General features: G+C 33.3%; 5 protein-coding genes and 1 long non-coding RNA gene across 13 annotated transcripts; 2 read left to right on the forward strand and 4 right to left on the reverse strand.

The window, feature by feature from the left end:
• Positions 1 to 6141: 6141 nt before the first annotated feature.
• On the reverse strand, positions 6142 to 7177 carry LOC142622028 (uncharacterized). Its single transcript, XM_075795441.1, has 2 exons — positions 6842 to 7177; positions 6142 to 6480 (listed from the first exon to the last, which is right to left on the reverse strand). The coding sequence occupies exons 1-2, from the start codon at positions 7139 to 7141 to the stop codon at positions 6142 to 6144; spliced, it is 639 nt and encodes a 212-aa protein (XP_075651556.1). The 5' UTR covers positions 7142 to 7177.
• Positions 7178 to 7598: 421 nt separating this feature from the next.
• Positions 7599 to 9832, reverse strand: LOC142622039 (putative transcriptional regulator tpeD). The gene is made up of 3 exons (XM_075795451.1): positions 9478 to 9832; positions 8278 to 9394; positions 7599 to 8202 (listed from the first exon to the last, which is right to left on the reverse strand). The coding sequence occupies exons 1-3, from the start codon at positions 9830 to 9832 to the stop codon at positions 7599 to 7601; spliced, it is 2076 nt and encodes a 691-aa protein (XP_075651566.1).
• A 25334-nt stretch (positions 9833 to 35166) lies between these two features.
• Positions 35167 to 38417, forward strand: LOC142622058 (uncharacterized). Its single transcript, XM_075795473.1, has 7 exons — positions 35167 to 35398; positions 35526 to 35625; positions 35713 to 35984; positions 36138 to 36346; positions 36566 to 36907; positions 37796 to 37805; positions 38119 to 38417. The coding sequence occupies exons 1-7, from the start codon at positions 35167 to 35169 to the stop codon at positions 38415 to 38417; spliced, it is 1464 nt and encodes a 487-aa protein (XP_075651588.1).
• Positions 38418 to 43487: 5070 nt separating this feature from the next.
• On the reverse strand, positions 43488 to 45407 carry LOC142621466 (CBL-interacting serine/threonine-protein kinase 5-like). Its single transcript, XM_075794714.1, has one exon. It carries the CDS (start codon positions 45062 to 45064, stop codon positions 43754 to 43756), a length of 1311 nt encoding a protein of 436 aa, XP_075650829.1. The 5' UTR covers positions 45065 to 45407; the 3' UTR covers positions 43488 to 43753.
• An 11276-nt stretch (positions 45408 to 56683) lies between these two features.
• Positions 56684 to 77311, forward strand: LOC142619534 (transcription initiation factor TFIID subunit 5). The gene is made up of 19 exons (XM_075792667.1): positions 56684 to 57007; positions 58743 to 58824; positions 58916 to 58994; positions 59212 to 59309; positions 59405 to 59461; positions 65796 to 65883; positions 65977 to 66086; positions 67468 to 67575; positions 67764 to 67915; positions 70741 to 70851; positions 70972 to 71041; positions 71124 to 71163; positions 75196 to 75360; positions 75468 to 75544; positions 76054 to 76170; positions 76292 to 76557; positions 76645 to 76740; positions 76870 to 76945; positions 77045 to 77311. Exons 1-19 carry the CDS (start codon positions 56823 to 56825, stop codon positions 77096 to 77098), a joined length of 2031 nt encoding a protein of 676 aa, XP_075648782.1. The 5' UTR covers positions 56684 to 56822; the 3' UTR covers positions 77099 to 77311.
• A 10036-nt stretch (positions 77312 to 87347) lies between these two features.
• LOC142641309 (uncharacterized) lies at positions 87348 to 121477 on the reverse strand. 8 transcript variants are annotated; one of them, XR_012845378.1, is made up of 7 exons: positions 119554 to 121477; positions 119319 to 119427; positions 116232 to 116326; positions 104273 to 104405; positions 104102 to 104184; positions 87959 to 88038; positions 87348 to 87871 (listed from the first exon to the last, which is right to left on the reverse strand). It is a non-coding gene; the product is annotated as an uncharacterized LOC142641309 (long non-coding RNA). The 8 variants fall into 8 exon arrangements; XR_012845380.1 differs by having other exon boundaries at positions 87349 to 87871; positions 104346 to 104405; positions 119699 to 121477; XR_012845375.1 differs by having other exon boundaries at positions 87351 to 87871; positions 104287 to 104405; positions 119699 to 121477.
• Positions 121478 to 128341: the final 6864 nt, after the last annotated feature.

Here is a 128341-nt window from a genome sequence, read left to right on the forward strand (position 1 = left end):
GGAACGAAGCTCAAAATCAACTCATCAAGCTTAGATTTGAGCGAAAATCACGGATCTAAGCAAAAATCGAAGCAAAAACATCACATGAAGCTTAGATTTAAGCGAAAAATTCATCTCTATCGCCGGATCTAAAGTGAAAATGGAAGCACAATTTTCATCTCACCGCCGGATCAAGCGTAGATCTGAGCAAAATCTTCATCTCACTGTCAGATTTAAGGAAGAAAACCCAAATCTTCACTGGTAACCAAAAACAACCAAACCTTCACCAGAAAATCGATGAATCTGAACGAATCTACGAACTCCGGCCTTCTTTCATGGGTTTCCTCGGTCGGATCAGGTATATTGGGTTTTGAAGATGAAAACCCGCCATCTGACCCATGTCAGTCGATTTTTAGGGGCGAAGACCCGTCTTCGACCATCACCGGCGTCGGGTCGGCCGGTTTTCGAGTTGGGCCAGACAATTTAGGCGGGTGGGTCGGTTGACAGGTTGCCATGGACACCCCTACTCCTAGTAATTCATGCTTAATTCTAGTTATTTCTTGGTGGGCAAATCCCCCCAAGGCATTATCTCTTGTTCACGGCATATCTGGGGGTACTTACTTATATGCTCGGCCAACTCCACACAGTTCGGCTAAAGGGGGCCAAGACTACTTCAATGAATGGGCCTGTAATTTGGGGCCAGCCTACTATTCTCGGTTCGTACAGTTACAATAAATTCGCTCCATGAGGATTGCTTTTATCATTAGACAAAGATACCAAATGGTTTTTAATGTACGTGAGATTCATACACCCTTTTTTGAAGACAAGAAACCTTACCAATTGAGCTACCTGAAATCCAAGTAATATTTTAGTGTGTTTTTAGTTTTTATATAATAAATGAAAACTTTATATTATCATTTTTATTATTGATAGAGTGAAACTATGTTTCCCACTTAATAATGATTATATTTTACTATTAGGTTAAGACATAAGATCAGAATTAATCTTGGGCCTAAGTTAGTCAACGACAAAAATCTATACAAGTTGAGCTCAATAAAACCCATTATTATCTATGTATATAATGAATAGAACTCTTTCGTGTCTACTTTTATATACTTTAAAAAAAAAACCTATAATCTAATTGAAAATTATTTAACAATATAGCAAATTAAGAATATAAACGTAAATTAAGATAATATTACAAATTTCTTAAAATTTAGAACAATAAAAACAAATTAAGGATATAAAGGTAAATTGATCAATTTAAAATTCAAGCATTAAAAGATTATGATACATTATATACTTAAATTATATTTTTAATAAAATATAATTTAAGTCTATGAACATACTCACCATGCATATGAAGAGACTAGTATTTATTAGAAATAATAAATTTATATTTATTTGTTCATTTTATGCTTTTAGTCAATATCTATTAAGTTAGATTATATAGTACTAATTCAATCTTGTCCTCTCCAAACAAAAACAAAAAATAAAATAAAATAAAACAAAAAAAGAATCAATTAAGCTCTTGGGAGCTGGGACTATCAAGAGGTTTTGGGTGACACAACAAAAAATGTTGGGCTTAATGAGCTCGATACAAACCCAAACCAACTTTACTGTGCCATGCTTCCTAGCTACCAAAACCTTAAAAAACTCCTCCATGGATCCATATAGGAATTTGAGCACGGCCCAGCTACTATTGATTCTAACTTCTAAGGTACATCATTAATGTTTACCAAAAGTGGGTAACTCATGTAGTCATGGCCCAAGTGATAAAGGTTTATGGCATATAATTTTAAGGTTAAAAGTGCAAACTATAACTCTATAGTTTTAGGGTATTTAAATTTTACACTTTAAAGTTTCAAAATTTAGATTTCACTCTTTATATTTATATTTTATTTGCATCAACAGCCCTTTATTCATATTTTTTGTTAAGTGCTACATAAACTAAGCTTGTCATGAGTGTTTAGTTTGTCCAATAAAATGATATCACATCATTTTTGTAGCCTAAATTTTTTTTTAAATAAACAAAACAAAATGAATTTTGTTTAAGGGATAGGATATTCTAGTTTGAGACCTTATTCAATTATCCCCCCTCTATGTTGTGCTCCGCTCCCTCTATATCCTTTTGCTCCGAACGAAAAGGGAGAGAACGGAAAATGGGGAAAGGAAAAGAGAGAGAAAAAAGTAAATTTCTATTGTTTGGTTTGAGTGAAACGGGAGAGGAAAGAAAATAAGATGGGTGAAGTTTTTCACCCATCTTTTCCTCCCAAATTGGAGGAAAAAAAATGGTATTGAAAAAGAAAACACAAAATTCTCCCAAAATTTATATTTATTTTTTTACTTTTAATTATAAGGAGATAAAAGTAATTATTTTTTTAGTCTATATATTTTCACTTTTCCATCCCTTCTACAAAACACATAATAGAAAACATAAATGTTTTTAATCCTCACAACTACAAAAAACGAGGGCTATAGCCGCGTTCCCTAAAAACGCAGCTATACGCTATAGCTGCGTTTTCCATAGCCGCGTTTTCAAACACAGCCTATCCTGTGCAACAATAGGCCCCTGTGGGGGGTCTATAGCCACGTTTCTATAAACGCGGCCAAAGGTCCCCTTATAGCTGCGTTTTGTAAAAACCGCGGCTACAGAACAACTTTGGGTTGTATTTAAAACGCGGCTATAGGTATAGTTTTGGCTGTGTTTTAAAAACGTGGCTAAAGCCTCCTACAGCTGCATTTTTGAAACGCAGCTATAGGTTTTTTTTAAAACAAAAAAAAAATTCATGGGTTTTTTTTTTCCCCAAAAAATTCAAAATCAAACACAACATACTCACAATACAAACACAATTTGCTCCAAAATATAATAACACAAACGCATGAATCTCTTCTCATTTAACAAAACCAACCCAAATCTAACACTAAATCCATTCAATGAACACAAAAACACAAGCTGAAAAACATAAAAGAACAAGCTCAAGAACATATACTCATTTAAACATAAGCACTATATCCGCAACAGAATAGCACAAATTCAAGTACAGATCCAACAAATTCAAAATCAAATAATTTCACCAATGTAAAACCTATACATATAAACACATAAATATTACTCTCAATGCTCATAAATCACATGGGTTTCATTATTAAAGCTTAGATAAAAAAAAAATAACCTCTAACAAAAAAGTATAATACCCATAAAAAGATTAGAAATTTTTTACCTCAAATAGTAGAGATGAGTGAGCCTTAGCTTTTCCTATGAAATTTTCTTGTGATCCTTGCCGGAAAAATGAAGTATATGGTGGTGTGGAGTGTATCAGTGGGACACTGAGGGAGAGGAGTGTGTGCATTGTGTTGAGAGAAAAAGAAAAGAAAAGAAGATAAGAAGAATCTGTGGCCCGCCAAAGAGAGAAAATAGATATTTTGGAATTGAGTGGTAGGGAGCAAATGGGGTGGGTGGGGGGTTAGGTCATCCTTTTTTTTTTGGTTACCTATAGATCCTCCTTTCCAAGAAGGTATATTTTATTTGGCTACACGTCTCAGGCGATCCCTTTTTTTGTGTGTTACCTGTACCCGCGTTTTTAATAACGCGGCTATAGGTACTCTTTATATATATTTTTTAAATATATTTTATCCAGCAGTCTAGATATATATCTCAGACAATCATTTTTTTTTTTTTTTTTGGGTGTTACCTATAGCCGCGTTTGTAAAACGCGGCTATAGGTCCTTTTTCAAGAAAAATTTTAATTTATTCGGCTATATACATCAGGCCACCCCGCCCCTTTTTGTGTTACCTATAGCCGCGTTTTAGACAACGCGGATAAAACGCAGCTATAGGTTCTCCTTTTACAAGTTATGTTTTATTCGGCTATACATCTCATGGCATCCCCTTATTTCGGTGTTACCTATAGCCGCGTCTTTATAAATGCGGCAATAGGTCCTCCTTAAAAGAAAAAAAAAAAAGTGTTTATCGGGCTATATATCTCATGCAATCCCCTTTTTTGTGTGTTACCTATAGCCACGTTGTTAAAAAAGCGGCTATAGGTAACACACAAAAATAAAATAAAATAAACCGTTTCTAAAAAATATTTTTTATTCGGCTATATATCTCAGGCCATCATTTATTTTTGGGTTTTACCTATAGCCGCGTTTTTTAAACGCGGCCATATACTGCCCAGCTCATTCTTTTTTCATTTATAAAAGATAACAAACTAAATTGATATTCATATCGTAAAATTGTAAATCACATGATATTCATAAGAAATCCTAGCTGAACTGTACTATAATCCTAAAAGACTATGTTACTTAGCCTACAATTGTGGACTTCCATTGTATTGGTCATTATAATAAGCTTGTACCTTGTGCCATACAAGATTGAGCCCAAATAGATCAAAGTCAAACATTATAGACTTCCATTGTATTGGTCATTATAATAAGCTTGGACCTTGTGCCATACAAGATTGAGCCCAAAGAGATCAAAGTCAAACAAACTTCCCACACTACCTACTTCACCACTCTATTTTTCACCTCCTTCGTCACTTTTATTTTTAATAGATAGGATACAATTATAACCTATGATGACGATTGTTCTCATCATCAAGTTAAGAAATCAATCGGTGTTTTTGTGTAAACAAAGTTCAAACTTCAAATTTCTTATTTGACAACAAGAAACTTTAGTTGTTGAGCTAAATAGAACCCATTACTCTTTCACCACTTTTATATGTAATTTCTCTATTTCAAGTATATTTACTATAATATCATTATACTTTCTATTGATTTACAAAATGGCGACATGACCTTCAGAGACTTTGTAATTTTACTTTATTTTAATGGAATGTTGGATATATTAGGACTTTGTATTATTATTTTGCCAAACAATTTAGTGTTAAATATTTTATTTTCATTATTGAGTACTAATAATGTACTATTGCTTGATCAAAAATTTGATTTTTGTTATTACGATATTACTTGAGATTTTGTATTATTGTCTGGTTAAATAATATGGTATGATTTATTTATTTATATATTAGTGTTAAAGATTTGTTTTATATTTTATATTATTAGCATGATAAATTACACTAACCTCCCTTGAGATTTTACAAAATAACACTCTACATAAATTTCAAGAAATGGCACTCTTGTCATTGACTTTAAAAAATGCAACATATGAGTCCATCCTCTCTCACATCATTACTTTTCTAACAAAATATTCTATTGATGTGAGAGGGTATGGACTAATTTGTTGCTTTTAGAAAAGGCATGGTTTCTTTCTTTTTCTTTGTTGAATATCGCTTCAAATTCCTAATTAGTTTTTGTTTGGGATTCCTTGATGTAGAAGGAAAAGTTTTTCCTTGGTGTAGAAGACAATGTTTTTCCTTGGTGTGGAAGACAAGATTTCTCCTTGTCATAAGGAAAAGTATTCCTTATTGAAGGAAAACTATTCCTTATTGAAGAAATAATTGGTATTCCTTATCTAATATGGAATAAGATTGAAGCCTTATAAATAAGCATTGTTGCAAAGAGTTTGGTGGCTTTTGCCCAAGGTTCCTCCTACGTGGAGAGATGAATAACTCCTAGAAGAACATGGTAGGTTTATTTGAAGCATAGTTAGTAGTTTATTTGGGATTGAAAGATCACCCATGGTTGTGTTAAAGGTCGTTTATTTTGTGAGTGTGAGTTATTGGGTGTATTGGGGTTTTGGGCTTATAAGGCTGTGTTAGTGAGGTTTTGTGAGTGTTGATTAATGTCAGTAGTAATTCATATCATTGATAGTGGATATTTTGTTGGCGTGAACGTAAGTGTAGAGTTGGTCGAACCATATTAAATGTTATCTCTTGTGGATATTTTATTTTCTTATTTGTGCGAATGCTCTTCTGTTAGTCTTAAATCATAATAATCGACAACATCCTTCAATTTAATCAAAATCAATGTAATGTGACCAGACAAGGTAAAATAAAATTTATATGATCACAGTCAGCATAAAGGGATACAACCCAACAAACATATGTAAAAGCGTAATAACAAAGTAGTTCTTTAATCTACAACAGTACAACTTGATATATACAAAGCCTAGAAGCCAAAATGAAGGTAAAAGAAATTGTCCAACCAATACCAGCAATACAAATAATGTTAAGCCTCTCTTAATTCTCCTTGCCTCTTTCAGGCACTAATTATTTGGAATAAACACTGTGGCGCCTCTCTCCCATATATAAGCCAGAAGATTAGAGAGAGCATAACCGCAATAGAGACCATCACCAATCCTATATAGATCCATCTACTGTATTGCCGAAGACCAGGACAGTGATCCCTATATATTTCGCTGAAAGTTTGACGCACAAATGTGCAGTCTTCAAGCTCAACCAGGAAAGGACCATAATTGTACAAGGCAACGCCCACATTTACTCCAGCCATCATCTGGTTAAAGAGGGCTGGGGTTAATCGCCCTGTTGTGATGCATATCCCAGTTGTAGAAACCTGGCAGACGTGGCTCATCCAAACCTGCATGGATTAAATCAAAGTATTAAGCCTTCCATTTTATGCTGACACCAAAGAATCACTGCCTAATGCTTCACAAAATTGGTTGATTTTGTAAAAATGAGACCATATGAATATGGGAAAAACTTAGGCATTAGGTTGCCAATCAAAATTCAAACACTCAGCCGCATTAACTAATGTAGCACATACTCTTTCCCAAGGACAATTTAATTCAACGCAACCAAGTGTTTGACTTTAATTGGAGGTGTACCTAAGCTTTTCCCAATTATATGTATGGAAGAGGACCAACTCCAGAAAAGAGTTTCCTGGCTCTTTTTATTTTATTCAAACATTTCCAAGTTCCCTAGAGTTGCTAGGTTCTTACTTCAGTTGCATTGCTTGGTTCCACCTCACCATCAGAGCAATCACGATCAGTGAAGTCAGGATAAAATGGATTGCAGAGGATTGGTACCAATGGGCCAGATTGATTCTGATACATTTGCTTGAAGTTGGGAGAGAAATTTATGTTAGAGACATTGGTAATGACTGAGTTGATCATATCAACAAGTTGAGAAGTGACTTCCTTGCTCCGCAACAACGTTTCCTGTGCAGTTGCATTGTCCACGCAGGGCAGTATATCATCTAAAGCTGTATAAGAAGTTGGGTTTTGAACCCATTCATCCATTGCAACACAAGTGTCTGCAGCTACACTAGTAGGTCAAAGGGGCAAAAAAAAAACTATGATGCACGGACACGGACACGGACACTCCGATACGGCAATTTTTGAAAAATAAGGACACAACATGGCATGGACACGGCAATTAAATAATTAATTAAAATTTATATTTAGGCATTTTTTTAAATATTTTTAGACATAAAATACATTTATGTCTAAAAATTAAATTATGTAACAACTACAAATAAGCAAATTAAGACCCAAAGTAATACAATAATATACATAAAGTGTTTAGAGTACAAACCAAACTACAAAAGTTTAAATAGGCTACATTCAAGTATTCAACATCAAAGATCAAACTACAAACATAAAAGGAAACCAAACTTTAAACTGTCAAGATTACCATAGAACAAGAAGTTCAATATCAAACTAAAAACATAAAAGGATAACTAAAAACATAAAAGGATCACAGAACAACAACATCATCATCGTCATCAATATAGTCATCATTCTCAACAAGACTTATCTCCATCTCTGGCTCATCTAGTGTGAGATAAGCAATCTCAAGCAACCCAGGTCCTCCAAATGGCTCATTCCAAGTATCTCCACTAATGTCCCACTTCTTAGAGTTTCCTTTAGTGTACTCTTCTCTCCTCCTTGAAAGAAGCCGAAGATTAGAATGAACAAATACTAAATCTTCAGCACGTTTAGGAGTAATTCTATTCCTCCTCATACAATGGATGAAGCCATATGTACTCCAATTTCTCTCAGCACATGATGATGAGCAAGGCTGTCCAAGAAGCTTTAGAGCTAAAGTTTGAAGCATTGGCAACCTGGACCCATAATTTAACCACCAAAGTGTTGGATCCAAGACCCACCTATCATCCATGTTATCATCATCATAAGCTCCAATTCCTGAAAACAAACCAAAGTCCATAGTGACATTCTTCCTATCATCAATATCAGGAAAGAATCTTTTGAGGCACTTGTTTCTCTCCGTAGAAAGTTCAGCATCCTTGTGTGGCGCAACACGACCTCTGCCTTCCTCAATCCATTTATTAGTATAATACCTAGTTAAAAGCAAATTAGAAATGCCTAAAGAATATTAAAAAAAAAAAAAAAGATTGAAGAGATAGAAAAATTACTTCGGATTCAAGGAATGTGTTAAGCAATGAAGTGGTGTGCAATTTTTAGTCCACCATTCAATAAGTATAGCATGTACCACATCATAGAATGGAGACTCCTCATATTCTTCCTTGCCTTCTTGCTTGTATATTTCTTTCTTCACATTTTCTATCATGGAATCCCACATTTCATACACCTTATGGAGAATGGGTGCATCCGTGTCAGCCACTCGAAGCATCTCATAAATAGGTCCTGTGAATCTCAGAATATATGCAACCTTGTCCCACCACAAATCATTCAAAACATAATCCCTCATAGTTTGAGCTTTTCCTACATCATCTTCTCTATATGACATCCATTCCTCACTAATGACCATATTTCGAAGATGCTGCTTTACTTGAAACAATCTTTTAAGCATGATGATTATTGAAGCAAATTGTGTTTCAGCAACAGCAAGTAACTTCAAAGGGGAAAATGAATTAAAAATTGCTAATCTCATAGAATGATTTGTGATAAAAATACGAATGAAAGTTGCCTCATCTGAAACTTGTGCAATCCAGTTACATTCATTATATGCAACCTCATTCTGCAAAGAATTCTCAGGTGCACATATATTCTTCAAGGCCAAATTGAGGGTATGCACAACACAAGGTGACCAAAATATATGAGGATATTCAGCTTCAACAATAGATCCTGCAGCTTTCATAACAGATGCATTATCAGTAATAATTTGAACAACATTAGTATGCCCAACCTCACGAATGACCTTTAGAAACAAATCAGAAATGAAGTGCTTGTCTTTGTACTCTTTGGTACCATCAATGGATTTGATAAAAAGTGGCCATTTCTCTGATGTAGCCATAAAATTGATAAGTGGCCTTTTTTGTGGATCTGTCCACCCATCACTTACTATGCTTAAACCCCTTTCTTTCCAAGTGTCTTTAATTGACTTCAACAACTTCTCAATATGTACCTTCTCTTTATGCAACAAAGTTGTTCTCAATTTATTGTAACTCGGAGGAATATAGCCCGCCAAATTATTATTACATGCAAATTTGATCATCTCAATCCAATAAGGGTTCTTAGCAAAGTGAAAGGGTAAACCAGCAGAATAAAATGTCCTAGCAATAAGAGAATCTAATTGCTCTCGACATTGATTGTTAAAACACATCTCCAAAGTAGGATTCCCAACCCCTTTTTTTTCTGAAAAAAAGGATGACTTGTAGCTGTACTACTGAGAGTAGGACCCAAATGAGGACTACTAGGAGAATCAGAAGGTAAAGACACTAGCTTAGGCTTCTTCAATCTACGCATAGATTCCTCATACGCATCTTCTAATTTTTGCATTTCATTTAGATACTCATCTCCAACCTTTCCACATGGTTGTATTCCACAATTAGACAATTTTAACAAATGTGCCTTCACCCTTGAATAAGACCCCTTAAAAGTTTTTTCACAATAGTTATATTTGAAAGTAACATTCCCACCACCACCACCAGCAGCTTTTTCTAATTTAGTAACATATTTCCATAAAGGAGCAACTGCCTCAGTTGATTTTTCACATTCAATATTCATTTTAGTAAATCACCTACAATATTTAAGCAATTCAACTTTAATAAATAAATTAAACTTATGGCAGTAACAACTAACAAGCAATATGGCAAATAATGTAACATAATCACAATATCCCACTCTCACAGTCACACACGGTCACTGTGTGACCGTAAGAGTGGGTTTAAAAATTTTATAAAAAAATAAAATAAAATAAATAAAAAAACGTGATAAGTTAAGTTAAATAAACTACCCATCTCATTCACCTAACTAGCCAAACAAGTCAAATACTTGAAAGAGCACAACAACAAAAAAAAAAAAAAAAAAAGAAGCGTCGGACCTGACTTGTCTACGCCGAGAGAGAGAGATCGGAAGGGACAGGCGGACAGGGATGGCATCGACGTATGGAGCTCGCCGATCGGCCCGATTTAGCTCCAGCGAGAGACAGGTCAGCGGCGGAGATCAGAGGAAGGGTCGGTGGTTCTTAACTGAGAAGTGAGAGGCTGAGAGCTTGTGGGTTTCGAGGCAAATGACTGAATGAAGTTGTGGGTTTCATCATTTTGTTTTAGGTATATCATGAGATCAACGGTGGGGGTAAGTCCATATGTCAAAAATCTGTGATTTTCCTCTTCTTCTTTTTTTTTTTTTTCACTGCTGGCGTGTCGGACTGTCGGAGCCGCATCGGCTCCATGTCGAAAAAAAAAAAAAAAAAAAAAAAAAAAAAAAAAAAAAAAAAAGGGACACTTCTCGGACACCAGAGTCCGGCGAATCGTGGCGGTTCCGGTGTCCGACACGTCGCCAAAAACGGCGTGTCGGTGCAACCCAGAAAAAAAAAAAAAAAAAAAAAAAAAAAAAAAAAAAAAAAAAAAAAAAAAAAAAAAAAAAAAAAAAAAAAAAAAAACACATTCATTGGTTAAAAGATCAGTAGCAAAAGAACAAACTTTCAGAGGAAAAGGCAAAATTTATGTTTTTATGAGAAAACATAAAAAGAAAAACACAGTAAAATTGCATTTAGAATAAACCTGCAAATTATCACAACTGTTGCAGAAAACTAAATTTGAAACTTTTTAAAATTGGTTTTCATTATAAACACAAAACTAGCTTTGAAAATTTTAGCACTTGAGCAAAGGAGATTATGAATTTTCCTTTCTAACTTCTGTGACTGCTATTTCAAACTTTTATCACAAAGCACAGATGGCACCTTCTACTTTGAGAAATGATGGATAACTCTCTTATGTGTTTAGGGTACAAGCTTAATGTGATGGCTTGTAACAACTGAGAAGAGATCCATTCACTTTGTATTAATAGCTTATAATAGAATATGATGACGTATAAGATGATGAAAATACTGCATAACACCATTATGCTTTGGCCTTTATTGTCATGGCTTTGCAGGCAACATTGTGAGACAGTCCATCAGTCTTTCACTATGATAAATATATCTAACGTCCAATGAGATCTAGCTTCAATGGCACCTCCTCCCCTTGTAAGAGCAAGGTCTAGGGAGAGGTTGTAGGTTCAAGACCCACTAGATGCATGTAACTTTTCCATAAAAAATTATAAATATACCTTATTTTGTACTGTAACAAATCTGCCATCAGTTTATGATAAACTAAATGTCTAGCTTTACCACAAAATATCAATTAAAAAGTGAATGCAAAAAGCATATGAATAAGACTATACAAAGATTTTGTAATTAAATTGTTGTAATTGTTTTTCTTTTAGTATATTTCTTGCGGGACAGGTTTCCAAAGTGGTTTTTCCATTGAGAAGATTTTCCATTGGTTGTTCTCTTTGGTATCAAATCTTGTAAATTGCTTGTATTGCTTTCACCATAGGTATCTAGATCTTAATAATGGGTGTGATTGATAACTAAAACCGTGGACTCCACCCTATTGATCGCGTAAATAGAATTTTCACACAAAATATGAGAATATTGTGTTAGTTCTATTCTAAATGAACAATAATAAAAATATTAGAATATTATGTGTTAGTTATATTCTAATTGAAAAATAATTAAATTAATATGAATTATAATATTATAAAAAATTGAAAAGAAATACCAAATATCTTAAATTCTTATAAAATTATACTAAGCATTAGCCTCCAATATTTAGAAAATATCTCATTTTTATTATCTCAAAAGCTATTTATCTATTATACCATATCATTTTACAATATACCCAACATCCCAACTTTTATTTTACCATACAACATATTAAAATAATATATCTACACAATAAAATAATATAACCTAACACCCAAATAAAACCCAAAACTCAATAAAATATTTTTTTTTTAAAATACCATCTTGCTACAGTACCATCTTATTTATAAGATAATACTATTGCACAATTGTAATTTTTTTTTTCAATTAGAGTTTTAGATAATGCACACTTTTAAAGTTTGGATCCTATAAATTTACTATTCGGAGGGTTTACAATCCCCAATGCCAATGCTATAAGACAACATCAGCTTCCTACTAAATTGGAATAAAAAAATAATTATATATATATATATAAATCACTAATTTTTCTTTCAAATCTATATTATACATTTGCATACATGTATTTATGATTTTTTTAAAACAATTTTTAATGTTAAAATTTCAAAAAAAAAAAAATTTAACACCTTACTGAATGAACATGTATTTATATCCCATAATATATATGTGTGTGTCTATATATATATATATATATTTGCATGTGTCCAAAATGTTACTAACTATGCTTAAGATTCGAGAGAAATGATCTTGCTCTGAGCCCCAACCCAACCCAACTGGCAGGGCAGGTTTCAGTTTCACCATCAATTTTCAGCCCATATGGGCTCATGTTATATACGCCCATTATTGGGTTTATGAAGACCCAAGACCACCAAAGAAAGTAAAGCTCAAAGTCCACAAGTGAAGCCCAAAGACCAAAACTTGACCGGAAAACGCCCTCCCTCATGTACGGACTACAAATCTGTTGTCAGTGTGTACATTTGATTTCCAATTTTCCATACAAGCTTTTATAAATTTCTCACGCCAGTTAGATAAATGAATTGGAGGGAGGATGTTAACGAGAGGGTTTCCTTAACATAGAACGATCACTTTTAATTTTGAATGTGTCTAATAGAATAATGATGTGTCAATTTTTAGTTTTGCCATATTATTTAATGGACTAAAAACCATTGCTTTAAATTTTAAGGATTAAAATCAATAAATTTTTATTTTAATTATCGAAAATTGATAGATTAGTGGAATTTTTTTATACATAGGGTGCTCCTCAAGATGGATGAAGTTTTCATGGTGAGAGGCCATGGGTTTGATTTTGTGGGAAACTCTCCACATACACCAACACATGTTTACATGTGTGTGCAAAATCTTTAACCCCACTATTATAACAAGACAAGGATAGATTTTAATCGCCCTCTTCCAAGCAAGGTTCTCAGACCCGGACCAGACTAAGAGGTCGGACCGTGAAAACCGGGAACCGGTTTGAAATTCGATTTTTTAAGCATAGAGAATCGAGCATATGTGAAAATTCCGTGAACCCCTAAAAATGGGGTTGGACCGCACGGTTCAGTCCAAGAACCGTGCGGTCCAACCCCTTAGCAATTTTTTTTTAATTTTTATAAAAACAACTTAACACAATTTTATTCTGCTTAATTAAATTATCCATCTCTTACAAGGAAATATATATATATATATATATATATATATATATATATATATAATTAAAATCCTTCAAAGATATTCAACTTTACTTCAAAAATTAATCATAAATTTTAATGTTTTTATGGTTATTATTTTATTTTATTAACTTTCTTATTTAATTATTAAATATATGCTTGAAAATCATTAAATTTCCCTCACATATATAGATATATTAGTCAATTTTGCTAGTTTTATACATTTAATATCTATATTTAGGTTTTAATTAATTATTAAATTAATTATGACGTCATCACGGTTCGACCTCAAAAACTTTGAACCTCTCTCTTTTACGGTTCAATGAACGGTCCAGGTTTAAAAACCTTATTTTTCTCTCACATTATTGAGGTTTTTTCTTCGATATTTATTAGATTTTACACTACATTTTATGGTAGCGTTATTTCTCCTCTTTCAAAAAGATTCAAATTCAAGTCTTCAAGACACTATGAATGAGTTTTATTTATTTTCATATTTTAAAGAGCACTATGAATGAGATTTGTGAGATACAGAATTTGTCCCCTCATTTCAAAAAGATGGATATTAATTTAACTGCATGACCATCCATCTCACTCAAATTCTTAAACGTTGCAACATTGTTCATTTTTTTACCAATCCTGCAGGTGTAATGGGAAGAGATAGAAAAAGGAAAGGCTAGTAATTTAATTGGCACACAGGTAGTAGTGTTAGCAGAAAATACAAATAGATCTTCCCCTTAATAACCCATTTTAATATGCTTTGCCCAAAATTTTATCTTTTTTCTTCCTTTTTTTTGTGGGGTGGGGGTACCAAGTAAAGTAAACATGAAGAAGTATGGATTACTTGGTTAAACCCTGCGAATATTAAATGAAAATGGCCTATGGTGCTATTCCCTTTTGAAAAATATTTTGGGATAGATTTATTTTGTTTTGTTATATATGGACATGGAGTTCATTGCTTCATTCCAAGTGTCGAGGAGGTTCTACTTTGGAAGAAAGCTTAGGGAATTGACATTCTTTTTTGTTTGCATTAATCAGGTATGACCCACTCGACTCTCAACTCTCAATAACCAACCACTCCCCTTCTTTGTGAGTGAGAAATACGAGAGATACAGGTATCCTCACATCAGCGTTTAAACCTAATATGAATAGGTTGGGTCTGAGTTTTTTTTTTTTTTTTGAGAAAGAGGCTGGGTCTGAGTAAAATACGATGACCCAAATATAATTCCATACGTTTTTGGTCCGACGTAGGTATAAATAGCAATAGGTTGATATATAGTGCTTCATTCTAACTTAATTATTTAGCCACTAAATCAATAAGAAAATTGAATTCTAATCCCTCTTACACTAAAAGGGAACTTACTAATATTTTGGCTTGATTGTAAAGAATTGTCATCATAGAACTTACTGATATTTTGGTTTGATCATAAAGAGTTGTCACCAAGAACCCTACACTTTCAACAAAAAAAACTAAATAAATTGTTCTCAAACATACGTTTAATCCCATCCTAAAAAAATTATTGATATTTTGCCTGGATTGTAAAGTTTCATCACCGCAGAGAAATTCTATATATTTGAAATCCTATTATATATATGTGTGTGTGTGTGTGTGGCTGGCCCAAGGCTAGGCCTAAGATCCCACCCAAAAAAAAAAATCCCCTTAGGGAAAAAGGCTCCACTTTCAATGATTAAAGTTCCAAATTTTTATAAAATTATATATATTTTTAAAAGTTATGCATTTTTAAAGGTTACAAATTTTACTATCGACTTACAAATTGCTATGTTATTAATCACAAAAAAGCTATTTAAACATTCATTAATTAGTTAGATTGATGAATTTCATCAATAAGAGTTAATGTCACGTCATATTGTGAACATTTTATAATACTTTAAACACATTTTTCCCTTTCATTTCTATTAAGACTTTCAATGTACAAGACCAATAGAAACTTAACCCAATTGAAACTCTAAAATGTTTCAAAAAAATGTTGCAAATGTGTTAAATCATCAATTATATATAGATTAATCTCGCTTAATAGTTTGAGACACTAATTTTTGTAAATTGATATTCTATGAAGCCACACACCAAATAATGTCTATCTCCCTCTCTTAAAAACAATATATAAAACTAAAAATTAAATTTTAACTTTGCTTAACTATATATCATTGTATATCCAAAATAAAGTATTTTTTTAATTGTAATATATTTTCTTTTAATATTTATGAGTCAACTATAATATTCAATTCTCTATATGAAATTAACATTAGTTTAGTTAGTATTATTCATCAAATTATGTATTTAATGTATCAAATTAACCTAGATTTGATTAGTATTAAATAATTTTTTTAATTAATATTTACATATTAAAAGTTCCGCGTAAATTTTTCGCCTTGAGCCCTAAATAATGTTAGGCCGCCCCTGTGTGTGTGTGTAAAGAGAGAGAGAGAGAGAGAGAAGTGGGGATCCCAAAAATACCCTATAGTTTTAAATTTGTGCCAAATCAAATAAATTAAGAAAGAAAACAAAAGGTATAAATAATATCGTGGAAGGAAGAGTGCCGAATTAGTAGAAGAAGAGTTTGTTCCAAATTTGTAGAAGCAATAACCTATTACTTCTTTTTACAAAGAAAGCAAAAGGTATAAATAATAACTTGAAAGGAAGAGTGTCAAATTAGTAGAAGAAGAGTTTGTTCCAAATTTGTATAAGCAATTATACTTAATAATGCCTTTTGCCTCCCAAAAAGTCAAATCCTCAATCTGTGATACCTAAATAAATCCTTATTTTAACTAATAGGACCACCAGGCCCCCTTGATTTATGAAGATGCAGCTTATTGAATCGATTACTTGTTTACCAAAATAAAAATAAAAGGAATCGATTAATCTCAAAACATATTAAAACTCCTTTTTGACCAGGTGGATGTGACTTTGTAATGAATCATGTCTCCCAAATAATAAAGTGAGGAGGGAAATCCACAGTTCTAAAGCAACCTTCCCGTACGTTAAGGATCTTTGCCCTGATTAATTTGGCTTTACAGTAAGTTTTCACGTTCCTTGTTCTACAATAAAGTGTTGCTTTTCGATGAATAATATAACATGAATCTCAATCAATTTCTGGTAAAGTTCGGACATTAATTTATGTTTACTTTTTTCAATTAAGAGAAAACAAGAATATAAAACTAAAACAATTATGTCCCGACACACATACAAGAACAAGAAAAAAAGCAAAAGATAAAGAGGGAAGAACAAAATCGGGAGACTGATCATAAGGAGTGGCCAACTTTAGTTGAAGGGCCATGCTCGTATCTTTGTCAAGATAAGGTATTCGATTACATGGACCAACATGAAAATGATCCATTCAATTGTTATGTCGAAAATTCAAAATTCATCAATCCTACGTGATTGTTTTATATATCGGATTGATAAAATTCGATCAATGTATCTCTCTGGTTTGTTAGGGTAATGACTTTTATACCAACTCTAAAAGGTGAACCTCTAAGTTAAATAAGATACCATTGGATTTCAAAGAGCTAAGTTATTTATATTCATTTTCCAAACCTAAAGTGTGAATAGTGTTTGGCTACGTGGAGCTTAATTTTGTGTTTGATATAATATGATTTTTTTTTTTTTCAAATCCTCCAAAATGCCTCTTAAAATATTTAAAATGACATAAATTCCTATAAAAATATTTGAAATGATTAAAATACCATTAACCTCAATAAAATGACCGAAATACCCCCAAACTTAGACAATGACCAAAATAACCTTGAAACCATCAAAGTAATTAAATATTCTCAAATTTGTTAAATAAAAAAATTAAGGAAAAAAAAAAACAAAGAGACAATGAAGGGCTTGTTGCTTCAAAATACTCTTAAATCATAATTATACCCATTTGAAACTTGAAATTGATAAAATAACTAAAACCGAGAAAGTTTTGATTTCACTCAAAATTAATACAGTCTAATACTCATAGTTATCAAAATGCAAATCGTATCATGAATCAATTTTTTATTTTTATTTTTAATCATATATCGTAAAATACACAAATACTTAATAAAATTATATAAAAAATATAGATATACATATATGAATGGTATATTCATTATAAAATCATAATATAATCAACTAATAACCAATTTAATGATCAATTATGTAATAATATTTAGCAAAACTAACTAGATAAAACAAATTAACATATATTTATAACATATGTATTTAAATTGATTAAACCCAGAAGTGATAATACCTGACATATGAGCCAAAATAATAATTTTTTTCATCATCTTGCCTAACCAACTCTATCTAAGTCAATATTAACATCATATTCATCATCTTGCAAAATTATTTCTTCTTTGAGATTTTCTAACAACCATGCCAATACCCAATAACCCACTAAAAACCTTCCCACTCAACCTAGTTTCACCGAATCAAGCGGTCTTGGAACCATCTATTAAATTTGACCGGCTTTGACCAACTTTAAGTAAACTTTGACCACACCTTTTCTAAATCCCACCATCTGATTGTGACCATAATTTACCATAATTAATCTTTCATTACACTCTTCAAATCCTACGGTCGGATTGCAAATCTAAGTATGGTGTGTGATGGACATGCATGTGTCATGTACCCACAAGTTAAACAACTTTAATTGGCTCTGTTCTCTCAATTTGACCATCTAGTCATTCTCAAATTTCGACAATACCAATATTTGACAATTCTCTTCCAATAGAATGATCAAGATTTAAATATGAATTAGAGCACGATGATCACATGTCACGTGACCTCATGAAGATTTGATTAGCCTTGTTCTCGTAATCTAACCATCCCATTAGAATTATGTTCCCCTAAGTACTTCCTTTAAAGTTATGTTTTCCCCTAGATCACACATGGGAGTGATAGGAGTAGTTCAAAGTACTACCTTTAAAATTATATTTTCTATAAATAAAAAAATACTGATTTTCAAAATTTAATGTTTAAAGAGAAGATACTAGTAGGTGCTCCTCTGGATCAAACATTAGATTTTCAGTTTACCTTGACATAAACTCTTACTAATCATGGGTTTTTCAAATGGTTTTCAAACTAAAGCTACTTTTGTTTTTTCCTCTAAAATCAAATCCATCAATATTTAAACCCATCAATATTTAAACACGTATTCTTGATGCATGTAAGATATCATGAGACATATGCCCCCAAGGCTAGGCAAGTATGTTCTAAAATGACCAAAATACTCCAAAAAAACCTAGAATGACCAAAATACTATTAAAACCTGTAGAATGACGCAAATACCCCTAAACCTCTAAAATGACCAAAATACCCTCGAAATCTCTAAAACAACTACAAATACCCTGAAATCTCTAAAATTACCAAAAATACTCTCGAAACTTCTAAATGACCAAAAATACTCTCGAAATTTCTAAAATAACCAAAATACTCCTTAACTTCTTAAATGACCAAAATTGTCCTTTTAGAGACCATGGGCGGCATTTTGGTCATTTTACTGATTTCAAGGTATTTTTGGTCTTTTTTTAGGTTTCAATGTATTTTTGGTCATTTTAGAGGTTTTGGAAGTATTTTGATCATCTTAGAGGTACCAAGGCACTTTTGCTCATTTTTGAGGTTTTGAGAGTATTTTTGTCTTTCTAGAGGTTTTAGGGGTATTTTTTTGTCATTTTAGAGGTTTCAAGGTATTTTTGGTCATTTGAGAGGTTTCAGAGTATTTTGGTTATTTTATTGATTTCGAGGTATTTTTGTCATTTTAAGAGGTTTCAGAGTGTTTTTTTTTTTTCTCATTCTAAAGGATTTGAGGGAATTTTTTGTGTGTCATTTTTGCGATTTCAGGGGTACATTAATTATTTTAGTGTTTTTTGTTTTTTTGGGTATTTTGGCCATTTTGTGGTTTCGTAGTATTTTTGCTAATTCTAGTGGCTTTAGAGGTATTTTGGTCATTTTACAAGCTAAGGGGTATTTTTTTGTCATTTTAGAGATTTCGGGAATATTTTGGTTATTTTAGAGGTTTCAATGGTATTTTTGTCATTTTGGTCATTTTTAGGTTCAGGGGTAATTTATTCATTTTTAAGGTTTAGGAGTATTTTGGTCATTCTCATGAATAAAATCAATTTTCAAATACACTTTCCAACAAATTCTCTATCATTTCTCTATTTCATTCAAATATTATTTCTTCATTCTTTTTTTATTCTTTCTTTATTCTTTTCAAATAATATGTAACTATATTTTTTAAATCTCCAATGATGTAATTTTCGTGCAGTATTTATTTTTTATTTTTTTTATTACCAAATCTATGTTAATTTTGTGCAAATTCTTAGGAATTTTTATGTAATTTAAAATTTATCAAAATTACCTATATTTTAGGAATGAGTTTATCCATTAATTCTTCCCTAAAAAATTCACTAGTTTTTAAATTTTTATCTGTTAATTATGAATATTCATTAACTTATCATTATCTCTTTCTATTTATTTTAATAAAAATAAACTATTTAATCTTAATTTAAGATATTATTATTCTAATTCATTAAATTCTAATTAATTTTCCTTTTAAAAATTCTTACCATAATTACTCCATTAGTCATTTTTTATTTTTATTTTGACTTTTTAGGAACATTTTAGTGATTATTCTTCTTTTTTAGCAAACATTTATCATTAATTTATAATAAATGACAAACTTATCAAGTTTATCATTGTTAGGGACATATTTATGTAATTGGCTAATCTTTTGTCAAAACACACTTTACTTGTAATTGAGTAGATCTAGAATGGGTTTAGTACTTCAAGAAACAAGTGTTCAAGTTAAGTATTGAAGTCATGCAAGTTTGACCAAGAAACAAGTGAAGGAAGTGATGTTTGTTAAAGCTCGACAAAATCCTTTCTATCGAGATTTAATGTTTAAGCTCGACACAGCTCGACACAAGCTGTATCTGTTGAAAATAACAAAATCAGACTTTTCAGATCTGATTACACGCATATGCTTATGTATTTGTGTAGGGTTTCTTTTCTCACAACCCTAGACATATATAAGGATTATTTTAAAAGCCGTCACAAGATGATGCAAATAGAATACAAGCATTGTGTGACTGAATGCAAAAAGTGACCTAACTCATCATTCTCTCTGTAGAAGCTACTGTATCTTTGCGCCAAGAGTTTTGTGACCAATGAGCTTTTTGATCTTCATTGTTGATGAACTAAATAACTTTGCAGTCAACAATCTTCTTCAAGTTGGTGTGTTAGTCACATACTGGGATCCGTGCATCATTAGTTAGTCACGTACTGGGATTCGTGCATTAAACGGAAAAATTGCCGCTACAATACAAGTCTAATTGAGTATTGGGGTAAGGGTTCAACTGTAGGTTGGTATTTTAGGATAGGCCAAAGGGTTTGGTAAGATTCTTTGTACTTGTAACCGCTTATGATTGATAATAGTGGATTATTGGGAGTGGTGACCTTAAATTCACCCGGTGGGGTTTTGCCTCGATGGTTTTTCCCATTTGTAAACAAATCACTCATGTCAAATTTATTTTCCACTACATTTAATATAATTGGTGATTTGTTTGTGCTACCATGCTATTGAATGTAATTTGACTAATTAATTAGCTTGAGTAATTAATTAATTTGCAAGGGGTCAATTCATTTTAACCCAACATGTGGTATCAGAGCGAGCACACTCTGATTAAGTTTTAATCTTTGTTGTGTGATCCATTGACCCCTATCTATCATGGGTAAAGGACAGTCTCTTATTATATCTCCTTTATTTGATAGCACTAACTATGTGTACAGTTTTTAAACTCCTTAAACACAACCAGATTAACCTAGTTATTTAGCAAAGTGATTAACTTAGGTAAATTATTCAAATCTAGGTTAACACAAATATATCATATCATTGTAAAGTCGTAAAATAAAGAATACAAAGATATCATAACCCAAGAAAACCAAACCGGTAAAAAACCTGGGGAGGATTTAACTTAGCTATCCTCAAGGTAAAATAAATCCACAATGAAAGAATTGAAGTTTACACAATAGCGACTTAGACCATTAACATCCTATTACTATCTCGAGTAGGAAACTTACTGCCACAACCACGTGACAGCTTCGAGTCCACGGGCTACTTCTTTCTTGGATTCCCAGCAAGCACAAGCACTCCCGCTTGTATATCTTTAAGCTCTTGAATCTGCAACTAAATTGATCACCAAGTTCTTGACATCAATCTAGATCTTGATAACCCTAAGTGTATGTAAAGACAAACACCTCTAGATCTCACAAGAGATTCACACACACAGCGTAAAGAGCAACCTTAAAACGTGGCTAAGGTTTTTCCTTTTATACTTAAGACAAAACATAAAACTCTACACATCAAACGGGTTTGGGCTGAGTTGGAAAATTCTACAGAAAAACAATATGTATGAGTTTCGATCGATCGAGTCTAATTTTCAATCAATCGATCCAGACAGAATTACACAGTAAATCTCGCAGTACACTCGATTCCAACTTTACACTTAAACATACTTTGAGCAAGTTCAAAATAAGGCTAAAAGTTTTGATCATGGTTTGCCAACATTACAAATTGAAGTTCTAATACATTTAAACCTAAAGTCTTATGCATATTGGAAAGTACGCATGAGAGCTTTCTTGCAATCTTTAGATGAGAAAGTGTGGCAAGCTGTGGAGATTGGTTGGACTAAGCCAAAAGAAGTGCCGGCTGATTGGGATGATGCAAAGATCAAAGCAGCAAACTTCAATAGTAGAGCATTGAACGCCATATTCAGTGCCGTCATGAATGAGGATTTTAAGAAAATATCATCAACTGAAACTGCAAAGGAAGTATGGATCATTCTCCAAACGACCTATGAAGGAACTAAGGCTATTAAAGATTCCAAGCTTCAAAGGCTTTGCTACTTTTTATACATGTGCAGGTACAATGTGATTTGACCATCACAAGAAATACATGTGTTAATATATACTCACTAAACTGTCTTAACTTGTTTTTGAAATATAAAATTGGTTAGACTTGTTTTGTGTGTGTGTGTGTGTTTTTGGATCTATGGATGCTATGCTTATATGTTGATTTTGAGAGCTTAATATGTTGTTTGGATCTTTGTTTGAGTAGCTTTCTTGTTGCATTCATCTTTACATGTTTGTTTATCCGGAACGCCAAGTTATCCTGTCGGACTTTACCGACACTCTCCCGGCTATCATTCGGACCCAGGGTTGGGATTCTCTCTGTGAGAATCCCTTAAGGTGTCCCATCGTGTTTATACAGGAGTTTTACTCCAATATACATGGCATCGATACCTTTGTACTTTGGTTTGCTACTTACATCCAAGGTACACGTATCGTAGTTACTCCAGATTTTATATCCGAGGTACTACATGTTCCCAGGGTAGCGCATCCTGACTACCTTGACTGTGAGCGTCTCTAAACAGTGTCTAGAGATGAGCTTCTCTCTCACTTTTGTGAGACTCCTTCCACATGGGGTGGTAAGCTAAACACCCCATACTCGGGCTTTACCAAAGGCCCGAGGTTCCTTAACATGGTGATGACATTTACTCTTACTCCATTGTCTCACTATAACTCCATCACTAAGCCTCGTGTTCGTTTCCTTCTTGCTCCTCTAAAGGATCTCTCTATAGACTTTCCATCTCATTTCATCACATCTATTCTAGATGTGTATATGGACATTGCCACCCGTGATAAGCTCATCTTTCTTTCGAATATCACACGGATCCTTCCGTATTTCTCCATTGATATTCCTTCCTCTCCGAAGCGGCCATGTGTGGAGACGACCGATCTTACAGCTTTTGTTGTACCTTCTTCTTCGGCTCCTTCTACCTCCGCAGCTGGTGGAGTGACCTTTAAGGCCATCATGGCGCAACTTCAGCGGATGGAGGCTGAGTGTGGTGGTCATCTTGATTATCTCACCAAAGAGATGTGTCAGATGAACACCCGAGTTGGTCGCATTGCCCGCCAACAAGTTCGCATAACCGGCTTTGCGCCTTCTCCCTCTCCTTCTCCAGAGGCCTCGGCTGATGAGGATGGTGATGATGATGATGATGATAATGATGATGCTAGCTCTTTCGGTGATGATGAGATGACGCCCTCTCAATGACTTACCCTTTGTCATTCGTGAGAAAAAGGGGGAATAGTTTTGGTTTGAGAGAGTAGTCTTGTATTTAGGGGGAGAGTTAGTATATGACATTTTTTTATAGGAGATGTGTTTATATTTTTTGAGAGATATAATGAGGTTTACATGTACTTTCTTTTCTTATCTTTACATTTTGCCTCTTGTATACAGGCCTTGTGACCATTTTATTATGACATACATTGTATTTTACCTTCTTATATATTAATGATGATGTATGTTCATTTTCTTCACCTATATTTTCATGTGTTGTTTCTTTTCTCTCTTTATACACATGTTTTTTTTACATGTATACAACCTTTATTTCTGTTTCACCTATGATTCCTTGATGAGTTTTGTTTAAGTGTTTCAGAAAGACATGTTGTAAAAGTCTACCATGCCATGAACTCTCTTCTTGCAAAATTTTCAAGAGTTTATGTTAAGGTTAGATTTATGTTGTATTTCAACAAGTGGTTATGAGTTGAGTAATTTAAAACTTCTCTCATGATTATTTGTTTTATTGTGGTTTTGTCACGGATTGCCAAAGGGGGAGATTGTTATGGACATATTTATGTAATTGGCTAATCTTTTGACAAAACGCATTTTACTTATTATTGGATAGATCTAGGATGGGTTTAGTACTTTAAGAAACAAGTGTTCAAGTTAAGTATTGAAGCCATGCAAGTTTGATCAAGAAACAAGTGAAGAAAGTGTTGTTTATTAAAGCTCGACATAAATCTTTACAGAATCCTTTCTATCGAGATTTAATGTTGAAGCTTGACACAAGCTGTATCTGTCAAGAATTACAAAATCAAACTTTTCAGATCTGATTACACGCATATGCTTATGTATTTGTGTAGGGTTTCTTTTCTCACAACTATAGACATATATAAGGATTATTTTAAAGACCGTCACAAGATGATGCGTATAGAATACAAGCATTGTGTGACCGAATGCAAAAAATGACCTAGTTCATCATTCTCTCTGTAGAAGCTACTGCGTCTTTGTGCCAAGGCTTTTGTGACCAAGGAGTTTCCTGATCTTCATTGTTGATGAACTGAAGAACTTTACATCCAACAATCTTCTTCAAGTTGGTGTGTTAGTCACGTACTGGGATTCGTGCATCATTGGTTAGTCACGTACTGAGATTCATGCATTGAACGGAGAGATTGCCACTACAATACAAGTCTAATTAGGTATTAAGGTAAGAGTTCAATTGTAAGTTGGTATTTCGCGATAGGCCAAAGGGTTTGGTAAGATTCCTTGTACTTGTAACCATTTGTGATTGATAATAGTGGATTTTCGGGAGTGGTGACCTTAAATTCACCAGGTGGGGTTTTGTCTCGGTGGTTTTCCCCATTCGTAAACAAATCACCCATGTCAAATTTATTTTTCACTGCATTTAGTATAATTGGTGATTTGTTTGTGCTACCACACTATCGCATATAATTTTACTAATTAATTAACTTGGATAATTAATTAATTTGCAAGAGGTCAATTCATTTTAACCCAACAACCATTTTAGTGATTAGTCCACACCATTATTTCATATAAAAAAAAAAGGTCACACGTTTAAAGTCTACACTACACATTTCTAATTCTTCCATTCATCACCATGATGTCAATTTTTCCTTGAATTATTAGGCACGTATTGAAATTTTTAAAAGTACCCAATTTTTTATAAAAAAAAATGTAAACAAACCCATTTTTTGTGGAACTTATAAACAAACCCAAGTACCAAGTTTTTTTGTCACGCTCTCTCTCTCCTCTCCTCACGCCTCAGCCTCCACAAATTGGTAAGCTCTCTCTCTCTCTCTCTCTCTCTTTCTCTCATCGCTAGTCTCTCGCTCATTCTTTGTTTCTTCTCCATTCCCTAATTCTATTTTCTCTCTTTCTTGTGTAGTTCTAGGGTTCCTAATTTCATAATGAAAATTGTGACTGATTGTTTTTTTTTTTTTTCAATTCTGAATGTTCATCTATAACGAAAGTTTTCTTTTCAGTTCTGGAAGTTTAATTGGATCTATACTTTCGTTGTCCCCTCTTTGTTGTTCTCTCTCAAAGCTAATTTTAGAGATTTTGATTTTTTTTTTCAAATTTAAATTTTGAATGATCTATACTTTCATGTTAAGAAAGCATGAACTAACCTAGTGATTAAAAGAATTTTCTTTTCTTTTTTTTTCTTTTCTTTTTTTTGTTCCTAGTTTTAATTTTGATATTGAGGGTTTTTGGGTTTGAAGCTATGGGCACAATAAGCTATTCGTTCACTCTATTATTTGGATTTGAAAGAACATGAGCACCATAGTTTTAGTTTTGATATTGTGGGTCCTTATAATATTATATATGTAAAGTTGTTATTTACAACTATTTTGTGTTGGCTTTAATTCCGTGCCAAATTTTATTGTAATTATGTTCAATCATCTTTACCCTATATTCTACGTGGGATTTCATTGTATAGGTTGTGTGTGAGAGAGAGTGTGAAGACTCAAACGTCTAATGAAGACAAAGTGGATTTCGTGAGAAGTTTCGCAAGAAGCCTTCCCGTGAAGTGAGCCACGTGCAGAGCACATAACTGGAATATGAAGAGTCGTTACAACTGGTTTTCACGAGTAATTCACGGGTAAGGTCTTCCCGCGAAATACCCGCGAAACATTCTATTTTGCTATTTTGGCATATCTGCTACACCATATCTTAACCCACATTATATATACCATCATTACCCACATATTGCAAGGAGTGCTTTTCAGAGAGAAAACCCTAGATACAACCCTTGAGAAATAGAGATTGCTATACCCACAATTCTCTACACAATCCTTTGTGGTTTGCCTCAAACTCCTACCTCCCCATGTCCATATCCTTGAGAGGTTGATAGCCCAAACACTTTCCACACCCATTCTGAGTGTAAAGTGAGGTTTTGGTACTGTTAGGAAGCATTGGACAAACCCATTTGTTTGGTGGATGCAATCGGGCTGAATTGCGTGATCCGAAGAGCTAAAGAAGACAAGGCTTTGTCAAGTCAGTTGGTAGCAGGAGCTTGGAGGGCTCAAGCACATGGGATAGACTAGGCTTGAAGGGTCTTTTGTTATTCGTGTACTCCAACTTATTCTCTAATAGATCAATTTACCGCTTGGAGGTTGGCGGAGAGGTTTTTCACCGAGTCCTTCGATTTCCTCTTCGATAACACGTCTCGGTGTTATCTTATATTTGAATCTTTCTTCCATACTCTCTTAGATTACTTTTTATTGTTGATATATGATGAATATGGCTTAGAATAGTTTTATTGTTTGTTTGTTCGCATTTAGTCTATTTCGCACTTAATTAAGTTAGAGTAAAATTAAACGAGCTGTAATTTTTTAATTTTGGGGTCTAAACAACTCTTGTGTTTTCACACATATTCGAGCTTTCAATTGCTATCAAAGCAGGTGCACTTGTTGTGGTTTCATTACCTAAGTGTGATCCTAGACCCCTTGGCTTGCTATGGATAGTGCTATGGCAAAGGCCAACATGAAGCATAGTTCATGTATTTGTGATAATGACTCTATAAGCATCTTTGGAGATTGTCGTAACAATGAGCTTTTAGAGTTATTCAAATCTAAGAAACATGCTAGAATTTTTGTACACATGCTGAAATCCTTAGAGCATAGGAATCATGATATTCATAATAGCTTGTGTGAGTTGAATTCCTTAATTGCTAAATATAAGAGAAGGAACAGACATTTGTGTGATAAACTTGATGGTTTGAGAAAGCTTCACTCATCTATGAATGAAGTAAAGGAAGATGAGTTTGGCTTTAATGGTCAAGAATGCTTATCTCATGCTTGACTTTTTGTTCATACCGCAATGAAAGTGTTTAATTTTTGTTTGTGATATCTTGACAGCGGATGTTCAAGGCACATGACCGAAGATAAAACACTATTTAAAACTCTTAAGGAGAAGGAAGATGGTTTTATGACTTTTGGAGATGGTAGCCACTCACAAGTTCTTGGAAAGGGAACCGTTGATATTCCAGGACTTCTCTTGTTGACTAATGTTCTTTACATCAAATGATTGAAAGTGAACTTGCAGAGTATCACCCAAATATGCAATGAAGACTTCCTAATTCAATTCTCAAAGAAAGGTTGTCTAATCCTCAATGAAGAAGGTTTTCAAGTCTTGAAGAGACTTAGGACCACCGACAATTGTTATATTGTTATTCTTAAGCCAAGCATATCATGTCGGAGTGCTCGAGTAAATCTTTTGGAGTTATGGCATCAACGGTTTAGGCATGCAAATTACAAGCAAGTGGCAAAGGTCTCGAAGCTTGAAGCAGTGATTGGTTTGCCAAAGTTTAGAAAGATTGAGAAGAATGTTTGTGGTCCGTGTCAATTGGGAAAACAAACTAAATCAATCCATCCCAAAGTAAATGTAGTTGCTACCTCTCGTCTTTTAGAGTTACTTCATGTGGATCTAATGGGTCCAACGAGAATGGAAAGCATGGGTGGAAAACAATACATCATGGTAGTGGTTGATGATTTCTCAAGGTACTCTCAGGTGGAATTCCTTAGAGAGAAGTCAGAGGCATGTGACAAGATGGAAAGGTTATGCAAGAGGCTCCAAAATGAAAAGGGAGTTCTCACAGTCAAAATCAGGAGTAATCATGGGAAGGAGTTTGAAAATGCAAAATTTGAAGCATTTTGCAATGAGCACGGTATCAAAAAGGAATTCTCCTCTCCAAAGACTCCACAACAGAATAGGGTGGTTGAAAGAAAGAACTGGGTGATCCAAGAGATGGCGAGAGTAATGCTTCTCAACAAAAACATTCCACAGAAGTTTTGGGTTGAAGTGGTGAACACATCATGCCACATTGGGAATAGGATTTTCTTCTGAGCAAGAACAAAGAAGACATCGTATGAGATTTGGAGGGAAAAGTAGCCGAAGGTGAAATACTTCCAAGTATTTGGAAGCAAATGTTACATTCTCAATGATAGGTAGAATCTTGGGAAGTTTGATGCTAAGAGCGACGAAGGGATCTTTCTAGGATACTTCACAAATAGCCGAGCATATTGAGTGTACAATAAGCGCACTAAAACGGTGATGAAATCGATAAATATGATCATAGATGACACCATCTCGGAAAAGGATGATGAGGATGGCAAAGCACCAGGCCTTAAAAAGAATGAGGGTAATGATAACATGTCTCAAAATGATGATGGTGAGAGAGAATCACCGGAAAAATAGTCTACACTTCCTACATCAAGAAGGGAGACTAGAAAAACACAAAGGTCTTCAAGCCTCCTCACCCCTCTGGAAGTTCAACCTCCAATTTCACGTGATGGAGAACCCTCCACTTCCAAGAAACCGTCATCAAGAGTAACTCTCAATCATCCCACAAGCAACATCATTGGTGATTTAGATGAGGGACTTCGATTGAGAAGAGAACCGAGCTATAGTGTGAATCATGTGACATATAATTGCTATCTTGCTCAATTTGAACCCAAGAAAGTGAAAGAAGCCTTGAAAGATGAGAATTGGGTAGAATCCATGCACTAAGAGTTACATCAATTTGTTAGAAATGATGTATGGGAGTTGGTACCAAGACCTAAGGATACACATGTAATAGGCACCAAGTGGATCTTTAAGAACAAGACAGATGAAAATGGTGAAGTTGTTTGAAACAAGTCTAGATTGGTGGCTCAAGGATATACTCAAGTTGAAGGCATAGACTTTGATAGTCATTTGCTCCGGTAGCAAGACTAGAGTCAATTCGAATTCTTCTCTCCATAATTCTTTTCATAGCGTGTATTATGAACTTCAAGCTATACCAAATGGATGTGAATAGTGCCTTTATGAACGGACTTTTGAACAAAGAAGTATTTGTTGAGCAACCAAAGGGGTTTCAAGACCCTCACTTTTTGGACCATGTTCTGAGATTGAAGAAAGCGATATATGGGTTGAAGCAAGCACCAAGAGCATGGTATGATTGCCTTACCACATACCTTTTGGATCATGGTTTCAAGAGAGGTCAAGCCAATTGAACACCCTTTGTTAAAAGATATGAGAAATCTCTCCTTGTTGCTCAAGTATACGTGGATGACATTGTCTTTGGATTCACAATTGATCACCTTGCTCAAGAATTTTCGGAAGAAATGAAAAAGGATTTTAAAATGAGCATGGTAGGGGAGCTAAACTATCTTAGGGCTTCAAGTGAAACAACGAAAAGATTGGATATTTATTTCTCAAGAGAAGTATGTCAAAAATCTTGTAAAGAGATTTAGCTTAGACTCCAAGAAGCATGCATCCACTCCTATGCGTTCCTCGGTAAAACTAAGTCTCGATCTAGCTGGTGTGGAAGTAGATCCAACACTCTATCGAAGCATGATCGATAGTCTTCTCTACCTCACGACAAGTAGGCCAGACATCGCCTTTAGTGTAGGGGTATGTACTCGATTTCAGGCAGCACCCAAAGAGTCCCACTTAACAGCGGTCAAACAAATTATCCGTTATATCAATGGCACATCCGACTATGGAATTTGATATTCAAGAGACTCAAATGAGTACTTAGCTGGATATTCGGATGTTGACTGGGCCGGGTGCATTGATGATAGGAAAAGCACCTAGGGCGGTTGTTTTTACCTTGGAAATAACTTGGTGTCGTGAATGAGCAAAAAGCAAAATTTTGTCTCTCTATCAATGGCTAAAGTTGAATACATCGCAGCAGGGAGTTGTTATGCACAACTATTGTGGATGAAGAAGCTCTTACATGATTATGGAATCACTCAAGACACTGTGTGTGTGTTCTATGATAACACTAATGCCATAAACCTGTCAAAAAATCCAGTTCAACACTCAAAATCGAAACATGTCGATATTCGGTACATCTTCATTCGAGATTTAGTGAAGGAAAAGATTATGTGGTTGGAGTTTATAAACACCGACAACCAGAAGGTAGACATATTTACCAAACCTCTTGATGGTCCACGGTTTAAGTCTTTTCGTAAGACCATCACTGTCGGTATCATCCCTTGACTTCTATCTCTTGTGTGACCTTATGTTGTTCATTGTTGCATACTTGCTTTATAGGTCTCACTTGTGTGGTTAGATGTTTCTTTTCAAGTGTTTTGTACTTGTTGTTTTTGTTGATACTTCTATCTCTTGTGTGACCTTATGTTGTTCATTGTTGCATACTTGCTTTATAGGTCTCACTTGTGTGGTTACATGTTTCTTTTCAAGTGTTTTGTACTTATTGTTTTTGTTAATCTTACTTTACTTGTTCTATTTTTGAGTGTTATGAAAAATTCAAAAACTATAAAAATTGAAAATTTTTCAAAAAGTTTAATCGCTTGTGTTGTGTTTTTCACATGTGAGTTTGGCCCCGTACCTTCTTACTAATGGCGTAGTGCATTTACGGGCGTAGTGCATTTACGAGCTTAGCTTGTCATGTATGCACATCTATCTTTGTGGGGAAAATCTTGACATCTATGTGTGATTGATATAAATCGATATTCAAGCTTGTCATGAATGATTAGTCAATAGTCTTGATAGTTTTGATACATGCATAGACTTGTGCCTATATATCTTCCCACTTTTTATGTTTTTGCTTTATAGCTCATTCAATGTCAAATCTTGAAAAGAGCTATGAGTTGCAAAAATCGTCGCACATACTAGTATTTGACTAGGAAAAAGAGAAAGCGGCTTGTCTTAGTTTGGATTTGAAAGAACATGGGCACTATAGTTTTAGTTTTGATATTGTGGGTCCTTATAATATTATATATGTAAAGTTGTTATTTACAACTATTTTGTGTTGGCTTTAATTCTATGCCAAATTTAATTGTAATTATGTTCAATCATGTTTACCATGTATTCTATGTGGGATTTCATTGTATGGGTTGTGTGTGAGAGAGAGTGTGAAGACTCAAGCGCCTATTAAAGACAAAGTGGATTTCGCGAGAAGTTTCACGAGAAGCCTTCCCACGAAGTGAGCCACGTGTAGAGCACATAACTGGAATGCGAAGAGTTATGACAGCTAATTTTCGCTAGTAATTTGCTGGTAAGGCCTTCCCACAAAATACGCGTGAAACATTTTGTTTTGCTATTTTGGCATATCTACTACACCATATCTTCACCCACACTATATATATCCTCATTACCCACATATTTTAAGGAGTGATTTTCAGAGAAAAAACTCTAGATACAACCCTTAAAAGTTAGAGATTGCTATATCCACAATCCTCTACACAATCCTTTGTAGTTTTCCTTAAACTCCTACCTCTCCATATCCATATCCTTGAGAGGTTGATAGCCCAAACACTTACCACACCCATTCTGAGTGTAAAATGAGGTTTTGGTGCTGCTGGGAAGTATTGGAAGAAGCCATTTGTTTGGTGAATGCAATCGGTCTGAATTGCGTGATCCGAAGAGCTAAAGAAGACAAAGCTTCGTCAAGTCAGTTGGTAGTAGGAGCTTGGAGGGCTCAAGTACATGGGGTAGACTAGGCTTAGAGGGTATTTTGTTATTCGTGTACTCCAACTTATTCTCTAGTGGATCGATTTACCACTTGGAGGGTGGCGGAAAGGTTTTTCGCCGAATTCTTCAGTTTTCTCTTCGATAACACATCTCGGTGTTATCTTGTATTTGCATCTTTCTTCCCTACTCTTTTAGCTTTCATTTTATTGTTGATATATGATGAATATGTCTTAGAGTAGTTTTATTATTTGTTCACTCGCATTTACTCTATTCTGCACTTAGTTATGTTATAATAAAATCAACCGAGCCATACTTTTTTAATTTGGGGGTCTAAACAGCTCTTGTGTTTTCACACATATTCGAGCTTTCAATATAATATTCTATAATATTATTATTATTACGGAACATGGTGAGGAAGATAACTTCTATTGCTTATTTTATTAAATACAAATTTAGCAAAATAATGGGAAGTCTTGTGTCCTTACAGAATCTTTGCTTCTTTAAAATAAAAGTGAGATAAATTTTTTGCATGTCATTTAGTAGCTAGCTACAAGGCACTGCAATAGTAGGACTAATGGACTGTAAGTAACAAATCATATGAAGAATCTCCAATAATGGTAGATTTTGACTTTTAAACATTCAACCTAGGGGTAGAGAAGCTCTAATAGTGAAAATGGCTTCGTGAGTCAACTTATATACATAATTGATATATTGTGAATCTATTATGTTTCTCCATAAGCTAATTGAAGCTATCCAAGTTGCAAAACTTCCACCACAAAACAAGTTTAAGGTGCTTGGTCTGGATAACTATGTTTCTTGCATATGGTGGGAATATGTTTCGTCACCATAGTCCACTTTTGTTGTAGTTAGTATAATCTTTTATGTAGTTATCTTTATCATTGTATAGACTTTGAATAAATTACTTTACCAAAATGTTATAGACCATACTATCATATTTTGCCTAATATTTTTTGATATGTTCTTTGTTATGATCATTAAATATGGACTTATTTCTTTTGGAGAATGAGTCTTGATGCAGATTAAGTTTTGTTAAATACATAAGGCTTTCATATCTTTTCATCTATGGTATTTTTGAAAAATATAAATGTTAAAAATTTACTTGAATGTCAAAACTATTTAGTAAGTATTTTTCTCATTTATTTTAGTTAACCTTTACATTGGTTTATGCTCATTATTTTAGGTTAAAATGTCGCGTGCCTTGGGTTACAATCTTACATATGATGTCAAGGGGAGATACATTTCATTGCAACAAGTTTTAGCTGGGAAGCATATCTTCATGAGGAATATGTTACTATTTGATTAGTATTTGAGAGAATAGATTGGAACAAAAATTATGTATATGATATTGAACTTAGGTATGTTTTTCCTTATTAGTAGTTATTGATTGAACAGTTGTTATGCTTATATGAGTATTTGTGATTGAAAACTTGTGATGTGTGGGATTATGGTTTATTATTTTCCATTAGGTACCCATGTAAAATTCAAAATGTAAATTTTATAGAAAAAAAATGTAAAATGTTATTTGCAACGACAATGTCACCGCTAATATTTTATCATATCATCAATGATGACAGACAATATCATCACTAATATGCAAATTTTAGTGATGACATGTTTGTGGTCACTAAAATATTATTGGCGAAAATGCAGGGGTGGCAGTACATTATAGTCAGGGAGTTCAAATGAATCCCCTGACCCGAAAATTTATATATATATATATAATATTTTAAAAAAATTATTTTGAACCCCCTGCAATACAAATTTGCACCCCCTCACCATGAACCTGGCCCCTTTATTTTTTAAAGCCCAACTTAAAATTCGAAAGAAAAAAAGAAGAAGTCCAAAAGAAAATTTTGGTCTTTAATCTCAGAAATAAAAAGCTCATAAATCAAAATTTGAAAAATCATAAAAAAAAAGGGTCAAATAAAACCTAATAATTTTTAGCAAAATAACCTCCAAAATCTCTCATTATCCTTCTTCACTCTCCAAACCCAAAGGAAAAAAGTTGCCTCTGCATCACATACAAAATTTGCTACCGCCACCTGGTCTACCTTCTGCCACCGCTTGATCTGGTTTTTCAGCTCTTTCTTTCTCTCTTTCTTTCACTGTGAGAGTGTGTTTATAGTGTTTTGATATGCAATTTCACTAAATCTATGTGAGTGAATCACCGTATGTGTGTGTGGAGTTATCCTTTGATTTTTTTTTTTTTTTTTTTAGTTTTTGAATCTTGAACCGTGTGTGTGTGGGAGCTATGGCGTTAGAACTTTGCTCTGAACTTCTGATATTTGAGTAACTCAACTTGAGTTTTGAGTCTCTAAAGTCTGACCATGTGTGACTGTGTGCAGGCTTGTGGGGGTTAATGGGTTATAGACTTATAGGACTTATTACTTTTATTAGTTTATAGTGTTTTATTGTTTATGAGTACTTGAGTTTGATTTTCTTTACTGTTGGGTGTTGGCGTGTTGCAGAGAGTTGCGGTAAGTTTTATTGATTTGATATAAAGACTATAAAGTTGAGTTATGACTTATGACTTTGACTATTTGACAAATTTGTGACTTGTGAGTACTTTTTAATTTTTTTTTTTTTTTTGACACAAGTTTTTTAATTTTGTTTGAATGTGAGTTATGAGTGATTGTTGGCTATATGACTTGGTCAATACATTAACACTAAAGACAATAAAAATATAAAACATTTAAAGAATTGTAAACTTTTAAATTAAAGAATTGCAAAAAAATCACTTAACAACAATAATTAATATATTTATTATATTAGAAAAAAAATATGTCAAATGAACTTATAGTATATTTTTTGTTCTTTTGCTAATACTATGGATAAATTTATAATAAGGAAACCCCATAGGCCGCAAGATTCATCTTCTACCCAAGATTCATATCTTACTCAAGATTCTTCTTCTACTCAAGATTTCATCTTCTAAGCATGGTCGTGTTGATGTGAACAATCTTCCTTCGGACCCTTGGCTACGAAAAAAGATTTATTTTTATTATCCTAATGATCGAGATGAAATAAGAAGATATTATTTACAAAAAAAAAAAACCATGTCAACCTTATGAACACGATTTTCCTCAAACAAAAATTGGTGGACTTATGCGTCGATTTAATCCTAAATGGTTTAAAGAGTGTGAAAATTGGTTGGAATATAGTATTGAAAAGGATGTTGCATATTGTTTATATTGTTACCTATTTAGACAAGATGTTGGTATGCAATCTGGAGGTGATAGTTTTGTGACAAAGGGATTCAATAGTTGGAATAAGAAAGAAAAGCTAGACCTACATGTTGGAGATGTTAATAGTGCCCGTAACCAAGCTCTTAAGGATGGTGAAAATCTAATGAAGCAAAATCAACACATTCAAAGTGTTTTTGTTAAGCAGTCAAATCAAGATAAAATTGTATATCGGACTCAATTAAATGCAATAGTTGATTGGATAATTCCTTTTGCATCGAGGGTTAGCTTTTCGTGGTCATGATGAATCTGATGATTCAAGTGATAAAAGAAATTTCCTTGAGTTTCTACAATTTTTGGCAGATCATAATGATGTTATTAATGAAGTGTTGCAAAAAACTCCAAAAAATAGCAAGCTAACCCATCTTAATATTTAAAAAGACATTGTGAATGCAATTGCATATAAAACTACCAATGCCATCATCGAAGATCTTGGCAGTGGGTTCTTTTCAATTTTAGTTGATGAGTCCCGTGATATTTCAATAAAAGAACAAATGGCTATTGTTTTGCATTATGTGGACAAAAAGGGAATTGTTAAGGAGCGATTTCTTGGTATTGTACATGTAGCAGATACCTCCGCCTTGTCTCTAAAAGCTGCAATTGAATTTTTATTCAGTAAATATTCGTCGAGTTTATCAAGATTATGTGGGCAAAGTTATGATGGGGCCAGTAACATGCAAGGTGAATTTAATGGTCTTAAAACTTTAATTCTGAAGGAGAATAAATCAGCATTTTATGTCCATTACTTTGCTCATCAACTTCAGTTGACTCTTGTAGTTGTTGCTAACAAGCATACTGATATTGCTTAATTTTTTAGCTTGGTTAGTAAAATAGTAACTATTGTTGGAGCTTTTTATAAAAGACGAGAATTTTTACGAAATGCACAACTTGCCAAAATTACAAAAGCATTAAACATGGGTGAACTTGAAAGTGGGCAAGGTTTGAACCAGGAGACAAGTCTTAAACGTGCTGGTGATACACATTGGGGATCACATTATAGGACAATCCTCAACTTAATTTTGATGTTCTCTTCCACAGTTGATGTACTTGAGATGATTGAAAAGGATAGTCTACTCTCTAAGCAAACAGTTGAAGCTCGATCTTTTTTAAGGTTAATTCTATCTTTTGAATTTTCCTTTGCTTTACACTTGATGAAAAATATTTTGGGGATCACAAATGAGTTGTCAATAGCATTGCAAAAGAAAAATCAAAATATTGTAAATGCTATGACACTTGTTAGAGTGTCTAAGCAATGATTGCAGATGATGAGAGATGATGAATGGGAAGCTTTATTGACTGAAGCATCCACATTTTGTAGCAAGCATGATATTCCTATCTTGAACATGGAAGAAATATTTGTAGTTGGTGTGAGGCCACGACACAACGCCCCACAAATTACAAATTTACATCACTATCGTGTTGATCTATTCTTTGAAGCCATAGATCTAGAACTTCAAGAGCTTAATAATCGTTTTTCAGAGGTGGCTACTAAGTTGCTACTTTGTATGGTTTGCTTGAATACAAGTGATTCGTTTTCGGCTTTTGATATACAAAAATTGACCCGTCTTGCAAAGTTTTATCCATCTGATTTTTCTGAGACAGATGTATTGGCACTTGATAATCAGCTTCAGACTTACATTATTGATATGCGCTCCAATGATGAGTTTTTAGCATTGTTATGAATTCCGTTCTGTTCCGACTGAAACGGACGGAAAATCTCGTACCAGCTCATAAACCGGAACAACAACCCCCTTCGTTCCACCTCGGTGAAAATTTCGGGCTGTTTCGGGTCATTTCGGCCATTTCGGGACGTTTTGGGTAATTCCGGCCGATATCTGAGATTCGACCGGTATGAGTTCTGGCCTTTTTTTTTCCCTATGTTTACCTGAATTTTTTCAACTGGCCTGAATTTTTTCAACTAGATAGGGACTTGCTGCGTTAGCTAGGACAAGTAGCAAGCCGATGTCACTGCAAGAAGCTTGCAAGCACCACCACAAGCAGCAAAAACGTTGATGTTACCGATCTACTTTGCAATCTGCAGCCTCACCTCCACAAAACTCAACCAAGAAATGATGTGTAAAAGTCTTATGACTTTAAAGTTTAAACTTAAACTGAAGTTTTGAATTGGTCGGAGAGTGGGATTATCGGGGAAAAAAGGACCACAAAATATTAGAATCTTCTTACTTTTACTGACACTAATAGTTCCTAGGCTGAACCATGGTTACGATGATTGAGTTAAACAGAGTAATATCTTGGGTTTGGGGTGTAGTTATTGTCTTATTGATAAGATGAAGTCTGATCCTAGTTTGAATAAATAAATAATAATAATAATAATAATAATAATAATAATAATAATAATTATTATTATTATTATTATTATTATTATTATTATTATTATTATTATTATTATTATTATTGTAATCTATTTATGACTAGTAAAAGTTTAGGAGCACTCAATTTTACAATTTTTTGTCACAATTGTGATATGGCAGAGTGAGATTGGTAAAAAAAAAAAAGGTAGATTCATGTGTAAGTAATGGTTAATTACTCATCGTCTACTACCTCAAAGTTGTGGCAAAAAAAATTGTGAAATAATTTGTGATTCTAGAACTATTCTTATGACTATGATGAGATAAATTTATGTGGTACAAAATTATATATGTATATATAAAATTATATATATTATAATTTTTTTTTTTAAAAATCCCGAAACACCCTGAAACGGTACACCAAAATTGGCCGGTACCGAAATATTTCATTCCACTAAGCAAACCAAAACGGGTTCCGAAACGGAATTGATAAAATTGGTTTTTAGAGCTTAAAGGAATTGGGGACCTTGCTAGAAAGATGGTGGAGACAAATAAGGATGTTATATATCCATTGGTATATTTGCTTGTGAAGTTAGTTTTGACCGTTCCTGTTGCGACCACAATAGTGGAAATAAGTTTTTCAGCAATGAAATATATCAAAAATGAATTGCACAATCGAATGGGGGATCAGTGGTTGAATGATTGTTTAATTGTGTACATTGAAAAAGATATAGCTTGTAGAATTGATAATGAATCTATCATGCAACGGTTTCAAAATATGAAACCTCGTAGAAGACAATTGTAGAATTTCATGTTTTTTTTTTTTTTGGTGATATTGATATATTCAAGTCTCTTTTGTTTTAGATTTTATATAATTTATGTTTCTTGTTGACCATCCTGGGCAAAAATACTAGAACCGCCCCTACGAAAATGCACTTTTGGTCCCTATATTTTGGGTTTACTAATGTCATCCCTAAAAAAAGAAAATCGATTTTATTTTGGTCCTTTCCTTCCACCCACTAACGGAAATCTCCTACTTGGTAGACGGAATGTCCTGCTTGCTGATGTGGCACTGATGTGGCCATTAAAATATTATTTAAAAAAATTATTTGGCATTTTCAAAATGCCATGTCAGCATTTAAATTTTTTTTAAAAGCCACATCAGAAAATTAATTAAAAAAAAGAAATTAAATTTTAAAAAAAACCCTTAAATATAATTTAATCAAAATTATTTTAAAAAAAACAAAAATAACTATCCTTTTAATTCTTTTTCTTTTACTTTTAACTTCATTAGTGATCAGACCCAAACTCTAAACTCTCTTTATCTCTAATTCTCTCTTTCTCTCTTCACCCTCAACAGAATCTCACTCAGACCCAAACTCTCTCAAAATCTCATCTCCGCTAATCTGCCAAACTCTGATCTGACCCAAACTCTCAAATCTCAGTGATGAGGTCGCCGTAGTCGAACTCGTTCAAGACTTAGTATGAGGTCGCTGTTGCCGTCAAAGAAAGAAAACTCATCGACCCATTGAACCCATCAAGAAGGTCTGCCAATTCAGTAACTCACCATAGTCACCAATTCGGTATGGCTCTGTTGTATGAAACCCTAGTCACTGATTCGATGTTGGAGCCCAGATTAGTGGTTGTGAAGCTGAGATCAGTGGTTCTCACACCTCTTTCTACCTCACATGGCTCTCTTTTCCTCTCTTTAAGGTTGATTTGGAAGTTTTTAGCTCAGGATTTTTGAAGATTTGATGTTAAGGCTTTGCTGATTGTTGGGAAATTTTGGAAGATTCGATTCAATGGTGGTGCTTTACTGGATGTTGGGTTTCTATTCCTTTGCTTGGATTTGATATTCATGTTCTGTTATTCGGTGGTGGTGATTTGGGGGTTTTTGATTGTATTTCCTGTGAGTTTTTCTGTGTTTGTTTGCTAAGAAAATTTATGGGTTTGAAGGCTAAGGTTTGCTTTGCTGGAGATATGGGTTTGGCGTTTGGTTGAGATCTGGGTTTAGGATTTGGTTCTTTACTGGAGATTGATTATGGGGAAGAACAAGAAAGAATAAAATAATGAAAGCAATAAAAATAAAATAAAATAAAAGACAAGAAATACGTTTAATTAATTTATTTTGTTTTGATGTGTTTGGTTATAAAGAAACTACAAGAAAGACAAAGAAAATTATAAGAAAATAAGGATTAATTTGCTAAGAATATGAATCTTAGAGATTGGAATAAAAAAATCACTTTAATTAAAAGAAAGTAAAATTTTTGTTTAAAAAAGTAAAAAAACAAATTTGTTTTTTTTTAATTTTTAATTAAAATTAAAATTGAGGAATTAAAATTTTAAAAAAATTTAAATGTTGATGTGGCATTTAAAAAATGCCAAATACATTTTTAAAATAATATTTTAATGGCTACGTCAGCGCCACATCAGCAAGCAGGGCATTCCGTCTCCCACATAGGAAGTTTTCGTTAGTCGATTGACGGAAATAACTAAAATAGAATCAATTTTCTTTTTTTAGGGATGATATTAGTAACAAAATCAATTTTGGGACCAAAATAGGAATTGACCCAAAATGTAGGAACCGAAAGTACATTTTTGCCTATATTATTATCTGGGACGACAGCAAGCATTGGCGCTAGTAATGACATATTAGCAACAACAAAAATATCGTCAGTAATAATAATCTACTAGCGATGACAAAAAATTTCGTCACTACCAATGAGCTAGTAGTAACGGCATTTGGTCTTGGGTTATTGAGTTATTTATGATGAGAATTGTCACTATTAGCGACGACTTTGTTGTCGTTAATAGTATTGTATTCGCAACGACATTAATATCGTTACTATTTTTTTTTTTTTTTGTTACGATTTTTGTTTGACAAAAGTTAACGACGACATTTTTCATCGCCAATATAGTTAGCAACGATATTTAAAGTATTAGCGACGACTGTATGCCGTTGCTATAGACAAAATTTCTTGTAATATATAGTACCGATGAAAGAAAATTTTAATTTAATATCAAACCCATGTGTATGTATGTGTTTGTGGTTGCCTTACCCAAAGAATTTTCCTTTTGTGCATAAGCAACCGTTGATGCTTGCTTTTTGGTCAATTGCTGTCTGAAATCAAGATAAATTTTGTCGAGAAGCTTTTTTAAAATCGGTAAAAGTAACCAATGCTTTATTGTGGTCTGAAATGAAACAGTTAAATTCTGTCAAGAAGCATCGTTGGAGCATTTGCATTTGGTATCGTAAATGTTATATGTAAAAGAATTTTAGCATTAATGTACTAAATAAGCTCAACATTCAGACTTGTAAAAAATAACTTACAAAAAAAAAAAAAAAGGAATAATGCTACAATACAATTCTACCATTAGAATTGCACTATAGTTCAATTATAAATAAAAAAACTAATATTTTATTTACTTATTTTATCAATTCTTTTCTCTGACCAGAGTTTTTGGGTTTTAAGTTTTTGTCTTTATTTGAGTTTTAGGATATATTATATTTTATTATGAAAATAAATTATTTTAATGTATTGTATTATAAAATAAAAATTAAAATGTTAAAAATATTATAAAATAATATGATATAATATATAAAATAATTTTTTAAAACGGTATAATTTGTAAAATAATTTTTTAAAACGGTAAAATAAGATGAGATTGAATTTTGAGATTTGAAGCTTAACACTTGAAAAGTTGTGGCCGACACGTAACTGCAGCGTAGATCACGTACCAACCATGAATCGAAATAGTTTGATTAATGCACCTCGTATTGCACATCACGTATGACTTATGACCTATGCTCACCATCTTGATGTATAATGAATCTTAAAAGTTGGTGGACACTGACCAATTTGCTGGCAAATTTAGTGAAACCCCAAAACAAGAATGCTATTATTATATGCCTCGCTGTCTGCCTAGAAAAGCAAACTCCATTTCTTGCCTTTTCAAATTTTTGTAAAACAAAAAAACTGATTTTCAAAATTGGGAAATTTTAACAAGTACAATGTGATACTTGTAAACTTTTTTTTTTTTTTTTTTGTGTTTCACTTAAAAAAGAAAAAAAAATTATCAAAAAATTGTCAAAAAAGATGAAAAAAACTGCCAAAAATTGAAAAATTTTCAAAAATTAAAAAAATTACCTAAAAAATTACTTAAAAGTGTCTTATTAACGGTTAACTTACTGTACCTAACAACACAACCCTTCAAAATTTAACGAGAATACAAAACTCAAGGTCTAGATCGATGTGGCCACCGACGTTCACATGATTTTTTACTAAGAATTTCCCGTGATGACCACATTCTCGAAAATAACAATACACATCACATCATTATCATTGTGGTTGGATCCAATTGATAGCTCTTAATTAAATACATCGAATTACTCTTTAATTTAATTTAGTTCACACTAAGGTAAAATTTTCTTCTCGATGGATCATTTTTAACTCACTTTGCTGGGGAGTCTTTTCACTGAATATTGGTGAAAATTATGTTTATGGGTAATATGTGGTTTGTGGTAAGTTTTTATTTTTTTTTTTATATAAAATAAAAATTTTATCCTAACTTAATCTATTATTAGAGGTGTAAAATTTCTTCTTGAAGACTTAAATTTCGGTATTATTCCCTACATCTCACAAACACTTATATAGTTATATGTATGAAATAACTATCACACTAAAGATGTGTGGTGGTATTTGTGGCAAGCTATTGAAGGGATTGAAGAAAAAGGCATAAAAATATAGCATTTGGTACAAGATAATATTTTAAGATTCTCAGGATGTTTAAAAATTCTATCATGTTGGTAAATCACGCTAAATAATCCGATGGAAATCTGAATTTTCCTCTTTCCATAATTTGATTCGAATATTCATTGCGCGAGATTTGGAACTATACTGCAGCTGGATTTTCTTTTTTGTCTTTCTTTTTCCATATTAGTTATCATCAATTGCCAGCATCAAGTCTTTCTCTTTCCATACTAGACAGAATGGGCAAATTTTATTTTCGACGTTATCATCAATTGCCTGCCTAATTGGAACTTGGACACGAGTCGCAAAATCCACCACTGAAGATTGATCGAGAAAATTTGACATTGAAAGTACAGCTACTTCTATTTCTTTCCCAACTACCAGCAGAGTGAAAGCCACTTTCATCGAACTTCCAACTTTGTTTGGTGCCACGAGTATTCAATTCAATATGTTCGGTTTTCAATAGTTTCGTGCTACATTTCGTTTGTCACAAAAAAAACAAGTTGACCCCATCACCAAAGCTCTGTCTTCAGTGTCTTGTAGTCCCACTATTTTGGGGTTGAAGTGATTAAAATATTAAATAAAAATTTACTCCTTTTTTAAAAAAAAATTTACGTTAGCAGTTTTCTTAAATCCTTGAATATTGACCAGTGTAGACTGCCGACCAAGTTCTATCCAGAATCCCTTAGATTTTTTACATTATCTTAATCTGGTTGGTAAATAAGGATTAGAAAAATTAAACAGAGGGCACAACTTGACGTAAAACACTGTTAAAGATAGAGGGCGATCTATGGAAAAGAATGTGTGTCATGGTGTGATAATGTAAATTTCTTTTTTGACAGGTGTTTTCCACTGATTTGAATCAGTGACTATTCACCTGAACCATGATTGATTCATAGACGTAGATTAGTAAAGGGTTGACTAATTTGCTTTTTCTAATTGGTTCATCATTGCCAGCACCGGGCAGCCTCAATAACTTTCCCATTAATGTAATCAAATACTAGTTAACCATTGTTCCTTCCATGTATTTTCGTTTGGACCCAACAAAATTCTCAGCTCATAAGAAAATTTTCGAACTGTAATTAGCAAAACAATGAAAAAAAAAAAGAAACGCAAACACCAAATTAAAAGGAGTAGAAAAACCTCGTCATCATTTTACTCCATGACTTGTAGTATCACACTATCACATACTCTAATTTAGTTACCACAAACTATTTACAAATCATACTATTTTTCCCTTTCAAAACAACAAATTGAAAACAAAAGAAAACCTAAGATGAAAAACAAAAAAGTTGCTTGTGTTTTTTCTTGTTTCTCTATTTCTTTCTTCTTTGTTTTTCATGGGTGCTAATTGTATTGACCGAGTATGTAACAAACAAAAAGTAAAAAACTAATTAGCGTCACAGATGGTGTCACCTTGCCAAGTCCACACAATGTCTTTGAGTGCAGGCCTAACATCATGCTCACAAAACTTAGCATATTCCAAAGTATCACCAGAAGACTTCGAGAATTCAACAATGGCAACCTCGGGGGCAACCTCGAACACCTCTGCCATAACAGCTAGTTTCCCTTTGCGCCCTTCCAATTTGCCCTCCATTTTCACCTTGAAATCCTTCACTTTACACACCTTATAACTCAGCCCCTTCGCCACTGCCTCGATCTTCGATACGATTGCTGAGGCTGTACATTTCGAGGTGAACATAGACCCCACCTTCCTCTTGTTCTCGAACAAACTCGACAAGTCAAACCCGGAAGACATCGAGGAAATGAACTCGAACGCGTTAAAAAACTTGGGCGTATTGGGTTCTTCTTCAACTTCCTCGATCTCGACCTTGACTTTGTCAGCATCTAATTGAGTCTGATCATTATGGATCACAGTTTCATTGATCGAAAACCCTTTGCGAAACCAAGGGACGCGCATTATAGCCGGAATCGAGATCCTCCTATCTGGGTCCGTAACAAGGAGTTTCGAAATCAATCGCTTGGAATCGAACGAAAACCATGGTGGAAACTCGTACTCAGCTTTGAAAATCTTGGAATACATTTTCATCAAATTCTCATCTTGAAAAGGAAGAAACCCAGCGAGCAACACATATAGAACGACCCCACATGACCAAATGTCAGCCTTGGATCCATCGTACCCTCTTCTCTTCAAAACCTCCGGTGCCACGTAAGCAGGGGTCCCGCACTGAGTGTGCAAAAGACCGTCGTTTCGTAGCTGTTCAGGTAAAGCGGATAGACCAAAGTCGGAGACTTTAAGGTTCTCGTTCTCGTCGAGTAAGAGGTTTTCTGGCTTGAGGTCTCGATGTGACACACCTCTGCTGTGACAGAAATCAACGGCGCTGATCAGCTGTTGGAAGTATTTGCGAGCTGAATCTTCTTTGAGCTTTCCTTTGGCTACCTTGGCGAAGAGCTCGCCTCCTTTAACGTATTCCATGACGAAGAAAATCTTGGTTTTTGTGGCCAACACTTCTTTGAGCTCCACCACGTTGGGGTGGCGAACTAGGCGCATCACTGAGATCTCACGCTTGATTTGCTCCATCATACCTTCTTTCTTCCTCACTTGCTCCTTGTTTATCACTTTGATCGCTACGCTTTCACCTGTGACGATTTCTTTGCCGTAGTAAACCTTTGCGAAAGTCCCTTTGCCTAAGAACCTTCCCATCTCGTATTTCCCAAACAAAACGTTCCTCTCCTCCATGGATTCAAACAAAAACAAAAATACAGATTGTGAATTGATAATGATATTGGGATTTGCATAAAACTAAAATTTTTTCAAACGTTGCTTTGGTAAAAAGAAATGAATTTGGGTTTTGGGATTATAACACTGAACGAATACGGTGTAAAGGAATCCAAGAAAGAACGGCAGAGATGCAAATTTTGAAGGATTCCATGAAAGGGTTTTAGAGGATCATAGAAAAAGAAAGAGAGTGTGTGTGTTTGAGGGATTTATTAAGTAATTATTTTCAAAGGAGTTGAGAAAGACGAGGAGGAAGGTTGGCTTGTGACGATTGGAGGTTGGAGCACCTGGTATTTTTCGTGGGTGCACATAGATTGAAAATAATTGTGAAATTTTTATATAGGAGAGTTGCCAAATGGGAAGAGGACACGTTGGAGGGAGAGATTGGAGAAGAGACTTCTAATTTTATTTATTTATTTATTAGAATCGACATCTAAATTATTGATTTTTTTTTTTGGAGAAAATAAATTATTTAAATGTTCGGTCTCTTCTCCATCTTTCATTTATTTTCTAGACCTCTAGACTTCTAGTACGGTGAGTTATCTCTGCAGTCTCTGTTGTTGAGTTGATTGCCCGTCATATTTTGATACACACATGGCAGTCGGTAAGTCGGATGGGTCCCGTTAGGCATGATTGGATTCGACCCATAATTCTTGGATTAAAGCGATTACAAAATCTATAATATTAATGCTATTCTAATGGCATAATGCGGGTTCATTCCACAATTATAAGTGTTTATAAGATGTGAAAATAAAAAATGTAAGTGATTATTAATAAATAAAAAAGTAATATTAATAGTGGGTATAGATGAAAACCAATAAACGTGCGTTTGCCTAGAAATAAAGTTGCGTTTTGCGTTTTTGGTTGGGTCTCACAGCACTATTCACAACCCAGCCAAACTTGTGAAAACGCAAATTTCTAGGTAAATCCTAGGTTCCATTGCATTATTCATAACTTAAAAATTATTTTGCTACATTATTTTTAATAATAAGTTTTTAGTTTTCAACAAAATAAGCAGTATTCAAACAAACCCTAAAAGGTTGGCCACATCAATAATTTGTAAAAATGTAAAATATTTTATAACTATAACATTACTCTTTATAATATTTTTACTAAGTGTTAATGTAAGAAATCATTGCTAATTTTCATCTCAGCTTAATACTAATATCACTTTTTCTTTTTTAATTTCTAATAACTATTCATCATATCAATAGTTTGTAAATTAATTTGTAACTTTAGCGTGGTTTCCAATCTATAACTCTTTGGTCTCTATTTTATTTTTGTTGTTTTTATAATATTAGTAAAATATTAATTTTAGCCTAAATGCAAAACGACACCCTTTTTGGAATGCTTAATGGAGGAGTACAAATGATTAAATGAAGACTAACATAAACCTCAATTAAATAAGTTTGAAACTTAGAAGACTTGATTGAATTAATGTAAAGTTAGATGCCTAAAATAAAATTTGATCAGATTTAGAGGATGCAATGTGTATTTTTTTTTTTTAAAAATTCTTAGTGATAGTACCTTTTTAAATCTAAAGAGTTACTTTAGTTTCCACAAAATTTATCAACTTTATAACAAGTTAGTTAATTAGGGAATCCAAATCTTCTATCACATTTTTCATGCTTCACCAGTAGAAACTTGCCACATATATACCTATTTAATTAAAATCTAATTTTTTGCTTTTTCTTATTTTAGTTTCATAAAATATAAACTCAAACATTCCCTCGCCACCACCAACATTTGTGGATTCACCAATATTCATGATCTATTCCCCATGGCACAAAAGAAGGGTGGTGGGGATGTGTTGGGTTTTTGTTATTATTTATTTTTGGTAACTAGTTGAAGGTGGTGGATGGCTGGACAAAGGTGGTGATTGGCCATTGATGACGTCGGAGATCTCCTAGCATCGACAAAGGTTAGTGGTGGTGGTGGTGGTGGTTTGAGATTTTTTTATATATAAAATTAGGAAACTAAAATAAGTAAAGGCAAAAAATTAAATTTTAACTAAATAAGTGTGCATATTAATGAAACATAAAGTGAAGTAGAAAAAATGTGATAGAAAATCTGGACTATTAAAAGCATTAGCATTTCTATTTTAGTTCTGAATGCACCAAAAACTTGGTTTATCTGAGTTGCTATTGCTAAAAGTTTTTAGTAACAATGAACAATATGTTGGTAAATATAAGAATTACAGTTCTGTTGTGAAATTTAGACCTCGGTTGATAGAATTAACAAGTTTTAAACTCAAGTTGTTAATTAGATTTATTATGAATAAACCATATTAAAACAAACAAACATCAATATCATGTCAAAATCATGCACAGCGGAAAAGTAAATAAGACAAGATATGATAAATCAGGAAAACCAATGAAACAAACCAGTTTCACAGTAAAAAACCTGAGGGAGAACCTTCCTGAAAAACAATTTACTATAATAAAGAGAAGTTTCAGATCTAGTACAAAACTTTTGTCCCTAAACTCTACAATCCCCGTAGTTGAACTTACAGCAAAAACTTTCTACCGCTTCAAAACCTCTGAACTCTTTAATATATGAACGCCACCATTTTGCATAAATCTCAGTATGTGACTAACCAATGATATATGGATTCTAGTACGTGACTAACTTCAGCAACTTGAAGAAGATGTTGTTGGCTATAAAGTTCTTCACTTCATCAATAATGAAGATCAAGAAGTACTTGGTTACAAAACCCTAATGTGCAAAAGACGCAGTAGCTTCTTATAGAAAGAATAAGGCACTCGGTCACTTTCTCATATATTCTCTATGTGCATACATGCTATGACGGCCTTTAAAATAAGTATTATATATGTTTAGGGTTGTGAGAACAAAACCCTACATAAATTTCAACATTGGTCAAAAATCAGATCTGGAAATTCTAATTTCGCAAGTCTCGATAGATTCAACTTTCGTTGAGCTTCTATCGAGCTTCCTTCATTAAGTCTCGAAAGATTTTCTATTGAGGTATTTGTCGAGTTTTAATGAATAGCTTTTCTCCACTCGTTTCTTGGTCCAATCTTTATGGTTTTAATATTTGGCTTGAACAACATTTTTCTTGAAGGACTAAACACATCATAGATCTACCCAATTACAAGAAAAATACATTTTGTCAAAGGATTAGCAAATTACATAAAATATGTCCTTAACAATCTCCCCATTTAGCAATCCATGACAAAACCACAACAAAACAACTAATTATGAGAGAAGTCTTAAATTACTTAACTCATAGCCACTTGTTGTATTACAAAATAAACCTATCCTTACTACAAACTCTTGAAAAACTTTGCAAGAAAATAGTTCAAGGCATGATAGACTTTCACAACTTGTCTTGCTGAAACACTTAAACAAAACTCATCATGTGTGAAACATAAATAAAGATTGTGTATATAAAGAAACATGTGTATAAAGAGAGAAAAGAAACAACACATGTAAAGATAGGTGAAGAAGACATACACCATACATATAGATATATCAAAGATAAGCACAATGTATATAAAAATAGTCACAAGACCGGTGTACAAGAAGTTAAAAGAAGCTTCTAAAACAACAAGAAGGTAAACACTCCCCATAACAAGATGAAACACAACTCCCCTTTACAGAGGCATGTATTTCTCCCCCTAACATGTAAAATCTTAAAAAGAAACCACATATTCTTCCCCTTTTTGTCATGATTGAAAAAGGGTACAAGAAGCTATAAAACTTCACTCGAGAAATATAAAGATGATCTAAGGGGCAAAAGGAATCCATAAAAATGTATGAATATAATGAAACAAGATGCTATAGATGACAAGATAATAGAAATATGCTGAACATGTGAAAAACAATACATGCAAAAGGGTCTCAACAGATCAAGAAGTCGTTGAGCTGCTATAGAGAGAAAATCCAAAAATCTCGATGGATCGATGATCTGTCAAGAATCTATTGGGCAGACAGGGAGCTCAGAAAATTTTCATGATGAATCAAGAAGTTGTCGAGATCACAAGAAGAAGGCTCAATAGAAAGGATATTTGTCGAGGATCTGTCAAGGAGCTGTCGAGCTTGAAGAAGAGGAGTTTTTTAAGGGACGAAAAACACAGAAAGATGAATGCAATAAGCAAGATACTCAAACAAAGATCCAGGAAACATATTAAGGCCCTGTTTGTTTTTTTTTTTTTTTCATCAATCCTCACTCAATTTTTGTCACTCATCACTCATTACTTAAAATACCCCAATTTCCTAATACCCACCTATTTGGCAACTGTTTTCACTTCACATCACTCAATTATTTCTACTATTTTGTGGGACCTACACACTAACCCAAAGAAGACTTTTCTCTCCTTTTTTTTTTTTTTTTCCTTTTCCCCCTGACTCTTACATCTTTCTCTGCCTCTCCTTTTTTTTCCCCTTGGTCCTCTGGAACAGCTACGAGATCAGGAGGTCGAGCTTGTGAAATCGACAGTTTCAGGTTTGAGCAAATGAGGCAATTGAAGCTGGGTTATGGGGAAAGGGTTATAGGGAAGAGAGGAAGTGGGTTTTGGTGGGGTTTTGGAGAAGCAGCGGCGGCGAGGGAGAGGGTGTCAACCACGGAGGATGAGGGACTCAGCTATGGAGTCAGGCCCATGGTGAACATGTTTGTGAATTTGTGTTTGTGTGTTAGTGTGTATGATCTAACTCATGTGTTTATGAGTTTGATTTTATGGGTTTGAGAAATTAGTACCCATGTGTTTTTTTTTTTTTTTTTTTTTATAAAGTATATTTGGTGTTTCCGTGATGAAAAAAAGAAAGAAAAAGAATGAAGAAGAAGAAAAAAAATGGTCTTTGGAGTGAGTTTGTGAAGAAGAAAGAAAGAAAGAAAAAGAAAGAAGAAAAAAAAGGTGCGCTTGGTGTGACTTTGCACTGACAGTGGGTCCCATGTATGTGGGTTTAATTACGAAAATGTCATCATAACTCTGTTTCCATAATTTGAAAACACCTAAAATGTGTTTTCAGTTTCTAAAACTCATTACTAAAAAATCAGAGAATTGAGTGATGGAAACAAAAACTAGAAACAATGCCAAACACACTTCTCAGCCATGGGACCCACATATTTTGAGTTATGGGTGATGGAAATAGAGTTATGGGTGATGAAAACTGAAAATCCAAACTGCCCCTAAGCTCTTAAAATATCTCTCAACATATATGCAAAGCATCCATAAATCTAAACACACACACACACACACACACACACACACACACACAAGTCTAACCAATTTTATATTTAAAAAATAAATTAAGATAGTTTAGTGAGTATATATTAACACATGTATCCCTTGTGATGACCAAATTACATTATAATACATGTAGCAAAGAGTATGTGTGTTGTGTGTGAAACATAGTAAAAGTCCATAAGTGTCTCATATTATGAAGATTTGAGACATGAGAAAATCAAAATCACTCCCACACAATCATAACTGTTTGATGGAGACTATCACTTTCAAGGCACATCCTATAACTCTCACATCTCCTAGAAACATGTGTGCAATCATATTAAAAGTATTTTGATTATTTTTGCTTTTCTTTTCTTTACATATTTTTCTTTCTTTTAAGTATTGAGAAACACATTGAGAGATGGATAATAGGGCCATGCCCACAATGGATGAGTGGGAGATGTTAGAAATTGAAAAGAATATAGATAGATACTCAAAGTGGGCATGTCCCTATGTATACTTCAGAATAATTGTAACATCCAAGATTTATAGAGTAATGGTTTGGATTATTACTTTACCCCACTAAGTTTACTATTCTACTCAATATTAATGGAGTGGTGTGTATATAAACACCAAGAGTGGTACCCATTGTATAGTGAACGAATTTTGTATTTCTTATAGTGTTTACAGAGTGTTGTAAGCTCTTATGTTATGAGTTATGTTTGCATCACTCTAATAGTGTGCAACAGTGTCAAGAAACGTTTTTGGTTCGTGGATTATACAAACTAGAATTCAAAACGTATTTGAATAGCTGGTTTGCGTGGAGGCTGCCTCTAGACAGCGTAAAACAATTTTAAAACTCCTGTGTAATCATCGGTTTAGGCCAAGAAAAATATGCCTAAAAACTGATTATTTATATTCCGCTGCAAGTCTCTATTTCTTACACATGTAGATCAAATGCATGCCCATGACCCCTAAGAATCCCGCTCTAGAGGGAAGTTTTACCATAAATTATGCAAATGGTGGTGGTGGTGGTGAGGTTATTGGGAATATTCTAGCGTGTGATATTCAGTCATATCAAGTTGAGAAATGACTTTGACTTTTATCTAATTTCAAGTTGCCAAATTTATAAAATCTAGAAATAATTTTATACGGTAATTATGGTTTCTTTTTTGTTAAATTGAATTCATACTAACAAAAGACAAATATATTGAGCTGTATATTGCAAAATACTACCAGCAAGTACACGAAATTTCATGCCTAAGAAAAGTCCATTTGACAAGTAATCCTTACTGCTTATTGGCATCTTGCTGTCAAGCACTTTATTTATATATATATTTTGTTTCTACCGGTATATTTTTAAAAAGAAAAGTAAACGAATTCCTTAAAATCATTGTAAGATATATTTTTATAAATTTTTTATAAGAAAATAAAAAAATAATTAATTTTTTTGATAAATTTTTTTTTTTTTCATAAAAGTTATATAATTTTTTTTTTTAAATAGTTTGTTAATGATTGTCTTAAGGACACTCCATAATAGAATCAATTTTAAAGTGCTTTATTTTTATTTTAAAACTTATCCATTTGCCAAATATATTATTACTTTCTTTTGATTATTATGCTTTCAGTCAATAGGCAAGAAACACTACGAGATTAAAATTCAAGATGTAAAGTGTGACCCTGTGGAATAAATATTCATTTTTTTTAATTACAAACAAAAAAAGAGAGGTGATGAAGTCTATTACCACAAATTTCAAACCTAATCTAAATTGAAAGGAGTACTTATAGTTTTAACTTTTTAAGTAATTTTTATTTTATTTTATATATATACTTAATTTAAATGATGGGACAAGCTTGTCCCCTAAGATTTTAAGTTGCTTTACACCGCATTTTTATTACTTGGTCGAGCAGTCATCATTATGGACCATTCAATCGATGGGTTAGTCACTTAGTTTTGTTCAACTTAATCTTTAAAAGGCATAACAAACAAATACTAATATCTTGAATCTTGATCCAATGTTTCAAAAAACTCAAATCTAGAAAAAAAAAAGAAAAAAAAAAGAAAGCTCACCGACGCCATTCGATCAAGTTGACGAGTTGATTAATTCTCGATATTTTCACATACAAGACCATGACAAAATAACCACTTTTGTTTGGGTCCGGGTCCCATTAGCTACGTATTAGTGAAAGCATTATCATTTATCATAGAGCACTAAACTTTTCTTTTTAAGCAAAGCAATACTACATAGAGTATTAATATTAGTTTAAGCAGCCGCTTATAGAATAATCTTCTTCCATAGTTGAAAGTTCCGTCTTGACCTAATTGCAACTCTTAGTTTTTTTGTCATATTTATTTGTTTGTAATGTGATGAAATATATATATATATATATATATATTCTTTTTTTGTCTGCATGTTATTATAAATTTATATATTGTGCAAAAATAGGAATATCATATATGCGAGTGGAGGGATATTTTTCAATCATACAATGGAAACTATAAGAATGGACTTGCATCATTTGAGATTAAATATACGTAATTATTGCTTTGCACGCTCCTACCGAAAGAGGTGGGGGGCTTTAATGATTAAGATTTGCATTTCCATGTGGAATTAGAGAAGAGCTAGCTACTGCATGAGAGTGATTCCTTCATCATTAATTAGGTAGTGATATAAAAAAAGAAAAAGAAAAAGGTAGTGATCACTACTCAGGGTTGAGAAACCATGTATTACAAAGCGAATAAGCTTATAAAGTTTTTACTTATTATTTGAACTTTGAACTTCGAACCACGTATTTCAAAAAAAAAAAAATCAAATTACATATATAAGACATGAAAAATTCTTAAATACTTCTAGGGTACAAACAAATGATGCTCTATTTTCTCACATTCATGGTGGTGTCCACCATGAATGTGGGAGGCTTTAAAAATACTTAAGAATTATTCCACAAAACATTATAAAAAATGGAATTAATGCTAAATTATCATTTGAACCCACAGATTTAGCTTAAAATTTTATTTTTAATTAGCCTTCACGATAGATAGAAGATATAGTGTTAAAAACTAACATGCATGCATTAATTTTGTGTTTATTGAGGCACATTCATCGGACTATTATAATGGTGCGTCCATTTAGGGTTTAACCATGTATCAGCCTGCATCTAAAAGATGTCCCACGCTATCGAAAAAAAAAAAAAGATGTCATGTGTGTGGTATCAATATCATAGTCAAATTTGCAAGCAAATCATCAACTACTTGACGAGGAATTTTTTAGGAAAAATGTCTGTTGGAGCCTGGAACTTGGAAGTAGGCATTGGCTCATAACTAATTAATACGAGATAGATAAAGGTTGAAGCCCAATATGTTGTGAAGATTGGAAGACTTTCAAGGATCAAATGGCTTAAAAGTAAAGGATGAGCCTAATATGCTCGACCCAAAGTTTCTCTCAGATGGGCCATTCTCTACTATGCTGGATGGGAACATGTAATTAGCCTAAAGCCCATAATGACATCCTAAGAGCATTGACATTAAGAATCTAAGAGTGCTAAAAATCTATAATAGCACCTATCCCACTAAAAACAGCACTACATCAGGAGCTCTTAAACCTAAAAATTTTTTAAGCTTCAAAGCTACAGTAAGCTGCCATTTATAGAAACTTACTGTAGCACAAAGTTAAAAATAAAAATCAATATTTTATCCTACTATCTCTCCTCCTCTAGTTAAAAAATTATTTTCTTCCCAAGCGTCTCTCTTCCTCGACTCTTTCTCTCTTCCCCAACTCTTTCTCTTTAATTTTCTCTCCTCTCTCACTCTCTCAGTTTTGCTATGGTCGTGGGTGGTCTTCATCTCTCTTCCCCAATGTCTCATCTCTCACTCTCTCGGTTTTGATTTTGGACTGGGGTTTGCAATGGTAGCAGGTGGGTGAGTTTCAATTGGTGTGGTGGCTAATGGGTCTTTTTTTCTCGCTATGGGTTTGGTGGGTTTCTATTATGGGTCAGGTTCATCACTCTTTCCCGATTGGTGGTTTGTGGGTCCCTGTTATGGGTCGAATTCATCGCTCTTCATCGATTGGTGGTTCGTGGGTCAAGTTCGACATTGTTCATCGAGTGTGGGTTGTTTTGATTTTGTGATTTTGGCTTGTTTTGGTGGTTTTGTGATTTGATTTCGATGGTGTGATTTGATTTTGTGACTTGGTGGGTTCGTGGGTTTTTGTTGTGATTTGATTTTGGCTATGTTTCAAATTTCAATTGTGGTGATAGTTGCTATCGGTGGTTTTTTTGTGTGATGGTGGTTGTGGCTGTTGTGTAGTAGGTTGGATATATTATTTTATTATATTGAATGCTAAAATAAAATCATTAATATTATGCGTTTTTGTAAAGTATGGTGTCATTGATGTGTGTTTTGTAAAGTGTGGTGTTAAAGCACTCACAATAACTCAAAAGTTATTTTAGCATCTTAACCACACAAAAAAAAACCTTCCAATAAAGTTGCTATAGCTAAAATATTTAGCTATATTTTACCTTCATGCTACAGTGAGCTATTATCAATAACAGCTCATTCTAGCATGAAGGTAAACATTTTTTTTTATTCCCTCCTCTCTCATTTTGTTATTCGCTCTCTCTCTCTCTCTCTTCTCTATTATTTGTTCTCTCTTCACTCTATCTCCTGGTGGTTCGTGGGTCTGATTGTGGACATCGGAGTGGGTTAATTGGTTCATGGGTCAAAGTGGTTCATGGGTATCAACGTGGTTCATGGGTCGATTTGGCTGATTTGGTCATTGATTTGTTTGATTTATGTTAAGTTGTGCTGCGTTTGTGGTTTGGTTGAGAGGTGGAAGAGGAAGGTTGGTGGTGACTAGATTGTGGGTTTGTTTTTGTTTTTTTGCTATGGTTGATGGTTGCAGGTTGAGAAGTGGAAGAGGAAGGTTTTTGGGGGTTGGATTTTGATTTTTTTTTTTTCTGTGGTTTGTGGCTGTGGCTGATGGGCGATAATGGAGGTGGCTGTTGCTGCATGATGATTTTTGTGGGGGTTGTTTATCATTATTTTAAATGAGTTGCTAAAAATATGGAGTTTGTATTGTAAAATGAGTTGTTAAAATAGATAAAGTTACTTTTTAAGTTGCTAAAAGCTACAATTTTTAGCTTATTTACTATGAATGCTTTTAAAATAGATAATGTAATGTTTTGTGTTGCTAAAACTATATTTTTAAGCAACCTTGACGTGAATGCTCTATGGCTTGGTAAGAAAAAGTTTGGTTTGTGATTAAAAAAAAAAAAAAAAAAAATTTCAATTATTGCATTTGGGACCTGTGGAAGAAAAAAAAAACCTACTCTCTAAAGCTTTTTCATTGATAGGAAAATCAGACTATTTAAACCAAGAATGTAATTTCTTTTTGGTTCTATCAGTTTTAGTTTTGCTATTTGAAAGCAATTTTCTATTTTATTTTATTTTTTTATAAGTATTTGAAAGCAAATTTAGAGAGAGAGAGAGAGAGATTGGTGTGACCACTCGCCGTCTCTTTGAGCTACATGAGCACTTGGTGATGACATTCTTGCTTAAGAGTATTCACATTAGCTTGTGCAAAAAATTATATTTATTTGAATATGAAGATCTACTTTTTCTATTTTATATAATCATTTTTCAAAAATACTCATGTCAGAGTATCTATTCTAAACTTTATTTCATTAAAATTTATATATATTTTAATTTTTAAAAATTGTTTATCTTTCTTCACATACAATAACTGCCATCCATTTTCTTCTTTCATTTTTGGAATACGTAAAGAAGAATAAAAAAACCAAATGCAAAATGAATAGTGCTAGTATAAATTTACATTGTTACTATAGCAACTTTGTAAATCTACATATTTTTATCTTGATTAATGTGGGTGATTTTAAGACTTGAATATGTAAAAATTGAGTCTTTATTTTATATTTTATTTTGCATATTGTCTTTTGCAAATGCTCTCACTAAGTGTACATTTGACATTGGCTTAAAAAACTAATTTTTTTTTTTTTTTACGGTTTAGCTTATTTTGCTACTATTTATAGGTTCTACTATGCTCTTTTAGCCACTTTTTAGCTTTTATCTATAGCATTTTCAGCAAATATTTTTTTTTTAAATTTCAACTAAATAAGTTGTTTCTAAATAGATTTTAAAAATAAGTTTTGAAGAAGGCTAGCAAACAAATAAAAACATCATGCGGATCAAATGGACCATAAAAGTTAATAAATCCCACTTCAGGATCACGGAGTTCCAATTGGATCTGAAATTTGAAAATCTGGGATTTGGTCCAATCACCAACAGGCCCATCACTGTGTTTTAGTGTAAACGATGCGTCTCAATAATAAAAAAAGAAAAGTCAGCTCAACATACAAAACTCTGCGTTTTTGCCCCAAACCAAACCAACCTTCTCTGTGGTACTACCGGGCGCTCACAGGGAAGAGGGAACACTGCAATACCTAAATTAAACCAGTGTTTCACTCAGAGCGAGAGCGAGAGAGAGAGAGAGAGAGAGAGAGAGAGAGAAAGAGAAATGGAGGAAGATCAATTAGAGAAATTCGTGGTAGCGTATTTGAAGAAGAAAGGGTTTAAGCAAGCTGAGCACGCTTTCCAAGAAGAACTTCAACAACATCAGAGCAAGAACAATTCTTCATCTTCCATCTCCACCAACTCCATCACTGACCCTGACTTCGCCAAGCACCTTCTCTCATTCCCCGAGTACTCTCTCTCTCTCTCTCTCTATTACCCTATATATATATATGTGTGTGTGTGTGTGTGTAAAATTTTAAGAATGTGAAAGGAACAAGAAGCTCACTTTGTTCAAAAGAAAGCAAATGAGTTCTAGTTCAAAAGCCATGAAAAAAGAAGGATTAAAACACTGAAATTGATTTATTCTATGAGTAGCATTCGTCTCTATCATTGTATAATGTTGTGGGTGTGGGTGGAGGTGGAGGATGAGGTCAATAAAAACACTTTGCGATTGCGTTATGTATTCTGTGTTTTTCGTTTTGTAGTTTAAGTGTTTGATTTATTGTCTCTGAGACTTCTTTGTCAGAATGGTTATTTTTGTTGCCTACCCATGTTTTATTCTAGGATCCTGTTGATGTCTCTCTCTCTCTCTCTCTCTCTTTTTTTTTTTTTTTGGGTCGTAAAGCTCTGTTGGCTTCTACTCTTTGGTGGGTTGGACAGTAGGGGGACCGTGTAGGAAAGATTTGGTTTTGCCTATGGTTCATTGACACTTCTCTATGTGGTGATGTGGTGAGAGTTGGGTTTATTTCTTTATTTATTTTAATTATGTGGGGATATACAGCGAACTAATTTTTTTTGGAAAATTAGAGCGTCAGTGGTATTGTATTTATATCATCATTGTTCAATTTGTTTTAAACTGTAAATCATGCGAAATAAACTAGTGGAAAGTGAGAGGGCTAGTGAATATGTTTGTGCTTGCATGTTACTCTTATCTCTATAAATATAAAATGACTGCTATTGGTGTATACGTTGAGATATTCATCTTTAGAATCGTTATCGGAACATGTGCCCAAATGTACCAATATTTTTTACCTTGAATATTGTAGATAATATTGATTTTCATAAAATGACATTCTAGTACATTTATTTTCATCAGATGCATTACAGTACTCATCCAGTTTTGAAGTTTTCCTATCGCAACTTGAAAAATTTTACCTGTTGAAGTGTCAGTGGTTTATTCTTTTCAAGGATGAAAATTTGAAATTGCTCTTTTACGAACTTCTACGAACAGTTTGTCCAACTTTAGAGCAAGGCGGAGGATAGGTCATGGGTTCCAGACCCACCAGATGTGTGTAACATACTAATAAAAAAAAAAAACTATCCAACTTTACATTGTATGTTCACACAACAGTTGACAAAACCTACTACAGATTTAATCCAACTAAGGTGTTGACCATCAATGTGCCATGGTTTTACGTCATTCACTATAAGCTAGAATGAAGATGTCGAACAGTTTAGTAACATGCATTGCTTTTTATGAGAATACATGCCTTTGTTTGCAGTAAATTGCTCTTAAGTGTGGTTCTCTCAATATTGGTCTGGCTGGCTTGAGTGGCTTCTTTTTGGACTTGCTAAGAGCAGTTGTTAAATTTTTCAAACAATATTCCCAAAGATTTCAGATACTCAGTTTGAAAGTCTTTTGGTTGTGCCATGATTTAGAACTTAGAAGAACATGAGAAGTGGGCAGAATCATTTCTCGTTTCTTACTTAGCTAGGATGTTTGTGGTAATTAGAGTAATTATTTTTATAGCAGGTAATTGGCATTGCTGATATAAGGACTAAATTTGGTCTCTTTCTACTGAATACATTCTTTTGAGGGCGATCATTAAATGGATTGGAAAACTCTTTTTCTTTTGGGTGTTTATGCTCTTGTTCTTTCTCATAAAGCTGCTCTTATTATATACTGAAAGTTCTTGTTTTTCAGATTGGAGAATGTTCCAGCACGATATCAGGATGGATATAGCAAACTAAGGTCTTGGACTTATAGTTCACTAGATTTATACAAGGTAACTAGATTTGAAGTTGCTTTTAGTTGGAAATTCATTTCATAATCCCGGTGTTTAAGATTCGACTAAATCGGCTTTCTAACATATGCAGCATGAGTTGATTCGTGTGCTTTATCCTGTATTTATTCATTGTTTCATGGATCTGGTGGTGAAAGGGCATATTCAAGAAGGTATATTTTGAGCTTATTTCTTAATGTTTTGTATCTATAATCATAAATTAACTGAAGTGGTCCACTATTGTAACGACTGTTATGTGTTTATTTTTACATGACTAATGTTGTTGTTTTCTTACTATGTTGTATCTTGCCCTTCAAACTCACCAAAGTTGCTCATAAATGCAACAACTGTAATGTTTATATGTTTAATGATTATGGTTGGTATCCCCAGCTCGAACCTTTTTCAATAGCTTCCGTGAAGACCATGAAATGATGCACTCACGAGACCTTCAAAAGTTGGAAGGAGTTCTTTCTCCCTCTCATCTGGAGGTAATTACTATTTTAGAATTTTCATATCACATTCCCCTTTCTTTAGATGGCTAAATTGTAATTCAAAATAATCTAATGATCATATTCTTTTTTAGGAGATGGAATTTGCTCATTCTCTTAGGCACAACAAAGTCAAAATAAAGATATGTCAGGTAAGATCCTGTTCCTCTTGAGTGAACTTCTTAATATTCAAAGCAATTTGTATTTGGAATGTTGTACCATTATGTTTGAAGTGGCTATTGTAGAAGGAGACTATTAGATCAAAGAATCAGTTGGAAACATTGTTGATTCATACTGTGTTTGATTAGTCCCGAGCCTGAGGTCTTACAAATAGTAGCACTCTTATAGGCTTCACAAAATCTCTATTATTTTGTAGTTCTTTTAGGTTATAGAGTGCTCATCATTGTGAGCATGAAATAATCTATTTTATTAATAAAGCGTATTACCTATAATTTTTTAATGATTGCAGGTTATTTTTATTCTAATTTTAGTTCACTCAAGTCCTAGCACCTGTTTTTATTGGTAAGTTACATGCACCCAATGGGTCTTGAATCCATGACCTCACCTTCCACCTAGAACTTATAAAGAGAGGAATTACCGATTGAGGTAGAGGTCATTAGCAAGTCATAGTACCTATTAAGTTACCTTGGAGCCATTTTTCCTATATGTTCCACATTAGTGTCTCAAGATCATTGATATAGCTCAGGCTTATGATGCCTTATCGCACTACACTTCTGCATGGAATTCCTTTTTATTTTTTATATAAGTAAGAAAAGTCTTTATTAAAAAATACTACTTTATGCAAAAAAAGTACAAGAGTAGACAAAAACTACAGAAGGAAAACAAACAGAAAATTAATTACATGAGAGGAGAGAACTTATGAACAAAGGGAAGGAATCGTTAGATGTGAGTCCCCAAGCCCAAGACCAATTAAACAAATAACCACAGAAAGAAGCAAGTAACTGGTATCCTGAACTATCCACATCCTCAAACGTGCATTTGTTACGCTCCTTCCATATACACCACATCAGGCAGAATGGTACCAAATTCTAAAAGTCTGATGAGTGCTTCCCTAACCAATTCCTCCAACCAAAAATAAAATCTAGTAACATTCATGGTAAGACCTAAGAAACCCCAAAAGATTGAAAAAAACTCACAACTGAGAAGCCTTCTTGCAATGAAGCAATAAATGATCCACTGTCTTCCCACAATAACGATACATACAACACTAGAAAACAAAAGCAAAACCCTTTTTCCTCAATTTGTCACCAGAATGGAATTCCAATTTTGACTAAACTTAAATTTTTTTTTTTGATGATTGTAAGGCATCAATTTCCATCTGCAAGGTGATCCCGTTTTGAAACAACATATACAAATTAGGGAATTTGTCTACGTGTGCTCATGGTGGGTTAGGGTTAGGAGGATTTGTGGTTTAGAACTTTTAGAAAGAAGGCTTTGTGTTGAAGAATGACTAAGGTTTTGTAGGGAAAGAGATAAGATTTGATTTGGGGTTGCAAAGAGGTTAGAAGAGATGGGGATTGAATATGCTCACGATTTGTGAACGACAGAATAAACAGTAAACAGTACTGTGAATAGTGACAGAATATCAAAGAGAAGGGACAAAGAGAAGAGAAAAGGAGAAAAAGAACAATAAGGCCAACATGCCTCAATAGTCAATACTCAAAACACACTATATTTTTTATTACATTGAGAACACACGCACACACTTGTGTGTGTGTGTGTGGATTATTTCTTGTACTAGTAATATCAGGACTCTGGGTGGGGTTCAAGCACTAGCCCAGTGGTAGTGGCACGATTCGTAGTGCCCAGTGTTTGGGTTTTGAGCCCCACCTCCCCCTCCCCCTCCCCCTATTTACTCAGCAAAAAAAAAAAAAAAAAAAAAGGACTTCTATTTTGACTTGTAAACTAAAAACCTATTAAGGGAATAACTAACAAAAGGGATTAAATCTTTTAGACAATTCTGGACTCAACTAAATTACCAAAATACCCTTAATCAGCAAGGTTGCAGAATTTATAGTCTGTCCATGAATACGGAATATGAAACTGACCATAATTTGTAAAATAAAGCCAAATTGAAAACTATTTTAACCCCTAGAACACATATAACTAGACATCAGAAAGTTTAGTGCGCCTGAATGCATAACTGACCATAATTTATAAAATAAAATCCCAAATTAAAAACTGTTTTTAACCCCTAGAACACATATACCTAGACCTCAAAAATCACACGATTTATACTTCAATACTTCAATTGAACTTCACACATGGGTCTCATAAGGCCATAAGTGAATGTTGAATAGACAAATTTGCAAAGTAGTAGCAAGTTAATATTCCATGGCTGCATTATAACTTGGACCATACTTGCACACATAGTTGTCAAAATGTGAATCATATCGTGAATTTACTTTTGATTTTTGTGTATCGTGTATCGTAAGATACACAAACACCTAATAAAATATATAATAAAAAAAATTATAAATATACATATAAAAATTATATTCATTATAAATTTAAAATATATTCAACTAATGACTAATTTAATTAGTACTTATGTAATAATATTTAACAAAACTAGCTAAATAAATCAAATTAACATGTATTTATAACATACACATTCAAATTGATTAAACTCAAAAGTGATAAAACATGACAATGAGCCAAAATGATAAATTCTTTTTCATCATATTCATCATCTTGCCTTATCAATTTCATGTAAGTCAATGTTATCATAATGTTCATCATTTTGCGAAATTATTTCTTCATGAACATTTTCTTCTTTATCATCAGCATTTACTATATCTTATTCTTTTATTCTAATAACTTTCTTTATATTTTTTTCTTGGCATTCTAGTTTCTTAGACTTATAACATAAAAATATATAATGACAATTAATACCTTATTCATAATATAGAAAATAAATTTGCAAATATGAAAGTTAATCGTTGAGTGTGTAGTCCAAATTTTGCAGGAGTAATAGAGAAGAGGGGTAATAAAATCATGGACAAGTTATTTTATTGGGCTCAATTAAGTAGCCCAATAATTTTGTGTTAAAACAAGTCTAACAACTTGTTGGACTCAAATAAAAGCACAAATTAAATAAAAAAAACTCATTTTAACCCACTTGTCTATGTATCGTATAATACGTACAATTTTACAATACGATTCATTCTATGCACACTTATGTATTGTACGATTCTTGAATAGTTACGATATGCCCTTATGGTACGGAACTTTTTGTACACAATACAATACACATACGGAACTTTTTGTACACAATACAATGCACATTGTACGATACTGACAACAATGCCTGCACGCGCACTTACTTGTGTTCAACTCTATTTGTTTTCATTTATGAATGTGTAACCATGGTTTTAATAATTGGACCAGACTGACTGGTTCTATTGTGAACAGGGTCCTTGTCCGGCCCAGTTCACTTTAAAACCGAAAATCTAAAATAATTGTAAAAACTGGAAACTGCCAGTTTGTCCATCAAATCTGGGAACCGGACTGGTTCAACCTGTTCAGTGAGGATGCCAAAACGCTGTAGAAAGTTCTGAAATTCTGCATTTCTTGCTTTCTCTATCTCCAAACCTCCATCTTTTTCATCCTGAGTTTGGGCTAATAGAGGTGAAGTTCTCATCCAAAAATTCTGCAGACTAAGAAATCCTAGGACTTGGAGGTCGCTCAATGGACCAGAAGTAGTTTGCATAGTTTCTAGAAAGTCCATGTTGGTTGTTTTTGTATCCAGGGATGAGGGGAATAAGCTAGCTAGTAAGTAAGTTGTTTGATCAGTTTTTTTTTCTTTTGATAAGTAAACCTGATTAAACAACTTACTTGTTTGATCAGGTTTATAAGATATGTGATTTATAAAGCAAACAAGATGTTTTAGCTTCTAGTAGAATATTGAATGGTGAGATTATAAAAAGCTAAGTGGTCTGGTTAAGGAGAAACAAGTGAGCTAAGGAACAAACGCCCATCAATGAAAGAAGAGGGGATTGCTTATTCCTTTGGATAGGAACAGACCGGTTGTGTGAAAAAGAAAAAGGGCATGGGGGTTTCAATGTTGTGAAATGAATTGATAGGAACGCATATTTGTTATTAGCATAACTCTTTCTTATAAATCATCTACATTATATTTTTCTTATTATTTATAAAGAACTAATCTAGTTTAGTTATTATTCTGTAACTTTTACATTTTACTTTTTTTTTAGTAGCTATCAGAATGGTTAGGTTGGGTTAGAGTAAATGTGGGCAAGGTAATTGGGGTGAGATGTTGGCTAACCCAAATAGATATGGATTTAAAATTTATTAATTTGTAACAGTAAATATATAAAATATAAAAGATGAGAAAACTCACTTGAAAATTGATTTAATTTTATCTGAAAATTTTCAGTAATTTTTTGATAAGTAATAAGTTTATTGATGTAAAAAAAAAGGGAACACCCTAGTACACAGGGAGTGTACAAGGGATGAAACAATCAAGAACAAAAATTACAAGAATCTAAGAAATCAAGAAAAGATAAAAATGATTGGTTCCGCAATGCAGCCAACCAATCCATTAAAGTTCTAAAAGAAAATAGTTTCAAGTCTGATATGGATCTCTCCTTATCTTCAAAGCACCGACTATTTCTCTCCCTCCAAAGGCACCACAATAAAAATGGGGAACCATCAACCATATATACCTATTTCGACGACGACCAAATCTGCCTTGCCAGCATGCTAGAAGCCCCATTACTGATTGCGGCATAACCCAGCTCACTCCAAACAAACTGAGAACCATAGCCCATAGATCCATTGCAACCGGACAATGAAGAAAAAGGTGATCAACCGATTCACCATTACAATTGCACCTGTAGCACCAATCCAATATCCAAACCTTCATTTTCCTTAAATTGTCAATCGTTAAGCATTTCCCTAAAGCAGCAGTCCAAACAAAGAAAGCTACTCAAGAGGGAATCTTTTGTTTCCAAATGCTTTTCCAAGGAAATGAATAGTCGTTAGAGCCCAGTAAAAGACTATAATAATCCTTAACCATGAAGCCTTTCTCACTATTGGATTTCCAACACATCTTATCCTCCCCAAACCCTGTCACCGAAGTACCATATATGGTATCCATGAAACCAGCCAGCGCCTCTAATTCCTGAGCATGCACACCCCTAAAGAAACTGAAATCCCAAAACATGGTTCCATTATCAAACTTCATAATCTCAGCCACACTAACCTCTTGATTTCGGCAAAATCGAAATAATTCAGGATAGCTGACTACAAGAGATGTTTCGCCACACCAACGGTCTTTCCAAAATTTCACCCTAGAGCCATCCCCAATATCATATAGAATGTGGTGAGAAAAAGAAGGCCATCCACGACTAATAGTTTTCCACAAGCTAACACCATATGGGCCATTAATAGGTCTTGTACACTAGCCACCCCATTCACAGCCATATTTCACCGTTATCACTTGCCTTCAAAGGGCAGCCCTCTCCATCCCAAATCTCCATAGCCACTTTCCAAGCAAAGCTTCATTAAAAAGTCTTACCTTCCTTATCCCCAAACCACCCGAAGCAATGGGACTGCAGACAGAATCCCAAGCAGATCTGGGAACCACTCCCTTTTTCGGTTCTCTATCCGGACCAGTTTTTAAAACCATGTGTGTAACTTCAACAGCATCCATTGTTACACATCATATACAGCTACTTGGTTCAACTCCATTTTTTGGCTGCTGTTTCTTTGCAATAGTTGTGTTTTAGGAGATTGCACAAAATGGTATATATGTTAGACTCCCTAACCTTATATCTTCAGGTAATATTCTCTTCATTTTGCTTATCACACATAAAATCATGCAAGCTGGGAATTTCAGTGGATGTTGGACTTATTTTTGTTATGGATCAAATATCTGATTGGTATGCTTATTAATATCCTAATGTACTATGATTGCTCTAGAATTTGCTAAAATTTTCTGAAATGATTATTATTTATGTGCTCATTATAATGTATGTAGACTGTCCTTAAGCTATAGCTATCTTCTTTTGCTTATCATGATGTATGGAGTGATCTGATGTTGCAAGAGGGATAGATGTCTATCTGCTTATATTACTACTTTCTAGATATTTGGATCTGATTTTTTATTTTATTTTTTTTATTTTTTATGGGATGTATGCTATATTTGAATTAAAATGATTCTGGTGCTATATCTATTTGTAATGATGCTATACCAACTTCAACCTTTGTTTGAGTTTTAGATGGTGGATAGATGACAACTAGTATTTGAAATTACAAATTATTAGTTATAATTTTTTTTTAATCTGCAGACACAGTTTTCTTTTTCTTTTTTGCTATGAGTTATTGGTTGCCTTGTTTATTTTAATCGCTGTGGAGATTGATGTTACTTCAACAGTTGCTTGATGGTTATCATTTAGATATGTTGGAACTCTACTGAAATATTTTTGTAAAATATCCTGCCAGTACTCCTATGACCTTCTGCTGCAGTATCTACACAAGACACAATTGACCATAATGCTTGGGATTATAAATGAGCATATTAACTTTCAAGGTACAAATGTTTTCCTTTTGGTCGCATGTATATTATAATTTATATGTTGGGTTATGGCGTAGATTTTTTTTGTCTATATATCTGGTTTTGCAGTTTCTCCAGGACAGCCCATCTCAATCTCTGATGATGCCGAAGTTGTTACACTTATTGGAAGTAGCCAGGATGAGGCCACTCAGATAAATCAGAAGGAAATACATTGGGGGGTGAGTCATAATAGATGCCGAGTTCCATTTATTTTATGTATCAAAAGGGAGAATATATTTTCAAATTCAAAAGGATAGCAGTCTTGTAATTGTGTATAGTGGCCATCTTTGCAAGTTAGTGGGATGATATACTCTGGGCTATCATCTTTTTTGAAATGCCAAATAACTGCTCCATATATCTCTATTGTTCTGTGTTCTATATTATTTGACATTGGTTTTGATAGAGCTTTTGCTATTAAGGTATGGGTTTTTTTAGCTGATACAAACATTAAGTTGAATGTTGATGGAAATATTGCTGAAATTTTTACTAAATTGCTAAAATAAATTTCTGATGTTACACTAATATTTTACTTGTGAACTTTTGAATCTGAGTTTGTCAAAATAAGGAGTTTGGCTCTCAATGAATATATACTTTCAAAATGATGTGGTGTCTTAATTGTTCTTTTGGTATAGTTTCAACTACGTATTATATACATTCATTATGCTTGTAGGGGATTTTTGAGTGATTAAAGTAAGCTGGTCAATGTGTGACATGCAGGTTACCACTGTGAAAGAATCATTTAGCAACTAGGAAGAATTATCTGAGTTGCTCTTGGTCTAAATTTTTTAGGTTTAAATTTGAGAATTTGAGTCTTATCCAATGTGGTGTATTGAATTGAGTTCTTAAGAATGGTTTTGATTGAATTCATGACTTTTTTCCCCAGGGGAATGCAATTGAAAAAAAAAAAGGTCCTAAGTTTTTGTGCTGTTGAATTTTAATAAAGTAATTAAACTCATTGAAAAAGCGTTCATGCTGTTGATGACTGCTCACTGGAAGGTAAACTTCCCATCTTTTGGTAATAGGCATTCTTTAAGCCGTTTGATGTTTTTGTACTTATTTTGTTGTAAGTTTCAAAGGAGTCATTTATGATTAACCCCCTATGGTGCTGTAACAAATTACACATGGCTGCCTTTAGTTTTAGGCTCTGTTTGTTGGGGGCTTTTCCAGGGTTTCTTGAGCTTTAAAAAAGTAGAAGCACTTACAGCTTGTTTGGTTCCTCCAAAGGTGCTGCAACTTTTCACCAAGTTTGTGTAGTGGCTTGGGGTTTTAGGGTGGCTTTGAGAAGCAGCCCTTGGCTGCTTTTCTAGGCAACTACAGCTTCTCATCTTATGAAAAAGTTGCATCCATCCCAAATTGGCCTTAAGTCGGCTGTTGTAAGGGTTAGGCATTGTTGAAAGTTAGCTTTTACATATGATATTTTTTAAAGCAATTTTTGGTATTTGAATATCAGTCAGCCTTAATGTAGCTATGAAGCTCTATGCCAAGGTTGGTTAACTAAATAAATGTGTATTTCTTCTGGTCGGTTATTTAATTTTGAGCTTTATTGTATATTTGTTATAGCTGCTTGAAGATTCTTTAGAAGAACGCTTGGAAAAGAGCGGGGTCTTGCTTTCAGATTCGGAAAAGGCTGAAGGTGAAACAAAAGAGGGGGAATTGGATGAGAATAAGGTATATTGTTCTTAAAATCCCTTTGATTTTTTCCCATATCTAAATATATATACTTGACTAAGTTGTCAATGATATATATATATATATATATATTTTTTTTTCTGTCATATTGTTGTTTCCTTTTTGATAAATGGTCTCACATTCAGGATTCCTTTTCTCAACTTTTGTGTTGTCTGTTTCTTGTTCAGAAAAGATCAGTTGAAGGAGGAAAGCAAGGCTCGTCAACAAAAAAGTTAAAGAAAGACAAGGCTGCAAGTGCAACGGGGAAAACTGGGCGTCCGGAGGTCAATGCTGTAATTACGGCACCACGAGTTAAACCAGAGCTTGCTTTGCCAGTAATGTATTTTCTGGAATACTCTGTTATCTTTTTTATTTGTCATTACACAAAGGTTATAGCTATGAGCAGAAACCATGCTTTAATGTTTCTTTTTATCCCTTTTTGTACTTCTTAATTACCAAAGGATTGGGGCGATTGAGGACTGTATATAGGGTTATCAAATTGTTTGACTGGTGCCAGAAAAGATTTAAAAATCTCTTTCTATTATTAAGTAGTGTATTATTAAGTAGTGGATTATTGAAAAAAAATCAACTTCTATTTCATTGAATCATATATCTATAGTTTGGCTCAGAATATGAAATTGTTTATGGTATTGGTGGGGTTTTTCTTTACTGAGTTTTATAGACTTGTACCAGAATATGAAACTATTAGAATAAGAAAAAAAAAAAAACCGTCATCACACTATCCTCCAACAAAATATGAGTTCTCTTTCTTGCTAAATTGTAAATTGATTACTTGATTACTTTTAGTGCAGTCAACTGGAACATAATCAATTGGAATCAGTTTTCTTTTGTACTCTTTTTAAATACTTGCTTCACATGTGTTGGTTTTAAAAGATTCATTGATATATTGAGCTTCTCTGCTGTGGCCAATAATGCTAGATTGGACTTTTACGTTTGGGACTTAAACTCTTGAATTTAAATCATATCTTGAATTCAAAATTACCCTGTAAATTAAGTATTTAGATATCTTATAGCTTGTTTGAGAGGGGGGAAAGGAATGGATTGTAGGGTATTTTAAGGAGTTGAGATGAGTATTAAAAGTTCAAGTTTGTCCATTTAATTTTATTTTGAACATTAGCTAAACTTGAGCTCATTGCCAAACAAGATTACATGGTCAGGCTTGGATCATTTACTTGTCAAGCAAGCTCGAGCTTGTTCACGAGCTACTTGATTAATTTATTCTTTTCTTATATATAGTAAATTCATGACTAAAATGTTTTACCCCTTTACAAATCTATGAATTTTTACTACAAGAAATAATTTTCTATCATATGAACCAATTTACAAAATTATACATCCAAATTTCAAGTATATAGAAATATATTTTTAGACAAGTATACATATAAATTTATAGTTAATTCAAACTTTTATGTTCACGAGCTTGTTTACGAACATATTATTATATTTGAGCTTGGCTGGTTTAATAATCAATCCCAAAGTTGGGTTTAAACTTGGCTTGTTTACTAAACAAACAAACAAACATAAACAATTTTTTACTCAAGCTATTTATGAACAATTTGGATCATTACAACCCTAATTTTTGGTAGGATGGAATGGAAGGGTTAGGAGGGAATACTCATTTCATTCCATTCCCTCTTAAGTTTTCCTTACAAAAGTGAGAAGAATACTTATTCCTTTATCTCGGTTTGTTTCGTATGAAATTGGAGATGGATCAAAAGTGTAATTCTGGCTAGATCGATGATGTGGAACATTTTCTCTTGCAGAATGTTATCCTAAATTATATAGAATTTGTTAAAACAAAGAGGCAAGTGTGGCTGATCTAATGAGGTACGCCAATGGAGTCCTTCATTGGGATATACATTTTTGTAGGGATGTGCATAATAGGGAATTGGAAGCTTTCTGGAGCTTCATGGATACCATTTGTGGCACAACTGTAAGGGGGATTGGGGGGATAACAGATGTTGGTTACCTAATAACAGTAAGGGGTTTATGGGTAGTGCGTATTACCATCTTCTAGCTGGCCATAGTGAGCAATTTTTCCCTTGGAAGAGCATTTGGAAACAAAAGATTCCTTCTAGAGTGGCTTTCTTTGTTTGGACTGTTTCCTTGGGGAAATGTCTGACAATTGACAATTTGAGGAAAAGAAAGGTATGCATTTTGGATTGGTGTTATATGTGCAAGTGTAATAGTGAAAATGTTGACCATCTATTCCTTCATTGTCTGGTTGCTATGGAGCTGTGGGATATGGTTTTTGGTCTATTTGGAGTTTGTTGGGTTATGCCAATGTCTGTTGTTGAGCTTCTTGCATCTGGCAAGCTCAATTTGGTAGCCATCGTAATGGATATATATATATATATATATATATACACACACACATATATGGATCGTTGTTCGTCATTATTTGATGTGGTGTTTTTGGAAGGAAGGAAAGAAATAGTAGGTGCTTTGAAGACAGTGAGCATTCTATGCGTGATCTAAAGCTATTATTTTTTAGAACCTTATTGGACTGGTTCTCAGTGTGGAGAAAACAACCACCCTTTTCTTCAATTTTGGATTTACTTGATTTTTGTACTTTTTGAATTTGATCTGTACACCCTTGTATACTCCTTGTGTAATTGGGTGTCTCTCTTTTGGTATCAATAAATCTTTAATACTTATCCCAAAAAAAAAAACTCATTCCTTTAATGAAGTGGAGGTGAAATATCAATTTTATTCTTATTCTGAAAAAAATAATAAAAGGTGAAGGGTATGAAATAGTAGTAAAATTATATTTATTTCTATCCCATTCATTTTTTGATAACTCTCACACACTAGAGAAAATACACCGTAGTCCCTTCAATTCCATTCTCTACTTTTGTAAACTCCCAAACATAGTGTAAGATTTGCAAGCCAGGTTAGATGTGGGTTTGGTTGAGCCCTTACATTTATTAATACTAATTTAATTGCATTCACATTTTATTAGAATATATGCTGTGGAATAAAATCCAGTTGTCCTCATTGTGTTATGATTCTGATGCTGATGTTTTCTTAAATAAGACTTGTTGGATGAATTTTGGATACGGATCTTGGTGTAAGAGTCCACAATGCTCTTAATTTTGAAGTTCTGCTGCAGGCCATTGATTGATCTTTTATTGATTGCTTCAGTTCAACAGAGGTAGAAAAGTCTATTCTTGAGGACCTAAGAAACCGTGTACAGTTGAGTAGTGTTTCACTGCCATCTGTCAACTTCTATACATTTATCAACACACATAATGGGTAATCTCCATAACTTTGATGGTTTAAGATTAATTTTTGTTTCTTGTGTTATATTTGATACTCAAATTCCTATATATATATATATATATTTTTTTTTTTAAATTTTATAAATTGTCCCAGCTTAAACTGTTCATCAATATCCCATGATGGTTCTTTGGTTGCTGGTGGATTTTCAGACTCATCATTGAAGGTTGTATCTTATCAGATATCATAACCAATATTTTTCTTGCTGTGGTTAATGTTTGCTAATTTTTGAAATTTTTCCTCCACAGGTTTGGGACATGGCAAAGCTTGGACAAGAAGCTGTTGGTTGTAAGTTTGTAAAAATTAAATTTACTTTCCATTGAATGAGTTTTACTTCCTTATTTTGGCTTGCAACATACTATCGTTTGAATCTATGTACTTAGATTTGCAAAATAGCGTTAATGCAATAGGATCTAAATTTTTGATGCATATAACTTATCAAGAATTTTTTTTTTTTTTTTTGATGCATATACTTTACACCTGATATAGGGTTGAACTCCAAGGGTTAGCACAATTGGAGGTCACTAGTTTGAATATTCCCTTGTCCCTCCCTTTGGGGTCAAAGAAAAGAAAAAAGACCTGATATAGAGTTGATGTGCCCAAAAAATTGTAGAAGAAGCTTATTTCGACTATTCAAGAGTCTATTTCTATGTAAAGAATCTAAAAAAAAATTCATGTTTCTTTGTGCATGAGGAATTTATGAATTATAAGAATTATTGTGTTAGTGTCATGAGGGTATTGTGCTGAATTTCATGGAGGATCACCTTCTGCTAACCAATAGAGTAGCATTGTCTTTTAATATAGTTTTGGAATATGAGGATTAAGAAAACTTTTTTGTCGGAGAGTGCTTTTCATAAATTTTTTTTTTTTTGATTGGTAAATGCACACATTTGGTGGGTCTTGAATCCACAACCTCACTCTCCACCTTATTCTTACAAGGAGAGGAAATGCCATTTGAGTTAGTGCTCATTGACAATGCTTTTTATAGAACTGTTAAATTCAGGATTGGTTTTGATATTGTTATGCAGATTATATATATATTTTTTATAACTATGTTGCATGTGGACATGCTTTGTTTGCTTATGGTCAATTTCTTAATTCTCCGCAAGAAGTATTGCACTTAAAGGTTTGACATTAATTCAATTGTTAAGATGAACTGGATGTAGGAGTATATCATTGGACCATTTCGATTAAAAGATTTGTTCAACCATTATTATCAATTATTTTTGTGCATTGATTTACACATTGTGCATAGAAAACTTATCTTTTTTTTTTTTGATAAGTAGAAAACTTATCTTTTACCCAAAGTGATATTTCCTATTTCCTTTTTCTTAAAAGTACTAGTTTCATTATGAAAGGTATTATGAAGTTACTTGCGAACATCAAGGCAATGCCGTCTCCATCCCCTCTTCCCCCACCCCCCTCCCCTCCCAAAAAAAAGAGGAATTCCCAAAGTAATTCCCAAAGAGGAATTCCCCTCTCTCTCTCACACACACTCACACGCACGCGTGGGTGCGCTTTTTACTAATTTTAACATTTGGGGAGGGGGTTTTGACATCGGAAGGTTGGGGAATCTATCTTTGTTTGCAGTATTGAGGTTTAGAGAATTTGTTGATTTAGAATTTAAAACTTCAGATGTAGGGTTCAAGAATGAGATGGTTGATAGGGAAGGCAAAAGATTTGATTTAAGGTTGTAAAAGAGTTGAGAAAATGTTTTCCTTGTTTTTTGGTAGCTTGGTGCAACTGAAAATGTTACCCAATGGAAAATGCTTTCCATTGTCAGTGGAAAATTACACTTCTGGAAAAAGCCTTACCCCTTTGAAGTTCAACTCCTTTATGCTGCCACTACCACCTACTGCTGATGACCACAGCCCACTCACCCACTAATCGTCATTAGCCCAACCATAGCAACCAACAACTGGTCACCTGCCATTGTTGCCACCCACTACCGGCCATTGGTTGCCACTATACTTGCACTATGCCTGACCAATTGTAGCCTGCCTAAGCATTATTGACTGCCGGGCATTTATCTTCAACTTAATGACTGCCGGACATTGATCTTCTACCATATTGGCCATCGATTGCCAACCACCATTGGTCACCAAACACAGTCGCCACCATCACTGACCACTGGTCACCACCCACCTGTTGTCATTTATCATCTGCCCCTGCCACCACCACCACCACTTTCCTCCCTAATATTGCTAGCGTTATTGGGAATTTGCAGTACAACCAAACACTAAAAAATTATTTTCTAGATTGCAACAAAAAACAAATCATTTACCACTGAAAATATTTTTTGTTGGAATACATTTTACGCTGAAATAAATGGAGCTTAAGATTAAATTTGTGCAAAGGTTATGTATAATGCATGTGAGCATTATGTATGAATAATGACCGAATGCTGAAGAGGAGAGGGAAGACAAAGGTTGAAACAAACTAAGGCCAACATGCTTCAATACTCAAAACACTTGTTTCTATCAATCATTTCCGTTAATTCTTTATCACATTGAGCACAAACATATAAGAACTCTTTCTTGTAAATAGCCTTAGAGCTTCTAATTGGACTAATTAGCTAAAAACCTAGTAAGATAATAAAAGATGAACTTGGACTCAAAAGGAAATAAACCTAAGAGAACTTAAAATCTCCTAGACAAAATTCTAGAGTCAATTACCAAAATAACCTTAATGCACAGGAGTTATGAAGATTACAGTTCTGCCCTTGAATACATAACTAACCCTAACTTCTACAATAGAACCCCATTTTTTTTAAAGTAAATGGTAATTGAAAAGGTATAAAAGGGGCATAGCCCATCAATTACCAAGTACTTGGGAACTGTACAAGAGATGCACAAACAATAAACAAAGAAAATTTCAAACATCATGCAACTCAGAGAAGTTTGGAAAGAGTGTGTCTTGTGGTCTCCATCTACTCCTATAAAAATCTTCTGAACAAGAGTTTCAGGTCTAGAACTTATGTTTCACACCTGTCAATGCTCCAGGAATTTTCATTCCCTTTAAATGCACCATGAGACTGAGAAATTGCACTCCATATGCCAATGCTCTAATGTGGACTTAACCAATCTCGCCAAGAAGTGAAAAGATCAATCACACTCCAATACATGACCATTGAATCCTGAAGACTTAAGCCATACTCTGCAATTCCCTAGCAATACCGCAATGAATAAGCAAGTGCTCAATAAGCTTGCTACTCTTCTTACACATACAGCACCAATCTATCATAATTATGTCATTTCATTTAGTTAAGATTCTCCCCAAACTGCAGTCTATAACAAAGGAAGCCACTCTAGTTGGAACCTTGAACTTCCAAATGCTTTTCCATGGGAAAGACGCTCTGTAAAGTGTTATTTTTATTTTTATTATCATGATTGGTAATTTATCCACTTAGTGGGTTTCATATCCACAACCTTACCCTCCGTCCCTGAGTGGGTTTCATATCCACAACCTTACCCTCCGTCCCATTATTATAGGAGGAATGCTAGCTGAGCTATGCCGCTAAGAAAAGATTTTATTTCCAATACATAGCGTTGTACGGGTTCCAACATAATAAACCTTCTCCTCTACTCCCTACTTTAGTAGAATAAAGGATATCCATAAAGGAAACTAGAGACCCAAACTCCCAATCCTTCGCATCTCTAATAAAGCTAATGTCCCCAATGAAGAATAAAATTAGAACATACCTATCAAAAAGAAGAAGATTACCATTAGAACATTGCATGTCATACACCACTGAAGCCTCCTTATTATATGCAATATCATACATTTCCGAAAAAAGTGTCCTTTAGAACCTGATCTCCACGTCACAATGCATGCCAAAATTTGACATGGGTGCCCTTGCCCACCTCAAATCTTGTAAAGATTGAAAAAGTACCCCAACCTCCCCTTATGCATATCTGAAATGCATTTACAGAATCTATTAAAAGTGTATCCTTGTTTTATTTTTTATTTTTTTATATTGCCCATTTCCTTAAAAGTAATTATTCTTTCTTTGAACAAAGTAGAATGGCAACTTTGAAGATCATAGACTAAAATGTGAGTTCTCAATACAATCATTTATCACTTATTACGAACATGTCTTTTTCAAGGAAGAACTCATTTTGGGCCAAGGGGAGTAAATATATGTAATGCTCTTGGTAAATTTATATACAGCATTGCTGGCTGTCTTAGTGTCATATGTTCTTTAATGGGCAATTGACTGTCTCTTTGTAACAGGATTATGCATATGCTACTGTATGTTTGGTTACTGCTTAGATGTTTTTATTAAAGAGAAACAGCAATGTTGAATGGTGTTGGTGTCAGCTGTTTTGCAGGGTGAAAATGATACTACTTCAAGTGAACATGTTTTAGGGTCAAATGGCGGGAAAAGATCTTATACATTATTTCAGGGTCATTCGGGCCCAGTTTATTCTGCCACTTTTAGCCCTCTTGGGGATTTTTTACTTTCCTCTTCAGCAGACTCGACAGGTGTGTTCTTCTAGACTATCATCTGAAGATGACTGGCTCAAACTCTCTCTCTGTTGACAGCCTGACACTACTATATAAAAGTAAAAAGTTATGTTACTCTGCTGCAGTTCGGTTATGGAGCACTACAATGAATGCAAATCTTGTCTGCTACAAAGGCCATAATTATCCTGTATGGGATGTTCAGGTAAAGATGATTATGTAAACCTGATTTTCTTATGACTTCCATGTCTTCTGACAATAGCTACCTAAATCTTAATTTCTTTCATATGGATCTAGTACCACCAATGAGTCTCATTTTTTGCATTACACTAATTATAATCATAACCAAGAATTGGGTAGCTGTCACATCCAAATAACCCTATTCAGATAAGGTCAACTCTCAAATTAATAATACTATATTTTTATGCCCTTGGCCATTTGGTTTAATATTATGTACTTCTGCAATTGTTTGAAGTAATCCCTGGATTAGTTATTATGTGAATTTGTGTTTCTACTCTCATTACTAGACTTTGCTTGCAACCAAGGTTTCATAAAAAAACATTTGAATCAAAGCCTGTTGTTCCTAGTCACCTTCAGCATAAGAGCACTATAGTTTTTCACCTCTACATTTTCCAGTTGAAGTAATTTTCTTTTAACTTAAGTATCCCTCTCAATACATTAATATTGCATGTTTTCCTCTTTTTCTTGGTTCAGTTTAGTCCTCTAGGACATTATTTTGCCAGCGCTTCACATGATCGAACAGCAAGGATTTGGTCCATGGACAGAATACAGCCTTTAAGAATAATGGCAGGGCACTTATCTGATGTCGATGTAAGTAGATCTCTTTTACACACAGACAAGCACATAACCTTTTGCCTACTGACTGTCCACCAAATGTCAATCTCTGTAAGATGTTTGGTTATATCTGATGGGTTGGACAATTTTATTTCAGTGTGTTCAATGGCATGTCAACTGCAACTACATTGCCACTGGCTCTAGTGATAAAACAGTCCGATTGTGGGATGTACAAAGTGGGGAGTGTGTCCGAATATTTATTGGTCACAGGAGTATGGTTTTGTCTTTGGCAATGTCATCTGATGGTCGGTATATGGCCTCTGGTGATGAAGATGGAGCAATCATGATGTGGGATCTCTCAAGCGGTCGCTGTGTCACACCTTTAATGGGTCACACCTCATGTGTATGGTCACTTGCTTTCAGGTGGATGTCATTTTCTTTCTCCTGAAACAGAATATCTTGAATTGTTAATTTACACGTATTATGTTAAGCCCTCCTTGTTCATGTCAGTTGTGAAGGCTCACTTCTTGCATCTGGGTCTGCTGATTGCACTGTAAAATTATGGGATGTAACTGCAAGTACGAAGGTGCCAAGAACTGAAGAAAAGTAAGAACATCCAAATCCGATTCATTTTAAATAGACTAATGACAAGGACTGTTAGATGTTATCGCATTTCTTGCATCTTTAGAACTAATTTTGAATAGAGAGATTGACAAGAATCTTGAATTTCATCAGCAAAAGTGGAAATACAAACCGACTAAGATCGTTGAGAACGCTTCCAACCAAGTCTAGCCCCATCTATGCATTGCGGGTAAATCACAAAGCAAAACTGCCTCATTTTTCTCTTTCAAAATTGTGGTTGCCATATGTTCTAATGATTTCCTAAATGATGTGATATTGTTTTCCACAGTTTTCTCGAAGAAATCTTCTTTTTGCAGCTGGAGTCCTTTCAAAAAGTGTATAAAATGCTCTCCACTGGACATGACCTGAGGGATCAGGTTATGTTGAAATATTTAAAATTTTGGTCAAATGTCCCTTATCTTGTTCAGATTTATTTTATGAAAATTTGTTGTATAACGTCGCAGAATTTTCTTTGTAAATTGTTAGTTATGTAAAAAGTGTTGCATTTTGGAAGAATTTGAAGATCCTTAGCTTATAATAGCCTTTTGTTGTGCTATGCCCAAGATGCTCCTTTCTCTCTCTCCTCTCCCCAAAGTAGTTTTTTCAAGTTCTGGAAGCTGCCATAGTTATCTTCAATTTGATTCTTTGCATGGAGAAGATTCCTGTGCTTATATATATATATATATATATATATATATATATATATATATATATATATATATATGCATGTATGTATGTATATATATATGTATATATTTTGGATAACTTGAGCGTTCCTCTTGTCTTTGGTTTTGGATCATAATCCATAAAATCAGTATGCGCAATCAACACCCCCACCCTCCCCCAACATACTCTGTGCCTATTCCCTTGGGATGTCATTTTTAGGCCTTAATGTTGAATTTTATACCAGTATGTTTCAAAGTTAATACCAAATGTTGCATGTCAGGGTTTTTTTTTTTTTTGGGTGCTAAATAACCACTTCATTGAAACAAAGACAGGATTACTAAGGGGGAGAGGGTCTATCACCATCTATGTCTAACGCCTTAGCCACCAAGCAAGGAAGTCCAGAGAGGGGAACCGGCCTGTTCAATGGAATAAAGCCTGTTAAATTGAATAAAGCTGCCCATTGGGCTAAAAGATGGGTAGGAGAATAACCCTCCCTATACACACAAGAAAAAGAACAAGGATCAATAGTGTTAATAAGCTCTTTTATAATTGCAAGAACTGCTGCTATGTTTCAATAGTGCTGTTGGGTTGAGTTAATTAGGGTCTGTTTAGTTGGAGGGGTGGAAAAGTGAGGATAAAAAATAGTGGGAGGACGGAAAAGTGGGAGGATAAAAAAGATTTTAATTTGCCTTCTTTTTGTTTGGTTGGGAGTGGAAAAGAGGAGAGATGAAAAAAGTGAGTTTGTCTAAATTTACATATATACCCTTGTTAAAAAATTATGTCCAACAAAAAAAAAAACACATTTAAACAAAAAAAACACAAAACAAAGCAAAAAAAAGAAAGAAAAAAAAAGAAAAGAATATGAGCACCGGACAAGCTTGCCCAGTAAAAAAAAAAAAAAAAAAGTAGAAGAAAACACAAAAGAAAAAAAGAAAAGAAAAGAAAAGAATACGAGCATTGGACAAGCTTATCCAGTAAAAAAAAAAGAGTAGAAGAAGCAACGTCCAGAGGAAAAAAAAAGTGTGAAGAAGAGGGCAATTTTGTCCAAAAATGATGCCCAATTTCTCTCTTTAGTTTTCTCTCCATTTTGTTGAGAAAACTTTTTGGTGGGTTTGAGAAGAAAACACGAGTCCCACCATTTATTTTCCTTTCTCCTCACCCAACCAAACACATTATAAAAAAATTTTCTTTCCCATTTTCTCTCCAAAATTTTCCATTTATTCTATTTTACCTCCAAACAAACACACCCTTAGGGGCTCAATTGCATGTTAGGCTGCGTTTGTTTCGGTGTAAATTAATTTCCGGGTGTAAAATAATTTCAAGTGAAAATATTTTCAGGAAAGGAAAATATTTTCGAGTGTTTGGTTGCATTTTAAAAATTATATTAGAAAATAATTTCAAGTGTTTGGTAACATTCTGAAAATGTAAATTTTTTATTAATTTTTCACATTTTCTCAGTCATTTTCCTAGCTTCCAAACAAAGCAATACATCAACTGTTAAACAAAAAAAAAAAAAAACACCATTCCCACATAAATCGTTCGGTCAAGACTGAGAGAGGGAGGAGAAAGAGATCTCACAGCGCGATCTCACATCGCAAATCCGGTCCGATCTCACGGCGCAATCTCACGGCGCAATCTCACGGTGGTCGGTGCGATTTCACGGCGCGAGTTCTATGGCGCCTCGATCTCGCCGGTGCGCAGTCGACGGAGCGATCTCGCGCCTCGATCTCGTTTGAGCGAGCTTGATGGCACGATCTCGCGGGCGCGCAGTCGACGGCGCGATCTCGCGCCTCGATCTCGTTCGCGCGAGCTTGCCGGCGCACTCTCGAGGGCGCTAGCTTGACTGCGCGATCTCGCAGGCGCTAGCTTGACGGCGCGATCTCGCGGGCGCTAGCTCGCGGGCGCGATCTCACTGGTGTGACTGCCATTGCTCTCTCTCTCTCTCTCTCTCTCTCTCTCTCTCTCTCTCCTTTTCTATTTTCAGTCTGGAAAATTGTATTTGAAGGTAAAATAGAAACGGAAATTGATTTCCAGCCGGGGAGGGTTATTTTCCGGTCAACGTGGAAATGATTTTCAGTTTGACCAAATTTTCCGTTGAACCAAACATATGTAAATGCGGAAAATATTTTCTGGAATTGATTTACCGTCCAACCAAACGCAGCCTTAGTTGCCAAATAAGTTTTGGGTGAAATTATATAAAAAGATGTAGAGGTTACTCCTTGTTTTAAAATGGGTCATTAAGTACTTAATTTCATCCATTAAAGTTCAAAAATATATGACTCTTTCAATTTGAAACTCCTGTCCATCTTTGTTATTCTGAATAGTAACAAAGCAAATATTAAATGGAAATTATTGATAAAATTGTGAGTTTTACGTAGGTAACTAGTTTTGATTTTCTAGAAATCACTTTCTCAATTGAAACCAAACTTTCTCTACCTTCTCTATTTGATAGTTGTCAAATTAATTTTTTTATATATAAAATAAATAAATAATGATAAAAAATCGTTGAAATGTAGAGTTCTTTGTTCTGCTAAAAAAAACGGAATTAAACAATGGAGATGAATAATATTAAAGGCTTTAAATTATAATGATTTCACAAATTAGGAACTTTTATTGATAAAATAAAAAATTTGGTACCTAATACGAAATATGACATAAATTCTGGGTATTTTATGCAATTTTTTCGTTAGGTCTTTTGTGTGCTATCCCAGCCAATCATAAATATATTTTGTAGAAGTTGGGCGATCTTGATTTTCTATCTTACCGTATCAATTCTACTTTTGTACTGCTAGACTTGTCAATTGTCATGAAATGGACGTTTCTTGCAAGTTGCTAAGCTCTTTATTTTTAACTTTTCTGAATAGGTAGTATACCATTTTCAATATACATAAGAAGGGTTATTTAGATTACCTTCTCTAGTTTTGACTCGTCAATTGTGAAGAAGTTAAGCTTCTCTAGTTTTGCCTCTCCCGCCCTACACACCTGCCCCATAAAAACCCTTCTGATCAGGATAGTTGAACTATAATGCAAATTGCAATCAACAATTTTGTTTGATTATTGTAATCATGAGATGAAGCACAGTAAAAAAAAAAAAAAAAAAACTATCTGATATCTATTACTATATATAATTATAGAAGCCAATTTCTCAATTCCCTTCCGTTATGTTGTGTGGCATATCAAATGTCTCCGTTCAAGGTCAAGTAACGTAAGAATTCGTACGCAATTGCAGTGTTTAAAACAAATATTGCGTGACATTGCCTAACCCGTTTCCATTTTTCATTTTAATGACTTATAACCCATCCAATTGAAAACACTTCCACCTCCTCCCACCTTTGTACTATTCCTCCCTCCAACAACAAATGTTTCATTCTTAATTTCTGCTCTTACATTGTGTATGCTTTATTCTTTCTATATCATTCACTATTGTTTAAATTCCATCTTTTTAATTAATTTCTGAATTTTAATTTCCTTTTTTCTTCTATCTCTTTTTTTTCCAATCGCAAAATACCATATTTTTGTGCCAGATAAAGCCATTGGGTCTTTTGCAATAAGAGTTATTGATTCAAAGTGAAAGATTCGGCTAGCAGCTATCCTAATTTTCCATTAATTTTTACAATGTTTTGGGTTATGTTTTGTCGATTTTTGTATTTTGGTTAGAGTTTGTTTTTGTTTTGCATACTTTTGTTAGATTTTTTTCCTAAGAATTCAGATTCATTTATATCTTTGAACTCCAGGCTTTGATCAACAGTTTTATAAATTGAACAGTTTAAAGACTAAAATAAAGCTTAGATTGCACTAAAAAAGTTATTCATCAAAAAACAAAGTAACCTGATTAAAGACTTACTCTCTTAAATCTCATTACTTCTTTAGGTTTTCACAATTTTTTGAATTGCTTATGTGGTGCCCACACCACTTAGGACCTTAACTTAACCCTAGTTAACCTTAATGTAAGGCTAAAAGAATTTATGGTTAGGGTTTAATTTATCATGAGTGATTATATATATATATATATATATATATATATATATATATATATATATATATAGCTTAGTTTTTACTTTTTAATAAGGTTTGAACTTTTTTATTTTTTTGAGAAGCTTGATTAAGTATATTCCTCTTCTATTTATTTATTTATTTATTTTTAATGTGTGAATGAGTTTTTTATTCATTAATGTTCTATTAACATCTAATTTTTGTATATATATATAATGTGTGAATGGTATATATATATATATCACAAATTTATAAATCGGATAGTAAATAACATTCAATTAACATCTAATTTTTGTATCATTATAAAAAGTAAATTTATTTGTAGTCAACAATTGAAAATTTCTAAATCACATCATAAACTATAAAATAAAAGTTGGGTCCTAGATGTCGTAGTTATGCCAAATGGATCCTTTCTCTTTGCAGCAAGCAACTCCACTATCTCCACTATATCAACCCCTATAATTTTTATGTCAATGAAAGTACCTTTTCTTTAGTTTCGGAATTGAAATGAGATAAAATTAAGGCCCATTAATATTTTAATTAAACAAAAGTTTGATTTTCTAAGACCTTAATTATAAGAGGGTGAAAATTGAAAGAATCATATCTTAATCAATTAGCTATAAAAATTGCTAGAATACAACAACAGAAACAATAATGCCATAATGATGCAATAATATCATAGTTTAACCTCCAAATTTTAATTGAACTAAAAACAGCCAAAACACCAAATATACTACAAATCCTTACTAAGTATATGCATCATACAGAAAACTCAAAATCTAAATTAGCACATAATATGGAAAAACCATCCTAACCATATTATGAAGCTACATCAGTTCAGTAAAAAAGAAGAAGCTATATCAGTAAAAACAAATACATAAAATCTAAACAAAATATTAAAGACAAACATAATATTTTGGAAGTTAACATACCTCTCAGAAAAGGAACAAAGGATATTGTGAGAGAAATTATGTTAGTTTGATTTTTAAGTCCAAAGGAAATTTGGATTTATATTTGACAAGTGTGGAGACAAATAATCATATTAGTCAATATTCATTGAATCTGGCTCTTGCAATTCTGTATTGAAGTTAGTCTTGTGCATAAAATTGAAAAGTTTTCTTAATTCCTATATTTTCCATGACTTTTTAGATCCATTGGTATCTATCTAAAGCATTTCAAATAATAAATGTATAAATTTTTTTAAATTTTATTAATGCATCCAAATAAATGTATATGTCATTACTTAATAGTTTGATATAAATGCTAAATTTAGATGAGATGGAAGTCCTAATGAAAAAAAGTCATACAATGGCCACTTGACAGAACCTCAAGCTCTCATACATGAGGTCTCTGCTTATATATATATATATATATATTGATATTGATTACATGCCCCTATAATTTATGGTGGTTCTAAATTGTACCCTAGATTAAAAAAAGAAAAAACAAATAAATTTCAAAATTGTTACAATTCACGACCTCAATAAATCTCAATTACAAAAAGTAACAAAATTTCATATTAGTTGTGACTAAAATATATCTAAACACCAAAATCATATCATGTGAAACTATCGGACCTCTGAAATATTATATAAGAATTGTGAAATTATATAATAATAGTTATTTAATCATTGTCAAAAAAATATTCAAAATAAAATTATATATTATATAAGCTCATAACTTTTTTTGTGTGGAAATGATTGCCCTAATCATTTTATATATTAATTATATAATTTTATATAAAATATATAAAATTATATATTATATAAGTTCATGTGCTACTCATATCATATCATAGTCTGAAATACTATAACATAAAAGTTATGTTTACACGCTGTGATTTCTTGAAATGATTTCCCTCTCCTTCATTTTCTTTTCTTTTTTAAATTAATTTTTCTTATATTTCTCCTTTTGTTGTATGACCCACTATAAGTACCTAAAAATAATTAACGTCATTACTTAAAGTGAAAATCTATTGCTAACTTTCAAAAAAAAAAAAAAAAAAAATTTAAAAAGATTACTTCGACTAAAATTGTAACCAAGAATTTCAAAATATTTAAAAGACTCTTCTTTATTTATTTTATATAATTCTGACAATCAACCTTAATTTTTTATTTTAACAAAAATTAGATCGTGCAAATTGTGCTCGCACTATTTAACATAATGTAAGTATTATAAGTAGATACCATAATTTTTTCGTGTGACTTATTAGAGATACATTAATATTAACATAATTTACTTTAAATGAAATCTATTGCCAACGTTTTTTTATATATAAGAAAATAAATAAAACACACCACTCCAATTAGAATTCAATTATCAAAAAGTTTCAAGATATTTAAAATGATTTTCTTTATTTATTTTTAAATTATAATACATTATCATTTTATTATTTATAAAAATAAATTGACTTACATGATGTATTCTTGTAACTTTAAGTAAATTTTTTATTTTATTTTATACTTACTATCTATTTTATCATTTAAGTTTTAATTAAAATTATTAAAAATATTTTTTTTATAATTCACCTATTATTCTTGATTAAGCCATGCAACACACCTGCATGATATTAGTGTAGCATTAACAAAAATTTATATTAAGTGTAACATTTGATCTGCATTTAGACATACTTATATGTATGTGTGTGTGTATATATATATACACATTTGGTGTAACTTGACTAAAGTTACGTCCTTTTTAGAAGAACAATGTTGCATACAAAAAAAAATCACAATATTTTTTATAATAGTTAAGTTAACAAGCTTTTATTGGTTTTTATGGGAGTTTGCCGGTTGCAACCTTGTTGATCTCAAGTTTTTCACAAAGCTGAGTTTCTAGAGTTACAAAGTTCATAGAGTTCCTATCAAGATTTTTGCACCCCCTACCTTCAACAATCAAAGAGTGATTGTGTGAAATAAGTCACGGATTGAGTGTCTGTGCATCAAAGATATACACATGGAAGAGTAGTCTATTCGGGTTGGATTTGCACTCGAATAACTTCAATACATTCTACGTTCTACTGTAGGTAGATACTTTGGGATCGAGTATATTCATTGTACTTGTAACCTCAATTTTACATAGTGGATTCTTCAATTTGATGGTGAAATTCAAACCACCCGTGAGGGTTTTTTCTCGTCAAATTTTTTCCCATTGTGACCATATCGCATGTGTTAAAATTTATTTCATTGCATTTAGAATTGGTGATGTGGTTGTGTTTGTCACTTAATCAATTGAAGCATTGCACAATTAACTTAATTAATTAACTTTGGTAATAGAACCAAGGTCAATTGAAACCCAACAAAAATTATTGTTAAAGTAAGACAAAGCAAGTGCATAATTGAAGACAATGATGAACTTGTTATTTTTCTTTCTTTACTGAAAAGGGAAAATAAAGTTTTTATTTGGAAAAAGAAAATAAAGTTTTTATTTGGAAAAAGAAAAAAATAATTAAATTTTTTGACAACCTTTTATTTTTCTCGTAAAAATGCTATAATAAATACTCTAAGGACATTCATTAATTGGACCCTATTGAAAATGAAACGGAATGTAAGTATAATATCCATTATTGATAAATTAGACTCCCACGTAGGATTAATATAAGATTTGTGAATTGAATTGAGAATTATAAAATTACAAAAAGGTAAGAAATCCTAAATAAGGATGATATGTGTTAAATATTACTCCATCTGTCCCACTTAATTTGTCCTCTATTCTATTTTGAGATGTCCCAAAATATTGTCCTGTTTCTAATAATAAAAGTCATTAATTTACTAATGTTCCTATTATACCCCTATTTAATTTTCAAAACTACTCCATTTGAAAAGAAAATCAACAAATTTATTTAAGGGTAGTTTTGGAAACTAATACATTTTTAAAAGTTAGACAAGACAATAAATGATGTTTTCTTAAAAAGTTTGACTTTTCAAACATGACAAACTAAATGGGACGGAGGGAGTAGTTAAGAAGGGATAAATTTAACATAATACAATTCCATACACTATCTTTTAACTAACTAAGCTATATATACCAACACAAGAGTCCGTTTGGATAGAACTTATTTTGCTGAAACTAAAAACTGAAAACTGAAAATACTGTAGCAAAATAATTTTTAAATGTGTGAATAGTACCGTGTGACCCATTTTTAATGAAAAAGTTGCTGAAAAGTAAAATTTGTGAGACCTATGAACAGTGCATTTGTGCACTGTTCATGGCTGAAAAGTCAAACCTTGCAGCTGGGTTAAAAAAAAAAAAAAAAAGAAGCAAAACGCAGACGTGGACGCAGAAACTTGGATCCAAACGGCCTCAAATTGCTCAAAGTCAATAATTATTAGGTATTATTTAATTATTTATTATCAATTAGTAAATGAGAAAAGATAAAAATTTTGAAACTTTAAAATCCAAATTTTCAATTATATATAAAAGTAAAGAAAATTTATTGTTTTTATTTATAATTAGTAATACTGGCATCATTGTGCGTGCTTCGAGGCTCTTTTTTATGATTTAGTGTCATAATTTTTCATTCATTCCAATTTGAGGTATACGCATTTATACAAAACAAGTTCACTGATTCAAGGTTGATGGGTCTCCCAATCATTGAAAAAACTAGGATTGTAATGAGATTTATGTGTTTGTGGGTATGTTAAGCATCTCATCACACCCAAATACACGTCCAAATACGAGTAGATAAATTAAATATTATTTTGATGTTCATCTATGGCATATATACATGCTTAAATATTATTTCAATGTTTGTGCTTGAATGTGTTCATTTTTTTGTGCTAGCTTCATCATATCACTCCTAACTATATCAGTAGTTGGCAAATGAGTAACACCACTGGACAAATTCAGACGCCTCAAATTTAGGTAAATGAAACATTTTAACATAAACCCAAATAAGAAAGAGCCTTTAGATGCTAGTATAAATTAGATTTATTTAAACCATCAAAATAAATCTTAAAAATTTACATAAAGTGAAAATACATATTGCATGTGAAAATATTCATGGAAACTATTATTAAGTTGATGGATCGATGTAGAAATTTGGCTCAAAGACTTTTTTTTTTCCCTTTTAATGAGAATAATTTCATTTCATCCAAATTTGGAGTTGAGGCGTTTTCCAATCATAGAAATGCCTAGGGTTGTAATGAGATATAGCACAAAAAAATTAACACCCCCACGAATCCATAGATCTCATCACACTCCTAGTATGTGTATGTGTATATATATATATATATATATATATGCAAAATTTAGAGAAAATCCAATTAGATTATAACTGGAATTTCAATATTGCACCATGTGTCCCATTTTATTTTTAATTTTACGCCAAGTGAATTAATGAATGTAAAAATCGAAGACTTCAAATCTAATTAGATTTTAAATTGGATTTGAATTGGAGTCTAATTTTCTGCCATGTGTCCATATAATTTTTTAATTTTTGTGGCAAGTAAATTATTGGGTGCATAAACTGAAGAGTCTAAAACTGATTAAATTTAAACTATATATATATATATATATATATATATATATATATATATATAATGAGAAACAATTTCATATTTTAGAAATGTATAGTTTTAAAAAGTGTAAGCCAATACCATGTATAATTTAAACCATATAATTGTGATTGTTTTTATTTATATCTGTGCATATGCATAGAGTTACACACTAATTTCTATAATTAAAAACGCATCAATCCTGAATTTGGCTAGTTTTTTTGCTTTCCTTAACTGTCTTTTTTAACCCCTTTAAGTCATTTCCATTCTTCTTTTTTTTTTTTTTACTAAAAACTTCATCAATTTTATATAGAAAATTGTGAAATATACTTTCAATTGCTTGCACTCTTTACAATCAACATAAAAAGAAACAAAGAAACATTGAAATCGTATGATAGATAGCCTTCAATTCATCAATAAGCTATTGAAGAAGTTCCCTTGTGCAAGCCCTTCAACACTTCTGATATTATAAATATTTATGAAAAGAAAAATCAAAGGCCTACACAATAACAATAACAAGTCTATTAATCAGAGACTCTACACATTGAAAGGAAATAGATATATAGTTTTTTTTTTTAAGAACAAATTTCATTCAATAGCAAACCCAACTCTTACTGATTTACTGGATATGGCTTTGAATAATAGCCATAGCAGCAACCATTGTTGTGTCCTATACACCCTTAACTGCTGCAGCTAATATTTTTATCTACTACTTGCAAAGGGAAAAAACTGTAAGTAGGACTCAATTGGACGGAATCCTTTTTCACCAATTATATGCATTTTTTTGCAACAGGGCTCAATGGACACTGATCTTTGTAGGTTGTTTCAAAGAAACGTTCCAAAAGGCAAGGTATTCACCAAAGGGCTCTTAGTTTAGAAAAGCTTATGCATTATCAACAATGCAAAAAACCATGACAACGGCAAATTTTATGCCTGGGATGGTCAAGAAATTCCTCGGTGATCTGTCATATTCAAGTAGATGAAGTCAAATGCCAACATAAAAGAATTGATCAAGAGAGGGAAGTAGAGAAAGAAAATATGAATTATACCCGGTGTTCTTATCAGATTTCAGAATCTCCTTGAATTCAAAAGAATGCAATGCAAGCCAACATTGTTGCATCCACGTCAACTGCAACACCACCAACAAAAAGAAATTGTTAGAGTTGGTATGTGAGCATATGCTACAAGTCGTTCATGTAAATATTAGCTTAGACTACAAGTAGGTTTTCTGTATAGTTGAGTTAGTTAGAGGATAAGGACAGCTGTCTATTAGTTAGTTTTTTTGTTTTATTTTTTCCCACCTCTACTCTGTGTATATAAGAGGCAAAGCTTGATTATTGTAAAGAACACTTACTCAATATATACATATAGAATCATTCACATACTCTCTCTCTCTCTCTCTCTCTCTCTCTCTCTCTCTCTCATCTTCACTTCCTCCATTGTTGAAGCTGTGTGTATGTGGATGAATTCCAACATGGTATCAAAGCCGAACTAATTCAGAGAGTCTTCAATTTGGAATTCTCTGAACTTCTTAGTTCAATTTCACTCAGTTTTCATTTTCTTAGTGCTTTCTTTCAAATCAAGTAGAAATTTTCTTGTTTACATTTCTCTTGATTCCTACGCTAAGTTCTTCATTCTAAATCTTGATTTCTTTCTGCATATAATAGCAAATTGAAATTCTTGATTTAGGGTTTCGAATTACTCATTTGTGGATTCTGTTATTGTTTTCTCATTCATCAAGATCTTGAATTGATTCTTGGAGTTTATGGGTTGATTCTTTGTGATTAAGAATCTTGGTTTGTGAAAAATCAATTCTTGTTTGCTCCTCTATTGATTTGTGGTTTGGGATTGTGAATCTTGATCTCAATTGCATCGAGCATGGTTGATAGTGCTTCTGTTCCAACTATACAACCATGGGAAAATGCCTCTAGTCCCCATTTCTTATCTAGTAGTGATAACCCTGGCATGTCACTTGTCGTTCAACACCTCACAGAGGAGAATTGGAATACTTGGAGTAGAGTAGTTCTCATTTCTTTAGATGCTAAGACCAAAATAGGTTTTATTGGTGGTTCTATACCAAAGCCTCAATCAGTTGACCATCCAAGTTATGCAACTTGATGCAAATTTAATAGTATAGTTTTGGCTTGATTGTTCAATTCTATCTCTAAAGATTTGCAACCCAGTGTGGTATATTTCAAAACAGCAACGGAGGTTTGGCTTGACTTGCAGTATAGGTACTCACAGGGTAATGGTCCTCGCATTTTTGAGTTAAGAAAGGAAATCTACTCTCTTACACAAGATAAACTAATCATCAATGCTTATTACACCAAGTTTAAGGGACTGTGGGATGAACTTTCAAACTATAGGACCTGTTCTTGTAGCCATCAGGTAGAAAATTGCACAATGTTTTTCCTGATGGGTCTCAATGATACTTATGCAGCAGTAAGAGGCTAGATTCTACTCATGGATCCCATTCCTTCATTAAGCAATGTTTTCTCTCTTCCGCTCCAAGATGAGAAGCAAAGGAAGGTTGGAAAGAAGTTTAACTCTGAGTCTTCAGCTTTGGCTATCAAGAATAATGGATCCTCTGGCAAAGGGATCAATAAGGGTAAGTCTGCTAGACCCCAATGCACTCATTGTGAGATTTTGGGACATGTGGTTGAAAAATGTTATAAGTTGCATGGCTATTCACCTGGCTATAAGTTCAAGAACAAAGGCCAACAAGGTGTGAGTCTTCCTTATGCCAACAATGTTGTTGCTACTAACACTAGAATTGAGAAGGTGTTAGTCTCACTTGAGCAGAATATCAATAACTTCTTGACTTGCTCAATTCTTAGAACCATTTTGGTACTCAAACACCACAAGATCCTACTGCTAATGCACATTGGGTTGCTACTATCATCACTCAACCTTTTATGGATTTCCAAGGGCATGAGATGTTAGGTATCAGGTCCTCAATCAAATTTCCAAGATTGCCTTATCATTCTTTGCAATATTCTATATTTTCTTCACAAATTGATACTTCACACCTTTGTTCCATTGATTGGGTTCTTAATAGTGGTGCTAGTGATCATATGGTGCATTCACTTCACTTTTTCACTTCCATCACTTCAATTGTACTAATTTTTGTCAAACTTCCTAATGGAGATATGGCTAAGGTCACTCATATAGGCACAGTCAAATTAACATCCACCTTGACATTAGAGAATGTACTTTGCATTCCTTCCTTTTCTTTCAATCTTGTGTCTATAAGCAAACTGACTCAATCTTCTTCTTGCTGCTGTATCTTTATTTCACATTATTGTTTTATCCAAGACTTACAGCCTTGGAGGATGATTAGGTTGGGTAAAAAGCAAGGAGACCTTTACACACTGCAGCTTATATCTACAAATCTGCCTAGACCTATTTCTGATATACTTTCCAAGCTCTCTTCTCTTAGTTTTGTAAACTTTGTTACTTCTTGCAATACAACATCTGTTATGGATAAAACTAGTCTTTGGCATAGCAGGTTAGGTCATTCATCTTTTCAAAGAATGTTTTTGTTACAATCTCTTGTACCTGGAATCATTACCTGCAATAATAATAAGTCCTTTGACTGTTATTGTGATGCCCCAATTTGATTGATTGTGTGATGTATGTGGGTGTGTGATGAGTCTCACATCGGGTATTTACTAGGTTGAACTAGGTTTTATTAACAACTGCAAGGAGCCTCAATTGTGACTAGTCCTTTTGAGGTATAACAAAGATGTGACTAGTCCTTAAGTTGTTATAGTTATGTTTGTCCTCTTGCTTAACAAAAGAGATTGCCTTTTGAATCTTCCAATCACACTTCTAATTCTTGTTTTGATTTAGTGCATGTTGACATTTGGGGACCTTATTCCACTCCTTTCCTAAATGGTTCAAGGTATTATTTGTCAATTGTGGGTGATTTTAGTAGATGCACTTAGGTCTTCTTAATGCCACACAAGTCTGATGCCTCTAGTTTACTTTAGTCTTTTTACAATCTGGTTGTAAATCAATTTCATACGATTATCAAAGTAATCAGGTCTAATAATGGACTAGAATTTGCCCTACATTCCTTTTATGCTTCTAAGGGCATAATCTAACAATTGTCTTATATTGAAACTCCTCAACAAAATTCTTTCGTTGAGAGGAAACATCAACATCTTTTAAGTGTGGCTAGGGCATAAAGATTTCAAGCTAATCTTCCTCTGAAATACTGGGGGGATTGCATTCTTACTACAACTTACCTCATTAACAGGATTCCTAGTCCTTCACTCAAAGATATTACATCTTATGAATAATTACTAGGTCATCCACCTACCCACTCACATCTTAAGGTTTTTGGTTGCCTTTGCTATGCTTCCACCCTAACTAGAAATAGAACCAAATTTGATCCTAGAGCTAAAGCTTGCATCTTTTTTGGTTATCCACATGGCACTAAAAGGTATAAGTTGTATGATTTAAGCACTAAAACTTTTTTTTCTATCCAGAGATGTTTTCAAGGAATCCATTTTTCCTTTCAAATCCTGGATTTCCAAATTTGTTGCTTCCATCCCTATCAGTCACTCAATGTTTCCTCCTCAATCTTATGTTTCTAATTAGTTACCACCTTCTTCATCTGTTTCTGCAAAATTCACTCCTTCTACTTTGTCTAATATATCAGTGCCACCTAATGAATTTCTTGACCTTGTTCATCCTAACTCTAATCCAAATTTAGTTACTGAATCCACTGAACCTATACAATTTCAATCATCACTAGATCCTACTCTTCCTACTGTTGTTCCTCTTAGACATTCTTCTTGGATACATAAACCTCCTACTTACCTAAGAGACTATCATTGCAACCTTGTAACTACACCAGTAATGGCCCCAGCTTCACTCTCTCCATCTGATGACTCCTTTACTTCTTGTTTAGGCATTCTGTATCCCCTTTCTTCTAGTCTTTCTTATGCTAAAATCTCTACTCAGCATAAAACCTTTTCTATTGCTCTCACCATTCACAAAGAACCTGAAACCTATGCACAGGCTCTTTTAGATCCTAGATGACAAGATGCTATGCAAACTGAGATTGATGCTTTACAGGCTAATCATAATTGGGTTATGACACCTCTCCCACTTGGCAAAGTTCCCATAGGCTGCAAATGGGTTTTTAAGATAAAACTCAAGCCAGATGGGACTGTTGAAATGTACAAAGCCAAATTAGTGGCCAAAGGATATACCCAAACTGAGAGGATTGATTTCTATGAAACCTTTTCATTTGTTGTGAAGTTCACTACAATCAGAACTCTACTTGCAATAGCTGTTATTCAAGGTTGGCATCTCACTCAATTGGATGTTAACAATGCCTTTCTCCATGGTGACTTAGAGGAGGAAGTCTACATGGTTCCACCTCCTGGATTTGGTAGCAAGGGGGAGGTATGCAAACTTATAATGTCTTTATATGGGCTTAAACAAGCTAGTAGGAAGTGGTTTGCGAAAATCTCATCCATAATCATTAATCATAGGTTTGTTTAGTCAAAATCAGATTATTCAGTGTTTACTAGAGTTCAAAAGGGTTTTATCCTCATTCTTTTAGTCTATGTTGATGATATTCTAATAGCCAACAATGATGTGGATGCTGTGAATGCATTCAAACAATTCCTAACAACAAATTTAAGCTCAAGTACCTTGGAACTTTGAAGTACTTCTTTGGGCTAGAAGTGGCAAGAACTACTAAAGGGCTATCTTTGTGCCAAAGGAAGTTCATTTTGGAGTTGCTATTAGATACAGGTCTGCTGGCTTGCAAGCCTTCAAATGTTCCCATGGATCAATTTGTCAGATAAGTAGTACAAATGGAGATGATGTACCAGATCTTGCTTTGTATAGAAGAATGGTAAGGAACTTTTGTATTTGACATTGACAAGACCATACATCAGCTACTCTATCCACAAGTTGAGTAAGTTTATGAATGCTCCTAAAATACCTCATCTTCAAGCAGCTTACAAAATACTGAAATATTTAAAGAAACCTCCTGGACAAGTACTTTCTTATCTACAAAGTCTAAGTTGCAGCTGAAGAGTTATTCTATTGCAGATTAGGCAGCTTGTGTGGATACCAGAAGGTCCATTTATGGTTTATGTGTGTTTTTAGGAGAGTCCTTGATATCCTGGAAATGCAAGAAGCAACAAGTAGTCTCAAGATCCTCTACTGAGTCAAAATACAGGGCCATGGCTACTATGACCAGTGAGATAGTCTGGTTGATTGTCTTGTTTAATAGCATTGGTTACACACACAAACAACCTGTTTTTCTTTACTGTGATAGCAAAGCTACTCTTACATTGCTGTCAATCCTGTATTTCATGAGAGGACCAAGCATATCAAAATTGATTGTCACTCCATTAGAGAAATAATTCAAGATGGAGTGATCAAAACTTCCATGTACCCACAAGACATCAACTAGCAGATTTGTTCACAAAGTCACTTAGCCAAAAACAATTCTTGTATTTCCTATCCAAGATGAACTTAAGCAATATATACAGTTCCTCTTGAGGGGGAGTGTTAGAGTTGGTATGTGAGCATATGCTACAAGTCGTTCATGTAAATATTAGCTTAGACTACAAGTAGTTTTTCTATATAGTTGAGTTAGTTAGAGGATAAGGCAGCTATTTATTAGTTAGTTTTTCTATTTTATTTTTTCTCACCTCTACTATGTGTATATAAGAGGCAGAGCTTGATTATTGTAAAGAACACTTACTCAATATATACATATAGAATCATTGAATGCCTATAGAGATTTTGAGTTTATTGAATGCCTATAGAGATTTTTCTGTTCAAAATAAATAAAAGAAAACATAGAAGAAGTAAGAAGAGAAAATAGAGTACAGTTGTTTAAATTTCAAAAAGGATAAGATATGAGGAGGTTGTAAACTGATGAGAACTTTGGTTTAGTAAGGGGCTTTAAATTGTGGGATTTTATTTTACAAATTTATCCCTTAATTGAAAACCTATAAGTGAGCAAGGAGCGGATTTGGGATATCCAAAATTTAAAGTCCACGGCTTGAAATCCAGCTTGAAAAGTGAAAACCCTTTAAATAATAGTATAGATATAGATATAAATAATAAGTAAATTTTGGTATTACGCTTTCAATTCCAAAGTAGGTTTAAAAAACACTCTCGTCCAGAATATGAAAAATAAAAATTTGTAAGGTCTTCAAATAAAAACATTCGACGGTGTTGTTTTAAGGATATTGGCCAAGCGGATATTAGGATTGTTATCTAAGACTTCACCGTAGCAGTTCTAGCTTCTATGACCGATAGGGTTCCTCTTCCACCATCGGTAGCAAACTAGGCACTTGCAGCTTTCCATGGCCTACTCTTTGCTCAGGAGCTCAGCTTTCCTTCCATAATTCTTGAGGCAGATTCAGAAGTGGTAATCAATGCTTATAGAAGTGGAGGCATCTCATGCTTTGTTTGGTCACCTCATTACTATGTTAAATTCCTTGCAGAGGCTTTTAATTCAATTATTTTTTCTCACATTCATAGATTGTGTAATTCTGTAGCACATAAACTTGTTAAAGATGCAAGACATGTTAGTAGTTTATCTGCATAGATAGAGAATGTTCCGTCCCATCTCTCTTTTATAACTTCAACCAATGTGACTAGTTTTTTTTTTTAATTTTTTAATTTTACAAGATAGAATTCTACTCTAGCCTAATCTAAGTGTATATATGTGTGAAGCTCCCTCCTGGAAACTTAAACTCCGGTCCTTACCCTCCACACACCACAAACATTTATACTTGTGGAGTGACCATCACACTAAGGGTGTGCGGTGGTGATTTTTTTAAAAATACATTAGTCTTTCTTCTCAAAAAATCAAAATAAAAACATTCATACTTTTATAATTTTTTATGTTTCCATTTTCATTATGATTTTATTTTTGGGAGTGGGGTTGATGGGGACTGAACCCATGGTTATACACACGATACAAAGAAACAAGGGAAAATAATGTTCTTCTCAGTTAAATAAATAAATAAAAAGTGGAAAAAAAAAACAAAAACAAAAACTGATCTGATCTATATGGTTCTCCAATCTCCCCTGAGAGCACAAATCTCAGGTGGGTCTTTGTTAGGTATGGGCATGGATTTGTGCTAAAGCTCTGAACATCCCATATTCTGGGTCAAGCCAGCTACCAGATTTTGCCATTGGATATTACTGGCTTCGTAGATAAAAGGTCTAGAAGACAATGCTATTCTTCCGCTGTGGTTTGAATCAAATTGCACTGATATTTTTATAGATTCCAAAGGAAAATAAAACAGTTTCTTTCTTTGCCAAAAAAAAAAAAAATGATCTAGCCTATATCTTCTTATTATTTAGAAACAGTTTTTTTTTTCTTTTTGGTTTTTTATATTTACAAAAACAGAGAATAGTGTAAAAGTGTGCTAGAAGACATGCTTTCAAAACTGTATTTAGTGAATTATTCTTGAAACACTCGTCTTAATTTAGAGAATATTGATTATAGTTCCTAAAATTATATTCTGTTTTCGTTTTGGAAAAGATAAAGACCTTAAAAGCATCAAATTCATAAGTTCTCGTTTTGTCCTACAAGAATACTTCTTGAAAGGGGCCCGAAGAGACAACCAAACAACCTCATATATTTTCAATTGTTAATTTTCTTAAATTGAAAATAAAACAAAAGGTTCTTAGAAAACAACATTTGATAGTCTCTGTTATTTCCAAGGATAATTCTCTAATAAAATATCTAGAAATACATTTAACAGTGTATTGTTTTATTATTCAGATTTCTTTTTTAAAAAACAATAACGAAAAATACCCATTAATTATTTTGCTCCGTTTTCAATGAAATTAGCTCATTACCAAAACAATTTATTTACAAGGAAAATTCTTTAAAATCAATTTATAAAAGAAAGTTTACTGATCTATTTTTAATTTCTTTTTTAAGAAAACAAGAAGGAAATACCCACTAAAACTTTTGCTCCATTTTTAATGAAAGTAAAGTATTTGGCATACCTAAAGTTATCTAATATATATATGGATAGGATTGTTTTGAAGATATGAATTAGTAAAAAAATGTCTTATTTTGTAAGCATTTTTTTATACATGAGAAAAATTCTACTCTAGTCTAATTTAAGTGTATATATGTGTGAAGCTTTTTCCTAGAGACTTGAACCCTTGCCCCCTATATCCCACATGTACTTATACTTGTGGAGTGACCACTACACCAATGGTGTGTGATGGTATTCTATAAGCATTTTAAGTGGAGTTAGAGATATATTTTTACTGGGTTGTCCTCAAGTTTTTTCTCTTTTAAACCTAAAATTTAGAGGTATTTCTGATCCACATAAAAGTTCAATCCAAACAGAAAAATTATCTTATAAATAATATAGATAAAAATGTTCAATTTTGAAGACCCATACACCAAATGACATTGCTAACTTACACAAATCTATAATTTAACGTTCAAGAAGAAACTATCAAATGTGTTGTAATAAATCTCACCACATTAAAAAAAAAATACACAGAGTTCTCAATAAAAAAGAAATTTATTGATACTTAAAACATTACACACTTTGCCATACACTCTTGCTTCTTATTTCTCTTACATTTATTGAATTTCTTGCTATTGGATACTACTCTTGTTGGATTCAACTTTTACATACGGTAGGAAGCATTATATATAAAAACTAAGAAGACAACTTCCTAAAGTAAAGCACAAAAAAGATGGAAAACATTCAAGGAAAAGTCAAGAAATGCAATACGTTTTCATCTTGAGCTCTTCCAACGGAGTTCTCTTCACCATTTCAATGTGAAAGACAACTGTAAAGTTGTGATTTATAACTATGTTTTATGTTGACTTTATTCCATGATAAAAAGTGTTGTAATTGCTTTATTTTGTTCCTTGTATTTTGTGGGATTTTATTGTATGGAGTTTAGTATTAAGTTAGTGAAGAATCGAGCATGTATTGGATGAACAAGTGGATTTCGCGAGAAGATCGCTAGAAGCTCGCGAGAAGATCGCCAGAAGCTTGCGAGAAGCCTACCAGTGAAAGAGCTACGTGAGAAGCACATGCTAGAAGCTGAAGGGTTATGCCAGGCTATCGTTTTCGCGAGTGTCTCGCGATTAAGGTCTTCCCGCGAGTTACTCGCAAAACATTCTGCCTGGAGGATTTTTAAGTGTGATTTTCTTACCTTTCACTCATACTATATATACTCTCATTACTCACAAAAGTATGTGAGGCCATTCAGATAGAAAAACCCTAGATTGGTTTTCTACAACACACACACACCCATCTTTTAGAAAAAGAGCTACCCATCCTTAGTGAGAAATCATTGCAGTCTCTTCTCCTTCCCTCTTCTATTGTCATACCTTGAGAGGAGATTTGTACCCAAATACAACCCACACCTATTCAAAGTGTAGAGAATGTTTTGGAGCTTGGGAAGCTTTGGAGATTTGCCAAAAGAATCCGGTGAGGCTTGGCGGATGCAATTAGGTGTATTGCGGGATCCGAAAAACTAGACAAGACACAGTTCTGAGAAGTCTTGTTGGAGTAGACGCATTGGGTAGATTAGACTTGGAAGGTCTCTTGTTATTCGTGTATCCTAATTTATTATTTAGTGGATGGATTTACCGCTTGGAGTGCAGCGGAGAGGTTTTTCGCCAAGCTCTTCGGTTTCCTCTTCGATAACACATCGGCATGTTATCTTGTATTTGCATCTTTCTTCCCTTACTCTTGTGCTTTACTTTTATTGTTTGATATTCATGTTTATGCACTAGAGTTGTTATAGGTTTATTACGCTTCATTTACTCTTGTTCCGCACTTAGATAAGTTAAAGAAAAAGCAATCTAGCCGTAACTTTTAATTGAGAGTCTAAACAAGCTCTTGTGTTTTGGCACATATCCGAGCTTTCAACAACCAACTAACAATGTGCAAATATATAAGACATGCAAGATGCTATGTCGGTTTTGACTCTTACATAGATTACACTTCTTCCCAAAGTCAATTCATAAAACGTATGATTGTCTTAACCTTTTTCTTGTGGCTATTAAGAAATGATAGACTTAGTTTTAACAAAGAACATAGTTAGTGGGAATGTGATCCAAAATTTTGGGTCATGAGGAAGCTAATTTTCATGCTATAAGCGGTTCTAAGCTTAGTAGAACTTCTACTAGAGCAAGAAAATAAAAGGATCTTTTCCAAGATGACACATCTCTAAGCTCACTTGAGCACCTGTTGGTTATGTTATAATAGCCTGGATCCACTTCCAGATCATAATTATGAAAAACCACCAAGCAGAACTAATAAGAATTTGCTACATGAATAATTCATAAAATTGTTGTAAAATAATTTATGGTTGTAGAAGTACTTTTTGCTTCTTCTTCTTCTTCTTTTTTTGTTTTTGTTTTTGTTTTTGTTTTTGTTTTTGAGAAGAAACTTTTTGCTTATTTGATAATGAAAAATATCTAAAAGAACTTTAATGAAATTAATTAATTAATTTATAAGACATTGCTACTAATAATTCCTAATGCGCTTAAATGAAAATATTAATTTTTTTTAATACAGGTGTAACCCTATAGTTACTAGAATTGCTCATTACACGCTACATAATGAAAGTGAATATGATAGTTCAATAATACTCTAAACAAAAGACAATAACACGTATATTTTGCTTAATTTTAATTTGTAAATGTATAAATCAATTTAAAATTTTGTTTTTAGATTCATGTTCCCTCTAAAACTCAAAAATTAAGTAATTTATATTGTTATTATTGAAAGGGTACAATTTCTATTATTTTAAAACTTAGAAAATTTGTATTTTCTATATTAATGGGAATAATTAACTAATATTTTCTGTTTTTGAATATATAACCATATTTTATTATTTAATTTTCCATAAAAATTAATTTCATTGAAAATCAAATAAGTATAGCCAAATCATTGCTGTAAAAAATCATAAAAAGGCTGTCAAATAAAAATAAAAGAAGTACAAATATATAGTGCGATTTATAGGCTAATTAATTAAAACTATACTTTTTTTATAAATAAAAATTTCCAGTAATTAAGGTCAATCTTGGTGAGATTCAAGTCTTTTTTTTTTTGTTGTTGAGAAATTCAAGTTGAACTGGGAGCGGAGGAAACAAATAGCACAATTATTACCTTTACTTTTACTAATATAAAGTGTGCTTCCCACCATGTTCCTTTGTCCCGACATACTTTCTTTTTTCTTTTTCTATTTTTTGAGAAGATACTAAATTGATCAAAAAACTGTCGTAAATTCCTCTGTTTTTGAAAACAAAATCAATATATCCAATATTCTGGGAAAAGAAAAACCCAACTTAGCCACTGAAAAATAAATGAATAAGTTTTCAATAATCCAGCAGACCTTTGAAAGAACCTACCTGAATGGATGCATTTACCTTCTTTTTCCCTTTTTTTTAAGGCTGCGTTTGTTTGGACTGAAAACAGTTTCAGGAAATCATTTTACGCGTTTCCTTCTGTTTGGCAGCCACGGAAAATTCGGTCAACAGAAAATCGTTTCCAGTTTGACCGGAAAATCAGCCCTTTCTAACGGAAAATCGTTTCCACTTTGATTTTACCTTCAAACGATTTCCGGAAATCACACCTGAAGAGAAAGAGCTCAGCACACTCCTCACACAGTCCAAAACTCATCTCCAAGCTCACCTCAGCCAAACTCCGGCCAGCCCAGCCAAGCTCCGGCCAGCCCAAACGCCGCGCAATCTCGCCGTCCGAGCCGTGCCTCGCATCGCCGATCAAGCAAAGATCGATCCAACGCCGCACGATCAAGCAAAGATTGATCCCCACCACGCGATCAAGCAGAGATCGAAGCCTCCACCGCGCGATGAGACCTTCGCCGTCCATCGCGCGATCTCGCCTTTGCCGTCCATCGCGCGATCGAAGCCTCCGCCGCCGTCGATCGCGCGATCGAAGCCTCCGCCGCGCGACGATCGCGCGATCGAAGCCTCCGCCGCGCGACGATCGCGCGATCGAAGCCTCCATCGCCGTCGATCGCGCGATCTCTCCTCTCTCTCTCTTCCTTCTTCTCTCCCAAAGTTGATGATTTTTTTTTTTTGGCTTTGATTGTTCTGTGTTTATCTGAGAAAAGATTTTTATATATTGATTGGAAGCTAAGAAAATGTGAGAAAATGTGAGCAACAAATACAAAATGCATTTTCTATAATATTTTCAAGATGACAACCAAACACCTGAAAAAAAATTTCAAAGTATTTTTTCAAATGTTACCAAACACCTAAAAATATTTTCTTTTCCCGAAAATGTTTTCAGCTGAAATCATTTTACACCCGGAAACTATTTACTGCCGAAACAAACGCAGCCTTAAGATGCATTACCCACTTGAGCATCAAAACTTTCAGCCCTCCTATCTCCAAAAACCTATGTGAAAAATCGTATATTCTTCCGAGAAAATATAGTCTACTGCTCACTTGTATAGAGATCTGGTTCATAACTTGCATATGGGCCACTCTAACAATAGCTATGATTTTTAAATAAATAAAAAAAAATTTTAATTAATGTGGAAAAATTACATTTGAAACCTTATAATTGAATCTTATAGGTTTAAAAGTAAAAAATTAAACTCTAAAGTTTCAAGAAGTATCAAATAAAACCCTTAATTTATATTAAACTAACACAATGTCGTTCTACTTAAATTATCTGAAATATTTTTTTATTTCTTTTGAAATTTAGTTTGTTACTTTTAAAAACTCCTAGTAAAAATCACTAAATTAGAAATTATAAAATACTTCTAAATTGTAATTTTACTAAATTTCTTTCATGATCCCACAAATATGAGTTCAAATCTTCTGTCCCACTTTTTCTGTTCCACTCTATACTCCACCAATAAAAACTTGCCACGTGTTCACCTAATTAATTAAATACTATCATTATTGACTTATTAATGCTACCATTATTAATTAATAGTAGTATTTAATTAATTAGGTGAACACGTGGCAAGTTTTTATTAGTGGAGTATAGAGTGGAGCAGGAAAAGTGAGACAGAAGATTTAGACTCAACAAATATTTGTTGTGCTTTTGCTGCGGTACTTGAACTAGGATTTGTGCTTTCCAAGTACCCTGAACAAGAATGAGGTACACCTGTTAGGATCATCATCAAAACCTAGACTTACCCGCATTCTTTTGTGTCTAGCTCCATTGATATATGCAACAAAAATATTCATTGTCTAAGGTTTGTTAATATGGAAACCTAAAGTATTCTAGGATAATAACTCTGACCTTCAACAGTTATTTGCCACTTGCTATTATTCCCTAGGCTTTGTTTATTTGTTACTTATTCTTGGGACATGAGAGAGAGAGAGAGAGAGAGAATTACTCCATTAGCACATATGACTAAATTTAATATCTAGAATTTTAAATCATTATAAATCAATTATTCAAAGCAGTGTTGCAGCCATAATTGATTGTCATAGACCAAAAATGCAGCAGCCTTGGCACTAGACCTTATGTGGATTAGCACTAGAATTGTCTTAAATAAAGTAGACTATTCAATTCCTTGTTCTTGATACGTTGAAGGCATCATAACTGATCCTAACCCTTATTCTTCCTAAACCTTACCCACGGAATGACTTACAATCCAAAGCACTGGGATGCCATTCAATGTAAAGCCATTGGCACATTTGAATTAAGCAAAAACTATATAATGGCCCCTGAAAAACAAGTATTGGTAGTTCAGGAAACTCATTGTGCTCACAAAAATTTTCTGAATTTTTCAAACATAGTGGGAGCGAAAGTTCAATCCTAAAATGCAAACCATTAAGAAAATTTGAGATCAATGCCCTGCCCTAGTTTTGACACCATACACAGGCACCAAATGGCTTCTTGCACCAAATGGCTTCACACACATGTATGTATGATTTTATCAAAATGAAAGGGCGAAGCCTCAGTACACGGAATGTATACAAGAGAAATGCAACAAATTAAGACCTAAAATTATATGAATCCGTGAAGGGGAAGAGAATATTCACTTATAAGGAGTTAAATGTTAAAAAAAAAAAACAAACAAATGATTAAAAATGAGATAAAAACATGCCAGAGATGCCAGCAACGTAAGCTTCTGAATCAATTTGAATTACCAAATTGTATTTGATAGGAGTAAAGTCATTCATTAAATGATTTCATGATAGAAAAAATGATAAATACCTAGGGCTCCAAATTTTACTTCAACAATGCTTACTAGTGGTCACATTTTAGCTACCACAAAACTTGGAAAAACTGTTGTCTTTTCTTAATTTTCCGAATGTTCTCAATGAAAGCTAGTCCTTCATCTTAGTATGGATCAACTAGCCAAATACCATTATACTTGACTCCTACCCCATTTTCCTTTCTGGCTAGGAGAAGGTATGAGACATCGAACCCAGTATTTTCTCACCAATAAGGATGGAAGTGACACTAACTGCATTTGTTTGGACTGAAAACAGTTTCAGGAAATCATTTTACGCGTTTCCTTCTGTTTGGCAGCCACGGAAAATTCGGTCAACGGAAAATCGTTTCCAGTTTGACCGGAAAATCAGCCCTTTCTAACGGAAAATCGTTTCCACTTTGATTTTACCTTCAAACGATTTCCGGAAATCACACCTGAAGAGAGAGAGCTCAGCACACTCCTCACACAGTCCAAAACTCATCTCCAAGCTCACCTCAGCCAAACTCCGGCCAGCCCAAACGCCGCGCAATCTCGCCGTCCGAGCCGTGCCTCGCATCGCCGATCAAGCAAAGATCGATCCAACGCCGCACGATCAAGCAAAGATCGATCCCCACCGCGCGATCAAGCAGAGATCGAAGCCTCCACCGCGCGATTGAACCTTCGCCGTCCATCGCGCGATCTCGCCTTTGCCGTCCATCGCGTGATCGAAGCCTCTGCCGCCGTCGATCGCGCGATCGAAGCCTCCGCCGCGCGACGATCGCGCGATCGAAGCCTCCGCCGCGCGACGATCGCGCGATCGAAGCCTCCGCCGCGCGACGATCGCGCGATCGAAGCCTCCGCCGCGCGACGATCGCGCGATCGAAGCCTCCGCCGCGCGACGATCGCGCGATCGAAGCCTCCACCGCCGTCGATCGCGCGATCTCTCCTCTCTCTCTCTTCCTTCTTCTCTCCCAAAGTTGATGATTTTTTTTTTTGGATTTGATTGTTCTGTGTTTATCTGAGAAAAGATTTTTACATATTGATTGGAAGCTAAGAAAATGTGAGAAAATGTGAGCAACAAATACAAAATGCATTTTCTATAATATTTTCAAGATGACAACCAAACACCTGAAAAAAAATTTCAAAGTATTTTTTCAAATGTTACCAAACACCTAAAAATATTTTCTTTTCCCGAAAATGTTTTCAGCTGAAATCATTTTACACCCGGAAACTATTTACTGCCGAAACAAACGCAGCCTTAGAGCCCAATGACCATTGGGCTACAAATCTACCTTGTAGAAAGACCGACCGTGTAACTTCCTCCTGCCAAGGCCCCACAGAAAACAATAATCATTTTAAAATATTCTGACCACTTAACATTCTCAAACAAATGCATTTCTAGTGCATGCTATCCTACCGCTGCCGTTTAACATCATATTCCAATAAGTTTGTACTTGGTGGCTATTTAAAAACAGCTTATTTAGCTGAAATTGAAATTTTTTTACTAAAAGTATTGTAAATAAAGCTAAAAAGTAACTGAAATAATATAATAGAACCCATAAATAGTACTAAAAAATGCAATAGAACGCATGAATACTACAAAAAAAAAACTAAATAGTAAGAAAAAAAAACTGGTTTTTTAAGCTAATGCCAAACGCACACTCAGTGCATAAAACTCCCATTTTTGTAGGGCCTATGATAAGCAGTGATTCGTACGCAACCTTTCCCCATTTGGAGAGATTGAATCTCATACTCAAACCTACGACTTGTCACTTTTGGTAAAAGCCATTTATCATCGCACCAAGGCTCAACCTTTTGAACACCCTATTCCAATAATTCCAATAAAAAAGGACAATGTAACATACAACAACTATTGAGCCGTTTAGTGAAAAAATTGTGGAAGTCACAAAATTTTCAATTAGAAAAAACGAAGATACAAGAAAAAAAATGGATGGAATCTTATTTTGAGATTTATCTTTTTAACACATTGCTCAAATATAAATTCTAGAAAGCAGCCTTACCCCATTTGATAATATTGAATCTCGAACTCAAACCTACGGATTGTAGCTTTTGGTAAAAGACATTTGCAACCACACCAAGGTCTCTTGAAAAAAAAGAAAAGGCAGAATCAAATTAAAAATAGCCACAACTGTAATAAAAGCTTTCATTCTTTGATTTGTAAAGAAACTTACAAACAATTATTTACTTTTCTTAAAGGCTGTGAATAGGAAAGCACCAAAGCATTTAATTCCCGTGAATGCAAACCTGAGAAGAGCTTCCAAGAACATGTTTCCAAATAGCTTTCACTTTAGCTTCTTTTAGATCCTGCAAATTATCACATACACACACAAAACCAGCATGGATCAAATGCCTCAAGCACAACAACACATTATTCCTCAACCATGCATTGAGAGGCTATATTTTGATTAATATAAATATAAATATAAATATATATATATATATATATATGACAATCCCATAAAAATTTGTCCACTTCCATGTTTTGCCCAATATTTTTGCAAGTTTCCACTCCGCACTCGCTGGACACCACAACTCCTTGAACATATCTATGCTATTAAGTAAGTGCATGCATACATAAATGAGGCAAAAAAAAAAAATCAATAATAATAAAATCTGAGCATCTCTATCATGCAATTGCAATATTAATAAAATTTAACACCCATTAACAAGAAACCAAGAAAATAAAGGACTCAAAAAGGAAAAAAATTAATGGATGTTATAATTTGTATCAACAAATAATTCAAGAGCCTGAGTTTGTGAATCAGTCTGATCACTCCATTGATGTATTCTCTTTTTATGGTAGCCTGTGCATATATTACAGGGAGAGTTGGTACTTCATATCTTGATTTTGTTGTGGTGCTTAAGTAAGATGGCCTAGCCATTTCTATTGGGAACTCCTATTAGTCACCCTGGAATGCAGAAAATAAAATCACCAACACAAGAATTATAAATTTTTCAACCATTACAAAGCATTAAAATTTCTAAGGCTATGTTTGGCATCAGTGAAGCAGAGGGAAAGGAAAGAATAGGAGAGAAAGCAAAATAAATCCATTGTTTGGTTGAGATAAATAGGGTAAGGGAAAGGAAAATTGAGGGATGTGTTTTCTTCCATGACCCACCAATTTCTTTCCTCCCAAATTGGGAGGAAAAGGAGAGAGAAGAAAGACTTTTAGAGGTGAGGCCCACTAATAAGACATTTTCTCTCCATTTCCTTCCTAAAAACCAAACACTTCAATGGAAAACTTATTTCCTTTATCTTCCCTTTCCTTTTCTAGTCACTCCCCCTTTCCTTTCTTACCCTCTCCCTTGTGTCTTCCAAACACAATGTAAGTAATTATTTTCCCCATAATTTTTTTTTCATTTGTAGTAGTCCACGGAATTTTCTCCTTCACTGATGGCTAGCCTCTATGTGCTTAACAAATGACGTTTCAATAGAAGGATGTTTTTGCTCGCATACCTATACACGATACGTATCATACCAAATACCACTATGATACATACCGAGTCGAAATTTTTTTTTAAGTATCAATACGTCCAGGATGCGCCCGTGATACGGTTTAGATAATGTTGTAACACAACCCCTAGTAGTGAGAGATAGCCCAAACTTGTAAGAATTTTTATTTACATTTTTTTATATATTGGTTAAAATGTTAAAAACTTATTTAGTTATCTTTTATTTACTCTTTTGGATCTTGGTTTGTATTCTAAATATCATTTAATAGTCATGAATTCACTTTATTAACCATTATTGTTCTTAAGTTGATATATGTTTAACAATATATAAATAAAACATATTTATAAGTAATTAATGCATGTATCCCAATGTATCGTACCATAGGTTTTTCAAGACATGTTGTATCCTTGTGTACCTGTATCAAACCCATACCACTATCCATACCCGTGCTTCTTAGAGTAGAAGGAATATATTTAAGTATGAAGGAATTCGTAGCTTCATTATAGCCATTAAGAAGCTAATTCAAATCATCTCCAAAAAAGAAAATTTTCAAGCACATTTAGCAATTATAGCTTCATATCCCTAAAGTTATACCTTCAACCCCAAACTTTTGGTCATGGTGACAATTAGTTTAGGCCAAACAAATAATGATGGAAACACTTTCATGTTGGTTTTGAGAGAGAGAGAGAGAGAGAGAAAAGGTAAAGAAGTTAAGGAAATGGTCCTATATGTAACATCTCAATTGGAGTCTCCTGAAGATACCATCTCCCCCAACAAATGATATCAGATTCAAGCCCATGGTGGTATGAGGCAAGGCCACAATCTTTTTGTGCAATTAAAGCAAGGACGAGGTGCACATGTACTTGGAGCTCACACAAGTGTGCATAGCATAAGGCAAGAACACAAATTAAACTTATATAAATGTTATTATTAAAAGGTCCAACAATATGGTATTGCCAATGGTGCTAGATCAAAGAAGAGGTTCTCATGGACAAAGGGTCCCCGTGGATGAAAGGGAGCTAATAGTAGTTGTAGGTGGCCCAAAATCATAGATGTCTTGAAGTTCACAAAAAGGTAATAACTCACACAAGAAAGGGAGATTATTTAGAGTACACAGGTGAGTGGAAGTACAACATGAAGAAAAATTTTTGATAAGTAAAGAAGTTGAGTTAATATAATAAAAAAAAAATTAAGCCATAGTCATAGGTTTAAGGTCAAGTGGTATTCTTATATATTATATTTAGGTTTCAATTAGTCTCCCTAATATACTATCTCCCCAACACCATAGGTCAAAAACATATTAACTGGATATTCTTTTGGCCTAAGGGCCAGGAATATATTAATGATCAATTCAACTACGATAGCAATGCAACATGTATAAATGAACAAATGGTTACTAATAAAAACAAGAAAAGCAATTGTCGCAGCATTGAGAAACAAAAATATTTCACAGATCGAACATCATAAAAGAATTAATAAAGTTAATGTATGCTTTCAAGTCCATTAATATGCGAGTCAAAGAATCAGCTCTAGGAAATCTCATTTATATTTCTTGGTACACTAGTGTTAATAAGGTTAATGGTATTTTCTAAGTACTTAGAAAATAGGAATATAATTTCCAAAGTTGTTATTCCAGTGATATCAAGTCTGGTTCCAAATTTTTTGTAGAAGGCCGAGGCTTGGTTTTGATTACTTAATGCTGTTTAGGCTATCAAGAGTTCAATACTAGTTTCATTGTTCTCTCAACTTTTCTGCTACTTATTGTTTTTCTTTTGTTATTGGTGTTTAGATTACAGTGTCTTCTTACAAGACATGAAATCAGCAGTATTTGAGTTGCATTCATAAGAAATTATGATCTGAATCATCAAGGAAAAAAGAGGTATATCAGCAGAAAGTCAAAGAAATGAGAAATCAATGGAAAATATGATCCTAAGTTTTAGAGAGCTAGCGAATCAACTCACAAATTGTTTTGCAGTAAGAGGAACAAGCACAGACGCAAAGGCTTGGAAGATATAATCATTTTCATAGCAATTCTAATGATAATATAAAAACCAACAACTTTATGGGTGTGGAAAAGGTTTGAAAGGAATTAACATATGAAGTCCAAAGTTATGACCAAAGTGAGTGGCAAGCAAGTTGGTATCTAACTCGCAAAATGCATTTGTAGAAGCGAGAAAAATCCTAACCAACAACTTCATGGGTGTGGAAAAAGTTTGGAAGGAATTAAGATATGAAGTCCAAAGTTATGACCAAATTTTGGAGATTAAAACTCCTAGCCTATTAGCAAAGGTGTTGGTCAACAGACTAAAGAACTTGGCAAGCAAGTTGGTATCTGACTCGTAAACAAAACATTTGTAGAAGGGAGACAAATCCTAATTTCTATACTCATAGCAAATGAAGGCATAGACAGCAAAGTTCATGACAAGATTTAAGGAATCATTTGCTAGGTTGATATTGAAAAGTCCTACAACCATATAGGTTAGGATAGCATTCTTTATATGTTAAGAGAGAGAGAGAGATTTAGGAAGAAATGGAAAATATGGATTAGTATGTGCATATCCATTGTTAAATTCTTAATATTCGTGAATGGAATCCCATCCCATCCCCTCTCTTTTTTTTCTTTTCTTTTTTTGCTACTGTGAGTGTCTTGATATCTTCGAGTATCTTACATTTTCCCCAGGTGTGTGTGGTCCTCCCCGTCCCACCCACATAGGTAATTATGGAAAGTCCTTAGCTAGATGATTAAATGGATAGCGATGGGGAAGGATGTCAAGACTTACAACAGAAGGAAGGAATGGAGATGCCTTAAATATATCTCATTTGTTGACTATAGATGATACTATCATTTCCAAGCTTTGAGGAGCATTTTATGGTGTTTGAGGTAATTACATTGGGTTTAAGGCGAACTTGAGGAAAAGTATGATACTGCCAATGGGGATGGTGCTATATAGGTGGAGGAACTCGCAGCAGCATTGGGTTGCAAGCTAAGTTCCTGACTCATTGGCTTTTAAAAAGAAGAAACTCAACAAGGTCAAGACTTACAGCAGAAGGAAGGAATGAAGATGCCTTAAATATATCTCATTTGTTGATTGTAGATGATACTATCATTTTCAAGCTTTGAGTAGAGTCTTATGGCGCTTGAGGTAGTTACATATATAGGGTTTAAGTAGAACTTGAGGAAAAGTATGATACTGCTAATGGGAATGGTGCTATATAGGCGGAGGAACTAGCAGCAGCAGCATTGGGTTGCAAGCTAAGTTCCCGACTCAAATTGGCTTTTAAAAAGAAGAAAGCCGACAAGCTTAGTGTTACAACCCTAAACTTTAAAATGAGTGTCATCCTAAACCTTACCTTGTAAGTTAAATTTATGAGCTAAAGATCCCTAGCAGGTGTTTGGCTGAGTGTTATTAGGAAGGACTATTGTGACAATCTGCCATGATGTTTTTCCCTTAAACACCTGTCATATTATTTTGGTTTGACCATGGGAGTTTAACAAGGATGCGATGCATATAGTGGAGAAAATACCTATGTAATTGAGAAAAATCAAACAATAATTAGACTTAACTCCATCCATATTCAAGGAAAAACATGGGCAAGTTTGAAATAACAAGTGCAAGGGGAAAAAAAGTGAAACAAAATTTCAAGAAGCGGAAGACAAATGATGAGGTGTACAGGAAACATAAGAATAAATTAAGAGGCAAGAATCAGTAGATTGGTAATGAAACTTGAGGATTATTTTTCACCAATTAAGCAGTGATGGAGCAGCAATCGCTACAGTAACCACAAACAGTCTTTGGCAGACTAAGAGATAGTCAGAAGAGAAATAGATAAAATCAATGCATGTTGTCAACGTCTTAGTGATTCAAATAATCAAGCTCTAGGAAATCACTCATCACTGATGCTACTTTAATACTTTTACTATGCATCAAATCACGACAGAAGTTTTGGAAAACTTTGTGCCACTAGATTGATTGGTAATGTAATAATATCAATGATTATTTGGCAGTATTAAATTCCAGAGTTATTATTAAGTATAAAAGAGGGTCTCAGAGGTTGTTCCAAATGAATTTGACAATATGGTGGGAAAGAAACATACTTTATTCTTCCGAAAGTGATTTAAAATTTGGTACAAGTTTCAAGTTCAAAGATCCTTACACTTCAACTCTTTCAAACTTGATGTCAAGTTTTTTCAACCAGAGGAGAATGATGCAGGAGTAGAAGATTGATTTGCTATCACTTTATATTCAACAGTTGTTTTATGGGGTCCATGTGAAGTTCAATTAATGTAAAAGTTGTGTGGGTTTGAAGGTCTGGAATGAGAGTTTTAGGATTAAAATTAGTTTTTTTTATAGGAAAAAATAATATTATTAAAAAGAGACTACATTGTGAAAATAACACGAAGTATCCTAAAGCATTATAATGGAAGAATATCTGCATATGATTTGATTCTATGAAGGAGTGAATAGAAATACTATTAGTAAGACTTGATACAAAAGACTACTCATAAAGAGAACTAAAGAAGGATGATTGTATTTGAGAAGACATGTCTTTAAAAAATACAAAACTATGCCGATTTCATTCCTTCCATATAGTCCACATCAAACATAAAGGGATAAGATTCCAAATATCCAAATTTGGTCCATGACATCGCCACCCACATAATAAATCAAGGACATTCTTCAGTAAAACCCACTAAACTCCAAACACCCTAAAGATAAAACTCCATAACTTGAAAGCCATGTTATAGTGAATTAAGAGGAGATCCACAGTCTCCCAGCTACAACGACACATACAACACTTACTTGAGCATTAGTATTGGTGGTGCTAAAAAACTATATTACAATTTTTAGCACTACCAAATACAAATTTATGGCTACATTGGTGGAGCCAAAACCAAATAATTTGGCTCCAGAGCTATAGTGCACAGCCAAAAAGTGGTTATGCACAATAGCTCATAGGTAAAAACAAAATATTATTAAATTGTGTGTTTACATTACTTTATATTAAATATATTATTTTATTCATGTGTTCACACTACTTTGTAGCTAATATATTATTTTATTGTAGTGAATATATTATTTTATTGTGTTATTTATATTATTTTATTATGTTGAAAGCTAAAATAAAACCACTGATATTAGGTATTTTGTAAAGTAAAAAGGTAAAAAAGATAAAATAGTTTTTTTGTGAAGCCATAGTACTAAATACATGGCTCTACTAACATGGATGCCCTTGCCATTGAAAAGCCTATCTTGATGGTGAGAATTTTTTTCCCCAAGCTGCTGTCCACACAAATAAATTAGTTTTTTATTTGGATTTTGTTTTATCAGTCATCATTTTTTTTTTATCAGTTATCATTGATTTTGTAGTTAGGGGCAAATCTATAATTTCTATAATTCCTGCAAATTAAGGTATTTTGAAGGTTTGATTGAGCCTTGAATTTTTGATTGAGATCCTTAATATCTTAGGTTTTATTTTTCTCGAGTCCAAGTTAATTTTTATTAGGTTTTTTAGTTTACTAGTCAAACCAGTTGTCCTAATACTATTTAATACAAGAAAGAGTTTTCTATGTACTTGTGCTCGACGTGCAATGAAGTTCATTAATATAAATATTGGGTGTTTTAAGCATTGCAGCATGTTTGACTTCTTGTGATGTTTTCATCTTTTTTTTCCTCTTAGTTTTCTTCTCTTTCTAGTGATATTATTCACATGTTCTATTCATAGTTCATACAACCCTAAACACCATAAAATAATTATTTACTTTCCTTCTTCCATAGTACCCCAAATCAATCTCTTTCTTATATCTATCAAATCCCTAAAATCTCATATACTTTTTCTATATCAAATAGCCATCAAATAACTCATCAATCCATCTTTTGAATTCCTATAACAACTTCAAAACCCTTTCTTCAACAATTCTAACCTTAGATTCACAAATTCTCCTAATCCAAAACCCACAACATCCACATATAGACATTCCCCAGCTTGTCCTAGTCAATTTGGTATTAGAGGCAAAATCCTACCACAAGTTCTTTACTGAAATCTTCTTCTGCCACTGCTCAACAAAATTTCTCATCCAAGGTAGTGGAGACTATTTCTCATCCACTTCTTAAGCCTATTTTAAAATCAGTCAATAGACCTAATTTCTTCCTACAGCACATGTCAAAAGCACTTCATTAAAATACTATATTATTTCAATACATAAGATATATATATAATTTAAGTTCCATATGTACACAGCCAAAATATAAAAGTCCTCTATATATATAATAACTATATTAAGAATTTGGTGTCTTGCTTTACCTCATGCCTCAAGCAAAACAAGACTTTGGTGCCTTAAGATGACATTTTGCCTTTGACTATCTTGAGTGGGCTGATTATTACATTTATTGAAAAATTGAGGCAACCAAACTAAGTTTTGTTGCCTCATGCCTCCAACGATACAAGGCCTTGGCGCCTTAAGGTTGCCTTTCACCTTTGACTACCTTGAGGGGACTGATTATTACATGATTGAAAAATTAAGAATCAAAGGATTGATTTACAGATCAAACTAACCAGAATTCATAATGGCAATCTAAAATTTGCAAAAGCTATTGTTGATATATCTAGTAGAAGCCAGTTATCAACCATTGAATCTTATCAATTGCTCACAACTCATAAGCAATCTCTCTTCTGTGCTTGTCATGTTTCCCCCACAGAAACAATAAGATCCGGAAATTTGCACCCCATTCATCCATAAAGCAGCAGTTTGGGAGCAACACACTATGCAATATGTTTTTCATAAATGAAACTTGCTAGAAGGCTGGGTAGTTTTACCCACTGCTCTAGCTCTGTCTTTACCATATACTTGGTTCTAACCTGACAAGTTCTTTCAAAAATCACTTATTGGATTTGACCAACTTAAAACTTCTGTTCAAACAATCACTTTTATATAAATTTCCTGTGATACCAAAACATGCAACTAACATCAATACCAGAGTGCAATAGACAATACAAGGACATAATCTTCTTTAAAGACCCCCCCCCCCCCCACCCCTAAAAAAAACAAATCAAATTCAGATTATTCCTTCATCAAGAAATGTGTCTTCCACAGATTCAAAATAATATTCTCCATTGCAAACCATTCTATTTTGGTGTAATTAAGCTAATAAAAACTATATGTTGGTTGAATTCAACTTACACATAATATAACTTCTGGTAATATTACACCACTTGGAATGACCATCATGCTAAGGATGCGCAGTGATAATTCTTGATTAAGGTTTGATGTCTAAGGGCATATTTAGCAGACTATAATAGACATTGTAATATGATATTTATTCATATAGTTTAGGTATTCAGTAATTTGATTATGTTTTTATTACAGGAAATTTTTATTCCTTAAGAAAACTATTATTTAAAATGAGGAATAACTATTCCTCTCTAAAAGGGTTGTAATAGCTATTCTTGTGCGTGTGTGTATAATAATTTCTAAAATTAATATATTTTCAAATAAACAAACTTTCCTTATACACAAAACAATTAGGGAAATAAAAAATCATCAAAAAATATATCATCTCTCTCAAATTTAAAAACATATTATTTTCTTGGAAATATGATTGTTTGAGTAAGATATTTTCAAAAATAGATCTTAAATTATATTCTAATGTTACAACTTCCATTACAACACATCTTATTCCTAGTAATAAAGATTACAATTCTAATCGTAATCCCCATTCAATGTACAAACGTGCCCTAAGAGGTAATGAAAGATTGGATGTTGAATGTATTTGGTGGTTGTTTGGGGTTAAATAGGTGAATAGAATGAGAAATGAAGAAAGATCAAAAAATTTCCTTGACATAGGGTAAAAAGCTTGAGTTGGAGCTTTCTTTCCTTTCATGTTTGCTTGAAACCTTCAAACCATATTTCTAGTGGAATTATTCTTTCCAATTGGAAAGATGGGCAAAGTTCTTGGCCTACTACATCGAAAAATTTTGTAGACTGTGCATATCATCTCAAGAGAGTGACTTAATTTGCATCTCAACTTCGTCACGTCACTCTATGTTATGAGATGATTTTGAAGCACCAATGAGGTTATATCTCCTAATTTTCACTCTATTTATGGTAAAATCTAATTTTTGTGAAATATTATTTTCTAAATCATATATTTGATAATTATGAAAAAAATAATTATTTTATGTTCATTGGAACAACAAATTTGAGATAATAAATTCAACATGATCTTTAGGCTTGAGAATCATAGATTTCTCCGTTGAACATTACAAGCAACTCAAACTAAATGGTCATATCTATAGCATGTTCAAGATCTTCAAAATATACATGAGACATCTGATTTAGTTGTTATAGTTTTCAATCCAAATTACTTTATGATGTTATTACTTTCATGTTTATTGGAGTCTTTTGATCACTAAAAAGTCCTCTTAATTGAGACATTTTACCAAACTCACACAAAGTTAGATGCTTTCAAAAAAACAAACATTATTTTTATATCATACCTCAACCTACTCTTGAATCAAGCAGTTGTCATATATTCACTTTCAACTACTCCAAACTTAAAAAATTGTTCCATATATTTCCTTACATAATCAATCACATGGATGTCACCTTACTCAAGAGTACACAATTGATCGAGAAGATAATCCTACAAGCAGCTTACCATGTTGCTAAGTCAATCAGTCAATCCACTTGTATTGGATCACCAATGACGCCGGAACTGGATCTTATACCCCAGTTCCTTATACCAATAGCCGCGTGTTTATGGATAAATAGAGATTGGGGGACTAGCTTTTAGCATCATTTGTGGGCACTTTGTTTGATTGTGCTCGAGTTTGGGGATTCACATTTAGTCATTCCATTCCACTCCAATGTTTATACTCTTTCTTCTTGTATATAATTATGCCTCTTATTTTTATCTTTTGTAATTATTTTGGCTCTTTGGTGCCTTTATGCAAGACATAGTCCATTTTTAATAAAATATTTCTTACTTATAAAAAAGAATATATATTTAAATCAATCTTACCATCAAATATTGATTACAATGAAGCCTTTATATAGGCTGTTGCTAGATCCTTTCTTGGGAGGACTAGGACACCTAAATAACCCATTCCTAGAAAGACCAGATTACTAATAATAAAGAGAAGTACTTAAAATTTTCTAAATCAAATAGGAAAATGACTTTAAATACAGAAAATGACTTTAAATACAAGATAAGACTTATGCACCTTTGATACAACCAAGGATAGCCCATTCTAGAAAATTTAGAATTTACGAAATAGGGTTTACTCTAGTCAACGTTAATTATATTTAAATTAACAACTTTCTAACCTACATAAATTAATACCAAAAAAAAACACACACACAATACTAAAACTCAATAGTAACTAACACGAACTATAAAAGGTGCCAAGAAAATCCCACATCAAAACTATAAGTTGGCAAAGATTATTTTTGCCAACTTATTTTACAATTCAGCTTATTTTTGCTACTATTCATGGGTCTCATTGCACTTTTTGATACTATTCATGGATCCTAGCGTACTATTTCAGCTAACTTTTAACTTTATCTACAGTGTTTTCAGTAAAAAGTTTTCAATTTCAGCAAAATAAGCAAATCTCAAATGGACCCTTGGTGTTCATTTGGCTCCTAATTGAAAAGCCAGTTTATTTTACTATTCAGCTTATTTTTGCTACTATTTATAGGCATATTTTTGCTACTATTTATGGGTCTCACAGCACTTTTTGAAAATATTTATGGATTTCACTGTACTATTTCAGCTAATTTTTACCTTTATTTATAGTACTTTCAACAAAAAAATTTCAGCTTTAGCAAAATAAGTGGATCCCAAACAGACCCTTAGTGTGTGTTTTGGCTGAGTTAAATTTTTCAGCTTATCTCCACTTTCAGCTTTTTTTTGCTATTATTTATAAATTTAAATCTCGCTGCACTTTTTAATACTATATATTGGTTTCATTGCACGTTTTGATACTATTTGTGAGTGTTACTGTACTATTCAACTTATTTTTTAAAACTTTTTTTTCTATAATTTTAGTAAAAAATTTTCAATTTTAACTAAATAAACGGTTCTAAACGGACACTTAATCTAGTTTTTCCTTCGGTTCTTGATTGTTTATATAATTGTCCACAATTAACATCTTCCACCCACTATCACCGTACTTCTGACCTCTAGGCTCTAGCCACCCCCAATTTATTTAATGTACTATAAATATATAACTATAAAACAAGGCAATAGCAGAAAACTCGCTAGCTTTCTGGTCCACACATTCAGGGTAGGCAACATATAGTAGGACCCACAATATCCAAGATACACCACTAATGTCTCCTAAGAAAATCTTAAACATCAACAAATCTTCTAGACTTAATAATACTTCAATATTTGCATAACAAGTTGAAGGTTCTATTAATGTCTCCAAAGGTTCAATTACAGTTGAAAACATCCCTAATTAAACTTTTTGATGAGCAATTCAAAATTATTTAGGACCTTATGAAGCTTGAAAATAGAGCTTTATGGAAAAATATGTGCCATAACTTCGGCTTGGGCATAAATCCATCAACTAGGATGGCCTAATTGTGATTTCATGATAGTAACCATATACATTGGACAAGATTAATATGAACATAACAGATTGAAATTGTAATGCAAGCATAGGGGGCTTACATGGAAAGGAGCTTCATTTTCTTAATTAGCAAGCTTGAAAGAACCTTGTCGCAGCAAAGTTGGGAGACTCCTAAATTTCATTTTTATAAAGCAATCTGCGCATTCAACGTTCAAAACAAAAAGGAGTTTTAAATAATAATAATAATAATAAATAATAATAATAAATAATAATATTTGACCATTAAAAAAAATGTTGCCTTGCCGCAGAGATTAGAAAGGAAGCACAAACAAATAAAGAGAAAAGAATGTAATAATAATATTACCAGAATTTTGTTTGTTTCTGTAAGTAATATTCCTGGGATTTTGTTAGAAACAATTATACTACAAACATATAAGCTTTTCACAAAGCATTCCTTAAACATTTCACTACTCTCATCTTAATGTAGAGATTAGAAAAATAAGTAAGCATTAACCAAAAAGAGCAAAGACTTAAATATCTTAACTAATCCCAGTTGTCACAGATGATGTTCCTTGCTGTAAGGATGTTATTAATTACGATGATCTTAAAGACACAAAAGCAACCAAACATAAAAGCAAACTTTCTTAACCCATCTTCTAATGGAAAAATATTTAGTCATATAGTACCTGGTTTGAAACCAAAATCTCTAATATGACAACATATTATTTATAGCTTGACTTATTTTTCAAAGGATTAAAACAAACTACCAGTAAATTTTGAGAGAGGAAATGTTATTCATGAGAAACCCTGAAAAGGTAGCAATGTTTGTGGGGCATGAAATATTGTCAAATATAAAGAGCATCACATAAAATCAAAAGTTTTTTTTGCAGGATGAAAGACTGGCCTCTCTCCAATCCTTCCCTCCACAACATCGTATGATCATTTAATGACAGATATATGGTGCCTCACAAAAAGATTAAAGATCACACTTCAAGAGTACCCATTAGCTTGGCCTTCTTCCTCATTGTTGATTTTATATATTCAAATTTGAAAATGCCCAAATATGCAATTTACAGTTCTCAAAGCCCACCAACCCATCGACTAGGCTAACTTTTCATAATCTTCTAGCTCCCGTATTGTAGATTCAAGAACTTTACATTATTTATATATTGAGTTTTATTTTGCAAGGTTTTTATTTTAATGTAGAAATCAATAGGAACTTCATTCATTGAAAATATATATAACACTATCCTGTAGCCAGACAAACAGGAATTTATATAGGTTGAGTTGTCTTAAGTCTTTAGGTGATTCAAAGATATTCACAACATGGTTGAGGTAAATTGATGTGAAAGCAACCTATTCAGAACAGAGTTGAACGACACCCACCCTCCCTTTCTCTTCTTTTTCCTTGGCCAAACTGAATTCACATTATTATGTAGTAGATCACTTTGACCATCTACGAATGGAGCATACTTTTTCAACTCTTAAGTTATTCCATCCATCTAAAAAGAAAAGACTGAGGTAAAAAAACAACAAAATTTTTAAGCATTCTTATTTCCAACCAAAATATATGGCAACAACTATTATTCTCACGACTACAAATCATAGAAGCAGAAATATTAAGGAACATACAATTTCAAATATATCTAATTTCAACCATTAAGGCTTAGAATTTCATGAATTTTTTTTTTATATAATTCGATAATTGGTGGAAAGTTGGGATTGAAGAGGTAAAAACCTTAAATATTTTCCTTGGAAACATGAAAAGATGTCAAATAATTGAGGTATAAGGTTTTTGGTAGAATTTCAAAAACTTCTATCATACCAATATTGCTACTTTTCTAGGATTCCTTTGAATAATATTTCCTGAAAAAGAAAAAAAAAAGACAAATACTTTGTCAACTACATGCTTCATTAATCTAAAGCTCAAGTCTTAAGTCAAGTGACATTTTTTAGTATTTCCAATAGAGATAACTAAAGTTCGAATCTCCTGACTCTCACTTAAAATATCCATACAAAAAAAAAAAAAAGGATTAATTTTCCGTGATGCAGGTTTTGTCCATTCCCCAATCAATAATTGGAGAGAAAATAACTCTACAACTCCTCTTGGTATCTCCTTTCGTCGCCCAAAACTATCTTGTGAATCTCAGTCACATAACAAAAGAAGGAAAACTAGTTGATGGTCTTTAAAATGTCAAAACAAAGCTGCTTTAAACCTCAAGCAAAAACATTCTCTCCAATTCAAATAACTTTGTTTTAAGATAACTTAAATTAAAATTTCAACAGTAGTTATTTTAGTGGGGCATCTACATAATTGCAAGCCCACGGTCCTCTATCTATATTGTAATCTTTACGTGAACACCTTTATATTTCTAACAAAACATCTATATGGGCATGTAATAATTACATATTTACATTAGGTAGAATTAAAAAATACCCATGATATTTGTATAAGTAAAATATAAGAACCATGTAGTATATAAAGGATGCATGCATTTCTTAACGTTTCTTCCATATATCCAACTACTCTTCCATTCCTAGCGGTATCTACCAACTACTATTCTAACTCTCTTTTTAAATTTTGATTTGTTACCTATAAATTATAAGAATCATACCAAACGAATGAAAGAAAAAAGAAATCAATGTCCACAAGTTTTCTGCACCAAAGTATTACCCAAAATCAAAGGATTCTTGACAGAATGCAACAACAAACTCCATTATGCAGCAGTCAATTGAGTATAATTTACTACTTAGATAAGATGTCAACATCTCCCAAAATGATTAATTGTTGGCTTATTTATGTAATTTAAATTAAATTCTAAACAAACCCCCAAATGCAACAAATCAAATAGCAAACCCAGCCAAAAGTAATCCGCAACGGATATTATATTTTCAATTAATTAACGAACACCTTATTCATCATATGAAAACACATAATTTCATGATCACTTTAAACATTAAAGAGAAAAACCACATGAGCTTAAATTCCTAAAATTTGTAGAATTACACACTAAAGCAAAGTATTCCTACTAACTGTAGCAACAACAAAAAAAGGAAACAAATAAAGTAAGAAGGATTGAATAAATTAAGCCTAGGAATACGAAACTCTAGTATAGAACGTACTGAATAAGTACAAGCAATGTCAACTTTTAACAACCAGACAAGAATATTGAAGCAATTGGGATTACCTTGGCCAAGTACGCTATCTGAACAGTCCATCTAGCAACCGAAAGCATTTAACAGCACAATTCAACGCATGAAATGACTCCACACACTAAAACCATTATTGTTTAAATGCTGCGGAAAGAGACAGAACAAACTTTTAACCAATTTGCACCTTGGAAATAGCAAACCCCAAATCATAATGAAGAAGAAACAATGACTCTTCAGTCTGGAAAGTTTAGATTCAAGACTAAAACATACATTGTCTTTATGAACTTGTAAGTATGTGGTTGTAAATTATGAGTAAAAAGTACTGTCTATAAGACACAAAACAAGCTGAAATCCAGTAAAAGAAGCTGAATAGGCAAGGCAGTGATGAATATAGGGTGGGTTATAGGAAGCACACCCGAGACCTAATTCACACGTTTTCTTTTGAGACAAGATTTTTGTGCACGATACTTGAGTTGACGGTTCCTCAAAATAAACCATATTTCCTGTCTGCCTGCAAACAAAACAACTGAAGAAGTTCCTTAAAATCTGGAAAATTCTTATAATCGTAACCATACCCAAAGAGTTCACATCTTTTCTTCACTCAATACAACCCATCAAATCACAATATATGAGATCAAAAAATGACAAATTAGACTGAAATTCTTTGTTTTCTCCAAAAACTCAATAATATATATATCCAAATATATAGTAGTAGGTATGTAACTAAACAGATTTTGACTAAACTACAGACCTAGGAAACCCTTATCCACTCCTATCAAAAGGCAACCCTCTTATAGCTAGAATAGGGTTTCAAACCCACGAAAAATAAGTAAATAAATATGTATCTGAGCTGAGAGAACAAGCTAGCAATCAGATTCTGGCTAGATTCAGGTAAGAACAAACTCCAATCAGAACCAAATCTCGAGTGGAAATCGCATGCGCAGGAATAAAATATAAACCAAATGGCACTACATAGTCACAAACATGTAAATACTGATCCTAAGTACTAACTATCAAAGATCTGAAATCAAAAAAAAAAAAAAAATAAGGGAAAAAAAGGAGCAAGAGAAGTCAATTGTATTAGGACCATACTACTACTCCTATATAACGTAAATGGTCCCATGCTATAAGCATGTTTTGCCGCCTAATCCGCACAGTAATCAGGCGTACCTTCTCAGAGAACACCCTCAAAAGTCACGCCTTCAAACAATTAACAATATATAAAACATATACTAATAATTAAACATAAAATTATTTGTCAATTTCAAACAATAAACACTACACTGTCAGTCTACTCGAGCTGTTCTTGAAAGTTTAAATAAACAAGTATCCACCCATAAAATTAGAGAAAATATATATGTATATATGTTTGAGAGAGAGAGAGGATCTGGAACAAAAGCAGGCCGGAGAGATAAGATTCTTGGCATCTAATCCGGCACTGGAAGGTGACAGAAAGAGAAGTGAGCACGCAAAAGCAATAGTATAGACTTATACCAAGTGCCTCTGTGTGCTCACTCTCTTCTGTCAATTTCTATGTCCCAGAGACCGCATATATTATGGAATTTTCAAAAAAAGAGGAATGAAATGAGTAAAGACAGAAAGTTTCCCAAATGTAGAAACAAAAAACACCCACCAATCACCATACAGACTCGAAAGAAGAAATACTATGAAAAAAATGATATAGTAAGAAAGAGTCAGATCTGAGAACACAGCGAGACCCATTTAAGGAAACCACACAAAATTCACTAAAAATCTTTTATTCCATTCTCTTTCTGTGTGAAACTCGGAAAAAAAAAAAAAAAAAAACTCCAATCAGGATTTAGGGTTTTATTTTCCCCTCAGACTTGACCAAGGAAGAAAAACACCCTCCCTTAGAGAAAAAAGAAACCAAAACAAAAAATTCTTTCTTTCTTCGTTCACTATTTTCTCGCTTTGTATTCTCTTTTGCTCTCTCTCTCACCCTTTTTCTCTCTCATTCATGCAGAACGTACAGGTGTCGGTGACACAGCCAGAGCCCCTGACTTTTCTCAGAACAAATCAAACAGTGCCGACGACAACACTCACCAAAAACAGCCAAATAAGGAAAGTAGAGAGACAGAGAGAGAGAGGGTGAGAGAATGATAGAAAAAAAGAGTGGGGTTTGCTTTTTAATGCTAGAGAGAAAGAGTCACTTGACTCTAATGGGACTTTGTTGCTTTGTTCTGTTTTTGTTTGTGTTGTGCCTCGGTGCCCCTTCTTATCAAATATCCATCAGGACTCGGTAACTGTGTCAATGCGTGTGCGTGTGCGTGTGCGTGTGTGTGTGAAGGGTTTTTAGTTTGGTGTTTTTTGTTTTTGGGGGAAGGTAAATAGGCAAAAGAGAGTACACGAAGCTTTCTGGAGAAAAAATTAAAACTGTGTACGAATTTTGATTGGTTGGCTGATATAAATTGGAATACGTGTCGTTTTCATGGCATGGGTTACTGCTATGATGGAGTTATGGCCGTTGATTAGACTTGATGATAGGGGGTAGTCTTTGCCCTCAGATTGCAATGATGGTGGGGTTTCTTTGGTGTTGTTTTCTCGGTAATTGGGGGCTGATGGGACTGCGTCATTAGAGGAGACAGACCGGGGATGTGGATTGGGTTTCCTATTCTTCCTACAATGCTTTCTTCTATACTTGTTTGCAATTGCCATCTGGCTCCAATCACTATGATCCTTTGCACTGCTAACTATCACGTGGCTTGTTTTCACTTGCTGTCAATACTAAGGTAATTAAGAAGAGTCTAAATCTTCTATCCTACTTTTTATGCTCCACTTTATACTCTATCAATAAAAATTTGTCACGTGTTCACCTAATTAATTAAATACTACTATTAATTAATAACAGTAGCATTAATAAGTCAATAATGATAGTATTTAATTAATTAGGTAAACACGTGACAAGTTTTTATTGGTGAAGTATATAGTGGACCAGGAAAAGTGGGACAGAAGATTTGGACTCAATTAAGAGTAATGTTACACACAAATTATATCTTTTATAATATTTTTATAAATTGTTATGTACTAACAAATTTTTAACAGTTGTCATTTAGATTCACCACTAATTTCATCCACCACATTAGTTGTTTATAAAAAAATTTGTAAATTAGTTTGAGATTTTAGCATTTTTCTAAAACATATATCTATATATATATAATGGTATTAATACGTGCGTAAATATCTTTTAATGCTAATAAATATTATATAAAATTATCTTGGGTATTTTTTTAACTGAAATCTCATTTTATCTAATAGAAATTGCCACATCACCCACTAACTAAATTAAAATGTGAAGATTAGAACTCATTACCACGTCATTCTATCTCAATAAGAAACTAACTACATGTCTAATTGAAAAAATACTGGAGGTATATTTTAAAGTCAAATCCTATATAGGATCATGGGAAATCAATGGGATCGTAGATCATAGGATTGAATCGTTGATCGTAATATCTACTTTTTGAGGTGGAAAAAAGCAGAAAACAAATTGATAGTCACTTTGTATGTTGAATAATCTCATAAAGTACAAATTCATTTGGAAAAAAAAAAACAAAGATTTACATCAATATGATGTTATATTTATACCATGAATTGCTACGTGACTTATGTCTATATCTATACTTTATATTAATGAAACAACTATATTTAAGTTTTAACATAATGTATCCAAAAAATTCGTCAAATGTTTAATTAGCTACCAAGTGCCAAAATAACTATCATCAACACATTTGGAAAATATTTTCCCAGTTGAAATCCAAAATAAGTTTGCAAATGGCAACTAGCTAACTATAATGTAAAATCCAATAGTAATATAAAAATAAATGTTAAGTGAACATTTAATTATCCATTCTAAGATTCGTATCATAGCTACCGTCGTAATTATCATCATCATCATCTACTTATGTCATCCATTTCCTTCCCAGCATCAACATACATAAGGTGATCATCAAAATCACTAAAACTTTTTCAAATCCCAGTGATTCATCATTGTCATTGGCATCATCATTCTCATCATGAGATTCATCATCAATGTCATGAACTAACAGACTTTTTCCTCTTGCAGCATCTCTAGTACTCTCATCAACACCTAACATTGAAAACCAAAGGTACAACATTAATTGCATGGGCTTCTTTTTTTAAGCCAACCCAAAACAAACTTGGGTTTTTAGTATGATCATTCAGGATCGTAGGATTGGTCTGATCCTACCAATCTCACATGATCCTACCAATCCTACATAGGATCCTGAAAAATGCATGATCCTGTTGTGATCCAGGTCATTTTTTTCTTGTATGATCATAATTATCAAATTATCAAAAGAGACATCTAAGGTTCAAATCTTCCATCTATCATTGCAATTATCAAATTATCAAAAATAAATAAAAATATGAATATCTAATCGTGCTTTTTTTTTTTCCCCTCTTTGCATAAGTCAAAAAATTGTTTAAGATTATAAGGTTTCAAAAAATAATGTTAAGGATGTATAATTCTCCTTGCATGTTTAAATGCTACATATTTAATTTGATTTGATTTCCTAAATTAAGAGGTTTTTTTCCATTTAAATTATTTCGGAATAATTGTAAATTTAACAAGAGCCTTGTAGGATTGTAACTCAACTAACACCTATTGGTGTTTCCAATAGAAACATCTATGATTCAAATCCTCCCTCTTTTATTGTTATAACTACCATTTTTTATGAGAATAATCATTGTAAACAATTAAAGTTGTGTTCACAATCAAAATGTTCAATAAAAATCTATGAGAAAAATGTAATCTTTGCGTCTTTGTCCATGGATGTAGGCCATAAAAAACTCTCCAAGTCTTATGTCCTATTTTTACCTCACATTATCACAAATTTTTACATGTTAGCAGCGATAGCGAAAATTCCCCCCATGCTTAGTCTGCCTTTGCCCCATGACCATGAGGGTTTTCCCCACCCCTAATAGATAACATGGCAAGGAAAGGGACAAGTCTCTTGCTCGTCCTAATTCATCTCAACCCACCTTACCCCGAGCCCATATATATGCGTGTGTGTAATTTAATATTTTTTATACGTATCCTATTTATAATTTACTTTTGCGTACATATCCTATTACCATCTCATATAACACTTACTTTCTCTCTCTCTTAGCAATTTCACAGTTGCCCTACATTTGTGTTTCATCCATATCTCTTTAACATATGTTGAAGTCACCTTTGCCCTATCTTTGTGTTTCATCATTGTCTCTTTAATGTATGTTGAAGTCACCTTATTAAAGATCGAAAAATAACTTCAACCCACTGCGAACCTTTTGTGTTTCATCCTTGTCTCATTAATGTATGTTGAAGTCACCTTTGCCCTACCTTTGTGTTTCATCATTATCTCATTAATGTATGTTGAAGTCACCTTATTAAGGATGGAAAATACCTTCAAACCATTATAAACCAGAGCTTCCTGGCTCCTACCTCCCTGGCTCCTACCTCCCTATGGGATTCTAACACAAAGGCATGCTACAAACTCCACTCAAAAGCCATGATAAATTCTAAGGGAGGAGAGGGTAAGTTATACCATACACAATACACTCTCTTAAGTAATGTGGCACAATCACCCTTTTTTTTAATTTTAGAAAAAGCATACACACACATAGAGGTAGTAGAAATGAGATTCTAACATAAAAACACACCACAAACTTCACTCCAAAGTCATGAGAAGTGTATACTTTCTTACACAACCCCCTCAAGTTGTTCACTCAATTCTTAATGAAATGTAAAACATGTAAAAGTTGATTTGTTGTTATTTTGATGAGTCTAGTTGACAAATGCCCTTAGAAAATGTACTAATAAAGTATTTTATGAAAGTTTTATTATCACTTCTATAAAAATATATATATATATATATATATATATAAAACTGTTAAAGAATTAATTATATTTTTTCCCCCATTAAAAAATGTATAAAAATACTTTATAAACTAATATCCTTAAGCATATCTTTAACTTTTCCCTATTTTGATTGAAGTAAGATTTGAAGTAAGATGAAGTAAATAGAAAGGCGGACGAGGTAACTGGGGAGACTCTTATGTTTTGACTTTTGATCTCTCAACTAATTTCTTATTAAAAATTGGTGACAGATAAATCACCATATACCCAAAGCCTGACTTCAAACTTATCTTCTGAAGAAATGTGAAAGGTAGTTGTAATTATTTATTAACGCTTTTATTATAAGCTGACTACAGACAATGCATTAAAAAAATGCTCACTGACACTTTTTTTTTTTTATAGAAGAAAATGTGATATACACTTTTTTATTATTATTATTATTATTATTATTATTATTATTGTTATTATTATTATTAGGACATTGATATACACTACATGCATATATGGCAGAAAATGTGTAAGTGGTAGGTATATCTTGCCTCGCAATAAATGTTATTAAACTCAGCCCAGTCCGGCCGATTGGACCGGTAACCTGGTGATTCGACACATAAACCGGTCTGGGTCATCAACTAGATCAAATGTGCACAAGACTTGGTTAAAATTGGTAAAACTCAGCAGGTTTTAAGCAAACCATGTGACCCAACTGGATTTTAATGACCCAGCTGGATTTGTAAATTGTGCAAAATTACATCAACAGGTCCATCTCATTGACTTCTTTATTATTTAATGTGTGATAATATAGTAATTTAAATAAAAGAAACCCTAAAGAGATATAAAAAATGCACCGTTCTCTCACTTCTCCGCCAATTCACACTATTCTATACCTATCACTTTTCATAGTTTCAATTCCCCAAACATGCAACCCTGCATCAATTTTTTGCGATAAACATGTCACTTTTTAGTTTCACATAGCGAATTATCACATATATATATATGAGTATATTAGTATGTGTTATATAGTTTATTGTTCAAACCTTATTTTCTCTTCTTTTGTTTACGTTTTTTGTGCTATATTTGTTTATTGCTTTAAGTTTAAGTCTTAAACATTTTTTATATCTTCTTTTAATTACGTAGTTTGAGTTTTTTTTTTTTTTTTAATATGCAGAATTGAAATACATGTTATAAAATTTTATTTAGCAAAAACTTTGTTGCAATCTTATAACATTGGTTTATTATGCTTGTGAATTTTGTAGCATTTTTAATGCTAAACCTTGATTTTGAATTATAATAGCGAGTTTAATTTAGGCATATGCCTTTTTTGTTAATTTACATATTTATGTTATAATTTCTCAAACTTAAAAAAAATATATATATATATATAATTTTTAAAATCTTTTTATTTGACCATGTGGTTTGACCATTGACCCACTGGTTGAACCAGTGACCCAGTAACCGAACTCATAAATCGGGTCAACCTCTAGTCCGGGTTTAATAACTATGCTCGCAATTACTGCTATCAATATTTAAAACGTTTTGTACTTAATTTTAACTCCTACAATTGAGACGATTACATGAACCTTTCACATCAATTGGACGTATTTGTTTTGGAGAAATGTTAACGAATCCTCTAAAAGCATTTGTTAGTAAACTATTTTAGAAAAAATTTTATAGGAAAAGAAAAAAAAATGTAATTAATGTTTTAACAATTTTTTCTATTTCTCATAAAAGTTATGTAAAAATTTTCCTAAAATTATTTGTTAATAATTACCCTAAGAATGCCCGTCTTTGTTTTGTTAAATGGATTTAAATTTTTCTTTCAAAAAATAAAATATTATGTTTGCGAGCACACTGTCCTAAGACCACGGTTTGATCTTGAGAGTATGTTCAACCGAGTGGGCCAAGAGGCGGAGGATTGGAGGTCGCCAACTTACTTAAGTACATTAACTAACTTGGACCCTTTACAAAGGCCTATGCACCAGACATTGGGTCCGAAGTTAAGGTACGAGTGTGCAAAGAATAAATTATGCAAGTTTTAATCAAGGCTTGGGTTTGATACAATTTCCTTAAAACAAATGATGCATTGAGACTCTTGGATGCCTATATCCCATAATACAATGATCATAGCAATAGAAGCACAACAATTTGAATGTTGCAAAGAACAAAATTGTGCCTTTTGTCTCTCTTTGACTATGATGGTGAAATGCAAAAACTAAAAACTATTTGAAATAAACGAGAGAATCACTATTTATAATAGTGCAACATGAACATAAATTGTTGTAGAATAAACCATAACGCATGGTAATAGACACTTTACACTTCGATAAATAATAAATAATTATTTAATGTTAGACAACCCTCAAGGACATGTGCCCATAAGTATATAAATTTTTAAAATGTCTAATTTCTTTCCTATGTCTAACTCACGGATTTAACCACTTTAAACCATGTTAAAGTGGGTATTTTAAGAGTCAATTTTATATTTACTTCTTAAATGGTCTTGGGCAAGTAACCACATGACATTAATCTCCTCATGGAAGATAACAAGTTCCAATTTGGACCAGATTCAAAACCCATTTTTTCCGTAAGATGTTTTGGTTTATCTATTATAAGGTATATATACAACAAAGAAAATATTCAATTGCATCATCATCTTCACCTTCATCTTCTTCTTTTTTCTTTCTTTCTTTTCCAAATTCATCACTTTAATTATTTTAAAATGAAAAGAATTTGAGGAAGACGCTACTCCAACACTGTGCAAATTATTAATGAACTAATACAATGAGAGTTGAAAAAGGAATGGATCACCGGGAACCAGAGACCACGCCCATAAAGCCCCTGATGTACCAACCATCAAACTTATCATTTGTCATTAAAATACTTAAATAGGTAACTTTGGAGTCCCTAGGTGTCATGGACCACTTCTTTTTTGTAGCTAACAGGTTGACAATCGATCTTAAAAGAAAGGGGCAAACCAAAATTCTTAAATGCATGGGAGAATTTTAGTAAAAACCATTAGCCCCTTTTACTTCTTTTGGTAAAAACTAGAAAGGAACTTTTTTTATTTATTAATTACCTCACAGGTATTTATTAACTTCAAAGAAATAAATAGAAGAGAGAGAGAGAGAGAGAGAGAGAGAAGGTACATCTCGGGTAGGCTACACCTTAGAGAAAACCTTTTAC

The sequence above is a fragment of the Castanea sativa genome, chromosome 1 (genome assembly GCF_040712315.1).
Source record: "Castanea sativa cultivar Marrone di Chiusa Pesio chromosome 1, ASM4071231v1".
In the NCBI taxonomy this organism is placed as follows: domain Eukaryota; kingdom Viridiplantae; phylum Streptophyta; class Magnoliopsida; order Fagales; family Fagaceae; genus Castanea; species Castanea sativa.

Excerpts from the sequence above, each read along its gene's own strand:
- LOC142621466 (XM_075794714.1), bottom strand. The coding sequence starts at position 45,064 with ATGGAGGAGAGGAACGTTTTGTTTGGGAAATACGAGATGGGAAGGTTC.
- LOC142622058 (XM_075795473.1), top strand. The coding sequence starts at position 35,167 with ATGCGTCGATTTAATCCTAAATGGTTTAAAGAGTGTGAAAATTGGTTG. Across the intron at positions 35,399-35,525 it reads TAACCAAGCTCTTAAGGATG|GGTTAGCTTTTCGTGGTCAT; the intron begins GTGAAAATCTAA and ends TTTTGCATCGAG. Across the intron at positions 35,985-36,137 it reads TGGGGCCAGTAACATGCAAG|TAACTATTGTTGGAGCTTTT; the intron begins GTGAATTTAATG and ends TTAGTAAAATAG.
- LOC142619534 (XM_075792667.1), top strand. The coding sequence starts at position 56,823 with ATGGAGGAAGATCAATTAGAGAAATTCGTGGTAGCGTATTTGAAGAAG. Across the intron at positions 59,310-59,404 it reads TTTCTCCCTCTCATCTGGAG|GAGATGGAATTTGCTCATTC; the intron begins GTAATTACTATT and ends ATTCTTTTTTAG. Across the intron at positions 66,087-67,467 it reads AGAAGGAAATACATTGGGGG|CTGCTTGAAGATTCTTTAGA; the intron begins GTGAGTCATAAT and ends TATTTGTTATAG.
- LOC142622028 (XM_075795441.1), bottom strand. The coding sequence starts at position 7,141 with ATGGATGAATGGGTTCAAAACCCAACTTCTTATACAGCTTTAGATGAT. Across the intron at positions 6,481-6,841 it reads AACCAAGCAATGCAACTGAA|GTTTGGATGAGCCACGTCTG; the intron begins GTAAGAACCTAG and ends TAATCCATGCAG.
- LOC142622039 (XM_075795451.1), bottom strand. The coding sequence starts at position 9,832 with ATGAATATTGAATGTGAAAAATCAACTGAGGCAGTTGCTCCTTTATGG. Across the intron at positions 9,395-9,477 it reads TCTCAGTAGTACAGCTACAA|ATTCTCTTATTGCTAGGACA; the intron begins GTCATCCTTTTT and ends GAGAGCAATTAG. Across the intron at positions 8,203-8,277 it reads ACACATTCCTTGAATCCGAA|GTATTATACTAATAAATGGA; the intron begins GTAATTTTTCTA and ends GCTTTTAACTAG.